The 121,896-nt window shown below is 40.6% G+C and overlaps 1 protein-coding gene across 2 annotated transcripts; it reads right to left on the bottom strand.

The window, feature by feature from the left end:
* Positions 1–22,635: 22,635 nt before the first annotated feature.
* Positions 22,636–110,533, bottom strand: CHN1 (chimerin 1). 2 transcript variants are annotated; one of them, XM_068967818.1, is made up of 8 exons: positions 110,485–110,533; positions 72,944–73,021; positions 46,548–46,632; positions 36,758–36,931; positions 35,953–36,030; positions 32,789–32,926; positions 24,825–24,930; positions 22,636–23,415 (listed from the first exon to the last, which is right to left on the bottom strand). In XM_068967818.1, the coding sequence occupies exons 1-8, from the start codon at positions 110,491–110,493 to the stop codon at positions 23,244–23,246; spliced, it is 840 nt and encodes a 279-aa protein (XP_068823919.1). In that variant the 5' UTR covers positions 110,494–110,533; the 3' UTR covers positions 22,636–23,243. The 2 variants fall into 2 exon arrangements, with proteins under 2 accessions (XP_068823919.1, XP_068823918.1); XM_068967817.1 differs by lacking the exon at positions 110,485–110,533 and having other exon boundaries at positions 72,944–73,195.
* Between the last annotated feature and the right edge of the window lie 11,363 nt (positions 110,534–121,896).

The following is a 121,896-nucleotide window of genomic DNA, read 5'->3' as shown; positions in this document are numbered from 1 at the left end:
CGCCCCCCAGCCCCCGCTGGGGCTATACCAGCCTGCCCGGCTCCTGCCACCATTCTGACCTCCTCACTCAAGTCCTGAGCTGCCCCACCTGGTCAAGGCCGGCCACTCGCCTGTGCACCACCGCAAGGCGATAAGCATCCCTATGCCTGGGTTCTGATGCTGATTCGCCCACTTTTTACTGTCAAGGGGCTTTAATGAAGATGGAAGGAGACGTCTCCTGAGCTCTGGAATGTCCCTCCCCTGGCCCTGCACCCCATCCCTTTTGGTCCGAGGCTGGTATTCAACTTGGTGGATATCTGTGGCCTTCCTTTCTCTTTCTCAGACTGCTGCCATTTTTATTTTTCTCCTTAGAAACTCCTTCGGGAGAGAGGGCAGGGTGCGAGGGGTGGGGGTAGGGGTGGGGGGGTGCGTGGGCAGAATCGAGTGTGCCCTTGCTCTGCAGAAGGTTTAGGGGGCAGGGTGGAGACCTGATTAGAAAATGACATGCTGAGCACCTGTGAGAACTCAGCACGTGGAACAAAGCTTCAGCCCGGGCTGCAGCTGGGGTCTGCAGCACCCACGCCCACAGGGAGTGGGAGAACCTCTCTGAGCAGGGGACAGTGTCTAGCTGCAGGATGGGCACCAGGAGCCAGGAGAGCTCCTCCCCCGACCAGGTAGGAAGGAAACGGAGTGGGCTGGAGAAGAGGGAGGAGGTTTGGAAAGATTCTAAGACTCTCCGTTTCTCTTCTCCCTGGCTTCGGCAGCCGGTCTGCAGTTGGGATAAATTCAGCACAGGAGGAAAAGACAGCACATCCTCCCCCCTCTCCTCCCATTTTAGGTGAGAGGAGGAGGTGGCATGGGGGATAGAGAAAGATCTGGCGAGCTCACCAGCTGGTGCTGCAGGGCTGAGCTGCGCGAGTGTGCTCTGCGCCCCCACACAGGGGGGCCCAGGCAGGAAGGAGAAGTGCCCCCTCTCTTTTATCCCCTCTCCTTAAAGTCAAGACAGTCTCAGAATGGAGGGAGTAGGTACCCCCTGACACGATGTGGTCCAAGGGTCCCCACGGCCAGCAGTCCCCTAACAGAGCTCCACCAACCAGGCCGGGCAGGTTGCTCCTGGTGGGGGCCAGAAGCAATTTTGGAGAAGAGCACTGCTTCCCGTAGACCCAGGAGAAATGCCATCCTGTTGCCCAGGGACAATAATGAGTACCTGAGTCCCCTCCACCAAGCTGGCCTCGTGGATACTGCAGGGTGGGTTAAGGGGGTGGCCTAAGGCTGGGACTGAGAGATCTCAATGCTAGTGAAGGGGACGAGGGGACATGCAGTGGCCCGGGCCACTGGAAGGAGGGGTCCCTGAGACTCTCGGATAACAAGGGGCACAGGAAGGCTGAAATGAGTGAGGAACAAAGGATTGGGGACAGGATGGTCAACACGTGGCTTCTTATTAGGAAGTGGGATAATTTGGTTGTTACCGCACCCCGACTGGGTGGGAGAGTTGTTTTGAGCAGGCCCAGCTTGGGACCTGGAGGCCAGCATTGCCAGGGAGTCACTGGCCACGGGATGGTATAAAAACCTAGAAGGAAGCTAAGGGAGGTGAGTGAGAGCTGCACATTGCTATGCTATTTTGATAAAGACATCTCAAGTTGGTGAATGCTATATTGTATATCTATATATGCACACGTATACAACATGTTAAAAAAGTAATCTTCTGGTGGAATGCAGGTGAGTTTTTTTCTTTATGTTCTGTGATTTCCAGGTTTCTGCTTTGATAATAGCTTACTATTGTAATTAGAGGAGTGTGTGTGTGTTAGTTGCTCAGTCGTGTCCAACTCTTTGCAACCCCATGGACTGTAGCCCATCAGGTTCCTTTGTCCATGGGATTCTCCAGACAAGAATACTGGAGTGCGTTGCTATTTTTTTCTCCAGGAGAGAAAAAAATTTCTCCTGACCCAGGAATCGAATCCATGTCTCCTGCATTGCAAGCAGATTCTTTACTGTCAGCCATCAAGGAAGCTCCAAGAAGCCCACAAATATTAGTTTGCAGAGAAGGAATAAAATTTATCTTCAAAGTTTGTTTTTTAGAATTATATGTGTAACTTGTGTGTCCATACCTGTCCATCCACCCATTTATCTACCTACCTATGCATCCATCTTTCATTTATCCATCCATCCATCCATTCTTCCATCTGTGTATTTGCAAAGAAAGATATCCGGAGTTATGTTGACCAAATGTTTGCATTGGTTACTTCTGAGTGGTGAGATTTGAAATGCCTTTGTTTGTGTTCTTCATACTTAGCCTGTTCTTTGAAATTTTTAATGAGGTACATTTTTTAAAAGAACATCTGTCTTCTGTTCCTGGGGTGGGCCCCAGCCACCAAGCCCAAGTGAACGCTCTCAGTGGGTAAGGCCAAGCAAGGGTGGATCTCAGGCCCCTGTTCCCTGGTGACACTGAGGCCGCCTGCTGAACTGCTGAAGCCTGGGAGGGGCAGGTGTGCAGCTCGGCAAGGAGGGAGCCCAGAGGGAGATGGCAGGCGACACTTGGGCTCTGTTTAAACCCACAGCCAGAGGCATCCTGAGCCTTTGATGGATGTTTTTTGACTGGCTGGCCAGGTCTGTAACTGGGGGCTTGCCGTTCACAGCTCCAGGGTGACAGTGACAAGCCCCCAGTCCCTCTGCCCCTAAGCATCTCATTCTCGTGTGGTGTCTCTCTCCCCAGCTCCCCTGATACGGGCATAGATCCTGTGGAGGGATCTCCAAAGGTTCCTGGGTTTGGAGGTTGCCAAAGTCAAGGATGTGTCTGTTGAATGTTTTTAGCTCCAGCGGGAGAGCCAGGTGGGTCCTCCTTGTATAGGGATTTGCAGAGCATTTTCTGAGTACTGGGGAGCTGAGGAGCCGCAGGCACTTCTCACCTGGGGTGAGAGTAAGAATGACAGCCACTCAGGAAAGCAGGCTGGCATTTATTATCTTGTAGAGGTGAATATATACAGACACTGTGACCCGCTCCTAGGTGAATGCTCTGCTTCTGGAAATGTATAAGGATGATCATTGGAGTGTTTTATGCAATATCCCCGAACTGGGAACAACCTACTGTTCATCAACATTTATAGCATCCATGCCTTAAATAAACTGAGCTATGTTTATGCAATGGAAGGTTATACATCTGTAAAGATTAACTAACTACAACTAGGAGCAATGACATGGATTTAACTCACAGGAATAAAGTCGAGTGAACAGAGCAAATTCAAGAAGCATTATCCACTAACAAGGAGAAGGAAATGGCACCCTACTCCAGTACCCTTGCCTGGAAAATCCCATGGACGGAGGAGCTGGTAGGCTGCAGACCATGGGATCGCTAAGAGTCAGACACAACTGAGTGACTTCACTTTGACTTTTCACTTTCATGCATTGTAGAAGGAAATGGCAACCCACTCCAGTGTTCTTGCCTGGAGAATCCCAGGGACGGGGGAGCCTTGTGGGCTGCAGTCTCTGGGGTTGCACAGAGTCGGACACGACTGAAGTGACTTAGCAGCAGCAGTAGCAGCAGCAGCATCCACTAACGAAAAATTCAAAAACAAGCAAAACTAACCCATCTTTTTAGGGACTGCATATAAAGGTAGTGAACACATGAAAAAAAAACTCAGAAAAATTATTATAGAAGTTAAAGTAGGGTTACCCCCGTGGGAAGGGAAGAGTCAGCATCACCAGGGTTTCCCAGGGTGGAGGCGACTCCTGGGGTGCCTAGCAATGTTCTTCTTAACTTAGGTGCTGGGGACAAGGATGTTTGCTTTATAATTATCTATAAACAAATCAGTTACATCTCACGTGCTTCTTTGAATACATATTTCCAACAAAAATACTAGGAAGAAAAAAAAGCAAAAGGTAGCCAAGGGATCTTCTGGCCTCCATGTCTCAAAACAGTCTCTTCTTTCACCTGGAGGCCTCCTTTATTGCAAGAACCTCAGGCAGCGTCTTTGTCTAAGCCTCTGACCAGGGTCAGACATGAGCATGCTCTTATTTACCAAGTTCTTCTACTGGCTCAGCTTTGGACCAGATACTGGTGGGGGTCAGGGTGGGGGATGTGCTGCTTCTAAGAGGACAAACCATTAGAAATAACAGTGGAAACACCAGACCAAGATATATCAACTTCCAGTGCTGGGGAGGTTCTTAAGAGAAGGAACTCTGTGAAGGCTTGTGCGGTACCTGTCGGTTTCTGCTGGCCCGGAGGATGGGCTGGGTGGAGGCAGTGGTGGCTGTGGGGAGGGTGGGGAATGGGAGAGGGTGTCGTGATGAAGGAAAGGATGTCGTGAAAGGTGCAGGCAGCCGTGGAGGGTCATGAAGGCCAAGGAGCCATGCCTGACTGGATGCCCAGGTCCCCTCGGGTGTGTAGTGGAGGCCAAGTTTTGCTGGATTGACAGGGCAGCTCAGGACAGTTTAGAAAACCAGGAAAATGAATTTCCCTCACATCCCCACCTTATTGCTAGTCTAGGTGTGTCAATCAATCAACAGATCATCAGTCTGCTGCCCCCAGGCACATTATAGTCTAGACAATCAGCAGAGAATGAACTAAGGCATGTAGAAACTTTCAGAGAAAAACAGGTGAGTGAATGTGAGAGAATTAACAAAAATAAAGGCAATGATGTTCTTTGCCAGATTCCAATAGGAAAAAACTCTCGTGTGCCCCAGGAAATAGACCAATCAAAAGTCCATGGGGCTGGAAAGGAAATGACACTTCTTCAGAAAGTTACACATAGAGTTACTGTATGGTTCACAATTTTATTTTGGGGGTATATACCCAAAAGAATTGAAAACAGAGACTCAAACAGATACTTATATACCCATATTCATAGCAGCATTAGTCACAATAGCCGAAATGTGGAAACAGCCCAAAGCCTACCCGGATGACTGGGAGGACGACGTGTGGCGTATGCTGCTATGGAACATCATTCAGCCTCACAAAACGAATGCGGTACTGATACATGCTCTGACGTACATGTCCCTTGATCATATGATGTTAAGTGAAACAGTGAACCAGTGAAGTTGCTCAGTCATGTTCGACTCTTTGTGATACAATGGACTGTGGCCTACTAACCTCCTCCATCCATGGAATTTTCCAGGCAAGAGAACTGGAGCGGGTTGCCATTTCCTTCTCCAGGGGATCTTCCCGACCCAGGGATCGAACCCAGGTCTCCCACATTGTAGACAGACACAAGAGGACAAACACTGTATGATTCCACTCATATGTCATTGTTGAATGGGTACAGAGCTCCTGCTTGGCATGGTGGAAATGGTTCTGGAAGTAGAGTGTGCTGGGGCTACCCTAGTGGCTCAGTGGTAAAGAATCCGCCTGCCGATGCAGGAGACATGGGTTGGATCCCTGGTCCAGGAAGATCCCACATGCCTTGGAGCAGCTAAGCCTGTGCATCACGGCTACTGAGTCTATGCTCTAGACTCTGCCAGCCCTAGAACCTATTCTCTGCACCAAGAGGAACCACTGCAACGAGAAGCCCGCACACAGCAACGAGGAATAGAGAAAACCCCCACAGCAGTGAAGACGCAGCATGGCCAGAAGCTAAAAAGACAAAAAGGGAGCCTGGTGGTGGTTGCGCAAGCAGTGACTGTTCTTAATGCCACTGAATTATTAGGAGATTAGAAATGGATTTAATGTTTAGGGATTAAACCCCTTAAATGGTTACGTATATTTTACCATGCACTTGGAAAAAAAGTCTACAGGGGCTGTTGTGGATTGAATGTGTCCCCCCAAATTCCTATGTTCATATCCTAACCAACCAGGTGATGCTGTTAGTAGATGGGACCTTTGGGAGGTAATTAGGTCAAGAGGATGAAACCTTCCTGAATGGGACTCAAGCTCTTATAGGATGGCACAAGAGAACTTGTTTCCTCTCTCTGCTGTGAGCTATGTGGCAGCCATCTATCCACTCGGAAGCAGGCCCTCACCAGACACCAGATCTTCGGGCACCTTGATCTTGGACTCCCAGCCTCCAGAACTGTGAGGGATAAACATGTGCTGTTTGAGCCACGCGCCTGTGGTGATTTGTATTAGCAACCCCAACTGACTCAGATAGGCTCAGAAAATTGTTCCTGGGTACTGAGAGAGAGACCGGGGCTATGGAATCATTTCTGAATAGCAGGAACAACCGAAAACTAAGTGAGCTTTCCTCATTGAAGGCTGAAGAAGAAAAAGAAATCACTGTCCTTGGTGGGTTCCTGGAGCCCCTCCTGTAGCCCTGTCAACATTGGAGATGACCGGAATGACTAATGACCAGGTAGGCTTGACTGTTCCTTAAAAAGTAGCCCAACTCTCTCCCTCATGCATTCATACCTAAACAAAGGCTGACCCCACCACCCTTCAAGGAGCTGTCCCTTGGAAAACTACCTTTTAGAATTCTTCTTTAACTGCATGAGCCCACCCTAAGAAAATGAATTGGAAGATGCCACAGGATGCTTATACATACACAATGGAAATTTTGCTTCTCAAACAGCTTGAGTAGAAAACCTCACATCCCCATGGCAACCAGATTCCACCGTGATCATGCATCTCTGCCGGGGTCACCCACCCATTTGTAAGCCTCAGCTCTTCAGCCCCTCCTGTCAGACACCTGGGGCCCAGATGATACTATGCACTGTGGCAGTCCCATGCCTCCAGGGTTGCTGCTGAGGGCTTATTCTAGTCTGTAAGGGGCATCCCTGGAGACCCTGGATCTAGTCCCAGGCAGGGGACCAGCTTTTCCTAGAAGTCACTAGGAGGCAGAGGATTCGGGGGCAAGCAGTCGCCCTGTGGAAACACAAGGCCCCTGCTGTCTACTCAGGGTTTGGAGTGTTGGGATGTAGGGTGAAAAAGTTGGCTTAAAGCTCAGCATTCAAAAAACGAAGATCATGGCATCCGGTCCCATCACTTCATGGGAAATAGATGGAGAAACTGTGCAAACAGTGTCAGACTTTATTTTTGAAGGCTCCAAAATCACTGCAGATGGTGACTGCAGCCATGAAATTAAAAGACGCTTACTCCTTGGAAGGAAAGTTATGACCAACCTAGACAGCATATTGAAAAGCAGAGACATTACTTTGCTAACAAAGGGCCATCTAGTCAAGGCTATGGTTTTTCCAGTAGTCATATATGGATGTGAGAGTTGGACTGTGAAGAAAGCTGAGCACCGAAGAATTGATGCTTTTGAACTGTGGTGTTGGAGAAGACTCTTGAGAGTCCCTTGGACAGCAAGGACATCCAACCAGTCCATTCTAAAGGAGATCAGCCCTGGGTGTTCATTGGAAGGACTGATGCTAGAGCTGAAACTCCAATACTTTGGCCACCTCATGCGAAGAGCTGACTCATTGGAAAACTCTGATGCTGGGAGGGGTTGGGGGCAGGAAGAGAAGGGGATGACAGAGGATGAGATGGCTGGATGGCATTACTGACTTGATGGACGTGAGTCTGAGTGAACTCCGGGAGTTGGTGATGGACAAGGAGGCCTGGTGTGCTGCGATTCATGGGGTCACAAAGAGTCGGACACGACTGAACAACTGAACTGAACTGATGTAAGAGTATGCCGTGACCAGAAAGTCAGCCCCTTGGTAATCACTGGAACTGCAAGTCCCACATTTAGTAAAGGCTTGGATGATAATTAGATCCTCAGTGTTTTATTTCCTTGAACAGAAATCATGACCCCTGCATAGGGTCTCCATGTCATCTTCCCATTGATCTTTCAGAACAAGTACTAATTTCAAATGTAAGATCTCAGTACCACTTTCAAATAACATTTCAGAATGGCCACCTTCTCCTGCTGCCACTCTCCCCTGATGACACGAAGAAAGCTTTGCCAAGAGTTATGGGAAGAAATGAAAGCCTGCAATTTTGATGTTTCAGGGTCTCGGGCCCCTGATTGGCCAAGATTCCCCTCATGTCTCTGGTTTTATAATCAGTAAGTTCTCTTTTTAGATTCCAGGCCCGAAGTCTGTTTTCCCACAACACTGCAGAAAGCCTGGGTCCCTCTGAGAGCTGATTTGGTGTGTTTGCCCTTTTGATTATATTTGATTGGGTCAGGCTTCCAGTATAAAGAAGACATACATGAATAAAAGCAACTGTCCATGTTGGATCACAGGGATTCTTTTTTCCTTTACTGTTTTCCTTACTGTTCATGGGGTTCTCAAGGCAAGAATGCTGAAGTGGTTTGCCATTCCCTTCTCCAGTGGACCGTGTTTTGTCAGAACTCTCCACCATGACTGGTCCATCTTGGGTGGCCCTACACAGCATGGCTTATAGTTTCATTGAGTTAGACAAGGCTGTGGTCCATGTGATCAGTTTGATTAGTTTTCTGTGATTGTGCTTATCATTCTGTCTGTTCTCTGAGGGATAAGGATAAGAGGCTTATAGAAGCTTCCTGATGGGAGAGAGTGACTGTGGGGGAAACTGGGTCTTGTTCTGATGGGCGGGGCCATGTGCAGTAAATCTTTAATCCAATTTCTATTGAAGGGCGGGGCTGTGTTCCCTCCCTGTTGTTTGACCTGAGACCAAACTATGGTGGAGGTAGTGAAGTTAATGGCAACCTCCTTCAAAAGGTCCCGTGCAGGCATTGCTGCACTCAGTGCCCCCAGCCCTGCAAGCAGGCCACCGCCAACCCACACCTCTGCCAGAGACTCCTGGACACTCACGGGCAAGTCCGGGTCAGTCTCTTGTGGGGTCACGGCTCCTTTCTCCTGGGTCCTGGTGTGCACAGGTTTTTGTTTGTGCCCTCCAGGAGTTTGCTTCCCCACTCCTGTGTGAGTTCTGGCGGCTCTGTGGTGGGGTTAATGGCGACCTCCTCCAAGAGGGTTTATGCCACACCCAGGTCTGCTGCACTCGTACCTCCACAGGAGACAAACACTCCAAGGCACGTCTGATGCAGTCTCTATGGGGTCTCCTGGTGTGCACAGGGTTTGTTTGAGCCCTCCAAGCATCTCTGGCAGGTATGGGGTTTGATTCTAAGTGTGACTTTGCCCCTCCTACCATCTTGCTGGGGGCTTCTCCTTTGCCCTTGGACATGGGGTGTCTTTTTTTGGTGGGATCCAACATTCTCCCGAAGATGGTTGTTCAGCAACGAGTTTTAATTTTGGAGTTCTCACAGGAGAAGATGAGCGCACGTCCTTCTACTCCGCCATCTTGATTTGTTCCCATTTTGATGTTACGACTATATAGTGGAAGTGACAAACAGATTCAAGGGATGAGATCTGATAGACTGCCTGAAGAACTATGGATGGAGGCTCATGACATTGTACAGGAAGCAGTGATCAAGATTATCCCCAAGAAAAAGAAGTTCAAAAAGGCAAAATGATTGTCTGAGGAGGCCTTATGTATAGCTGAGAAAAGAAGAGAAGTTCAAAGCAAAGGAGAAAAGGAAAGATATACCCATCTGAATGCAGAGTTCCAAAGAACAGCAAGGAAAAATAAGAAAGCTTTCCTCAGTGATAAATGCAAAAAAATAGAGGAAAACAACAGAATGGAAAAGACTAGAGATCACTTCAACAAAATTAGAGATACCAAGGGAACATTTCATGCAAAGATGGGCTCGATAAAGGACAGAAATGGTACGAACCCAACAGAAGCAGAAGATATTAAGAAGAGGTGGCAAGGATACACAGAAGAACTGTACAAAAAAGATCTTCATGACCCAGATAACCACGATTGTATGATCACTCACCTAGAGCCAGACATCCTGGAGTGTGAAGTCAAGTGGACCTTGGGAAGCATCACTATAAACAAAGCTACTGGAGGTGATGGAATTCTAGTTGAGCTATTTCAAAGCCTGGAAGATGATGCTGTGAAAGTGCTGCACTCAATATGCCAGCAAATTTGGAAAGCTCAGCAGTTACCATGGGACTGGAAAAGGTCACTTTTCATTCCAATCCCAAAGAAAGACAATGCCAAAGAATGTTCAAACTACCACACAATTGCACTCATCTCATATGCTAGCAAAGTAATCCTCAAAATTCTCCAAGCCAGGCTTCAACAGTACATGAACCATGAACTTCCAGATGGTCAAGCGGGATTTAGATACGGCAGAGGAACCAGAGATCAAATTGCCAACATCCACTGGATCATCAGAAAAGCAAGGGAGTTCCAGGAAAACATCTATTTCTGCTTTATTGACTATGCCAAAGCCTTTGACTGTGGATCACAACAAACTGTGGAAAATTCTTCAAGAGATTGGAATACCAGACCACCTTATCTGCCTCCTGAGAAATCTGTATGCAGGTCAAGAAGCAACAGTTAGAACTGGACATGGAAAAACAGACTGGTTCCAAATCAAATTGGGAAAGAAGTACATCAAGGCTGTATACTGTCACCCTGCTTATTTAACTTCTATGCAGAGTACATCATATGAAATGCTGGGCTGGATGAAGCACAAGCTGGAATCAAGATTGCTGGGAGAAATATCAATAACCTCGGATATGCAGATGACACCACCCTATGGCAGAAAGCAAAGAAGAACTAATGCGCCTCTGGATGAAAGTGAAAGAGGAGAGTAAAAGAATTGGCTTAAAACTCAACATTCAGAAAACTAAGATCATGGCATTTGGTCCCGTCACTTCATGGCAAATAGATGGAGAAACAATGGAAATCACTGTTTGAGGAAAACTCCCCCCAAATCACTGCAAGATGGTGACTGCAGCCATGAAATTAAAAGACGCTTGCTCCTTGGAAGAAAAGTTATGACCAACCTAGACAGCATATTAAAAAGCAGAGACATTACTTTGCCAACAAAGGTCCATCTAGTTAAAGCTATGGTTTTTCCAGTAGTCATGTATGGATGTGAGAGATGGACCATAAAGAAAGCTGAGCACTGAAGAATTGATGCTTTGAACTGTGGTGTTGGAGAACACTCTTTAGAATCCCTTGGACTGCAAGGAGATCCAACCAGTCCATCCGAAAGGAAATCAGTCCTAAATATTCATTGGAAGGACTGTTGCTGAAGCTGAAACTCCAATACTTCAGTCACCTGATGGGAAGAATGGATTCATTGGAAAAGACCCTGATGCTGGACAAGATTGAAGGCAGGAGGAGAAGGGGATGATAGAGGATGAAATGGTTGGGTGGTATCACCAACTCGATGGACATGAGTTTGAGTAAACTCCGGGAGTTGGTGATGGACAGGGGAGCCTGGCGTGCTGCAGTCGATGGGGTCGCAAAGAGTTGGACAGGACTGAGTGACTGAACTGAACTGGACTGATTTTCCTTACCTTTGAGCAAGAACAAAGTGGGGGAGGGGCAGTGCTTCCTCACAGGTGGAGTTTCGCTGCATCTCAGGTGGCTCAGATGGTGAAGTATCCGCCTGCAGTGCTGGAGGTGCAAATTCGATCCCTGCATCAGGAAGAACCCCTGGAGTAGAGAACGGCAACCCAGTTCAGTATTCTTGCCTGGAGAATTCTATGGACAGAGGAGCCTGGTGGGCTACAGTCCATGGGGTACCAAAGACCTGGACATGTCTGAGGGACTAACACGCACTGGCTGAAGCTGGGCTGGGCTAGCCCTCTGCTGGGCCTTCCCTGAGGCTTCTCAGCACCCACTCTGGGGGCGGGCACTGGGCAGGTATCTTGTGCAGTGTTTCTAGTTCTCCATCAGAGTGACCAAACCCTTTGCTTCCTGCCCCCCGCCCTCCCCCCAGAAATGGACAAAGAGGAAAAAGCAGTGGTCCATGGGGTATAAGCAGGAAAAAAAGCCTTTGGTATAATCCACATTCACCTCAGTTGACATGGAGTGGTCTGGATTTTGCAGAATGAGAATCTGAAAAGAAATGTATAACTGAATCACTTTGCTGTATTAACAGAAACTGCTGCTGCTGCTAAGTCGCTTCAGTCGTGTCCGACTCTGCGACCTCAGAGACGGCAGCCCACCAGGCTCCCGTCCCTGGGATTCTCCAGGCAAGAATAAAATAGATAACCAATAAGGACCTACTGTATAGCATGAGGAGCTATACTCAGTATTTTGTAATAACCTGTAAGGGAAAGATATGTGATTTTGCAGAATGGAAAGCTCTGGTTTTCCTCTGTAGATAGACAGATATTAAATGGAAACTAATAGCAAGACAAAGAAGAAAGCACGGAGGGGAGTGGTGGGGAGAGGGAAGAGAGGACAAGAGGCAGAGAGGGGCCCAGGGTCTCCAGGAACCCAGGCCTGCTGCCCAGCTCAAGCACTGTCCCCTCCCTTTCTCTCTCTCTTGACATGATAAAGCTTCTTCCCTTTGGCAGCTGTTTTATCTTGCTACACCCAGCCAGAGCTCTAAGGACTCAAGTCTGTCTTCACAGATGTTTCCTTTTAATCACTGTAATTAATATTAATGGTGATTAATTTTTAATGAGGACATATCATGGAACACACTGGCAGAACTGCTCATTGGTAACTGGAGTAACCTCGGCGTTGTGAGGGATGTTGTGAGGCCAGCGTCCTTTTTGGCTTGGCCTCTTGTTTCACAGACAATGCATTGATCCCCGAATTCTCTGATAATGTATTCATTTCTCCTCCTACACCTCTGGTGTTTCCAGGGTGGAAACGGTGGGGAAGTGAATGGCCCTGACTGATTTCTCCTCCCACCTCTTTGGAGGAGGCTGAGGGACCAGGTGGGGAGCTCCTTTGATCTTTCAGCAGTGCTACCAGGAACAGGAATTGTTTCCTGGGGAGCACTCTCAGACTTCACTTTGAGCACTCTCTGAGGCTCATTATGCACAAAGCACAGTGCAGAGTCAAGTGACTTTAGAAATCCAGAGCCAGGAGGTGTCCTGATTCCTCCTTCTCTGACAAAGTAGATGCTTGCCCTGTTCGCAAGCCTTAGGGCATGGACCTTTGGAGACAGACTGCTGGGTGTCGGTGATCCCTCACTCACTAGTCAGGTAGAAACCATTTATAATGTGCAAACCCCTCTCACCCACTGCTAGGCAAGAGTACTGGAGTGGGGTGCCATTGCCTTCTCCACCCTCCCTCACTAGTAGGTAGAAACCATTTATAATGTGCAAACCCCTCTCACCCACTGCTAGGCAAGAGTACTGGAGTGGGGTGCCATTGCCTTCTCCACCCTCCCTCACTAGTAGGTAGAAACCATTTATAATGTGCAGACCCCTCTCACCTACAGCCAGCCCAGCCCAGAGGCGCTGACGGCGGGTGGGGACTCTTGTGGGTGGGGAAGCCTGGTGTCCGCTCCCTCACCAGTAGCTTTAGGATGTCAGGGTTATATGTCACATGCCTGCACTGTGCTTAGTCACTCAGTCGTGTCGACTCTTTGCAACCCCGTGGACTGTAGCCCCTGAGGCTCCTCTGTTCTTGGGGATTTTCCAGGCAAGAATATGGAGTGGGTTGCTATGCCCTCCTCCAGGGGATCTTCCCGACCCAGGAATCGAGGGTCTCCTGCATTGCAGATGGATTCTTTACCAGCGGAGCTACCAGGAAAGCCAGTTACATGCTTAGTATGTCTTAATTTCCCCCCAGTCACTCATGACTACCTAAATCAGTGTTTTGAAAACTGATGGTAAGGGGGAAAAGTGTTCTTAGAGAAGTTGGTAAGTTTGCAGAAAAAAAAAATACTTTCCATGTACAAGTTGCCAGTTCGCTTTTTTTTTTTTAATATCTATTTATTTATTTGGCTGTGCCAGGCCTTAACTGCTTCATGTGGGATCTTTTTTCATTGTGGTATGTGAACTCAGGTATCACATGTGGGATCTAGTTCCCTGACCAGGCACTGAACCCGAGCCCTCTGCGCTGGGAGCAGAGTCTTAGCCACTGGACCACCAGGGAAGTCTCAAGTTTGTTTGTTTTAAATGCAGAGTTTTTCAGACTTAGTATGCTCACATTGCAATATTAATATTGGTGGGATTGACACTTGAACAGTTGACCCTTGAATAAAGCAGAAATTGGGGGCACCAACCCTCTATACAGTGTAACATAGGTGGCTATATCTGTGGTTCTTCCATTTTCATGATTCTGCTTCTGTGAATTCAACCAACTGTGAATACATATTTATTGGGAAAAAAATCCACGCATAAGTGGAGCTGTGCCATCCAGATCCCTGTGGTTCGAGGGTCACCTGTATAGTATTGTCCCAATTTTTTTGATTCTAGAACACTTTGCTTCCCAGTGTATTATCAGACTGTCTGTTAATAAAGCACAACGAAGGTAGCTGGTCGTGAGCAGAATAATACAGTGGCCAAGCAGTGTTGCAGAAGAGGGAAGTCAGAGAGGGGCTTTGCAGGGTTTCAGGAGCCTGGGCTCAAGTATTTATGATGTATCTTTCAAGGTGGGGATCTCTAACCCTGAAGGAGGAAATGGCAACCCGCTTCAGTATTCTTGCCCGGAAAGTCCCATGGACAGAGGAGCCTGGTGGGCTACAGTCCACAGGGTCACAAAGAGTGAGCCAAGACTGAACACATGATGGATGGAATTAAGGTGGGGAAATAGAGTTGTTTAAGACTGGTGAACATAGCAAGGATTTTGAGAGGTAGGCTGTGGTTTGATAAGCAAGCTGTTTGCCCAGGTGAGGCATCCATTATTTCAGTTTAAGTGATCTGCAGGAATTTCCTGATAGAGAAAGAAATGGCAACCCACTCCAGTACTCTTGCCTGGAAAATCCCATGGTCAGAGGAGCGTGGTAGGCTACAGTCCATGGGGCCGCAAAGAGTCAGACACGACCGAGCAACTTCACTTCCTGAAGCAAAGTCTTCTCTTCTCCAGGAAAGGTCTCTTGAAACAAAGAGCTAAATAGTGTTAACAGAAATGGCTTCAGCTGTTAGGCCTTCTAGCTGCGTGAGGCTGGTGCAGGTGGTTGTAGCTGTCAGAAAAATTCATATTTCTTACATTTTTGTGGAATGTTAGTCTCATTAAATGTGATCCGGGAAATGTGGAATCCTTGCTGAAGTGATTTAACATGCTGCTTCCTGTTAGAACCCATCTTCTTCTGACTTAATATCTAAGTTAGGTTATGCAATGGGATTTTGAATGAAATTTGAATAAGAAAGAAAAGTATTGAGGACAGAATCAGCCTTAGGCAGGAGGTGAGACACTGACAGGGAGCACATGCAGCCGACTGCATGGATATACGTTCTTATTGTCTGTGTTCTTGGTGTTCAGGCATCTGAGGCCTTCTTCCTGGATAGACCGCCCCTCCTAGGGTTAGCTACCTCCTAGAGATTGGAAAATTGTCTGTCGCTAAGAAGTGTCCAACTTTTTTGTGACCCCATGGAGTGTAGCCCACCAGGCTGTTCTGTCCATGGGATTTCTCAGGCAAGCATACTGAATGGGTTGCCATTTCCTTCTCCAGGGGATCTTCCCAACCCAGGGACTGAACCCGTGCCTGCTGCTCAGCAGGTGGATTCTTTACCACTGAGCCACTACGGAAGCAGGGGGTGGCGGAGGATGAGATGGTTAGACAGCATCACCAACTCAATGGGCATGAATCTGAGAAAACTCCAGGAAGTAGTGGAGGACAGACGAGTGTGCAGCATTACAGCCTAAGGGTTGCAAAGCGTTGGACATGACAGCAACTGAACAACCACAAAGAGATTGCAAAGGACTCTTATGAGATGTCTGATATAAAACCAACCAATCCAGGGCCCACATCCCCAGCTATCTCCTTTATTAAACTCTCACAGACTAAGCCCACATACCCCTGGCCTTAAGTCACCTCAGTGTGGGGTCCTGGACAATGAGGGGCTACTCCTCTAGCCCAGGACTCATTGAAATTACTGAAACTCTCCAAACTAAACCAACTCAGGGAACCCACCCTGCCTCATCCACTCCTTCCCAATGAGGGCTCTGGGCCATGCTCTGCTTGCTACTCTTCTGCTCCTGACTGACCCTGGTCCATCCCCATGTGGCCCTGCTCGGCTCCTGTTTCTAGGGGTCATCATTTCCATGTCTGGGTGTCTTCAGTTCAGTTCAGTTGCTCAGTCGTGTCTGACTCTTTGCGACCCCATGAATCGCAGCACGCAAGGCCTCCCTGTCCATCACCAACTCCCGGAATTCACTCAGACTCACGTCCATTGAGTCCGTGATGCCACCCAGCCATCTCATTCTCTGTCGACCCTTTCTCCTCCTGCCCCCAATCCCTCCCAGCATCAGAGTCTTTTCCAATGAGTCAACTCTTTGCATGAGGTGGCCAAAGTACTGGAGTTTCAGCTTCAACATCAGTCCTTCTAAAGAACACCCAGGACTGATCTTTAGAATAGACTGGTTGGATCTCCTTGCAGTCCAAGGGACTCTCAAGAGTCTTCTCCAACACCACAGTTCAAAAGTATCAATTCTTCGGCGCTCAGCTTTTTTCACAGTCCAACTCTCACATCCATATATGACTACTGGAAAAACTATAGCCTTGACTAGACAGACCTTTGTTGGCAAAGTAATGTCTCTGCTTTTCAATATGCTATCTAGGTTGGTCATAACTTTCCTTCCAAGGAGTTAAGTGTCTTTTAATTTCATGGCTGCAGTCACCATCTACAGTGATTTTGAAGCCCCCCAAAATAAAGTCTGACACTGTTTCCACAGTTTCCCCATCTATTTCCCATGAAGTGATGGGACCAGATGCCATGATCTTAGTTTTCTGAATGCTGAGCGTTAAGCCAACTTTTTCACTCTCCTCTTTCACTTTTATCAAGAGGCTTTTTAGTTCCTCTTCACTTTCTGCCATAACGGTGGTGTCATCTGCATATCTGAGGTGATTGATATTTCTCCCAGCAATCTTGATTCCAGCTTGTGCTTCTTCCAGCCCAGCGTTTCTCATGATGTACTCTGCATATTTAAAACAAATCCTGGGCACATTTTAACATACCAATAGGAAATGCAACAGTCTGCACACCAGGGGCACATTACAGTCACCCAAGGAGCTGTCTGCCCGAGCTTGTGCACAGAGCTTGCATTTAATTGTCCTGCAGAAAGGCCTCGGGTGATAATGTGTAGCCAGAGCGGAGACACACTCAGCTAGTGGTTCTCAAAGTGTGATCCTGGGACCAGCAGCGTCAGTATCCCCTGGGGGCTTGTTAGGAATACAAATTTGGAGGCCCCACCCACATCTCCTAATTCAGAACCTCTGGCAGTAAGATCTTAATCAAGTTCCCTGGGTGACTGTGAAAGAGGCTAAAGTTTGCAAACCACTGTGCTGGGCTACAGCAGAGCAGAGTCAGAGAAGCAGGCCACCAGTGGGCCGGGGGCCTGGAGCCCTTACATTTCTGGCCACATGTTTAATGCCATCTCCTGGTGCTGAGCAACAGCTTCTTCTCTTCCTGGAATCTTGGTGCCCTCCATTAATCCTGGTATGTTGCATTTCCATTTTTGTGTGTCTCAGGTTATTTTTTCATTTCTCTTTTGACTTCCCCTTTGACCCATTGATTGCTCAGTAGCATGTTGTTTAGTCTCCACACATTTGTGAATTTTCCTGTTTTATTCTTATCATTGATTTCTAGTTTTATATCAGGAAAGATGCTTGATATGCTTTCAGTTTTCTTAAACATATTGACTTGAGGCTTAACATGATCTATCCTGAAGACATGTGTGCTTGAGAAGAATACGTATTCTGCTACTTTTGGGTGGAATGTTCTACACATGTCTGTTAGATCAGTTTGGCCTAACCTGACATTTAAGGCCCATGTTTCTGTATTGATTTTGTCTGGAGTCTATCCATGGATGAGGTAAAGTCCCCTCCTATTATTGCATTGCTATTCTCCTTTCAGGTCTCTTAATATTGCTTTATATATTTAGGTGGTCTTAGATTAGGAACATAAATATTTATAAATGTTATAAGCTCTTGGTAGACTGACCTCTTTACTGTTATGTAATGGCTTTCTTTGTCTCTTATTATAGTCTATGTCTTATTTTGTCTGATATAAGTATAGCTATCCCAGCTTTCTTTTGCTTTCTATTTGCATGAAATATCTTTTTCCATCTCCTCACTTTCAGCCTATGTGTGTCCTTACTTCTGATATGAGTCACTTGTAGGAAGCATATAGATGGGTCTTGTATTTTTTTTACTCATTTGGCCACTTTATGTCTATTGATTGGAGAAGTTAGTCCATTTATATTTAAAGTGCTGCTGCTGCTAAGTTGCTTCAGTTGTGTCTCTGTGCGACCCCACAGACAGCAGCCCACCAGGCTCCCCTGTCCCTGGGATTCTCCAGGCAAGAACACTGGAGTGGGTTGCCATTTCCTTCTCCAATGCATGAAAGTGAAAAGTCAAAGTGAAGTCGCTCAGTCGTGTTTGACTCTTTGTGACCCCCTGGACTGCAGCCCACCAGGCTCCTCCATCCATGGGATTTTCCAGGCAAGAGTACTGGAGTGGGGTGCCAGTGCCTTCTCCGTATATTTAAAGTGATTATTGATAATTGTGTACGTATCGCCATTTTGTTGTTAGCAATGTTTTCTGGCTGTTCTGTAGCTCCTGTCCCTTTCTTCTGCCCCAGTCCTGTTCTTCTGTGATTTGATGACCTTCTGCAGTGGTATGCCTAGATTCCTTTCTCTTTATCTCTTTTGTGTATTTACTGCAGGTTTTTGCTCTGTAGTTACCATGAAGCTTACATAAAACAGCTTCTATTTGTAACAGTCTATTTTAAGATGGTAACAAGTTTGAGCGCATTCTAAAGCTCTACATTTTTCCTCCCTCCACCTCCACGTTTTATGTTTTGGATATCACAGTGTTCCTGGAATCCTGGACAGAGGTGGCACTGATGTAGTTGAACTTAACCTTTGTATGCCCATCTCCTCTCTTTATAGTTTGGATACAATTAAAAAAAAAAAAAAAAAACCTGAGCAAGTTATTCCTCAAAATTACAAATTTTCTTTGGTAAGAATAAAAACTGCCTTAGGGTAATGTTCATTCCTATGGAAAGGCATCCAGATAGCAGGCCAGGCCTTGACTTCTGGCACAGACAAGCCCCAGCCTGTGCCCACATTTTACTCATAGACACATCAGAGGAGACTCACTGGTTTGAGATCCACATAAATGAAAACTAAAAGATTTTTATGTTTTCTCAAATATTCCAGGTTTACAACATTTTACCTCTGAAAGGCCCCTCTTGCTAATTTCCTTCAGTGAGTCATTTTAATCTCTAAACATTACCTCCTCTGCTTTCGGTATTACCACAGTGACATGGGCTGTTAAGTACTTATGTTTCAGAACTAGAAATGTATCTGGCTTCACATGGTGATGTTACCTGCTACAATTAATCATGACTGCATCTGAACAATAACCCCTCTGACACTTTCAGAGCTCCAAAAACCAGGTCAGCAACATGCTTATACTTCTTCTTGTTTTGTGCTATCTTTGGAATAAGCAATAACAGAAAACATTTACATTGTGAAACATGCTATTACTGACTGTATTAAAATATTCTCTCTTCAGCAGACAACAAAATCTCATAAATCAGGGGTTTCTTTACACTATGTGTTGATATTAGCTTAGCTCTGTCTTGAGCTTTGGTTTCAATACCTGAAATATCAATTGACGTGAGATGCCTGTGTGATACGCAGGACTGGTGAAATAATTTTACTTTTAAAGTTATTTAAGTATTTGCTGAAAGGCCCCAATGACTTTGATAAGGTAGAAGAATGTGTAGAAACCAACAGATGTTTGAATCTGTAATGTTACTAATATAATGTTTATTAATAAAATTGCTAATTGGTCTTAAATAAGGTCTGGTGTATTAGTTATAATCTAAGCCCTTGACCATACAAAATCTAGAGAAAACAACCTCAGTTCCCCCCCCCCCCCGCCCCCTTCATTACTATTAGGGAAATGTGTGGGCTGTCAGTCTTTTTTTAGATAAATGGTGTGACTTCGAGCTGTCAGGTTGAGATCATCTCTTTTTCCAGAAAGACCACCATGTGTAGAATTGGCCAAAATGAGCTAAAACTGCACTTGGCTGCAGTAGACTGACTGATTCCATCATCCCTGAGACTCATGAGGTCAGGAGATTAGGGGCCATTGATTCCACGGCAGAGGATGGCATGATGGGGCCTCTTTGCGCTCTGTTGGCCCTTTCCAGAGAACACACCCTCACCACAGGGATGGGCAACTAGTACTGAGGCCGATAGGAAAGAAGACAGGGAAAGAGAAAGATTCAGATTTCGCTAGGCCAGGGTGATCTGGTGCATACCTTGAGAACGGGAGCTCAACTTGTCTCCAGGCTGGCACAGTGCATGGCCCATGGGAAGGAGCAGGCAGGAACCAGGTGTGGAATAACTGCAGATGCACCAGGGGATGCAGGTCTGGGCTTTGCTTGTTGAGACAATGCAAGTAGAAACTAGATCGCTAAAAACTGGAGACGCTGACTGAACCTGGACAGTGCTATACCCCTCAGCCTTCTCTACCCCCACCACAACGCTTGGCAGCCAAGGGTCAGCGCTTCCCAGTGTCCAGTGGAGGTGTGATGTGTGCTAATGATGTATGTAGAGAGCACGGTTACTTCCCTTCGTAAGACGAAAGCCTCTCATTAACACTAGGAGACAGACGTGAATGTTATACAGGCTTGCTACAGACAAATCAAGTTAAAAAGACACTTAAAGAGTTCTTTAAGAAGCTACCCTCCTGATGACTAAAACATATGGGAAGAGTTTGGATATCTTGCTTTTCCACTGTGCATTAAATAAAAAACACTTTACCAATAATACATAATCAGCTTTGGGACTATAAACTCTAAAATATTTTGTTAAAAATGAAGTGTTGGAGCCCTGATGCTAATTTATTCAGAGGCCTTCTAGTTGAGCTCATTAGGTAACCAGAAACATTTTGATATATATCCATTCTTCCACTTAGGGACACATTTTTTCATCTCAATTCAGTAAAGAACTACCTCCTCTGACCAATTGGTATAACTGGCATTCAAAACTAACAAAAAAATGTAGAGAAGGGAAAATCTTTCATTTCTCAATAATTTCTTTAAAACTATATATAGAAAATTGAGAAGAACTGGGCTTGATGCTCAGGGCAGAGTATCTGCGGTACTGCCAAATCCGTGGGAGATGGTGGAGAGGTTCACTGGCCTCTCCTCCCACTCCCAATGGGATGGAAGTGGAAACTGCTGCCCCTTTTTATAGACGGCCATGCTTCAGAAAAATCTCCAAGTAGTTTTAGAAAGACATATATAAAAGACTCTGATGAATTATTGAGTAAGAGCTTCCCTAAGTGACTGAGATTTGCTCTTTCAGTTCAAGAAGCGTCACCCGATGGTACAAGGGTGCTCACAGATGATGTGGCTGTGATTTGCATCTGGACATCTTGGGGGAAGGAACCACACATCTATCTACTTCAAAACATGCTCAGTGCACTGTTCATAAACCTGGTAAACAGTAACCTTGTCTGCAGACAGACTCACAACTTTATCTGAACATCTGCTTCATATTTACTGTGATCAGGCACTGCGCCTGGTCCAGATCCACCTCTAATTCCAGAAAGTGCCTGCTCTAAAGTCAAGTGTATCTGTTACTTTCAGGGTGATTACATTCTAATAAGGCGTATTTCTTTGCAGCTGAAGTCTCGTTTAGAAGGACTTTGTACAACACGAACTTCAGTCCCTAGTACATAGCAGTTCAGATGTTCCTAACCCTGGGACAGTCAGACATGATCAGATTTCTCCGACAAACGTGTTTCCTAAGTCAAAAGCATCACCTTAGTGTTCAGTGCCTTGCAGTGGCCTCCATTTTAAAGAAAGCATCTGTGTTATCGAAAACTAGTCTCTGAACTTTATTAATTTATGGACCCCATGCTGCTTAGTGCAGTGACATTTTTCATGGGTGACTGTGGTTGAGAAAGTTGTGAAGGACTGCCTAACTACACTTTACTGAGCATAATCATTAATAAAACATATGATCACCTTCCTACTATAGCCCAAGGGTAAAAATATGGAAAACAACATACTTCTGTCAGTTCCCATTATCATTGAGACGGTCTTGAAAGCATTACGGATTGAAATGGCAAAAATGGAAATGTGTCTTGTATTACTTTTTCAGTGTTTAAAGGAGGACAGAGCTTCAGTCCTGGAAGGGCGCTCATTTGACAGCCGAGGAAACAGAATCTGGAAGGTCATTTGCTCAAAGGCACGTGAGTGTCTGGTGGCAGCAGCAGGCCTGTTGCCTGGGTTCCCCAGTGCTGTGTGGTGCCGACCCCCGTTCCCCATCGTCAGGCTGCTACCTGAGACTCCTCTCAGGTAGTGGCAGCTCAATGGCATGTCAGCATCATGCATTGCTGAAAAACCAAGTGTTTAGAAAGTCAGGGTGTTTTGTTTTTTGTTTTAGCCCATTTTTCTTTTTGTGATGGCTCTAGAATGAACTCCTACCTGCCCTTCCCACTCCCCAAAAAAGTTGAGAAAATATTCTAGATTTCTGCCAGAGTATGCAAGAAGAGAAATAACTCCATGAGTGGGTATTCTATTTCTAAGCAGTTTTAAATTACCTTTTTTAAGGAGCGTTCAATGCTTACTTTCAGTGGTAAACAAAAGAGGTGGCAGGGAATACTCAGTATTAAATAAATGGTCAAACACATTTTCCCACATATGATCAGTCATGAGAAAACAGTAAGCTATCAATATTTTTTATTTCTAAAAGCCAAATTTAATAAATTAATAAATGCATGCCAGATAGAAACACAAAATTACAACTGAAGACCAATAATAATTTAACAAAATGCTCTGTGTTGTACGTTTTTTTTATTGGTAGAGATAATTTACTAAAGTAACAAATCTGAAAACACATTTTGCTTTTGCTGGAAAGAAAGTACTATGTTAGAGAAGAACAAAGAGAAACCAGACATGAAGCATTTGAGAAAAGTAGGCATATGTTATAGTCTAGGGCAATGCAGCAGCCAGAGGAACTGTTTTCTCCATTTGTGTGCATGTGTATAGAAGCATCAGAAACCAATGACATAGGACCCAAAAGCAAAGTCACGACAGATCTACTCTGCGAAACATGCTGAGTTACAACCACAGGCGACCCAGGATGAAGGGGCGGTGCAGGCTTGGTGTCTCCTTTGTATGGGGTTCCCTTGCCAAACAGGGGGCTAATCATGCAATAGCTTGAGTTTCTCTGAACATGATAAACACCCAGGATTACTAGAACTGGAAAGCGTGTGTTCACTGTTTACAAGGACAGCTGAGCGGTGCTACGAAAACAATGGGAGGTTCCTTCATTTTAATCTGGTTATATGCCCAAACTTCTAACCAAGAAATAATTCAGCTATAAGAGCCAATTAAATTACTATAAAACATTCCTTCATCTGTAAAACATTTCCTTTTTCCTTCAAGCTAAAAATTTAAAATAAAATGTCTTCGTTTTTGATAAGCAGCTCCACCACCAGTCTCTGATATCGTATATCGTTCAGGGCAGCCATGGCGTCTAGTTCTGGAGATCTCATGAGTGTCGGGCCGAAAACAATCCCAAGGTTCTCTGCGTTCATCAGATTCTCCTTTTCGTGGAGGGTGACTCTGAAAAGATACAAGGGAGGATGACTTCATGTAGGGCATGGGGGGTCTTTGTTGTGCTGGAGCGCTAAAACAAAAACAAGATTCAAAGTGGGTTGTGTCCACTGATCAACCCTTCTGCTAGGTTATTTCTCAGCTTCAAAGTACTGACTCTCCTTAAAGTAAATGACAGGAATAATTTACATTTCTGGTGACCCCTGGAGCTGAAGCCAGAGTGGAAGTGCTGGGCTGGGTGGGTTCTGTTCTATTTGTGGATTCTCCGGCCACGGCCCAGAGCTGCAGGGAAGGGGCTGGGTCATCTTGATGACCCATCAGCTCTCCCTCCACTTTGGTGAGATCTTGTTTCCTATAGAGAGTTTTTTGCAAGCTGAATAGTTGAGTATCTAGGGGGAGAGCGGTAGTGATATTAATAGGAAACGGCTCAGAGTAAGCAACCTCATCAGGCAGTGTTAAGTATTTTTATAATTTTTATTGCTACAGCAAGGGCACAGAGACCATAATCTGAGAGTTATTTCTTTGTTTTAATGTGGAGTTTTTAACTGCATCCACATATGCAGCAAACTTGAATTTGTAAGTAAAGTTATAAGCATATTAAAAGTTTTAACTTATGGTGCTTCTAAAGATGGAGAGCACATAGAGTCTCTGAAAGCACCATGAGTTAAATATTCACTTTTGGGTAACTTGGACCTAAAGGTGTACAAAGTAGATGTCAAGTGCTGCTGAGTTTTTTTGCTTGTTTACTTCTGATTGGTCTTACATCAGGGAACCCTAAAAGTACTAAAATTTGGTCATATAGTTTTGGAAACTTTGCTTCATCTGGGAGAGATGCAGGGTGACCGAGCCGGGAAATAAAGCTACCTCACCATCCATCACTTTAAAACATTAAACCAGAAGTAACTGAAATATTTTATTTTCCACTCCTCTCTTTACCCCTTTCTTTACTCCATCACTTTTTACAGCAGGTTTCAGTGCTGGCAACATTAATTCAATAATCTAAAATAGTAAGTCTGAAGTGCCTATTTTGGAGCAAGACATAAGAAAACTGAGCTTTCTTGCAAGTTGCTTCATTCTTGCTTTATTATATTAATGATAGTGTCTTTATATAGCTGCAACCTTTTCCCTTTCCACAAAAATTAATGCATGTCCTTGGCAGAATATTGGTATTTCTAATACGTCTGCAAACATATACTGGAACTGCAGTTCCATTTATGAAAGAATCAAGTCTGCATACCATATTATACTACAGAATATTTTTAGCCTTCCTTTTCAACATGTGATTTCACACCAGGAGACAAGATAGCTATGTATTTATTCATTCTACGGCAGATCACCTGACCTCTTTTTCACCTTTGCTTTCATTTGATTCGTAACATCTGGATGTGGTACAAGTATATTCCAAGTTGGAAACTTGCCTCTTCAGATGCGCCATGAGGTACCGGAGGGTTTCGCAGTGAGCAGGCGGCAGCAGTTTCAGTGCTTCGTGAAGGGTTTCTAATTGCTCATCAGGATCCATAATTTCTGTAACAGCAAGATGAATACCAAGGAGAGAAACTTTAACAGACAACTGGTGCAAATGGCTCATTTAATTCTATTCTTGTGGTGATCTTCTGAAACTGACAAGGTCACTGCCCATGGCTTTGGAAAATAATTTTGAAGGTTCAAGTCTCAGACTTCCGAAAGGTTAGTGCCCATGTGGCAAGTCCATTTCCTTGGACTTCTGGGGAGGGTACCCAGTGTTTTCAACTTGAGGGTCCTGGGGTCTGTTAACTATGAAAATTGGATGTATAGGCTGTAACTTTAAAAAACTCAGAGACATGTATGCAAGGATAAAAACACGTATGCAAACGAGGCCATCTTCGAGCACTGCAGACACACTGAAGCCACGCTGCACCGTTCACGATATTTCGAAAATCTCCTTTCAGCATCTTCATTTAGACATTTTAGTTCTCTGTTGGCCAAAAAGTCACATTCCTTTCAGGTCACAGAGTGCATTTAATCCATCAGTTACTTCCATATTCAGAAACAACAGATATCTTTGGAATTCTGTGTTCTCAAAATGAGAACCACAGCACATTCCTGCTTCAACCCAAACATGAGGAAGATGGGGCACCTTTAAATGTTGGGTGTCAGGGCAAATGCCTTTAAATGCTGGCTGCTGCTGCTAAGTCTCTTCAGTCGTGTCCGACTCTGTGTGACCCCCATAGACGGCAGCCCACCAGGCTCCCCCGTCCCTGGGATTCTCCAGGCAAGAATACTGGAGTAGGTTGCCATTTCCTTCTCTAACGCATGAAAGTGAAAAGTGAAAGTGAAGTCGCTCAGTGTGTCTGACTCTTAGCGACCCCATGGACTGCAGCCCATCAGGCTCCTCCGCCCATGGGATTTTCCAGGCAAGAGTACTGGAGTGGGGTGCCATTGCCTTCTCTGCCAAATGTTGGCTAGCAGCCTTGAAATGCTGGAAGTCCACATCTAACCAGAATGTAACGTTTAAGACACAAGCCCAAGAATCCCTTCTAATTTATAAAGCTAATTCAATGGCAATGTACTGGAGTCAGGTAAAAACTAATATAAGATCAATCTGAAAAGTTTCTAGGATTGGCAGAGCAGATGTGGTAAACTTTACACTTATTAAAGTTTTTTAATTCAAAGAAACTTAAGCCGTTTTACAATTTCTGCCCAAAGTTTCCTCACAGTTCTTGGTTCATTTCTCAGCAATAAAAGATGTGTTGTTTGCCTTTTGCTATAATAAACAATGCATAGCCTTTGAACCTTGGGACTTCAAGGTTCAAAGTGCCAATTCATAATAGCTGTAACACCTCAGATACTGAAATTCAATCATTGAATTTCTAGAACTAAGAGAAGAAAATTCCATTTACTACAGAAAACTACTATTTAGTTTTTACTTGGCTATAGATTTTATGATTGGACTAATTAATTTGAAACTACAGTATTCTGGAAATTGAAAAAAATTTTAACTTCTACAGCTAATCTTTATAAGGAGAATCCTGAGATAGTATGAAATTAAGGACAGTGTTGGTGGCCTAGCAAACAAGCAAAATTCCCTGCTCACAGACAGCTTACTTTCTACTGGAGGCAACAGACGATAAACAATGAATAGCCTATCTTAGACTTTTTACGAGATTAGAATGATTCCTATGGAAAAAATCAGCAGGATAAGAAACACTGGGAGGGCTGAGAGGGGGCAGTATTACATGGGATGGTCAGGATAGGCCTTAATGAGAAAAAGGTCTTGAGTACAGACTTGGAGGGAGCAAGGGAATGAACTCCATGGAGATCTGGGTGAAGATGGTTCCATGCAGAGAGAAGCCTTGCAAAGAAACAGCCGTGCAAAGGGCCTGAGGGGACAGTGTGCCTGCAACGTTTGAGGAAAAGCGAGGAACCGAGTGTGGCTGCAGGAGCCAAAGCAAGGAGGGGAGAAGAAGGGGGTGACGTCAGAGAGGTAAGAAGGCGCTTCATCACGGCATGGGCTGGGGCTAGTTTAAGAGCACAGCATTTACAGAGAGAAACAGGAAGCTTCTACACGAGGGAGGGTCATGACCTGACATACATTTTCCACATCACTCCTCTGGCTGCCATGTAGGGAACAGGCTATGGAATGGCAAGAGTAAAACCGGAAAGATGGTTCAGGTCATAATCACACACACCCAGGTGAGGAATGACCAGGTGGTGCAGCAAAGGTGATAAGAAGTTGCTGAATTCTGGGCATATTTTGAGGGCAGAGTCCAGAGGATTTTCTGATGAGGGATGTATGAAAAAGAGAAGAATCAAGAATGGGCCAAAATCTGGGCTTAGGCAACTGGAAGGGTGGAGCCTCAATTAACTGAGATGGGGAAGATCACAGGTGGATGAGGTTTGGGGGAAAGATCAAGAATGGCTTTTGAGATGTCTTTCAGATAGCCAAATGAACGTGCTGACTATAGACTGATCTGGGGTTTAGGGAGAGGGCCACACCAGAAATATAAATTTGGGAACAAATGGCAAAATGCAATTGAATATACTGATATTAAATTGACCAAGATTCTTCTCTAGAATTAATTTCTCTTTTTTTCCTTAAGTCTTCAGTTCAGTTAGTTCAGTTGCTCAGTTGTGTCCGACTCTTTGCGACCCCATGAATCACAGCACGCCAGGCCTCCCTGTCCATCACCAACTCCCGGAGTTCACTCAGACTCACGTCCATTGAGTCAGTGATGCCATCCAGCCATCTCATCCTCTGTTGTCCCCTTCTCCTCCTGCCCCCAATCCCTCCCAGCATCAAAGCCTTCTCCAATGAGTCAACTCTTTGCATGAGGTGGCCAAAGTACTGCAGTTTCAGCTTTAGCATCATTCCTTCCAAAGAAATCCCCGGGTTGATCTCCTTTAGAATGCACTGGTTGGATCTCCTTGCAGTCCAAGGAACTCTCAAGAGTTTTCAACACCACAGTTCAAAAGCATCAATTCTTTGGTGCTCAGCCTTCTTCACAGTCCAACTCTCACATCCACACATGACCACTGGAAAAACCATAGCCTTGACTAGACGGACCTTAGTCGGCAAAGTAATGTCTCTGCTTTTGAATATGCTATATAGGTTGCTCATAACTTTTCTTCCAAGGACTAAGCGTCTTTTAATTTCATGGCTGCAATCACCATCTGCAGTGATTTTGGAGCCCCCCAAAATAAAGTCTGACACTGTTTCCATATCTATTTCCCATGGAGTGATGGGACCAGGTGCCATGATCTTTGTTTTCTGAATGTTGAGCTTTAAGCCAACTTTTTCACTCTCCTCTTTCACTTTCATCAAGAGGCTTTTTAGCTCCTCTTCACTTTCTGCCATAGGGTGGTGTCGTCTGCACATCGGAGGTTATTGATATTTCTTCCGGCAATCTTGATTCCAGCTTGTGTTTCTTCTAGTCCAGCGTTTCTCATGATGTACTCTGCATATAAGTTAAATAAGCAGGGTGACAATATACAGCCTTGACATACTCCTTTTCCTATTTGGAACCAGTCTGTTGTTCCATGTGCAGTTCTAACTGTTGCTTCCTGGCCTGCATACAGATTTCTCAAGAGGCAGGTCAGGTGGTCTGGTATTCCCATCTCTTTCAGAATTTTTCACAGTTGATTGTGATCCACACAGTCAAAGGCTTTGGCATAGTCAATAAAGCAGAAATAGATGTTTTTCTGGAACTCTCTTGCTTTTTCCATGATCCAGCGGATGTTGGCAATTTGATCTCTGGTTCCTCTGCCTTTTCTAAAACCAGCTTGAACATCTTACCCATGATCAATTTTTCAGAGAATGCAAACCTTTAGCCCCAAGAAAACCACAGCATGATTTAAGAGTGAGACAGATACAGCAGAATGTACTCAGAGATGGAAGGTCACCATTAGCTGTTGAAGTATATGAAAGACTTGCATGTGGGAGAGGGGGACACTGGGATCACCACCCACGGCGGGGAGTTAAAAGCAGGCAGATTCCTGGCGCCTGTCAGTGGACATCTGTCTACCAGTGGACGGGCCGCCTGGAGAAGTAGTGATCTTAGCTTTTTTTTGTTGTTTAATTGTCTACCACTTGGCAGGCAGATTCTTTACCACTAAACCACCAGGTAAGTCGTTCCTGTAGTTACAGGGTATTTAAAAGAGCATGTGTTGATGCTGCTGTATTTCAAATGGATAGCCAACAAGGACCTACTCTACAGAACATGGAATTCTCCTCAGTATCATGTGGCAACCGAGATGGGAGACAAGTTTGGGGGAGAATGGATACATATATATGTATGGCTAAGTCCCTTCGCTGTTCACCTGAAATTACCACAACACTGTTGATTGGCTATACCTCAATACAAAATAAAAAGTTGAAAAAAACAAACCCAAACAACAACAAAAAAGAATGTGTTGGAGAAAGAAGTCCAGTTACACGACCCCTTAGATTATCCAAAAATGCTAAGATACTATGGTTCTTAGTATAAAATTGTGTTTACTCATTCAACAAATGTTTTTGAGCACTATTATTTTGGGCTTCCCCTGGTGGCTCAGTTGGTAAAGAATCTGCCTGCAATGGAGGAGATCACTCGCAATGCAGGAGACTCGAGTTTGATCCCTGGGTCAGGAAGATCCCCTGGAGAAGGAAATGGCAACCCACTCCAGTATGCTTCTTGCCTGGAAAATTCCATGGACAGAGAAGCCTGGTGGGCCAGAGTCCACAGGGTCGCAAGAGTCGGACATGACTTAGCAACTAAACCTTTATGTAACTGGGCACTGCGGTGATACAAACAGGAGAGGACCCCTCCACCTGAGGGAGTAGGGAAGACCAGAGATAACTATAACCTTGGCAGGAAGGAATGAGGCTGTGAACGAGGCCCATCTGTGTGTGAGGCGACTCGAAGGGAGAAAGGTGGCCTGCAGCTGAGAGGTCCTGGAAGAGTCTGGAGGATTTGGGGGTGTGGGTGTGGACGCTGTGGGGGCAGGAAGTGAGCACTCTGGGCATGTATCAGGCCTACTTAACAAGCTCTCTGAATGAAAGTACTGTCTGATTCTTCAGAGAAATCCAAATCCAAGAAGAAGAAAACTTAGGCAAGCAAAAGGGGTGAATCAGTGGCACAGCTGACGGGGAAACTCAGCAAGCTCTCTTTCCAGACTTCGCTTCAGCACATTTTAAATCGCTGAGGACAAAGAACCCTGGGTTTTCTCTCTCTGACTCACTCACAGTTAGATACTGAGTCATGTAACTTTTCTGAGATCTTCTGGGAAGAGCTCTTAGACTCCTTGGCCAGGAGATGGTCTTGCCATTCAGCCTGACCCAGAGCTCAGCTGTGGCAGTGCTCTTTCCACTGTGATGCGTGCTGGGTTACTGAGCATGGCCTCTGTTTTGTAGGGTACCGATTCTTCACCAAGGAGACCAAGGCTTCAAGTTGGTTCATAAGAGAGTTAACAGTGGATTATGAATGAAGGGTTATGAAGCTCTTCAAGCCTTTGGTTGGGATGCCCTGGCCTTCTCCATCCTTGAATCCTTTTCTCATTTTCTGTAACCACTCCTTTCCAGCTTTCAACCAGCAGCTTCTCTAGGGAAGGCTGCCAGAGCAGCATTCAAACACCTGTTGCAGGGGAAAGCTTTAACAAGAACTCTGACTTTATTGCTGTGGTTGCTATTGGCAAGGGCTTCTAGTAAATGCCAGAGATACCCGAGACCTGAAGAACCTGGTCCCCGGTTGTTTCAATGGCTGAGACACAAAAAAGCTCATCGCGAAGGGTGAGTTAGCTCTGTGCTCTGTTTGAAAGGGGTTCCACCCCTTCCCTCTTGTCTTCCTCCTCCTCTTAATCCTTCTGTTCCCTGTTCCCTGAGGGAAGCCAGGCAGTGTGCAGAGGGAAGAGGGCCAGCGCTTTGAGGTCAGACAGATGTGAATCTGAATGTCAGGGCAACCCCCTTTTGCCATGTGACCGTGGACAATTATACCTATAACGTCTCATTTCTTCTAAAACAGCATCATGGGTGTAAAGTGCCCTGCACCATTTCTGGCACTGAATATGTCCTATACATCTTAGCTTCTCTCATTTTCCTTATCTATCATTACAGAAAGAGAAAGGCTCTATCTATGAGTCTGAAGAAAGAAACAGATTCTACTACCAGGAAAGACATGTCATAAGGACACATTGTTCCACAAACTCTTTGACACCAGTATCAAACATGTAAACATGTATATTGTATGTAAACATTATGCCAGGGTTTTTGGTGTCACACAGCAGTCTTATATTAGAGGGAAATGGATTTTCTACCTTGATTAAGGGAAGTTTCTTACGATGTGCTTTCAAGAGCTCTCTGAGGGGTGACATAAGAGAGCTTGCTGACTTCGCTGAATAGGAGGGCTGTTTCAGACACAAACCCAAGAATGGTGACAAATGCTTTGGAAGAATAATAAAGATGGGAGACTGTCCTCAGTAGCTTGGGTGGATATGGGGAAAGGTAGTGAGGTAATTTGGGAGTAAGGGGTGAAAGGCCTTAAAATCCATACGGAGAGCTTAGATTTTTCTTCTAAGTAGATAAAGGGGTTATGCAGCAGCATTCAGAACTGGGGTTTGAACCTGGCTCTGTCCTTGCTAACTGGATGCCCACAGGCTAGTCACATTTCAGTGTTACTCCCAAGCCACATGGGGACAGAAACGCTGTGCAGTGGAGCCCCCGTGCTGTCCGGGGGACTGGGGTAGACCGAGGTCTGAGCAGCCCTTCATGGCACAGGTGTGTGCCAAGTGCTTTCCAGATTAGCGGTTATGTGATTTCTCTCTCTGGGAGGAAACCTGTGCCCCACCAAACAAGAACCCATAAGCGCCTTCAGACAGTTTTCATGATCTGCCCTGAACCCATCCTGAATTCCCATGGAAGAGATAGAGTCTTGTGGCTTCTAACATGAATGCTTATAAAAAAATCAGTGCAATTCTCACAGCTGTCTCTACATGAGAGCTTGAACTGACCCGCGAGGAATCAGGGCTCCATGGAACTAACCACAAAAATTCTCAACACGAGCTCTGAAGGGAAACTGAAAATTAGAACAAAGAAAGTTTGTACTTCATGAAATTCCAAAATCAGAAAGCAAATCAGTGTTACTAAGGAAGTGATGTTATTATGTAAAGATCAAGACAACATATGGTTTTTAAGAGAGAGAGCAAACGACGGAAATAGCCTATCTTTTCAGAAAAAAAAAAAAAAAAGGTAATGCCAACACTTAAAAATCTGTTAAGAATTCCTTTCTTTTAAAAAAAAACAAGTGTGAACTACAGGTATGATTTTTGCACCATAAATAAAATTTGGCAAATGAGCCTTTGCTTTTTCTCATTTTCATCTTAACTAGAGCTTATTTTTTAACTTTTTAAAAGTTAAGTTTTTAAAACTTTTATTTCTTAACATTTGCTCTAAAACAGAGCTTTTTAAAGTATAATCTATGAACCTGAGCCAGTCTGCAAACTGTTACTGGCGTGTCACAGGATAAGGACAGAAACTGAAGGTAAGAATTTATATATTTTATAGCAGTCTGACAGAGTAATCTTTGTGTTTGCTGAATCTAACAACAGATAGTTGATATTTTTTCAATTTTGTTTTTCTAGTTATTTTTATTTTACTTTATAAAACTACTGTTCATGTCTAGGAGAACTGGTGTAAGCCTTACTTTGGAAAGGAAAGGTTACACATTACAAAGATGCTTCTGAAGGTAGAAGTCATAAATAATCTATGTTAGAGAAGAGTTCAAAATTCTTGTGAGTACATTAGCCACGGAGAGAGGCCAGGGAGAAATATTCCATAAAATGCATTCAATATACTCAGAGGAAAAAAAACAGGAGATGTGATTACCTAGAAGAGACAATTTGTCAGGTTACAAGCGCATGCCTTCATACTTACTGGCGGACTCGATAAACTTAGGGTAGGCATCATATGTGATGAGTGGAATTGGCAAATCCCTGAAGTACAGTTTCAGCGCACCAGTGATAATGTTGATATCTTCATACATGTTCACAGAAATATCTGCTTTCTCACCATCTTTGAAGGATGTTAAAAGAAACAAAAGTAAATATCTGGATTCATAGCACTTTTACCAAATAACATTTCTGTACACTGTTTTTAAAGATTCATAATGCTTCAGTTTTAAACATCAAATTCACTGTGCTGATACACGTGTATTTTTTTCTGTGGACGACAACCTGAATTTTTTATTCTAAAGTTATTTATTCTTCCACGATTTATGATGGAGGGGGATAGTAGAAGATGACTGAGGTTAACAGAAATATTTTAAAATTTCATGAGAATTCCTAGAGGAATACTGTGGGGTAACTTTTTCTTTCTTTTTAAAATAAACATAGAGAATGTGAAAAATAACAACTGAAGTCCTCCCAACTTATAAAAGACCCAGCACAAAAGGCCACCTTCAATTCACCCTGGGTTCCCATAATGTTCGATCTTGCCTGAGCCCTGGGGTTAGGAGAATTATTGAGAAGGGAAAGAAGCAAAACAAAAACTCTAGAGTGTTGCGACAACAAGAGAAGAAATTACAAAACACAGGAATATTTTAAACTTGCTGGGCCTTAACACTCTTTTAAGGAAAGCTGTCCTTCTTTCAGGGTGACCCCTTCTGCTCTCCCCTGCACTTAGTACTCTGTTAAAACAGCTCAATTTTCATCTACTAAAGATTTAATTAGTTTCTACTCTGAGCTAGATCTTATACTAATTTCTTTTCTTCCGCTTGGCTTATAATAGATTTCTAAGGTTGAAAAAGCAGCCTCTTCCCTACAGAGCTATTAGAATGGCTATAACCCGGAACACCGACATCACCAAATGCTGACAAGGATGGGGAGCCCCGGGAACTCTCGCTGGTTGCTGGCAGAAATACAAAGAGGAGCTGCCACTTCAGAAAGCAGGCAGGTGCTTGCAAAGCTAAACAAACACTTACCACATAATCCAGCAATCATACTCCTTGGTATTTACCCAAAGGAATTGAAAACTTCTGTCCACACAAGAACCTGCACACAAATGTTTCTAGCAGCTCTATTTGCGACTGCCAAAAACATGGAAGCAACCAAGGTAGCTTTCAGTAAGTGAACCGATAAACTGTGGGATACCCAGACAAAAACGGTATTATTCAGTGATACAAATAAATGAGCTCTCAAGCCATGAAAAGACACGGAGGAACTTTATATGCACATTGCCAAGTAACAGAGGCTGGTCTGGAAAAGTTACATGCTGTATGATTCCAACTATTTGACAGTCTGGAAAAGGCAAAGCTACGGAGTCAGTAAGAAGATCAGCTGCGTTGAGGGGAGGAAGGGGAAGAAGAACAAGGTGGAGTGCAAGGATTGTTACAGTAGAGAAAGTTCTGTATGGCACTGCAATGGTGGATACGTGATGTTACGCATTTGCCCAAAACCATAGAACTGTACAACACAAAGGCCTTCCCTGGTGGCTCAGACGGGAAAGCGTCTGTCTGCAATGCTGGACCGGGGTTCGATCCCTGGGTTGGGAAGATCCCCTGGAGAAGGGAATGGCAACCCACTCCAGTACTCTTGCCTGGAAAATCCCATGGACAGAGGAGCCTGGTAGACTACAGTCCATGGGGTCACAAAGAGTCAGTCACAACTGAGCGACTTTACTTACTTTTATGTAAAGTACTGACTTTAGTCAGTAATAATGTATTGACATCAATGTTGGCTCACAATGATAACAGACTGTATTATATGAATGAGAGATGTTAACAGAGGAAACTGTGGCCAGGAGCAACAAAGGAGGGGTTATATGGCAAAATCTCCCACTGCCAGTGGCTGGGAATGGCCTTGATCAGTTGCTACCTTCTGGAGAAAAAGAAATGGCTCTTAACACTCAGTCTTGTTTAGATTCAGGGTTGTTCCTGATGCCATTTCTTCACCTTGTCTTCTTCAATCTTGTCAAATATGTGGACTGACCTAGATTTCCTCTTACTGTGTTGATGATAATATCTCATTTATTTTGTCTTCTACCTCTGTTGGCTGTTAGAGGTCTGTGATGGGAAAGGAGTGTGATGGAACCAGAAGTGTGTACTTGCAAAGAAAAGGGTCTCTTCACGATCACAACTCCTGCTCTTTTTACTTCCTATATTCAAGCTTATAGCTCTTTGGTACCATTTATTCCAGTGCTCAACACAAAGACAAATTGGAGAACCATGGGAACAAAACCTTAATTTAAATGTTAAAAGAAAATAAGCTGCACTGAGCTTTTCTTTGGCTGGGCCCCTCCTCCCACAGAGGGGTCTGATGCCAGAAGGTCTTTTGGTCCTCTCAGATTCTTGCCCCAACACATGAGCTTGAATTTTTTTTTTCTGGTTGGTCTTTCAAATCCACATATTTTGGCAGTTTTGTGATACTGGAGATTTAACACAATATTTCAGCATAACAATGTTGGAGAGAAGACTACTTTGACCATGTAATACCATTCCAACAGTCAATTAGCTGGGAAGTGCTAAGCATGCATGCCAACTTACAGGAAAATTCACAAAGCTTCTCCTTTTTACCAAATAGATCATATCAACTCAGAAGTAAAGCTTTCAGGAAGTAAGCCAATTAGCACATGTGGTCAAAACCCTAGATTTCTTATATGAAAATTAATGAGCTTGAACTTGGATGACAAGATGCTGGGGAGGCATACACAGCAGGCAGAGTTAGGTCGGCCACCACAGACCTGGGAAATCTGAGCTCTATAATGACTTAGATTCCTTCCTCTCCCAGCCACCTCCACTGTTTTTTTTCATGGTTTCTGGTAAATTTAATTGCTTTGTATATATTTTGGTGAACATGGACCAGCCTTGGAGACTCAAATATTGGTAATATAGTTAATATTTACATTTACTTCTCATCCTGAAATTTAATAGCTTAATACTTAAAACTAATACAGAAATCATAAAAATTATAAGCTAAGTCATTTTATTTGGCATAATAATAATCAGTGATTTAGAAAAACAACAGAAAGAAGAAAATAAGAAACTGTGTCTCTTTGGGTAGAGTATTATTGTCCTAAGTTAATGAACCTGCTGGAAAACACACCTCTATCAAAAGCCATCTTGACATCTTCAATTAGGTCACTAAATCCTGAGACTCGGTACAGTCCTTCAGAATTAAGACCTGTAAAGATAGAGCAGAGAAACTAATTAGTCTCTTTGGGGTAATGTCCTTTCCTCAGATTTTAAGTTCTTCTCATACTTCAGGCTGGGGAAGTAATGCGTCAGGAAGAATGATGAGATATATATGTTTAGAAATATGTATGTTTAGAAACCTCTTCATACTTTCCTCCTAAAATAAAATCGTTTTACTCACAGTTCTCTAATTCTGACCTACTGGCACCTGAATATCTGTAATTTGGCTCATCATTTTGTCTAACTAGATCAAATGCCTTAAGTCTTAAGGGAAATAATTTCATCACCAACTACTATACCATAAATTCTTTTACATAAGAGAAGACTGAGATAAACTATATTAATAGGCCTGTAGCAATTATCTCCAAACTGGCAGAGACTAATTAGGGCGTAGTTCTGGTTTTTGGTTGTTTGGCCTGTTTTAAACAGAGCATTTATTTCTTTGCTTTTTGGACCTAAGAAAAGTATAAAAACTGAAAAAAGAACTGGCATCTACGTATCAAGTTTTACAGACTGGAAGCATCATCCATAAATATATTTTTAAGCATATTTCTTATAACTGGTTAAGTGTACCTTGAAATCATGTTGGTTAATTACTTGCTAACTGCTTTCAGACATTCAGATTGTTATCTGAAACAATCCCCCCTAAACTTGCAGGAGAAAGCCTGGCTGTGCAGGGAGTCAGGACTGCTCTGAGCCCGCGGGAAACGCCTCACCTCGAGACTCAATCTCCCTGATGCACATGTCCACCACCATGGGCCGCTTAGTGATGTGGGCTTTCACGAGTGTCGTCAGGTCACAGCTGTACACCTTCTTGACGTGTTTCAAGTCTGGCTTACAGTCATTTGGGACCATCTTGGAACACTGCTTATGAACATTCAAACCACAATCTAAAGAATTTTAAAAGGAAAAATTCATTATTATTTTCAGAATTTTGAGTGTTCCGGAGTGTTTATTTTGGCAAGACACTTCAACCTGAATTAGGTTTAAAGACTAGCTTTCAGCCAGCAGAGTGAGGGGAACATTCCTCGCATTCTCTCTTTTGGAAAATTTTGATTTTAAGTTAGAAGACTAGAATTCCAGCTCATGTTCCATCATTTACTTACTGAATGATCTCAAGAGAATACCAACCCAGAACAAAGTTAATAAGTGTTCAATTAAATGTCTACAAAAAGTAATATTATCCATTTCTTTAAAGTTACATAAAAATTATATTCAATGTGGGATATAACTGCATTTTAACAAATCTGAGGTGGAATTGAACCCCCAAAAGTAAAGAGCATCCAAGGGCCCTCTTAAAATGATGCTGATCATATTTATATATACTCATAGCTCTTTAAATATATGCATATGATAATGATATAGAATACATCTAGATAGCTAAAAGTAGCTGTAGTTATTATTTGTTACTGCTATCGTCAACAGCTTACTAATGCCAAGCACACTATTTCAAGTGCTTTCCATTATTTAAGCTCACAAATTTCTATAAAACAGGTTTCATTATTCTTCTCGTTTATAAATGTGATGAAACCAAGCTCACAGGTGTTAAGTAACTTACCTACAGCATTTAGTACATTGTGGAGCCAAGACTCAAGCCTACAAAGATTGTAATGTCCACGACTTTAACACCTATACCATACTGCCTCTACTGAAGTTGTTCCTGTGCTTTGTCATTTTATTGGGTTATAAATTCTAAAATGCCAGAGTCCAAATATTTTCTAGTTAACATTTTGAGACATTTTATTTTCGAGAAGAGCACAATGGCATTAGACTTAGGAGACATGGACCCTGAATAATTTAACTAAATGTTGTCTTTCTGGTTTTGGGTAAATGTTACCTGTTTGTTTTTAAGCTCATGAAAACTTGACCCTGACCTCTTGTAAATCAAATTCGAGTGGGGTACACACAGTTTATAGCCAGGTCTTAATGGATTAGGGGGTTCCCCGGTGGCAGCAGTGGTAAAGAACCCTCCTGCCAATTCAGGAGATTCAAGAGACGCAGGTTTGATCTCTGGGTCAGTAAGATCTCCTGCAGGAGGGCATGGCAACCACTTCAGTATTGCTGCCTGGAGAATCTCACGAACTGAGGAGCCTGGCAGGCTGCAATCCATGGGGTCGTAGAGAGTCGGACACGACTGAGGCGACTTAGCACACAGTGGATTTGAAAACCATACAATGCCATTACCACTGTCTGTGATCCTTGGGTAAGCTTCAGTTTTGCTTACTGTTTGGGCAGAAAGGGGAGCATAACATTCACCTCACAGAACTGTTAAGAGAATTAAGGAGCCAGTGTAGTCCAGGTGATCTGGATACTGTAGAATGTTAGACAAGTACCGACGCTGATCATCATCATGGCCTTCGGTAAAGGTGCAATCGAGTTACATACGACAGTAACAGTCAACAGAGACAAGGAAAATCAGCCATGGCTTAAAGATGAAATTGCTATTTCATCAAATATGTAGCCATCGCCAATCTGACAAAAGAACTTAGAGCTTGTGGTGACTCTTAGGGAGCAAGTCCTATGTTCTGAGCATCTCTGAAGTGAAACGACACGTTTGGTGTAGAGGGAAGTTGGGTCTTTGCAGGTGTGTGTCTGGAAGTGAACAGCACCGGAGATGGCACGGCAGTGCTGATAGTGTCCCAACATCACCAGCACTAAAGAACAGCAGCTGCTTCTTCGAGTATGTAAAGGCTGCCAGGGATAGGAGCTCTAGTGTGCCCTCTGAAGAAATGACCCAACACTGCTCTACATAGTCAAATAATGTCCAAATGAGTCCAGGACCCAAACCCTAAATTTCTCTTTAATCTATATTAGATATAAAAAAAGATTTCTGATTCAATCATAAGGCAAATTGGTGGTAAAATGTCCACTTAAAAGACCTCACTTCCCCTGAACGTTTTAATGTTTGGGGACAGCTTCTATAATTTAGAGATAGATCTATTAATTGTGTGCTTTTGAGTGAGTTACTTACAATTTTCTGTGACTTATATAGAATGGGAATAATAATAGTATTTATCCATTAATATTGAATCTACTCTTAGGTTCTATTATTATGTTAATGTGAGGCTGTACGTTTCTCTGTTGTTATTCAGGAGAAGGAAATAACTCTGAGGGGCCTTTCCTAGGTAGTGCCCCAGGGTTCCTTGAATGGCACTGTCATGATCTGCTTAGGGTCGGGAGCTAGGCTGACCTCTAGGCCAATTCTGTTTGTCAGATGTGAATGTCAGGTCCTGAAAAGGACTTGGATGTTGGGGTCATAGCTGCTTCCTCATCTACACAGTTCTTAGTACATTTCATTTACAGAAAAGTACCTCCAAGCAGCTACATCATTTTTCTCTCACTGCTTTACCAAATTTGGGGAGTTGCAGCCACTGATTTCTCAAATATCTTTACCCCTCCCACTTATCGTCCTCTCCTGGGATTCCAACAACACAAATGTAAAATCTTTTGTTACTGTCCTACAGGTCTTCGAGGCTCAGTTCACTTTTTAAAATCTATTTTCCCCTCTCATCTGAGTTGGATAATTTCTACTGATCTATTTTTCAGGTTCATGGATTCCTGCCTCTGACATATCCAATCTATCAATACTACTGAGCCCATCCTGTGGGTGTTTTGTTCATAAATTTCTCAGTTCTAAAACGTCCACTTAATTCTTTCTTATATCTTTATTTCTTTCTGATATTTCCTATATTTCATTTGTTTCAAGAGTCTTTCTAATAGCTTCTTGTAACATTTTTATGAATGCTGTTTTCCTTATCAGATAATTCCAACATCTGTCTATGATTGTCTTCTTTCATCTGAGTTGAGATTTTCCTGGTTGCTGGTAATGAGGTATAATTTTGAACTTCATATTTTGGGTGTTATAAGACTGTGTGGTCCCTACTGAAATCTTCAATTTTAGCAGGTAGTTAACCTGTTTAGATTTAGAATGCACATCCTGGCACACTATATAGGCTGTGTTTCAAATGTCAACCTAGTTTACAAAGCCTTTGTAATGCTTTTGCAGTGCTATTTTGCCCACCAAACTTGTATGTTATTCAAATGGCAGGACTCTACCCCACATTCTGGGCAGGGAAGAGGTCCTAGTCATTACGGCAGGGCGGAGAAGTCGTCTTGCTTTGCCTCCATGCCTGGCTGGGGAGGAGTACTGTGCTGCATGACCTGCAGGGTGGGTACTAAAGACAGAGTTCTGATCGTGGTCTCAGCTGCCTCATTACTGCAGGTCAGGGGTGGAGACAGGGCTCTGCCCATAGATTTAGGCTGAATCGGTGCTACTTCTACTAGAGGGTGAGGATGAAAGTCAGGGTTCCACCCGGAGGCTCAGCCAAGGAAGGGTACCACTTTCTTCCTGCAGGATGGTTGGCGAAGACTCACAGGAGAGAAGTACAACCCTGTTACTGCAGAGTGGGGTGGAAAACAGGTACCTACCCACAGGCTTCTGCTGCAGCATCCACGGGGCCGGGGGGGTGGGCAATGTGGGCTTGCCATGGTGTCCACTGGAGAATGCCGATGCACTAAAAGGTTTCTATCTGGCTCAGCTGCCCTTTTCCCAGGACTTTGCCTAGGAAGAGCCAGTTCTTGGGATTATTTTTTGTGTCTGCTGGCATTTATGACTTGTGGGTGTCTCTAGTGCTCAGGCTGGGATACACAGGAGTTTAAAAAAAAATCCAAAATACCACCAGGCAACTGACTTCTGAGTTCTTTGAGTCCTGAGGTCCCTAATCAGCCGCCCTTTTTTTTTTTTTTTTTAATGTGGACCATTTTAAAAATACTTTTATTTGTTACAATCTTGCGTCTGTTTTTTATGTTTTGGTCTTTTGACCCTGAGGCACATGGTAACTTAGCTCCCTGACCAGGGATCAAAGCTGCACCCCCCGCGTTGGAAGGCAAGAAGGCTTAACCATGGGACAACCAGGGAAGTCCCAGCCTTCCTTCTTATACTGAACTTTCACAGTCTTCTGATAGCTGACATACATATTCTGTCAGGGTCTTCTGTTATCATCATTGTGAGGCATAAAACAAAGCCTATTTATTCATCTCGTCTAGCACTGCAAAAACTCTTATACAGTATTTTAGAAGTATAGAAGTCGGCAGAGCTTCATTATCTAAAAATAATGCTGAGGTACTTTAAGTTACTTTAATGCTTTAAGTGTGTGCACAGAAGTCACAGAACCAGCTGGAAAGGGCTGGTATTAATAACCTATCCCACTGTCTTCATTTCACAAAGACAGTGAAGCTCAGAGAGGCTAAAGGATTTGTTCAGAAGTTACTCCGCCAGAAAGTGGTAGAAAGGAGATTTCAACCTTGGCTTCTTAATTCCTAGTCTGTGCTCTTCCCACTCAGTGATATATATCACTTTTCACTAGCAGTACACCTTGTATGCTGAGTTATTATTTTCAGGGCTGAAGATGCATTTGCTATTTTCAACCTTTTATTCAATAATGTGTGTTGTTTCTATTATTTGTTGTACATATTTAAGTTTAAAAGACACGGCTGTATTTTACTGTTATATAGGTATCAATACGTGATTTGGCAAGGACGTTTAAAAAGCAGTGATAAAACCTACCTATTATATCTTATTTTGTCACTTTCTTTCCTAACTATAAACTCTAAATGGAAATCCAGTAGAAAGGAAACAGTAAAATCTGAATGTATCCACAGAATATCAAAATATCTGAATGGCACTAATGGTCTGATATTAACTTTTTTTCCTTTTATCTCTCATTTTAAACATCAGCAAATGCCTAATTTATTTGTATTTCATTGAAAACTGGATAAAGTGATGACTATGGTCTGATTTAGGTATTTAATGAGGATGGAAATGCTTCCTCAACTGATACTCTTTCTTCTATCTGAATAAGATTAAACTATGGGACAATATATTATGCTCAATTTTAGAAATTTCAAAGGCCAAATTTTTGGCAGGATTGGATATGAAGTCCTTCAGAGGACCAAAGGATAGGGCAAAGTCATTAAAATAAAGCATCTTTATACCCTTAAGTTCACAGTGCAATATACCAGCTCTGAGTGTGCTCTGAAAATTGCTGCTTCAGGGACTAACAGTATATCAATATTTCAGTTTGCCATTAAGACTTTATTTGGTTTTCATACTTATTTATTAAAGTCATATAACTCCTATATAGTTCCATTTCTCCCAGGGAAGCTCTACACTATAAATGAAAAAAAAATCCATAAAAGATTATTTCATTTGTTGCATCTCTTGGCTTGGCAGGTTATTTTTATGTTACAATTAAACCACATTGTCCCCTCCCAATTCTTCAAGTTAATAAGCATAGGATAAACACAAGAAAGGAGGAATGAGAAATTCAAAACATATCCTATCCTTATAAAGTATTTCTGTTAGACTACTAACTTGAAGTTACTGTCAGATTTTCTGGGCTTGAGTTCTCTATCAAAAAAATGTGTTTTATATCTAAAAAGCACAGAAACCTATTTTTTTGAAATAAATAGCTGATATTTATATTCTACTGACAGGATTAAGGGGTAATATTAATGTGTGTTTTGAAAAGAAAGGTAATTATTCATTCTTTTCTATGAGTGTCCCCATTTTAAATAACTGCAAATAGAAGTTTTTAAACATGGCTCTTAGTTGACCCCACCACCACCCCAGAATAGTGGGACTAGCCCATTTTTAACATGCATCAGAAGGCCTTATTTTCACAAGCAAAATTAAGAATATTTTGTTTTGGGGGATATTTATGAAAATATTGCTTTCATGTATAAAAGGAGCTACATGAAAGTCTTAGGCAAGTCTGATCAATTTCTCATTGGATTACAAGGACAAATGTAACTTTTTAGATACAATCAAAGCAGTAATTAAAAGACATTACTTCCCTTTCTCCAAGCTAAGAGTTAAGTGCTTTATACACAAAGCAATAAATACGTTTTATTATTAGGAAAAAACTGCTGCTATTTCCTTTTGAGGGCTGGCAGCAATGACAATGATACACTGGAAAAATGAAGTCACTTTCCTAAATAACAAACACTAAGCTGATGTGTCTGATTTACAATTATCATCCGGCTTAACTTCTTAGAATATTCCGGGCAGGCTAAATGAAAACAATTCAGGGATGCTGGTAGAATAATGGTCTTTTTAATGAGAGGGATGTTTGATGATCTCAGTGATTATGTAATAATAATAGATTACTTTAACCTATAAGCTTACATTTCATAAAGGAAAAATGGTCTTGGAATATTATTCTATCTGAACGACAATGATCCTTTGCCCTTAACTTTTGAACGCTACTTACTTTGCTCGTAACTGTTTTAGTAGGAGGAGCAGTGCTCCCAAGCTGCAGTTAGATGGTCCCTTGCAATGTCGTTTTACTCACTTTAAAGAAGGCGAGACTGTGGTTGTGGAGATGTTTAACGCCGACTGTGGGGCTTTGGAGAGCATGTCTGCAGTGACTGCAGGCCCATGCCTACCCTTGCTGTTCCCTTGGTTGTCCTTGTCTGTGTGGGCTGCTGAGCAAGCCTAGAGTATTTGGTCCTGAAGGGACAGCTTGCTTGCTATTGGCTGCCAGCCTGGTGACTGGAACACCACCCAACACTTTATATAATGTTTAAAAAGAAAGAAAAGGGTGGTGGGATACAAAATTGTTCCTTTTGCCAAACATTCTTTAAAAGTTCCTGACAGGCTCTCTTCTGCCTTGGTGGATTTTGGAAAAAAAGAAACCAGAAGCAAGCAAGCTGTCAAAAGCAGATAAATACATCTCTTTTCTGACAACTTGTAAGCAAGCCATTTTTCTTTGGAAGTATCAGCTTTAATGTTTAGTGGCTAGTGTATTAGTTTACTATTGCTGCTGTAACAAATTACCATAAACTCAGTGGTTTAAAACAATACAGGTGTATCATCTAAGTTCTAGAAGTCGGAAGTACAGAATCAGTTTCACTGGACTGAAATCAAGGCCTCAGCTAGCCTGTGTTCCTTTTGGAGGCTCCAGGGAAGAATCTGTTTCTTTTCTTGCCTTTTCCAGCTTCCAGAGGCCACCTGAATTCATTGGCTCATGGCCCCCTTCAAAGCCAGCTGGAGAGCATCTTTGTTCTTTCCTGACCTCTGCGTCTGTGCTTGTATCTTTTCTCTGAATCAGCCTCTACTGTATTGCTCTTCTAGGGACTGTTGCAATTATGACTGCTTTGGGCCCATTCTGACAATCCACAGGACTCTCCCCATGTCCATCTCAAATTCCTTAACTTGGTCACGGAGTCTCCTTTGCCATGAAAGGCAAGACCTATGCCATGGGCACAGGTTCTGGTGATTAGGAAGCAGACATTTTCAGGCAGCCAATGTTCACCCTACCATAGTTCTCCCTCTCTTTAAATTATTAATTCTTTGCATTTTGTTTTAAATAAAGTAGATGGCTCAAAAATGAGGATGAGCCATTTTAGATGAAAGAATCTCACTGTCAATCTAAATGTAATTAGTCATAGAATAATTCAAATCCCAACCTTCCACATTTAAAAACTGGGTTGACCTGTTTTATACAGCTCAGTAATACAGTTCCAATCACATAGAATATAATGCTTTTGAAGGCAAGATATAACATAAAACCAATAAGCTTTTCTTTACATTCTTGACCTTTACTCAGAATAAAAAGAAAAGGCTATTCAAGTCAGTGCCTATGGGATAGGATGAATCATTTTATTTCTTTTCCTTCACATTATTACTATCATAAACATTCCAAAACATTTCTTTCAAATATGATTTTGGACTGTAGCATACTGCCAAAAATTATTCATATGTGTGGTGCTAGTTTTCTGCCAATAGCTAACTCAGAATTCTCATGTAGATGGCCTTCAACTCTTTCAAAACATACATGATACACATCATCACTCTAGTAAAAGAAAAGCTTTTGAGTTAGTGACAGTCATAAAGTGTTTAAAAATCACTGCAGTCTCAGCTAGTCAAGGTTATGTCATAAAGGCAAACCAGGCTTATCGAGACCATCATTCTTGGAACAGGTGATCTGTGCTTTGGAAAGTGTATGTCATTTGCCTTTGAAACACCATGACAATGTGGTTGATCGTAACTACACCATTATGTTCCACTGCGGTCCCCTCCAGTTCAAGGCTCAACCATAGTCTTCCCAGTGATGCTTCCTCATAATGACTCTGGGCAACCACCAGCCGGAAAGAGAATGTTCTCATTTATTCTCTGGGCAGAAATCTGCAAATGGGGCTGTCAGTCCTCTAGGATGATGGAGGAATTAAGACTGGCTCTGAGCTGAGGCTCTCCTTGAAGGACACCTTTGCACAGTTCAAAGTCAAGGCATGGGGAATTCTTACCACTACATGTGGCAGGGAAGTCCATGAATGGATCTGGCTAGTGACATATGCCTGGAACCTTATCATGCTTAGTGGTGCTAAGGAAGTCATAACTGAAGGTGGCGGGGGGAGGGAGCGGGTAACTTGGAACGCTCACATGCAATGAATACTTATCTTGCTATTCAAAGAAAATGCAATTGAGAAATAAAAAAATCAGCCTCTAGAAGTTTCTGCACATAATGGACAACAAAAGTATTCCATTAAGAATCATGCCAAAAAAGAAATGTGGATTTTTACAGTGCTAAATTTGACAATTACTTCAGGTACCATTTCAAAATACTTTACTCTTCATATACATATTTAGAGTTAAGCTTCATGCAAAAAAACATGTAAGAACATATTTTTTAGCTTTAAAATTTAAATAGCAGAAACTTCTATGACCTAACATCACACACTTGAAACAAATAATTATTCTTAAGTCTATGCTAAAATTTGGAGCAGTTGAGTAAATGGCCAGTACTCAGTATAGTTGTTCTATACAAATGAATTTCACATCATTTCAGTAACACTTATTTCATAAAGCATTTCAATAAATCCCTGAGTTGATTATTTATGTGGAAATCTTACAAGTTTCTAAATTTAAACCTAAAATACTATGGTCACATGTTATAAAAAGGATTTGGCAAATTCAAGATTTCAAAATATCAAAAACAAAGTATCAGTGACTAAGTGGTTTTTCAAAATATGATAATCATCTTTGAAGATAAATTCACAGGTTTTTAAAGCTTCAATTTGATTTCACAAAATTTAGTAAGGACAATTCAGCTTAACAAGCTTTTTAAAATTCAGTTTCTAAGGCAACAATCATAGGTCCCTGTACATTGCTTTTAAAAAAATTCATTTTTACAAATTTAGTTACTGCAACATCAAAGGCAAGGCAAATTTAACTGCCTTGCTTTTACCTCCTCTTATCAGACTTTCTGAACAAGATGACTTCCCTCTTTTTAATGGACCAGACTGCTGCTCATTAAGTACAGGAAGGTTAAAGGCAGATAAAATATCAATATCCAAAGGGGATGCCTGAGATGTCAATGGCCTATTGCATGTTAAGAGCAAATAGGGATTCAGCCCATTTTATGTGCCTAACAGCCAGTATCCTCGTAAGTTATTCCTTATAACTTCATGTGTTACTCAATAAAGAGAAAAGGGAAGAGCTCTTACCTGCACATTTCACTCCCTGAGCAATGAGCCCCCACATGAAGTTGGCACAGTATTCACACCAGTGTGGCCCTCTGAATGTATGGACCTGAAAAAGAGTAGTGACAAAGTGGCCAGGGGAAACCCATACATGAGATTATTTCCCATCAAAGCACTCATACATAAGTCACGGTTAGTATGAAGACGCACAATACGGTTACATTTACAAAAACCTTGGTTGAGTGGAACTAAGCATTTAAAATTTCTTTCAGAGCTTGATTTTCTCTTTGCTTTAGAAATGGTGATAAATCAAGCCAATATCCTGCGATTTACTTTTGAAAACAGTTTTTACAGTGGAACTTTCCAACTGGTTCCCTCCAGCTGTAAGCAGTTTCATCTACATGTTATACAAGCACTGGTGTTATACAAGCACGCTATAGCACGGAGGAGGAGGAGGAGGAGGAGGAGTGATGTAAAGTCTGTCTGGATCCTGTGAGGATTTTGTCGGCTGATTCACCTTCTGTTCTCTGTGATCACAGTTGGGGCCATGGGTGTTGAAGGTGGTATTTAGCGACTGGTCACAACAGAATAATCAAAAAGGACCAATGGTTCAAAACCATTTTGATACTTACTATGTTAGCAAAGAAAATATATTTTAGAAACTACAGAAGTTACAGTTAATCAGAATCCCTGTTTGAGCACCGTAATTACTCTCATCTTCCCAGCTCATAAAAATTTTACTGCAGTAGATTCTTTTATCCTTAAGAAAGGAACCCCCAAAGAATTCAAACACTAAGATACCTATAGACTTTATGCATAGGAAAGAGAAGCCATTCTAGCTTAAACCAGATGAAAAAACACTGGTAGAACAGAAAAACAATACATCCAAATCCTGAACATTAAAGAATAAAGGAAAACATATCTTGAATATTAACACTTTAAGACTTCTGAGCAAATATTGGCTGAAAATGTGCTCAAGAAACAGGTTAGAAGAAAAGGGAGAGAGAACAAGGAAGTTACTGATCTGCATCAATTAATTTACTTGAGATAATTTCTTATATATATTATTTCCTCCAGCAGACAATAGTAATACTAGAGTCAAAACCATAGTGTGACAATCTGATTTGCAAACAATGAAATTACAACTAATATTGTCACTTTTACTGCTGTTCTGTTTATGTACTGAATTGATCTTAGAAACCAAATGATTTTTTTTTGCTTTGTTTTTGCTTTTTGTTGGTTATCTATTTTATATATAGTGGTGTGTACATGTTAATCCCAGCCTCCTAATTTCTCTCTCCTCTGGCCCCCTCTCCCCTTTGGTAACCATAAATTTGTTTTCTGTGTCTGTGAGTTTATGTTTTGGAAATAAATTCATTCGTGTCTTTTTTTAAGATTCCACATATAAATGGTATCATATGATAATCTCTAGGTTCATCCATGTTGGTGCAAGTGGCATTATTTCATTCTTTATGACTGAGTAGTATCCCACTATAAACATGTACCATCTTCTTTATCCATTCCTCTGTCAATGGGTATTTAACTTGCTTCCATGTCTTGGATATTGTATATATACTACTACAGCGAACGTTGGGATTCTTCTGTCTTTTTGAATTACGGTTTTCTCCAGATATATGCCCAGGAGTGGGACTGCTGGGTCACATGGTAGCTCTATTTTTAGATTTTTAAGGAACCTCCATACTATTCTTTATAGTGGCTGCACCAATTTACATTCCCGTCAACAGTATAGGAAGGTCGCCTTTTCTCTAACCCCTCTCCAGCATTTATTGTTTATAGACATTTTAAGGATGCCAGTGAGTGACCAGATGAGGTGGTACCTCACTGTAGCTTTGATTTGCATTTCTCTAATAATCAGCAATGTTTAGCATCTTTTCATATGCGTTTTGGCTATCTGTATTTCTTCTTTGCAGAAAGGTCTATTTAGGTCCTCTGCCTGGTTCTCGATTGGATTATTTATTTTTGATAGAGCTGTATGAGCTGTTGGTATATTTTGGAAATTCTCTGTCGGTCACTTCATTCGCAGATATTTTCTCCTCTTATGTATGTTGTCTTCATTTTGTTTATGGTTTCCTTTGCTATGCAAAAGGTTTTAAGTTTAATTAGGTCTTACTTGTTTATTGGTAAGTGATTTTTAAGACGGATGCAAATATATATATAAACTTCAAACTTAAGATGCCACTGAACATAAGACTTACCCTGAATATAAGATACATACATTCCATGTAGAGAAATCACCAATTAACTTATGGCATGCCACTGATTATAAGCTTCATCCCAATTTCAGAGATGTTAAAATGAAAAAAAAAAAAAACAAAAACATGCAGTAGAATCAATGAAATATGGTATATTAAAATTTAAACTACTACTGCTGGCCAAAATATCCATATAAGGCAACAGTGGATAACCCAGGGTTTGTTCCAAGCAGGTATTTACTTGTGGCTCTGGTCGCTGCCAAGTGATCTCAAATACAAAACTTTGTGTTGATTTTGGGGAAAAAAAAAGAAGGCCATAATCTGTCTATTTTTTTTTATGGAAGTGTCAGGAATGCAGACACAGTTGCTTCTGGGTTGTTAATGATGTTCAGAGCCTGCAAACTGAAAGCATTTCCTGGAGTTCCTGAAGCTGAGCCCAAGATTAACATCCAGATAGTGTCTGATGTCTTTGTTTTTTCCTACGTTCCTCTGAGTGAATAAAACTGGATAAAGTACGCAATCTTGCTTTTAATCTGAGGCAAATGAGTGAAACAGATAGCACTGACTCATATTTTAAAAGTTATACAGTCACAAAGTATCTATAGAACTGTGAAGTTATTTTTGGAGGCAATCTCAGGATAATCCAGTTTCACTTAACTTTGTAAGGTTAATAAACTGGACTAGAAGAGTGGAGAAGTCCCGGTTTTGTACCTGCCGTTATTCATGATAAAAGGTGTTTAAATTCCACTGGTGTATAAATCATGGGAACAAAGAAGGGCTCTTGGCAAACAGCGCTGTGTACTGAGATGTTATAGAACCAATTCCCTGCTTTGCCTTCACAAAGCAGTGGTGAACGTGGCCTTCTGAAAGCCTTGTGACATCTCTTCATATCACGTATGCTGCAGAAACAGTCTCACTGTCCCAGTGGCCCAATGTTCTCTAATCGGGAGCACACATGCGTCTCAGAAAGCAATCCTTAGGAAATTGTTCTTGATTCAGTTCCTTCTCGGACAAGGTTTATAAAGGCATCTTGCCACCTGGGGCTGGTTTTAGTGGTGGTGGTGGTTTTAATTTTGTTTTCTTAAACCACTTTTATGTTATATAGCTCTCAAGGAAATGGTTCTAGAAGTAGGGCTTGAAGCACCAGAAGCTTGCTAAACTAGTATTTGTGTAACAGGATTTAAATGAATTTCCTTTTGAATTTTTGTTATCTACAACTTGTTATTTCTTAAACTTTTTGACTTTCCTGACTCCATGACACTGGCCTGTACTTATAAAAACTGAATATTGTAGTCTTGGTGTCTCTTTGATCCTCCTAAAGGTTATCAAAACAAATGGACATCATTCATGAATTAATCATTTTTATTCATTTACAAACATTAAGTGAAGACATAAACAAAAATTTTTTAAAATATTGGCTCAAGGAATTCACCATAGGTTTCTCCTGCTAAATATAACATGAAAAACCTCTTCTGAAAGTGTCTGCAAAGTATAAGGGCAGCTGGGGAGCGGCGTTGCTTGGTTAAGATGAATGCGTTGAGGCTTCCGGGTGAGCAGAATCAGGCTTAAATGGGGTTGTGTCTGTCAGAGGATGAATTAGGAAAGGCTGCTCCAAGGAAATCAGAGACACAACAGGAGCAAAACAACAGGATGTTTAGAGGATTGTGAGGCAGTTCAGTGTGGGTGGGGTGGCAGGAGTGGAGAGGGGCAGATGGGGCCTCTCCCATACCTCCAAACGTATACTTTGTTCAGTCAGCAGTGCAGGGCCACTGAAGATTTTTAAGGAAAGTGACACAGTCAAGGGATCAAGGCTGGAGGCAGACAGACCAGGCAGGCTGCTACAGCTGTGGTTTAGGTGCTGGATGACGTGCACCTGAACTCAGGCAGTGCTGACTGAGCACGCGGAGGCAGGGTCAGTAGGACTTGGTAACGGACTGAGTCACAGGCAAGGGAGAGGTGGAGGACGGGGGCCAAGCCTTAGGCTTTGGGGCCTGCTGATGAGGGCAGATGGCATTAACAGGGGGACCAGAAGCTGAGGAACAGGTCTGGGAGTGAGGTGGGAGGGGACGAGTGGAGGGGATGGAGACAGAGGTGGTAGCTCCTGGAGTAAGTTTCCTGAGGGCACCCAGTGGAGATGGGACCAGGGCAGAGGGTCTAGCTCTGAGTAAGAGCAAACGGACTCTTCCCCTTCCCCGAGGCGGGAGGGCCAAGCGTAAGGGGGAGAGGATGGCTGTACAGGGCAGGAGTGGTGGGAGCCCGGGACCCAGCAGGCTAAAGGAGTTCATACTTGACGGTTTAGCTGCTGTTGTGTTAGGAAGTAAGTTCAGTCATGAAGCAAATGAAGTTTAGAAAAAGTGGGGAATAGGAACTGGAACTGGTCAGAAATTCAGAAAAGGGCTGCTGTACTTGAAAGCAAGTCTCTTTCCTGGGTGGCATTATAATCATATCACTACTGTAACAGTGTAAAGTGCATTAGAGAAAAAGCGATGCACACTTTCTTTTAAAAAGGATGATTGTGTTACACTTGAGCTTTATCTGAATGTTTTATTTGTATGCAGTTTTACATTAGCAGTGATGTTTGTATCACATATTTTACTGATTCAAAAAAAGATACCTTTAACAAGTCAATTGTACAAACTGTACAACTTAGAATAGTTGTATGATTTCCAGTTGTTCTGTCTATCTGGCACCACAGAAACAGGGCCCACGTTACGCCTGCAGACGAAGCTCCAGGGCACTGACACCTGCAGATAATTCTGCTTACCAGATATGGTTGTATTCTGACTACCAGTCTCAGAACGATTTAATCAGAAATGGACATTCAAATTACAATAATTAAAAGGTCAAAAGTTGCATCTTGGAGGTTCTTTCTGCTTCGGAGTATGCGAAGAGAGAGCTAGGCTGGAATCTGGAAGAAAGGAGGCCTGAGTGGTTCACAAGGTGCTCAGGCACACGCAAGGTTATAAAAGAGAATGGCTTATGCCTGAGATGCCCTGTAGTATACAGCAAATGCTCTTAGACATCCGCACAGGTCAGCACTCAGGGAATCAAGATTACTGACGTCTTCATAACACAACGAACAGATACTCATTAAGTGACATTTTCCATGTGTAATTTTTTTAGGGAATTTTTGTAAATTGTCCCAGATTTTTATGTTTATCTAAGTCTGTGTTTTAGTTTTCCTGTCTCTTCTTACTCTCCAAGGCTGTCAGGTCTCTCTCTCTTCCTAACCCTTTTCCCACCACTAATTCTTAGTTGTAAACCTGGAAATCTGATAAGGTAACTTCGCCAGCACTGGATGTAGATCAGGAAAATGCATCACCTATCTTCCTCTTGACAGCATTAACAAACCAGACCAAACTCACCTAACTTCTGGCTCCTTGTCTGTGTTTCTTATGGCTAAGGCTGAGGGATATTGGTCCTGTGAAAAAGAATGTGCTGGTAGCATCATGCTTTATTCTATAACATTCTTTAGTCTCTATATACTGCTTCTTATAAGCAGAGGCCACCTCAGCTTCTGTTGTGTACTGTATGACCTTAATGACATACGCTGGCTTTATAAGGTGGGAAAATAACCAGTTCCTTTATAAACGGCACTGTTTCTTCCTTTTGGTTATTTAAACCAATCACTTGATTAGTTTGTAAAAAAAGGGATTCCCTGGGGGAATGTTTTGATACCAATCAGCGTCAGCATGTAACAGTGTTAGTGAGGTCAGAGATGGTCCTGAGGAAAGCTACCTTTTAACTTGGCCACAGGTATTTTTTCCTAGGCCACCTCCAAAGCTTTTGGCACATCTTGACAAATGAAAGTGACCCAGCACATGGCATGAATTATACTGCCATAAACAAAGGGCAGAGCAGCTTGTTTTAAGGACCTCTTCTCTTGCAACTGGAAAAAAGACAACTTTACCACCATGGCATCTGAGATTGCTCTCACCTGTGAATACCTCCTGTCACATCAATCACCTTAAAAATGAAGATGAAAGCCTGTATTAACCAGTGGACCCAACAGAGTCTGTCACAGGGTGGGTAACGGTCAGAAACAGGCTGAAAATGACAGACAGGGAGTGAGATGGGTGGGCTCCTGAAGGGTCCACATGGCACAGGCCAAGGGTCCTGTGTCTCCTGGGTATCAATCTAGATAAAAACTGAAGCTGTTCTCAACTGGGCCTACAGTCACATTAACCTGAACCCTGGTTTCCATAAGAAAACCAGCACTCCTGCTTCTCAGGTTTCTGACGTTCACATCTCCAGTTTGAATGTCAGTAACAGAAACAGCAGAAAAGAATTCTATGCTATGGCAAGAGAAAGAAAAAAATCACATCTTCATTATTCCTCCCAAGCCATAACACTACCTCTAGAAATAAGCATGAATGCAAACAGCCAAGGAGAGTGCCTGCAAAGCCTGCTGCAAATATAAACTATGTTGGAGGCAATAAGAACATTAGGGGAAATGAAATTTTGCCTGGAAAGGTGGGAATGACATTTCAGCTGCCACTCTTCATTTGGGAGGCTCTGATGAGTCAGTTCTCCAGTGTGATATTAGGCAACGAAGGGAGAGAACAGATGATCAGAATCAAAATGAAAGGAATGTAGGTAGGCAGTCAGCTGGGCACGAAAGGCTTTTTTTTTTTTTTTTTTTTCATTTTTATCTTTAGGGCAGCTGAATGTACTCTTTTAAGTAGCCAATTTTAGTCTTACTGAGATGGGTTTATTTTGATCCAAAAGGTTTGGGATTTAGAATTTTGGTCCTAATTTGACTTCTTTGTGGTTAAGGTATATTTTGATTGATACTAAATAATGAGATGAGACTGTAGAACGCTGGCTATCATCATTAGCAACAAACACTTAAAACTGTACACAGGTACCCCGCAGGGAAAAAAAAAAGGTAGGGAGGGGGAACTTAAAAATAGGAGTATCTTTAGTATCACAGCTTCCTGGTGGCTTAGTGGTAAAGAATCTGCCTGCAATGCAGGAGACCTGGGTTGGATCCCTGGGTCAGGAAGATCCCCTGGAGAAGGGAATAGCTATCTACCTACTCCAGTATTCTTGCCTGGAGAAGAATCCCATGGACAGAGAAGCCTGGCAGGCTACAGTCCATGGGGTCACAAAGAATGGAACACAACTGAGCGACTGACACTTTTTGCTTTTAGTATCAGAGCAGTACTTCTTGCCTTGTTATTTAAACTTTGAGTAGTCTTAACAATCTTCAGGAAAACGCTATACCAAACAGTAAGGTTTGGGTATGGTTAAGCCAGCAGCACTGACAGGGCGCTGGCCATGCCTCCCCGACTTGTTCTAGTGTAAGGCGGTGCCCAGGGCACGAAAGGCAGAAGGAGTGCCTGGAGCACATGCTGAAATATGGCCTCAAGCAATGCTTGGGGCTGGAGGGTGCCTGGTACAGGAGGGGCACAGCCTCTGGCCAACCTCAAGGGGGTCCTGGGTGCATGGAAGCACTGGACAAATGTCCCCTTTGCCAGGTGTCCAGGTGCTAACAGCGTCCACAGCTGGCTACTACCCATGATCATGCAGGGGCTGTGAGGTACTCACTTCACCACACAAGTAGTTATACCGTCAGAGGTATGTATCACTGTGAAAAGGAGGACAAAGGACAGGCAACTCAGTAACCTAAGGTTTCAAGAGTGAGAAAACTGTTCAGAATTGAGGGAGGTGTTATGAGACTCCTGGATATACCTTGGTCATATCACAAATCAGTGGTATCCCCCTAAATATGAGAAATAACTACAGGCAAAAGCTAATGTAACATGGTCAGGCTACAACAACACTAGCCATGCTTTACTAGTGGGACAATTATCAGGACACTATTAATAATTTAGTTCTGCTCCCACATGTAAAACATACAAATGATTTTTATTAACTGCTATATAAAACAGTTCTTTAAACATAAACATGTACAGAAAAAATAATGTATTATCAATTCTATTCACACAGTCCATTCACCACAATCCTATACAGGGTCTTGTTGTTCAGCTGCTAAGTCACGTCCAACTCTCTGTGACCCCATGGACTGCAGCACACCAGGCTTCCCTGTCCTTCACTACCTCCTAGAGTTTGTTCAAATTCATGTCAATTGAGTTGGTGATGCTATTTAGCCATGTCATCCTCTGTCACTCTCTTGGGCCTTGTTAACAAAGTTTAAATTTCTTTATGGCTTCCTTCATGATCTATCTTTCCACATCAACACTATCCCAGTGAGGGAGAAATATCTCTAAAACTATAACTGAGTTAATGTGGTACAGACAAGTGAACTTGCTTAGGCTCACGCTGCTACGTCGCTTCAGTCGTGTCCGACTCTGTGTGACCCCAGAGATGGCAGCCCACCAGGCTACTCTGTCCTGGGATTTTCCAGGCAAGAATACTGGAGTGGGTTACCATTTCCTTCTCCAGTGCATGAAAGTGAAACGTGAAAGTGAAGTCGCTTAGTCGTGCCTGACTCTTTGTGACCCCATGGAATGCAGCCTACCAGGCTCCTCCGTCCCTGGGATTCTCCAGGCAAGAGTACTGGAGTGGGTTGCCATTGCCTTCTCCAGCTTAGGCTCATACACAATTTCATTAGTGCTAAAATACAAACACAGTTTCTGGTGTCAATGTTCTAAGCTGTCAGACTGGCCCCTTACACAGAGCCAACAACTTGAAATCCAGGAATCAGGCAGTGGAAACACCAAACTACTCAAGGCATGTATTTTATTTATCACATTACAAGGTGAAGTTTGTGTAATAAATGATGTAACAATAAATATCACCCAGTAATTTAAAACCTTTCCATTCTAAAATATGGGTGTTGAAAGCATTATAGAACCTATAATTTAATGTTTAGCCATTTTTCAAGTTTCAGAAGCAAATTTCTTTTAATTTCTTTTCATAGGAGCTCTAATGAAAGCTTTGTCTCTAAACTGAACTATGGTTAAAAAGTTTTAAAATGTTGAACACCATACCTAAAACACTTCTACTTTGAAAGTTTAGTTTCATTACTTGGACTAATGTTGCATTTAAATATCAGTAGGGAAAAATCAACACAGTAAATCAACACTTCAAAATATCAATCTCCTAAAGTCATATTATGAAAGGATAATAGGAAAATACAATAAATGAATCAAGTAGGTGGTGCAATAAAAACCACTGTACCATCCACAGCTGAGTGACAGATAATCTCTATACCACATTATAGGATATAAACTGAACACTAAGAAACAAAAAAGCTCAGACTAATCCACATTATCTTATGATCCACAATTTCTCAAAGCCCAGTCTGTACTAACAGTCACAGTTCCTCAAAGCCAGGTTTCAATTTCTCTTTGGCTTATAGTTGTAAAAATGTCACCTGAAGAAGTTTGTTGTTTTATTATGAATAGAGTATTCCTCTAATCACCTGGAAAAGGTTTCACGAAAATGCACAAAAAATTCTTAAACTATGTAGTTCAAACTCTTTTTAAAGCTCTAGTAAAAGAGATCCAAATTTTTTCTATTGTTTCTCTATTGGGTTAATTGGGTCTTCTTTTCTAGTTTCCTAAAGTGAAAGTTCCAGCTTGTGCTTCTTCCAGCCCAGCGTTTCTCATGTTGTACTCTGCAGATAAGTTAAATAAGCGGGGTGACAATATACAACCTTGACGTACTCCTTTTCCTATTTGGAACCAGTCTGTTCCATGTCCAGTTCTAACTGTTGCTTCCTGACCTGCATACAGGTTTCTCAAGAGGCAGGTCAGGTGGTCTGGTGTTCCCATCTCTTTCAGAATTTTCCACAGTTTATTGTGATCCACACAGTCAAGGCTTTGGCATAGTCAATAAAGCAGAAACAGATGTTTTTTCTGGAACTCTCTTGCTAGTGAAGAAGTTGGCTTAAAGCTCAACATTCAGAAAACGAAGATCATGGCATCTGGTCCCATCACTTCACGGCAAATAGATAGGGAAACAGTGGAAACAGTGTCAGACTTTATCTTTTGGGGCTCCATGGTGACTGTAGCCATGAAATTAAAAGACGCTTACTCCTTGGAAGAAAAATTATGACCAACCTAGATAGCATATTCAAAAGCAGAGACATTACTTTGCCAACAAAGGTCCGTCTAGTCAAGGCTATGGTTTTTCCTGTGGTCATGTATGGATGTGAGAGTTGGATTGTGAAGAAGGCTGAGCACCGAAGAATTGATGCTTTTGAACTGTGGTGTTGGAGGAGACTCTTGAGAGTCCCTTGGACTGCAAGGACATCCAACCAGTCCATTCTGAAGGAGATCAGCCCTGGGATTTCTTTGGAAGGAATGATGCTAAAGCTGAAACTCCACTACTTTGGCCACCTCATGAGAAGAGCTGACTCATTGGAAAAGACTCTGATGCTGGGAGGGATTGGGGGCAGGAGGAGAAGGGGACGACAGAGGATGAGATGGCTGGATGGCATCACCGACTCGATGGACGTGAGTTTGAGTGAACTCCGGGAAATGGTGATGGACAGGGAGGCCTGGCGTGCTGCGATTCCTGGGGTCGCAAAGAGTCAGAAACGAGTGAGCGACTGAACTGAAGGTGAAAGTTTAGCTAATTAATTTGACCTTTCCCCCCCAAAATAAGCATTTAATGGTACAAAGTTCAATTTAAGCACTATTTTAGCCACATTCCAAGAATTTTGGTATGTTGTAGTTTTCCTCTTATTCAGGTTAAAATATTTTCTAATGTTCCTATGATCACTTCTTTAATTCATGAGTTATTTAATAGCAAGTTGTTTAATTTCTAAATATGTGGAAACATTTTCAGATTTTGAACTTAATTGTGTTGTGGTAAGAGGATATGCTTTATATGATATCAATCCTTTTATATTTATTGACACTTGTTTTAGGGCCCAGAATATTGTCTATCTTGGTAAATCTTTCATGTTCACTTGAATAGTTTGTGTATTCTGCTGTTGCCAAGTAGAATACTCTGCAAATACCACGTTTGATACTGTTGTTCAAGTCTTCTAAATCCTTACTGATTTTACATTTGTTCTATTTGTCTGTCTGTCCTATCACTGTGACAGAAGTGCAGAGATCTCCATCTGTAATTGTGGCATCTGCCCATTTCACTTTTCAGTTGCTGCTTTATGTATTGTGAATCTTTGATATTAGGTGCATATAAGTTTTAAACTATGTCCTCTTGATGAATTTTACCCTTTTTACTGCCAATAATACTTCTTGTTCTGAAAACTACTATGTTTAAGTATAGCCATTTGAACTTTCTTTGAATTACTGTTTATATGATACATCTTTTTATTTCTCTGTCTCTTTAAAGTGGGTTTCTTGTGGATAGAATATAGTTGCATCTTGGTTTTTAAATCCAATCTGACAACAACTTCTCTCTTCTCTCTTTTAATGGAGTGTGTAGTTTAGTTCCATTTAGTATAGTTCTCAATATAATTGGCTTTAAATTGTCATCTAGCTTTTGTTTTCTATATATTTCATTTGGATTTTTTTTCTTGTATACTTTTTATGAATGCATTCTGTCTATACTATTAGCTTATAACTGTTTTATTCTTTAGAGTTTGTTCTAAGGTTTACCATATACATCTTTAATAATATTATAGTCTACCTTCAAACAATATTATGCCCCCTCATGTATAGTGTATCTTACAACAATACATTTACACTTTCTGACCCTATACTTTATGCTATTGTTATTTGTGTTACTTGTGCAAATTACATATTACTATTTTTGCTTTAAACAGTAAATTAATTTAAAAAAAAAACACTAAAATGATGGAAAAACATATTTTTACACTTACCTACATGTTTACTGGGCTTCCCTGGTGGCTCAGAGGGTAAAGTGTCTGCCTGCAATGCAGGAGACCTGGTACTATTTTTGGCATTCTTTATTGTTTTGTACAGACCTAAATTTCCATCTGGTATTATTTTTCTTTTGTCTGAAGAACTTCCTTTAACATTCTTATAGGTCTCTTGGTGATGGAATCACTCAGGTTTTTTTTGTTGTTGTTGTTTAAAAAATATTTTGTCTTCATATTTGAAAGATTTTTTGCAGAATATAGTATTCTAGAATATAGTTTTATTATTATTGTTGAGCACTTTAAAGATGTTATTCCATTGTTTTGCATAGTTACTGATGGGAATTTTGCTGTCTTTCAGCATCTGTATGTATTCTCCCCACTTCCCAACAGAACTAGTGAAGTGAAAGTGAAGTTGCTCAGTCATGTCGGACTCTCTGAGACCTCATGGACTATAGCCGACCAGGCTCCTCCGTCTATGGAGTACTAGTGACAAAGCAAAATACGCTTCTTCTGTTGACATATTTTTCCTACCCTGAAATAATCTTTAAAGATGTTAACCTCTTCTTTTTAAAAAAAATGTACATTCTATTTCTATTTGTGAGTGTGCATATTTAAGGTCCTCAGTTCAGTTCAGTTGCTCAGTCGTGTCCGACTCTTTGCGACCCCATGAATCGCAGCACGCCAGGCCTCCCTGTCCATCACCAACTCCCGGAGTTCACTCAGACTCACGTCCATCGAGTCGGTGATGCCATCCAGCCATCTCATCCTCTGTTGCCCCCTTCTCCAATCCCTCCCAGCATCAGGGTCTTTTCCAATGAGTCAACTCTTTGCATGAGGTGGCCAAAGTACTGGCGTTTCAGCTTTAGCATCATTCCTTCCAAAGAAATCCCAGGGCTGATCTTCTTCAGAATGGACTGGTTGGATCTCCTTGCAGTCCAAGGGACTCTCAAGAGTCTTCTCCAACACCACAGTTCAAAAGCATCAATTCTTCGGTGCTCAGCCTTCTTCACAGTCCAACTCTCACATCCATACATGACCACTGGAAAAACCATACCTTAGTTGACAAAGTAATGTCTCTGCTTTTGAATATGCTATCTAGGTTGGTCAAACTTTTCTTCCAAGGAGTAAGCGTCTTTTAATTTCATGGCTGCAATCACCATCTGCAGTGATTTGGGAGTCCCAAAAAATAAAGTCTGACACTGTTTCTACTCTTTCCCCATCTATTTCCCATGAAGTGATGGGACCCGATGCCATGATCTTTGTTTTCTGAAGGTTGAGTTTTAAGCCAACTTTTTCACTCTCCTCTTTCACTTTCATCAAGAGGCTTTTTAGTTCCTCTTCACTTTCTGCCATAAGGGTGGTGTCATCTGCATATCTAAGGTTATTGATATTTCTCCTGGCAATCTTGATTCCAGCTTGTGTTTCTTCCAGTCCAGCATTCCTCATGATGTACTCTGCATAGAGGTTAGATAAGGAGGGTGACAATATACAGCCTTCACGTACTCCTTTTCCTATTTGGAACCAGTCTGTTGTTCCATGTGCAGTTCTAACTGTTGCTTCCTGACCTGCATATGGATCTCTCAAGAGGCAGGTCAGGTGGTCTGGTATTCCCATCTCTTTCAGAATTTTCCACAGTTTATTGTGATCCATACAGTCAAAGGCTTTGGCATAGTCAATAAAGCAGAAATAGATGTTTTTCTGGAACTCTCTTGCTTTTTCCATGATCCATAAAACCATAAAACTACAAATACATAATGAAACTGGAATGTTGATACAGGATACAGGATGCTTGGGGCTGGTGCACTGGGATGACCCAGAGAGATGATATGGGGAGGGAGGTGGGAGGGGGGTTCAGGGTTGGGAACTCATGTATACCTGTGGTGGACTCATGTCAATGTATGGCAAAACCAATACAGTAATGTAAAGTAAAAATAATAATAATAATTAAAAAAAAGAAACTGGAATGTGAAAATAAAATTCAAAAGAAACCAAACACATGTTTAATTTCTAGAGCCCAGAGCCATCTTTTATATATTTTACCACATGTAAGGGATTAAAACTTCACCATCAGGCTGAAGCAGAGTACCACTTTAGGAAGGAAACTTCTTACCCATAACCTGGTTTCCTCTTTGTTTCTCTGCTGCTCTTACAATTTTCTCTTTAGCACTGGTTTTCAGCAGTTTGATTATGATGTGCCTAGTGGTGTTTTCATGTTTTTTTCTATCTGGTGCTCACAGCACTTCTTGGATCTGTGGGTTTTCATCAAATTTACACAATTCTTGGTAATTATCACTTTATCCTGTGACCTCCCACCATTGTGTCTTCTGACTCCAGTCGCACATATGGTAGATTGATATTGTCCCACTGGTCTCTGAGGCTGTGCCCCACCCCCTGCCCCGGGTCTCTGTCCTCCATTTTGGATATTTTTATTGCTGTGTCTTCTGGTTCAATAATCTTCGTCTTCTCTGCTACCTAGTATGCTATTAATACCATCCAGTGTATTCTAAATTTCAGGCATGTTTTTTTTATCTCTAGAGACTCCATTTGGATTGTTTCAAACAGCTTCCCTTTCTTTCCTCGCTGCAGCCTCTAGTCTACTGCTAATGTAATCGTGCTACTAAGACGATACCATTCTGAGGACTTGTAAAACAACGCCTCATCTATTATGATGTCTTTCCACTTCTACTCTCAGGTGGGCAAAACTACACTCAGCCGAGGGTGAATTTCGGAAATTATTCAGCCTGTTGCTTTCTGGTGGTTTTCTGATAGTTTCTTCTCATGCAGGTGTAGATAAGCACTCACTCAAAAGACTCATGAAGATGCCTATGCAGAACTCCAGAGCTCTGAGTACAGCTCTGTCCCCCAGGTACTCTGCCCCCCAAATTTTAGCTTCTTTGTCTTGCCAAACTCCAGTCTGTGTCCTCAACTTGGTTAGACCAGAGGATTCCTCCTCCATGTGCTGTGGCCTGGACAATGTCTTCATGCAGTGAGTGAGAGCAGTCTTAAGACTCAGCTTGCTTGTGTTCCTTCTTCAGGTATCACAGAACTGTAATACCTGTTGCTCAATGTCTGACTGTTGTTTTGCTTATTTTTTATGGTTTTTTAGTTGTGTAAGATGGGAATGTATATCTCTTTCTTTCATCATGGCTGAAAGTGGGAGTTGAGATTATGTTCTTGACTCTGAAACTGATCTTTCATGTGAGCTTGAACCTGAGACTTTTCTGTGCATCCATTTCAACACATGTCAAATGGCATTAACCTAATCAGCCATCCTCAATGCCCTTTCTATAGGCTGAACTGCTTCTGGATTCTTTTACCCTCATGTTCTACACGTGCACTTCTCTCAGCCAAGTGTTACATTAATATTATATTCAGTGAGCTGTACACGAGGATCTTGTAACTGGTGATTTCATTTGTCATTTAATGTTGTAATGGGCATTTCTTATTTTTCAGCCATGCAGAATAAACGTCTTGTCTTTGGCTAATAGTTTTCAACCCACATGAACTGTATGGAGCCGACCCTATTCCCAGCTGCGGCAGAAGGTATGTGACCTAGATCCAAGCCAATCAGCACATTCCATTCTCTTGAACCAGAGCTACTGGTTCAGAGATGGGCATATAAGATAATTGGGTGAACGCCTGCCAAGCCTAGACCCTTTGCTCAAATAGTCTTTAAGCAGCTGACTAGAATCTGAGCATATACAGAGCAGGCACCTCTGCCAGCCATCTTGTCACCAGAGGGAGCCTAAAAATGAAGACAGAACTGGGTAACAGAGTCCTGGTAACATTTTAAGCCCTGGGCCAAGGGATACCTTCAAGTAACACTGGACGTTTCCTACTACATGAGCCAGTAATTTCCCACTTTGCCTCAGAGAGCATGGGGTTGGGCTTTCTGACATTTGGATGGAAAGTCTCCCATCTGTCCTTTCAAATGGTAAATATCAGTTTGGGTTCCAAGTGGATTTCTAAAAAGACACACTGAAGCAACATCATACAATGGTGGAGTAATGAGCTGTAATAGCAAACCGTGAAAGCAAAATTACAGGCCTCTGAGAGGTGGATCTTCTCTTTACGAACACACTGTGCGAGCTTGCAGGGCAGAGCCACAAGCAGCAATCAGGGTGTGGAACACATAAGGGCTAGGACTCCAAACACAGGAGTTCTACAAAAGAGAAAGAATGAACCTCACATTCAGGCCTGATTTGGGCAAATCCATTCACATAGCCAAAAATGTCACCTCCATTGCAACAGACTGGAGGACACGCAAGAATCCTCTGGCTCCCATGACCTAAAAATGAATGTATTCTTTTCAACTTCTATGTCTGGATAACCCTTTAAAAACACACCCAGTTCTACTTTTGCTCCCTACAAAATACACACATAGAAAACAAGCAGTTGATTATTTTCTTCAGGAGTGTACCGCCACTGGGCTATTTCCCCTTTTCTTTCTATCTTTCCTATTCTAGCAGCAGAAAGAATATTAATGTAATTTAAGGTGAGAGGTTAGTAAGCCTGGAAAAAAAAAAAAAGCTATTGGTATGTTATTTATTGGAAAATAATCTGTAGTGGTTTCTCAGCCATCAGCAGTGCTGTGGTAAAATATCTAAGCAAGAAAAATCAATACCTGCATGTGATCTCTTCACTTAAAAAGATCTTTCCTAGATTTCTATTCCATTTCTTTTGGTGTCTATGTGTCTGTTCTCTCTGCCCTTTGGACAATGATATTTTGGGCTATATACTGTTACATAAGAATAATGAATGCTAACTAATAAGGGTAATAATTGTACTGAGATAGAGAGAAGATGTTATGACATGTACATATTCCTCAAGCATAAACTTTGATTATTTTATTAAAGCCAGAATAGGCTTCACTATTAGACTGTCTCCCAAGGAATGTTGATATAGTAGGCCACAAAGAAAATGAAGAAAAGTATAATGTGTCAAGGTTGTAGAAAACAGATATATGAAATATTACACAGGAACAGAAATAAGACTTAATCCTAAGTTAACTCTGGGGGTGAGGGGGATGGATATATGACACAAACGACTATAAAAAGTTGCCTATAAAGCATGAACACGTCCCAAATCCTTGGAGATTAGATTACTGTGTGGACAAAAACTAAAGTACTAAGAGAAAAGAATTCCAGAGGAGGTGACTTTTCAAAATTGTGTGTTCTTCCTGAGGATTTACATCCTTAACTAGTTACTGTGTTGAGAGTCATATGCCAGGCTGATTCTCCACTTTAGGAAACATTTTGGAGAAACCATGTTATCTAAAACATTGTCAACAGCACAGACAGACAGGATGGAAATAATCAATACTGCATTAGATGCAGCTCCCTGACAGAGGGTCTCAAATTAGGATACTGGTTGAAAATAAGAACTAGGATAGGTTCTGGTGACAGAGAAAGAGTGCCACGCTCCTCCTCAAGGTGTTTAAAAGTGGCAACCTTAACATCTTAAAAGCTTGTTTTGTTTTTAAATTATTTGGTTTTTAATTTCATAAAAGACAAAGTATACCTAATGTGTTTCACTAACAGCCTCCTAGTGAAAACAAACTTGCAAAGTTCTCTCCAAATGCTATATTATTAATACTTTGTTTTTTAATCCCATAAAAGAAATAGGACTCCTAAGAAATTCCACTAATAGCCTCCAAGAAAGACAAACTTCCAAATCCCTCGCCAAATTTGAAGGGAACAAGAGCAAAAAATAGGCAAGTGAGACTACATCTAACAATCTTCTGCACAGCAAGAGAAATCAACAGAGTGAAAAGGCAACCTGCTGCTGGGTCGTAATACACTAACAATTTACATTCCCATCAACAGTGCATAAGGGGTTCCTTTACACCCTCGCCTACACTGGCTATTTGTCTTTTTGACAATAGACATTCTAACAGGTATGAGATGATATATCTTGTTTTGATTTGTATTTCCCTGATGACTGGTGATGCTGAGCACCTCTTCATACAGCTGTTGACCATTTGTCTATCTTTTGAGAAAGGTCTATTCAGGTCCTTTCCTCATTTCTGAAATGAGTTTTTTGGTATGATGTCCCTATATAGTTTGGATATTAACCTCTTGCCAGATACACGATTTGCAACTGTCAATGTTTTCTTAATCCACAGGTTGCCTTTTTCACTCTGTTGACTGTTACCTTTACTGTGCAAAAGTTTCTACTTATTTTTTGCTTTTGCTACCTGTGCTTTTGGGGCTATATGTAAATAATCAATGACAAAACCAATGTCAAAAACATTTTCCTCTACGTTTTCATCTTCTAGATTTTTGGTTTCAGGGCTTATATCTAAGTCTTTAACATGAAACAGTTTTTTAATAAATGCTGTGAGATCGGCTGAGTCCAAGAAGTACAGAGTCCCATACAGGATAAACCCAAGGAAGAACACACCAAGACATATAGTAATCAAATTGATAAAAAGACAAAGAACATTAAAAGCAACAAGGGAAAAGCAACAAATAACATTATGGGAGTTCTCTTGTAAGTTATCAGCTGATTTCTCAGCAGAAACTCTGGAGGCCAGAAGGGAGTGGCATGAGATATTTAAAGTGATGAAAGGAAAGAAGCTACCACCAAGAATACTCTGTCCAGCAAGGCTCTTGTTCAGATTTGATGGAGAAATCAAAAGCTTTACAGACAAGCAAAAGATAGAATTCAGCACCACCAGACCAGCTTTGCAACAAACGCTAAAGGAACTTACTACTTTTCTAGGCAGAAAAGGCCACAACTAGAAATGAAAAATTACAAATGGAAAAGCTCACTGGTAAAGGCAAACACATAGTAAGGGAAAGAAATTATCTGCACACAAATGTATCAAAACCAGCACCTGTGAGGAGAGGAGAGCATAAATGCAGGACATTGGAAGTACATTTGAAATTAAAAGACCAGCAACTTAAAACAATCTTGTTTCTATACAGACTGCTGTATCAAAACCTCATGGTAACTGCAAACTGAAAATCTACACTAGACACACAAAAACAAAAAAGGAATCCAATCACAACACTAAAGTTAGTTATCAAGTCATAAGAGAGCAAAAGAAGAAAGGAAGAGAAAACATCTACAAAACCAAATCCAAAATAATTAAGAATGGCAATAGGCAATAGGAATTTGTTGTATGACTTGGAACTCAAACCTGAGTTGAGCTCTGCAACAATCTAGAGGGGTGGGTCTGGGAGGGGAGTGGGTGGACAGTTTAAGAGGGAGGAGACATGCGTATCCTTATGGCTGATTCATGTTAAAGTCTATCAGAAACCAACACAATTCTGTAAAGCAAGTATCCTTTGATTAAAAAAAAAAAAGAATGACAAAAGGAACATATGAGTTGGCCTAAAATTTTGCTCATGCTTTTCCATAAGATCTTATGGAAACTAGGAATGAACTTTTGGGCCAACCCAATACATTTCAATAACTACCTTAAATGTAAATGGATTAAATGCTCCAACCAAAGACATAGGCTGGCTAAATGGATACAAAAACAGGACCCATATATATGCTGTCTGTAAAAGAACCATTTCAGATATAGGGACATATAGAGGCTGAAAGTGAGGGGATGGAAAAGGTATTCCATGCAAATAGAAATCAAAAGAAAGCTGGAATAGCAATACTCAGAACAAAATAGACTTTAAAGATTGTTACAAGAGACAGGGAAGGACACTATAAAGATCAAGGGATCAATCCAAGAAGAAGATATAACAATTTAAAATACATATACACTCAGGAGCACTTCAATATATAAGGCAAATGGTAACAACCATAAAAGGAGAAATCGACAGTAGCACAATAATAGTGAGTGAAAGACTTTAACACCTCAATTTCATCAATGGACAGATCATCCAGACAGAAAATCAATAAGAAAACACAGGCTTTAAATGACACATTAGACCAGATGGACTTGATATTTATAGGGCATTCTACCCAAAAGCAGCAGAATACACATTCTTCAGTACACATGGAATATTCTGGGCAAATCACACACTGGACCACAAAGTGAGCCTTGATAAATTTAAGATTAAAGATCATATCAAGCACCTTTTCCTACCACAACACTATGAAATTAGAAATCAACTGAAGGGGGGAAAAATGTAAAAAACACAAACATGCGGAGGCTAAACAATATGCTACTAAACAGTCAATGGATCACTGAAGAAATCAAAGAGGAAACCAAAACACGCCTAGAGACAAATGAAAACAAAAAAGCACAGCCATCCAAAACCTATGGGAGACAGCAAAAGCAGTTCTAAGAGGGAAGTGTATAACAGCAATACAATCTTACCTCAGGAAACAAGAAAAATCACAAATACACAACCTAACCTTACACTAAGAGCAATGAGACAAAAAAGAACACCCCCCCCCCGCACTAAAGTTAGCAGAAGAAAAGAAATTATAAAGAAATAAAAGAAAAGATCAATGAAATTAAAAGCTAGTTCTTTGAAAAGATAAACAAAATTGATAAACCTTTAGCTAGACTCACCAAGAAAAAAAAAAAAACAGGAAGAGGGATCAAATCAATAAAATTAGAAATGGAAAAAAAAAAAGTTTCAATGGACATCACAGAAATACAAAGGATCATAAGAGACTACTACAAGCAACTATATGCCAGCCAATAAAATGGACAAGCTAGAAGAACAAATTTTTAGAAAGGTATAATCTCCTAAGACTGACTCAGGAAGAAACAGAAAATATGAACAGACCAATCACAAATACTGAAACTGTGATTTAAAAGACCCCAAGAAACAAAAGTCCAGGATGAGATGGCTTCACAGGTGAATTCTATCAAACACTTAAAGAGTTAACACCTATCCTTCTGAGATGTTCCAAGAAACTGCAGAGGAAGGAATATTCCCAACCTCATTCTATGAGGCCACCATCACCCTGATATCAAAACCAGACAAAAATAACACTCAAAAAGGAAACTTATAGGCCAATATCACTGATGAACATAGATGCAAAAATCCTAAATATAATACTAGCAATCCAAGTCCAACAATACATTAAAAGGATCACATAGCACGATCAAGTGAGATTTAGCCCAGGTGTACAAGGATGAGGATGATTTGTGAATCAATGTGATAAAACCACATCAACAAACTGAAGAAAACTATATGATCAAATCAACAAGACGCAGAAAAGGCTTTTAACAAAAGTCAACACCCATTTATGATAAAAGCTCTCCAGAAAGTGGGCACAGAGGGAACATACCTCAAAATAATAAAGGCTATATATGACAAACCTATAGCTAATATCATTCTCAATGGTGAAAAGCTTAAAGCATTTCCTTTAAGATTAGTAGAAAACAAGGATATCGGCTCTCACCACTTTTCAACATAGTTTTGAAAGTCCTATCCCTGACAATCAAAGGAAAATAAATAAAGGGAATCCAAACTGGAAAAAAAGTAAAACTGTCACTGTTTGCTGATGACATGGTACTATACATAGAAAATCCTAAAGATGCTACCAGAAAATTACCAGAATTCATCAATGAATTTGGTAAAGTTGCAGGATACAAAATAAATACACAGAAATCTGTTGCATTTCTATACACTAACAATGAAAGATCAGAAAGAAATAAGGAAACAATCCCATTTAACATCACATCAAATAGAATAAAATACCTAGGAATAAATCTAACTGTATTCTGAAAACTATAAGGAGGCAAAAGACCTATACTCCATAAACTGTAAGCCACTGATGAAAGAAACTGAAGATGACACAAACAGATGGAAAAATGCACGTTCTTAGAGGAAAATATAGGCAGAACACTCTTTGACATGAAATGAAGCAGTATCTTTTTTTGATCCATCTCCTAGGTTAATGGAAAAACAAAAATAGACAAAAGGGACCTAATTAAACTCCAAAGCTTTTGCAAAGCAAAGGAAACCATAAACAAAAAGATAACCCACAGAATAGGAGAAAAAATTTGCAAATGATGTGACTGGGGCATTAATTTCCAAAATATACAAACAGCTCATACAGCTCAATATAAAAAAATAAGCAATTCAATTTAAAAAATGGGCAGAAGACCTAAGTAGACATTTCTCCAAAGAAGACATACAGATGGTCAAGAGGCTCATGAAAAGATGCTCAACACTGCTAATTTATTAGACAATGCAAATCAAAACTACAATGAGCTATCACCTCATACCATTCAGAATGGCCATCATCAAAAAAGTCTACAAACAATAAATGGAAAGAGTGCGTAGAAAAGGGAACCCTCATGTACACTGCTGGTAGGAATGTAAACTGGTACAGACACTGGAGAACAGTATGGAGGTTCCTTAAGAAACTAAAAATAGAACTACCATATGATCCTGCAATCCCACTCCTCAGCATATATCTAGAGAAAAATATGGCTTGCAAGGATACATGCACCCCAATATTCGCTGCAGCACTGTATACAATAACCAAGACATGGAAGCAACCTAGATGTCCATCAATAGACGAATGGATAAAGAAGACGTGGTGCATATACACAATGGAATTAATACTCAACCATTAAAAAGAAGGAAATACGGTCATCTGCAGCAACACGAACGGACCTGGAGATTATAATACTATGTGAAGTAAGCCAGACAGAAAAAGGCAATTATCATAGGATATCATTTATATGTGGAATCTAAGAAAAATGATACAAATGAACTAATTTACAAAACAAACTCATTCAGACAAAGAGCAAACTTATGGTTATGGGGTGTGGGAGGGATAGATTGGAAGTTTGGGATTGACATGTACACACTACTATATTTAAAATAGATAACCAACAAGGACCTACTATATAGCACAGGGAACTCTGCTTAACACTCTGCAAAAACCTAAATGGAAAAAGAATTTGAGAAAGAATAGATGCATGTATAACTGAATCACTTTGCTGTATACCTGAAACTAACACAACATTGTTAATCAACTATATTCTAATAAAAAATAAAAATTTAAAAAATATCTATAATCCTTCATGTTTCTTTTAATTTGCCCAAGTAGCCAGTTCTCTGTTATTATTACATTATATGTAATCTTGATTTTGTCTTATAGAGCTATTTGAATTAAACATACCAAACGGAACATTGAATAATTTGAAGCAAATAAAAGAAATACAGAAGATTTAACTGTATTCTGTGGTGCGTGAAAATGCACTGCTCTTACATAACTATGCCTGGGAGCTAAGAAAGAAGCAAGAGCTTTCTTTAGCACCACAATCATGCCAGGGTTCTCAACTGCATCAGGATCTCTGCTACTGGGCAAGAAACAGTCTTGGTATGGATTCAGAAAAAATATCCACTTAGGGGTAATTTGTAATAACAGGAATAGTGGTTATCATGTACCTACACATATCAGGAATTCAACTTTTCTCACGTAGAACCAGAGGTTTAGAGAGATGAAGCAACCTGCCCAAGGTCACACAAGTAACAAGCAAGTTCCTAAGGGCAAGGACTGGATCTGAGTTATCATTCAATCTGGAGAGCCTCAGATGTAGGATATAGTCACTGCTGGTGGGGTGCCTGTGTCTGACTTTTATGGCTGAGTTGATTTTGTTTTGCTTAGTTTTTAAGTCGGTTTAAGAAATTTGCACTTATGCACTCGCTGTCTCTGTTGTGTTAGGATAGGGGCAGTTCTTAAAATGAGAGGTTGACCCAGGAGACAGTTAAAATTATTTTCACTCTAATATATACTGACAACTTTACAGGATAATCATTTTTAAAGGATGTGGTATATTTATTTTTAAATGATGACCTCCCTAAGAAAGACAACTATCTTTCTCGTGATAAGATTCTTTATCAAATCCTTCCTTGTAAGTAATAATGGACGGGGACTGTGTTATATAACACAGCAAAATAGGAAGCCTTCTTGTTTTTTTCTCTTTTATTATAAACAACACAATAACAAAAAACAAACAACTGCCTAGAATATGGAGTTAGGTCCAGCTGAATTTTTTGTGAGGGGTCGGGGGGGGTTTCACCAAAGGTACAAGATACTCGTGGCTTCACCTTCTGAAATGAGATCTGACAGCTGTTCCACACCATAGAGCAATGTTATATAACAAGGCAGTTCAAGAGGCAAAAAAGAAAACCATACTGAAGTGAGGCTTTGGTGAGTGGGTTGGTGGTTCAGCAGAGTACACTTTCAGCAACAAAAAAAACAGTCAATGGCAAGGCCACATGAATGATTATCAGTATGCAAATGCTCAGGACTTTCCCGACAATAAATCTCTGAGCTGGACATACTTATATATCACAGGCAGTGACCTTCTAAGTGAGCATGTGTGTGGGAGAGCACTGCTCCAGCCTCAGACTCTGAATTCTTTTAGGGATGTCCCTGGAAGTCAAGTATGCCCCCTCCACCTTCTCGTTTTTATAACATGACCCCGCAGAAACATTTTTTAAGAAACAGAGTAATTTCAATGCAAAGAGTCAAATTTTGAGACTTTTGACCTTATTAGCAACTCTAAAAAATATGTAATGCAATCCACTGTCCAACATGAGCTCTTTCTGAGCATAAATACTTTACTTTTTAAAAAAAAACAGTGAGTCCAAGCTCACTTTAATTTTTTAGCTCCAGAAAGGGAAGCAGACTTCTACTTTTTAATATGATCTTTATAAACAAACAAGCAAAAAAAACCCTAGAATTTTAACAGTACGGGTACCGAGCTATAAGTCACAACTGGTCCCACAGTCAGCACTTTCTGGCTATACAAAATCTGCTCATTAAAGTCACATGTTAAGTTGAAACTGAGAAATTACTGGAAGACAGAACCCAAAAAATGAAAGAATGTGCTTGTTTATGAAATTCTTGAACAGATCTACCCTTTGCTTTTTGTCAATATTGACAGAAAGCATGTACAATGAACTTAGCACTAAAATGGCATTCTTAACAGGTCAATCTGTTTCTGCTTAACATACCAGAGGGATATATTTTAAAATCTCAGCCATTTTGAAAGAGTTCACATAATTTCCTGCTTAGGAACCGAAATGGCTATTTTTGAGACCAAACATGTACACAATTTGATACTTGCAAAAGGATATACTTGGGATCATTTTCCTGATAAAAATCCTGTAAGACCAGGTGGCACATCACACAAGACACTGAGGCCCAGTACCTAGAGGGACTGTTTAGGTCATAAACAGAAGAGGCAGTTAAGACTGGATACATTTTACAGCAGTGGTTTCAATTTCATTTTACATCAAAGACTGGTTGAAAGGTCAAGTCTTTAATAATGCTGAAAGAGAGAGAAGAAAACACTACTTGGTTTACCTTGAAACATTGGCAATCATTACACAGCCCATGCATTCTGGAATGTATCCTTTATCCCCAGATAATCTGAAGTTCATAAAAATCTTTTTCACTATGGAAAAAGCTGAGCTGCTGGAGGCTGCGTATTTGGCATTTTAGTAAAATTAATGCTAGTGTTAAAAATCAGGATAAATTGCAAATGTGGAGCTTGGTGCATTCTATCTGCTGAATAAATTAATAAACAAATGGAAGAGCAGGGTCTTCAGTTTATCATCTTCTGAAAACAGATACCCCCTAACATCAAAACTAATGCCATTTTGTCTACACTAACAGTATTCTTATCTCAGGAACTTCATTATAAAGTTGTATAACTATTGGGCAGCTACTATAGAAATGCTAGTGCAGTTACCCATGACGTGTAATTGGGTCTCCCACATACAATCTCACATATGTTCTCCAAATTAGGTTACAAAGGACTGAACTTCAAGGTCTTGTATCATGTTATAAATGCAGGCAAGATCTACACATAGTTTGAATCTACACACACATTTTGATAAAAAATGATTAAAGTACAGTTGGTAAAACACAGTAACATAATAATTAAAAAACTATACATATATACACATATGCAAGGTGAAAGAAAATACTCAGAAAGTGAAGAGAAGCTGCTAAGTGTCAGCAGCCTAACAGTCCCACGGTAGCCATCCTCCTCTCATCATGGGCAATTCATCAGCAGAGGAGAAAAGACAGAAACTATGGGAAATGGACACCATCTGCTCAATCCAGATGCCAACAGCACATGCTTCTTATAGCCAAAGCTTTTTACCAGAAACGAAAGGAGGTAAGATCTAATCCTCTCACAAAACATCCCACAAAGGTGGTTAGACATATTTGCATCACAAATAATTATGCCAAGATCATTATTAATTGAGACCTTTTAAATATCAGTCAAGACTTTTACCATTGAGTATACACTGATCAAACAGAATACTAAATCAGCACTAGAGAAAATGGGGTTGGCTTCTATCAGCTTTACTCAGCTATTCCTTAAAAAAAAAAAAATCATGCTTAAAACATCTTCATTCCCTGAATAGCAAGAACAGTTTAGTCCAGTCATCCTAGTTTTAAAAAGACATACTTTTAAAATTGTATATTTCAAGTAATGTGCATTTCCTTTCTTATAAGAAAAGGTTAAAAATAAATATTCTTACCTTGAAATTGTGGACCTTTTCATATTTTGGAATTTGTTCGTTTTCTTTCAGAGTTGCTCTTCTAACAAGTGATGTCAACTGCGAATAAGCAAAGAGTTTCAGAGGTTGCCAGATTGTCACAGACGACTTTTGAGAACCCAGTTTCATTCCCAAGGCTGCTATCAATAAATCTTGCTGACGGCCCTCTTGTTTTGATTTGTGAACTGTAGCTCTATTAGTTTTCCTACCCGACCAAGACTCTTTGGATGGCATTTTGGAATTCACAGGAAATAAAGCAAACCTATATTGATCTATGTCTGTCGATGAACTCTATTCAGCTAACAAATGAGCATTCTTCCAGCCAGCACAGAGCCCTACCCTACAGAGAGCTGCAGAGAAACAGCACGGAGAGGTGGAGGAGGGTGATGAAGCACTTCTTAAAAAGAGGTCCACTAGCCAGAAAAATTCTTCTTTCTTCTCTTTTTTTTTTTTTAAAGGGCTCTATATTTAAGCTTCTGAAAACTTAAAAGTCTGAACAGAAATAAAGAGTCGATGCCAACACACAAAACATTCAGCATTTCTCTATCCTTTTTAAAGAGCCATGCAATTTTGACAAATGATACATTTCTAAATGCTTTCTTTTCTAGTCAATGTATTAATGTCCATTCTGAAGGAGAGATGCCTACATCCTGCCTGCAGTCAGTTTCAAGCAACTGACACCCTGGGAAGCCCCTGGCAGAGGGTGGGGGAGGGGAGGGACTTGGCAAGGAAGGCTGATTAGACTGGTCACCGTAAGAAAGGAGAGAACCAATGAGAATCAAGCAACAGTATTTGAGTACTGTATTCCTCAACTCTGTATCTCCCTCCTCTCATGTAAGATTTTTCTTGCTGGCTCAAGGCAAAAAAAAAAAAAAAAAAAAAAAAAAAATCAGTGGGAAGACAATGAGCACTGAATGAGTCATGCATCATTACAAAATGGATTTTCTTTTAACCTATTAAAAGCAAAGGAAAATCAACACACACAGCACTAGGTTTTAAAAAGAAGGTACCACCTGCTAGGTAAATTATGAAAAGCTGATCTATAATTTGCCTTTGTGCATATGGACTACAGTTAGTTAACTAAAACCCCATTTTATTAAACACGAGCAAAAGCTGAAAAGTATTCTGATGAAAAACAAAAGGAGTTTAACTAGGTATCATACTATTTTCACGAAGAGCAAGGAGCACACCCTTGTCTGCACCAACAGCCTGGAACGGTCAGTTCAATCTCTCTACCATGAGAAGTTTCATTGTGCATCTGTAATTTTAAATAGGTCCAACCATTATTTTAAATCTTAATCTCAACATTCCTCATTTAAAGAGCTTCAGGCCAGGTCACGGTGCAAGCTGGTTGGGAGCAGTCCCTCATGTACACAGGTCCCAGATGTAGTGCTGGACCCTGAGGTGTCTGTTTGCTGATACAGAAAGGCAAGTGCTTGGCAAGAGCCTCAAACCCAGCTCCATTTAAGAGCAATACCTACACAGTGCATTTCTTTAAAACCAAGGGGCTGTAAACTTAGGTTTTCTCATATTGGTTCCCTCAACACCTCCCATCTGTTTCCTCATGCTATAGTAATCAAGTTTAACCCATTCTGATTCTAAAGTTACATTGTCTTTAAAGAATCAAAAATACTATATTCAAATGAATTCAGTCCATCTGCTTAGATAAGTGCAAAAATTTTATTTCAGATCTCATAGTCTATAAGGAGTATGGGGCCCCTGCAGATTCTAATTTAATCAGGGCATGAAGTGGTCCTTAAACCATGGCAGATATTGATAATACTGAACGACTGATTTGTAAACATACCCTAATATTTTTAAATTTGAGTCTATAGTTCCATCTTTTAAAATGATTTCTTTTTTAAAAGACACTTCTAAGTAAATAAAAAGGCAAACATTAACATTTACATCTACAGATGTTTCATTTCCACAAATTTATACCCTTACCTGATTACTATGAGACAAAAAAATTTTTTCCAAGTAGAAATACAATGGAAAGAACTTCCTTGCCTAACCTACATTGCTCTTTAGCTTAGACCTAGTTTGTCATGTGATGACTAAAAATAGACAGGCCAGCCAACCCCTTAGTTACACACAACCTATAGTCAAGTTTATGTTTTTCTCAGTGGGCCTGAAAAACACAGACACTAAAGGCAAATTTGACAGTAGTTTTTTTCTCCACATTATTTAACAATGAATGTTTAAATTACTAATTTAGAGACAACAGTTACCCCATGTAACCCAAGAAACTTTTTTTCCTGAGTATTTCTGATCGAGAAATACTTTATTATAGATCATCCCAGTCCTTCAGCTGTAGTAACTACAATTCAACCAAAGCATAAAAATATTCATAGTAGAGTTCTCCAGAAAATTCATGGCTGAGTAAAACTGAATATTTTTGTCACTGAGAGGTAAGGTCTACTAAGACTTCGCCGTCAATGTCTTTCCTGAGTAACTGTTCTACCTAAGAAAGAAGTACTGGAATAATTACAACTTGGGCAACTATCTAGGGCACTAAGAAGATAAAAAACAATGGTTCTAGATGAAAAACTTCTTAGCTCCTCTCAACTGGCTGGAGGTCTTGTCACTATTACACCTTCCATAACTACAACTGCATTTCTGCATTAATTCTGAGGAGCTCTCAAGTCAGAATTGCTAACTCTTGAATTCAGAACCAGTATCAATGTTCTGACATTGCAGACAAATGTCTACCACTCTTCCTTATATTTTTTTGGCCATATCTATCTGCTTAGATGGATAGAGCATCTATTAATTGCCGCGGCCAGCACAAGCAAGAGTTGCACCTGCACAGGGAGAGAACGGAGCGTCCCCGCTAAGAAAAATAAGAGAGAGACAAAAGATGGGGTTGAGAGGATCAGACCACAATTGGCTGATGCCTTTCTTTATTAGGCTATAGTATTTATAGGATAATGTACGTGACTTAAGACATGTACAAGATTATTTTTTAACCTCAGGATACAATCACTAGACCCTTACCATTGTGTACAGAGTATACTAAGTAATCTATCTTCTATGACATGTTGCAGGACACCCTGACCTTAAGGGCTGTAAAAACTCTTCAAGGGTGGCGGGACAGGGAGCTTAGGAACAATGCCTAAGGCTCTGCATACCTGCCGAGCAGCTCCCAAGACTTAACCCTTTACGGGCGGTCCCCCGCAATTAATTATGACTATCATTCATTATTAGGTACTTAGGCTCTAAGCACCCAGCTAAACACTTTACATATATACAGAATCCCATTAATTCCACAGAAAAACTATCTATGAGGCATATATTACCCTCATTTTATAACGGGAAGAACTGAGGCCTACAGAAGTTTAACGTCCCCAAATTGTACAGCTATTAGGTTAAGTAGTGGATAGGAGTTAGGCTTTTAAACACTATGTTGCTGCTGCTGCTAAGTCTCTTCAGTCGTGTCTGACTCTGCATGACCCCACAGATGGCAGCCCACCAGGCTCCCCCGTCCCTGGGATTCTCCAGGCAAGAACACTGGAGTGGGTTGCCATTTCCTTCTCCAATGCAGGAAAGTGAAAAGTGAAAGTGAAGTCGCTCGGTCATATCCAACTGTTAGCAACCCCATGGACTGAAGCCCACCAGGCTCCTCCGTCCATGGGATTTTCCAGGCAAGGGTACTGGAGTGGGGTGCCATTGCCTTCTCCAAACACTATGCTATATCCACTCAAATGAGAAAATGAAAGGAATCCACGGAGTCTGAGAGTAGTTGATTTTTTCTCTCTGGTATTCAAGGTGTTTCTCTAGTTATTTTCTCCTTTCAGTTCTGAAGAACAGCAATAGATTGTAAGACAGCAAACACTGAGGCACACGGAATGGTAAGAGAAAGTAATAATCACTAAGATCTAGATCTCAAGTGTAGCCCACAATACACGCAGTAGGAAATGCAGCCCCCGGGCTCCGTTCAGATACCCCCTCCTTCAGGACGCCTTTGACCATTTGAAGCAATTAGATGTGACGTCACCCACCTGTGAACCTCAGAGTCCTTCATTTGTTCATTAATTACCAGACGTATCACTTTCTACCTCATATCACAGGTGCCCATGTAGCTGTTTATATAAAACTAGGTCTTACACATCTCAGTATAAATTCTGAACCTAGCACAGCAGTAGCTTGTACAAATAAAGATTCAGTGAATAAAAATCAAATGAAGGCAGCTTTTTTACTGGGGGGCAGTGTATTACAATAAAAAATGTGATTTAAAATCAGACACACTGAAGTTTGAATCCTGACCTTGGGAGATTTATTTGTTGCCTTGGTTAATATATACTATGGATAATAATCCTGGAGAAGGGAATGGATACTCACTCCAGTATTCTTGCCTGGAGGATTCTATGGACAGAAGAGCCTGGCAGGCTACAGTCCATGGAATTTCAAAGAGCTGGACATAACTGAGCAACAAACACTTTCACTTTCATGTCCATGGATAGTAATACCTATTGTATAGGGTACTAGACAGTTTGGGGATGATACATAAAGAGGAAGAGACTACAGAGAGTTCAGTTCAGTTCCTCAGTCGTGTCCGGCTCTTTGGAACCCCATGAACTGCAGCACGCCAGGCCTCCCTGTCCATCACCAACTCCCAGAGTTTACCCAAACCCATGTCCACTGAGGCGGTAATTCCATCCAACCATCTCATCCTCTGTCATCCCCTTCTCCTCCTGCCCTCAATCCTTCCCAGCATCAGGGTCTTTGCAAATGAGTCAGCTCTTCGCATCAGGTGGCCAAAGTATTGGAGTTTCAGCTTCAACATCAGTCCTTCCAATGAACACCCAGGACTGATCTCTAGGATGGACTGGTTGGATCTCCCTGCAGTCCAAGGGACTCTCAAGAGTCTTCTCCTATACCATAGTTCAAAAGCATAAATTCTTCGGTGCTCAGCTTTCTTTATAGTCCAACTCTCACATCCATACAAGCACTCAATAAATGATACAGGGCTGCTGTGCCAAATATTAGCTGCAGAGTATGTACACTGTGTAATATAAGACAGGTTTCTGTATAAGTGAAAGTGAAAGTTGCTCAGTTGTGTCCAACTCTTTGTGACCCCATGGACTGTCCAACCCATGGAATTCTCCAGGTCAGAATACTGAAGTGGGTGGCCTTTCCCTTCTCTAGGGGATCTTCCCAACCCAGGAATCGAACCCAGGTCTCCTGCATTACAGGCAGATTCTTTACCAGCTGAGGCACAAGGGAACCCCTTCTGTATAAGGAGTTAGATTAATCTGCCTTTGGTTCATACATACAAGCATGCCTAGAAACTCCTGCTCTTCTCTTTATATTATGTTTTCTATCAAATTCCCCCAATTCCAGTTCTAATCCTATCTTTCAAAAGGCATATGATATGTGTTAGCTGAGGGAGCAGGGATGGGATGGGGCTAAAAGGAAAGAAGATTCTCAGCATTTGTTAAGAGGTCAGGAACAATGTGTGATGCTTCATATCTTTGTCCTAGTTCTTGGTTATAGAGCCTGAGACATGTTTCATAATGGACATTTTACAGGCGAAGAAATGCTCACGGGTCATTCTTGCTGGAAATACCAGCAGTATTTTGCTTTGTATTTTGACTGGGAATTTTTGGCCTGTCTTGGACCTGACTCTGTCCATCCTTAACACAAATATCATTTTTGTATTCTGCTCAGATAAGGGTAACTAGGCTGGAAAGAGATGGAAAAGGAGCAGATTCCACAACTTCTCTGTGTCTACCTTTGTCCATACCATTTGCAGTTCAGAGAACAGGACTGGGAAAATGCAGGCTGGTAGTGTTGTAAGGGGGAAATAGGTGACCTTGGAAAGGAATGCATTTGCTGTTTTTCAAATAAAGAAATTTCTACCACTGACCCCACTATGCTGTTGTCTAGTAACAATACTGGACTTGTGTTGAGCTAGCCTCTCATTTTCACCAAGTGTAGCAAAACAGGAACATGGGCTCTTGGGTCAGAGAGAAGTGCTGACCTTAACCCCTTCATCTACTGGCTGTGGTGAGTCTTTGCTCAAGCTACTGATTTAAGTGGATTAAAAGTACTTGCATTATAGAATGATTAAGAATTAAATGAGATAATAAGCATTTTTCATTATTCCTAGCACAGAAAGTAATTAACAAATAGAAGTTTCATCTCTTTTCCTTCCAAGACCCCATCTGTCCAAGTTCAGAGTTAGTATAACCTGTGACAGTGACACACATTAAAGGCCCAAGGCCACTGCCCTAAGCAACTTGAGTTTCAGGTCAAACTGTAGCCACATGGTTTAGGGACACATCCTAGGCATCAGTTCAGTTACTCAGTTGTATCCGACTCTTTGCAATCCCATGGAATGCAGCATGCCAGGCTTTCCTGTCCATCACCAACTCATGGACTTGCTCAAACTCATGTCTATCGAGTCGGTGATGCCATCCAACCATCATCCTCTGTTGCCCCCTTTACCTTCTGCCTTCATTCTTGCCCAGCATCAGGGTCTTTTCATAGGCATCACCATTCTGCAGTTTTTAAACTTACCATGTCCTGGTAATCTGAACCCCTGGGCTCAAACTGAGTAACCCCTATCCTCTCCTCCTTTCTTCCTCAAATCCTGCTTACATTAAGGTGCAGATGACTGATTATACTTCCTTTTCCATGAATATCTGATTTTAGTATGGGACCAAGACTTAAGCCAAAAGAATAAATCTCTTATTACCGAATGTCAGGACACGCTAACAGTAAGAATGTTTTCTAGAAAACTAGAAAGACCTCATGCAAACAGTTATCTCCTTTGTAACATCATGATGACATCACAGACTCATGAGCTCAATGCTCCAGTTAACTAAGCTGAATCAACATTCCATCCAATAAGTACCATAAAGGATTGTTCTAGCTGGCATGGCCCTAAGGCTCATGGACATGTAGAGTAGCTGGATTTACTTGCTGCTGGGTGATCTAAAACACTAATTCAGGTTTAGCAAATTCTGCAGTTTCCACAAAATGTTGAAACTGAGTTATAACAACAGTTCTTCCACAATCAAAATTTGTAGATCCAAGCAAATCCAGCTCACTCTAGATATACTGATTATTCATATGTGTGTCCCCTAAATTATCATTTGTAACCTAGTTTCTCTCCATTAGAGCCAAGAGTGGAATATATTCAAGGTACATAGCAATTATATGTCAGCTTACATTTATTAACTGACAACTACATGGTGCTGTCCTAGTAAATGCTTTACAGGCATGACGTAGTTTAGTTTCCCTTCATGGATCACAGCCTTGTCGTGGTGAAGGGGCTTGTATAACTCCATGAAGCCACAAGCCATGCCATGAAGTGCCACCCAAGACAGATGGGTCATAGTGAAGAGTTCTGACAAAACATGGTCCACCAGAGAAGGAAATGGCAACCCACTTCAGTATTCTTGCCATGAGAACCCTATGAACAGTATGAAAGGGCAAAAAAAGATATGATGCTGAAAGATATGACTCCAGGTCAGAAAGTGTCCAATATGATGTTGGATAAGAGCAGAGAAATAGCTCCAGAAAGAATGAAGTGGCTGGATCAAAGTGGAAACGATGCTCAAGTCCTGTTAGGTTCACCAATCAAGATAAATTGGACATGGTCGAGCAAGAGATGGCAAAAATGAACATCGATGAACATTGACATCTTGGGAATCAGTGAACTAAAATGTACAGGAATGGGAGAATTTAATTCAGATGACCATTATATCTACTACTGTGGGCAAGAATCCTTTGGAAGAAATACAGTAGCCTTCATAGTCAACCAGAGTCTGAAATGCAGTACTTGAGTACAGTGTCACAAATGACAGAATGACCTCAGTTCCTTTCCAAGGCAAGTCATTCAACATCAGAGAAATCCAAGTCTATTCTGCAACCACTAATGCCGAAGAAGGTGAGGTTAACCAGTTTTATAAAGACCTGCAACACTCAAACCAGTCAATCCTAAAGGAATTCAACCCACAATACTCCTTACAAGGACTGATGCTGAAGCTCCAAAACTCTGGTGACCTGATGCAAGAATTGACTTATTAGAAAAGACCCTGACGCTGGGAAAGATTGAGGGCAGGAGGAGAAGGGGGCGACAGAGGATGAGATGGTTGGATGGCATCACTGACTCAATGGACATGAGTTTGAGTAAACTCTGGGAGATAATGAAAGACAGGGAGTCTGGTGTGCTGCAGTCCATGGGGTCACAGAGTTGGACATGATTAGTGACAGAACAACAACACCACCACCTTCTAGAACTAACACCCAAAAGACGTCCTTTTCATAACAGGGGATTGGAATGCAAAAGTAGTAAGTCAAGAGATACCTGGAATAAAAAACAAATTTGGAGAGGAGTACAAAATGAAGCAGAGCAAAGGCTAACGGATTTATCAAGAAAGCATGCTGGTTATAGCAAACTCCCTTTTCCCACAACCCAAGAGATGATTCTCCAAATGAACATCACTAGATGATCAATAATGGAATTCAGTTCAGTTCAGTCGCTCAGTCGTGTCTGACTCTTTGCGACCCCATGAATCGCAGCACGCCAGGCCTCCCTGTCCATCACCAACTCCCGGAGTTCACTCAGACTCATGTTCATCGAGTCACTGATGCCATCCAGCCATCTCATCCTCTGTCGTCCCCTTCTCCTCCTGCCCCCAATCCCTCCCAGCATCAGAGTCTTTTCCAATGAGTCAGCTCTTCGCATGAAGTGGCCAAAGTACTGGAGTTTCAGATTTAGCATCATTCCTTCCAAAGAAATCCCAGGGCTGATCTCCTTCAGAATGGACTGGTTGGATCTCCTTGCAGTCCAAGGGACTCTCAAGAGTCTTCTCCAACATCACAGTTCAAAAGCATCAATTCTTCAGCGCTCAGCCTTCTTCACAGTCCAACTCTCACATCCATACATGACCACAGGAAAAACCATAGCCTTGACTAGACAGACCTTAGTTGGCACAGTAATGTCTCTGCTTTTGAATACGCTATCTAGGTTGGTCATAACTTTTCTTCCAAGGAGTAAGCGTCTTTTAATTTCATGGCTGCAGTCACCATCTGCAGTGATTTTGGAGCCCCAGAAAATAAAGTCTGACACTGTTTCCACTGTTTCCCCATCTATTTCCCATGGAGTGATGGGATCAGATGCCATGATCTTCGTTTTCTGAATGTTGAGCTTTAAGCCAACTATTTCACTCTCCTCTTTCACTTTCATCAAGAGGCTTTTTAGCTCCTCTTCACTTTCTGCCCTAAGGGTGGTGTCATCTGCATATCTAAGGTTACTGATATTTCTCCCAGCAATCTTGATTCCAGCTTGTGCTTCTTCCAGCCCAGCGTTTCTCATGATCTACTCTGCATATAAGTTAAATAAGCAGGGTGACAATATACAGCCTTGACGCACTCCTTTTCCTATTTGGAACCAGTCTGTTGTTCCATGTGCAGTTCTAACTGTTGCTTCCTGACCTGCATACAGATTTCTCAAGAGGCAGGTTAGGTGGTCTGGTTAGACTGATTATATTCTTTGCAGATGGAAAAGCTCCATAGAGTCAGTAAAATCAAGACTTAGAGTTGACTGTGGCTCAGATCATGAGCTCTTTATTGCAAAATTCAAGCTCAAATTGAAGAAAGCAGGGAAAACCACTAGGCCATTCAGGTATGACCTAAATCAAATCCCTTATGGTTATAGAGTGGAGGTGACAAATAGATTCAAATGATTAGATCTGGACAGAGTACCAGATGAACTATGTATGGAGGTTTGTAACACTATACAGAAGGCATGACCAAAACCATCCCAAAGAAATGCAAGAAGGCAAAGCAGTTGTCTGAGGAGGCTAACAATTAGCTGGAGAAAGAAGAGAAGCAAAAGGCAAAGAAGAAAAGGAAAAGATAAACTTAACTGAACGCAGAGTTCCAGAGAATAGCAAGGAGAGATAAGAAGGCCTTCTTAAATGAATAATGCAAAGAAACAGAGGGAAAAAAAAGAACAGAAAAGACTCTAGATCACTTCAAGAAACTTGGAGATATCAAAGGAACATTTTACGCAAGGATGGGCATGATAAAGGACAGAAACGGTAAGGACCAAACAGAAGCAGAAGAAATTAAGAAGAGGTGGCAAGAATACACAGAAGAACTTAATACACAGAAGGTCTTAATGACCTGGAGAACCAGGATGCTGTAATCATTGACCTAGAGCCTCACATCCTAGAGTGCAGAGTAAAGTGGACCTTAGGAAGCATCACAATGAACAAAGCTAGTGGAGGTGATGGAATTCCAGTTGAGCTATTTCAAATCCTAAAAGATGATGCTGTTAAAGTGCTGTACTCAATGTGCCAGCAAATTTGGAAAACTCAGCAATGGCTACAGGACTGGAAAAGGTCAGTTTTCATAATGATCCCCAAAAAAGGCAATGTCAAAGGGTGTTCAAACCATGATATAACTGCTCATTTCACAAGCCTGTAAGACTATGCTCACAGCCCTTCAAGTTAGGCTTTAGTAGTACATGAACTGAGAACTTCCAGATATACAAGCTAGGTTCAGAAAAGGCAGGGAACCAGAGATTAAATTGCCAACATTCAATGGATCATGGAGAATGCAAGGGAGTTCCAAAAAACATCTATTTCTACATCACTGACTACACTAAAGCCTTTGACTGTGTGGATCACAACAAATGGTGGAAAATTTTTAAAGAGACCGGAATACCAAACCACCTTACCTGTCTCTTGAGAAACCTGTATGGAGGTCAAGAAGCAACAGTTAGAGCCAGACATAGAACAATGGACTGACTGGTTCAAAATTGGGAAAGGAGTACGTCAAGGCTGTATGTTGTCACCCTGCTTATTTAACTTCTATGCAGAGTTTATCATGAAAAATGCTGGGCTGGATGAATCACAAGCTGGAATCAAGATTGTCAGGAGAAATATCAACAACCTCAGGTACGCAGATGATGCCATTCTAATGGCAGAAAGTGAAGAGAAACTAATGCGTGTCTTGATGAGGGTGAACGAAGAGCGAAAAGGCTGGCGTGAAACTCAACATTCAAGAAAAACTAAGATCATGGCATCCAATCTCATTACTTCATGGCAAACAGAAGGGGGAAAAGTGGAAACAGTGACAGGCTTTATTTTCTTGGGCTCCACAATCACCGTGGACAGTAACTGCAGCCATGAAATTAAAAGATGCTAGCTCCTTGGAAGGAAAACTATGATAAACATAATGTATTAAAAAGCAGAGACATCACCTGGCTGACAAAGGTCCATCTAGTCAAAGCTATGATTTTTCCAGTAGTCGTGTACATATGTGAGAGTCGGCCTATAAAGAAGGCTGAGCGCTGAAGAATTGATGCTTTCAAATTGTGATGCTGGAGAAGACTCTTGAGAGTCCCATGGACTGCAAGGAGATCAAACCAGTCAATCCTAAAGGAAATCAACCTTGAATATACATCGGAAGGACTGTCGCTAAAGCTCCAATACTTCGGCTACCTGATGTGAAACGGTAACACATTGGAAAACACCCTGATAGTAGGAAAGACTGAAGGCAAAAGGAGAAGAGGGTGGCAGAGGATGAGATGGCTAGATAGCAACATGGTTAGATGTCTGACTCAATGGATATGAATTCAGCAAACTCAGGAAGATAGTGGAGAGCACAGGAGCCAGGCTCCAGTACATAGGGTTGCAAAGAGTTGAACACGACTTAGTGACTGAACAATAACAAGGTAGCTTAGTTGTTAAAACAACAGGGCGGGTTTCATTTTGTAGATAAAGAAACAGAAGCTCAGACAGATTAAAGTCACCTAACAAGTATGTGGTGAGAATAGGAGCTGAACTCAGGTGACTTCAGATTCTGTCTTTCCTTTAAACTCTCCTGCCCCTCATATTACCTATAGTTAACATGCAATTTGGAAAGGCTATCATTTGAGTAAGTTTCTGGATCATCTATATTCTAGTATCCCTCAGATCACTAGCCAATTTAGTACTGCTTATATTTAAATTTATAGCATCTACCAGATTGATCACCTCTTCAAAATTTTCAAATACATTTTAAGTCAAACATTAGAGATTTCTACACAGAACTCTATAAATTCCTAAAATTATACTGGAATAAGTAACTTTTTATGTTGCACAGGAAACTCTTAAATCTGACCAGGGCTCTAACTTTTTATGCTCCTGGCATGAGTCACATTGTAATTTCTAACTGAGTAGTCACTACACAGGGCTCTAGCATTAACGTAGCCTCTCTCTAAACAGATAACAATAAGGCACAGCAATACATTCATTTCACTGTATAATAAATTTAAACTACACTATATTAATACTCACACTACCAAACTCTGTACACTCTAACATGTTCTCTGACTTACATGCAGCAATTACAGAAACATAAAGACATTTAAAAACACAATGCAAACAAAAAAGCACAGCCTTCCATTCCTTATTCTTGCAAGAAACAACAGATATGATCAACTTCTCCAGGCGACAGTTTGAGGAAGTGTTTTGCACACCAGGCCGAGAGGAGCGAGTGGAGTGGCACACGGCCTGGTTACCAAGCCTGGTTCTGATTGATACCAGCCAAGTCCCTGAACTTTTTCCTAACTCCCAGATCTACTAAATGAACTCCGTGGTCTTCTCCATATTTTAAAAAGAAATTCAAAAGGAAGAAGGAAGGTTCACACTCATTCAGCACACAAGGATGTAAAAATGTGACTGTGTCTAACTGGGAAAGGCCAGCTGGCTATGAGCGGATCCCTTCAAGGTAGCTCTGCCTAATGTACTACAGGCTTTTGTATGGTACTCAGTTCTGCAGGCTCAGGAACTTAATCTGTCAGCAAGGAGGTCACATCTATTTCTCAAGAGGAGACTGACATAATGCCAAGCTCATGAAACTGACAGGTAAAAGCAGAATGATGGTTGTGTAGTTTATATGAGATATAATGATCACAAAGTGGGTGACCAACATGCTCTCTTTTGGGTAGCATACCTAAACTGGGAAGAAAAAAATCATTAGGAAGCAGAGAATAGAATCAGACAAGTCAAGTGGGTTAGATGAACTGAATACTGAATGCACAGAGCTAAGACACCCTTTGAATCTTCTATAATTAGGAGGGCCCTGCCACGGAACTAGAATGCTCAGTACCCATTTATTGAGAGGTACCTTCATTTTAGGTCAATACTGAGACTGGCATAAGCAGCTTCTAGCTCTTTGAGTCTTTTTCTAGGTGTGTCTTTATGATGATTCTGCATAGTTCTGCTCAAATAACTTAGGTGGTGATATTAAATTTCTTTCATAGAACAGTCTTATTTTTTTCATTTACAAGTTCTTAATGGATACTAGATTGTAGCCCTGGTGTATTGATAACAATTTTATATAATAGGTGCTTTGGGAAGATAAGATAAATGGCAGATATTTCCTGGCGTGGAATCATGTAACAAGTTAATATACACATGTAATTATATAAAATTACATAATAAGAGTAAAATATTCTAATCTTACAGTCTCCAGTATTCAGCCATTGCTAACGATAGTTGTATGGTGATCATACATTTTTTCTTGGTTCTTCCAAATGAAAAGTTGAAAATAGCCTCCATAGGAACTTGTTTCCAATTTTTCCCCCTAAATGAACCTGGGGGCTAATTAGGGAAATATGTCATTAACATACTCGTTTTTGTTTTACCCAAATTTTTTATATCAATCACTTGCACAACTTAAAGAAACACTTTTATTGTTCCGTAACAATAGAGGAGATGAAATTAGAGAAGCTCTGACAACAAAGTACCACACAATTGCACTCATCTCACACGCTAGTAAAGTAACACTCGAAATTCTCCAAGCCAGGCTTCAGAAATACGTGAACCGTGAACTTCAAGATGGTCAAGCTGGTTTAGAAAAGGCAGAGGAACCAGAGATCAAATTGCCAGCATCCACTGGATCATCGAAAAAGCAAGAGAGTTCCAGAAAAACATCTATTTCTGCTTTATTGACTATGCCAAAGCCTTTGACTGTGTGGATCACAATAAACTGGAAAATTCTGAAAAGAGATGGGAATACCAGACCACCTGACCTGCCTCTTGAGAAACCTGTATGCAGGTCAGGAAGCAACAGTTAGAACTGGACATGGAACAACAGACTGGTTCCAAATAGGAAAAGGAGTACGTCAAGGCTGTATATTGTCACCCTGCTTATTTAACTTATATGCAGAGTACATCATGAGAAATGCTGGACTGGATGAAGCACAAGCTAGAATCAAGATTGCTGGGAGAAATATCAATAACCTTAGATATGCAGATGACACCACCCTTATGGCAGAAAGTGAAGAGGAACTAAAAAGCCTCTTGATGAAAGTGAAAGAGGAGAGTGAAAAAGCTGGCTTAAAACTCTTCAGAAAACTAAGATCATGGCATCCGGTCCCATCACTTCATGGCAAATAGATGGGGAAACATGGCTGACTTTATTTTTCTGGGCTCCAAAATCACTGAAGATGGTGATTGCAGCCATGAAATTAAAAGATGCTTACTCCGTGGAAGGAAGTTATGACCAACCTAGACAGCATATTCAAAAGCAGAGACATTACTTTGTCCACAAAGATCCATCTAGTCAAGGCTATGATTTTTCCAGTAGTCATGTATGGATGTGAGAGTTGGACTATAAAGAAAGCTGAGTGTTGAAGAATTGATGCTTTTGAACTGTGGTGTTGGAGAAGACTCTTGAGAGTCCCTTGGACTGCGAGGAGATCCAAGTCCATCCTAAAGGAGATCAGTCCTGGGTGTTCATTGGAAGGACTGATGTTGAAGCTGAAACTCCAATACTTTGGCCACCTGATGCGAACACCTAACTCATTTGAAAAGACCCTGATGCTGCAAAAGATTGAGGGCAGGAGGAGAAGGCGACGACAGAAGATGAGATGGTTGGATGGCATCACCGACTCGATGGACATGAATTTGGGTGAACTCCGGGAGATGGTGATGGACAGGGAGGCCTGGCGTGCTGCAATTCATGCCGTTGCAAAGAGTCGGACACGACTGACCGACTGAACTGAACTGAACTGACAACAATTTGAGACTTTAAACCCAGTGCAAACTCTGGGATCATGACTGCTTCCACTTTTTTCAGATAGCTTTTGTAATGTGCTGAAAAGCAGACTCAGATAGACATCAGGAGTATTTTCAGATTTTAAACTGCCATAAGAGGTTATTTCATGTTATTGCAGTTCAGTGAACATTACACAATCACCAATTTAACAGAAGCAAGCCAATGAATCAGAATAAAAACTAGGCATTATCAGTTTTCTCATTCCTCTACTGATTTCAAGTGATTAAGATGAAGTGTATGTCATTTGGTTATTAAAAAAAAATGTGCTATGGATTTTTAAAAACTTGAGTTATAAAAGCATATTTCCTATATGAACAGTTTGATTAGAATATTCCAACTGTAATTTATTTTAATTGTGAAGCCATTCCTTTCTCTGGGGATCTTCCCAACCAAGGGATTGAACCCAGGTCTCCTGTGTTGCAGGCAGATTATTTTACCATTTGAGCTGCTAGGGAAGCCCAATATGTATAGTTTGATTAGAATATTCCAATTGTAATTTATTTTAATATTCACTTTAAGCCTCAATAAAGACAAATGTGGGCTCATGGTATAAAGTGTATTCATGAAGTTCAAATTGAACATATTTCTGAAAGCCTATTTTTAATATTTAAAAATGGCAATAGTGGCCTGAAGGTAACAGATTTAACTTTCATAAATAATTCCCCTGAGAAATATGAGAATAATTCATCGATGTGTTAATCACTCATCTCACTGCCAGACATTGTCTTTTGTTTGTAATGACACTACCACATGGCATGTTTTACATTAAGATAATGATATTGAAAAGTAAAAATAACCTGCATCTGGGCATTTTTCTAAAATAAACATTTTATATTGTGTCCTCAGTATTTCATCTCATGAAATTTCTATTAGTTCAAAGGATCCTAATGAAACTGAGAGAATAATCTCTAACTTGGATGTTCTTTTTTACACGAGAGAGATTCTTTCATATATATATATATATGTATGTAAATGTATGAGATATATATATATAATCTAATTATATTAGCTTCTTCCATATGAACCTTGATATCTCATGAGTGATTTGAGGCATCTAGACCAGGCCTGAAAACGATCAGCACATTACAAAATTAGACACAGGAAGTCAGACTACAACCAACTTCCTGTGAAAAGGAAGAAGGAAAGATTAAAGGATGATTTAACATCTATATTTCAGGGACATTTTAATGTACTAAAAGGGATCTACCTTGCCATTTTCCTCCTCCACAAAGGATAGGTTAATGGGAGATAATTTAAGGAGCAACTGAAGATCTCAGGCTGATAAGATCAAATGCTACTTAAGGCGCTCCTGCCAGCTTCAGCTAGTGCTTCATTACCTTTTCCATCAAAAAATCGCCAATAGCAACCAACCTTGAACAGGGCTGTGCAGGGAGCCAGGGGTGGCTCTCCAAGTCCCCCAAACATACCCATATAAAAACGTTTCTGATTAATGACTCCTGAGTAAAATCGATGCTCTGGGAAGACGTGTCACAGTGATCTTTAAGTTTAGCATGTCCCTGCCTAGAAACAGGAGATCACCGCCTAGTTTCAGGAAAGCAGGTGTGGGTGACTGAGCGTGCCTTACAAAATCCCTTCCAGCAGCAGGCCTGATTCTGTCACCATGGTGCACAGCAAGAAGTAATCAGTGAGGCAAATCGCTTCATAATCCTGTTCAAGCATCATTCTACAATAACTTCAATTACTGTATTCTTCTGCCTGTTCGGTTTAAAAAAACTCAGGACCAACTCCTACACTGCCTCCAAACCAGCAGCACTTGTTTAGACAGAGTTTTAGATTCTAAAAGTGCTTTTTTCACACACATTATTTCACTGTATTCACATACATTATTTATTCACATACATTATTTCACTGTATCCTCACGTTCCTATTTTGCAGAATGACAGTGCAAAGATGTGAAGGTACTTGATCAAGGGCTGCAATGGTGGGGGATCCAGGCCTCCCAATTCACACCTATCCTCTGTCCATTCCACCTGCTTTCCTGAGACCTGGAGATCAGATCACTCAACACGTAAGGAGACTGACTCTGACTTTAGTAAGCCTCTGGGCTACGAAGACCCAGAACCATCAGCAAGCAGAAATATTCACAGCTGAAAATGACCTTCCCCAATTCAGTGCTAAGCCTGACAAATGGTTTACAACACCCAGAGAAGTAAGGTCAGCCTTGGTGATTAATCTCTGGCATTTAAAAAGCCTTTTTCATTATTTTGAGGGTAGTGGGTAAAGTCATATTTCCTTTTCCTGATGTACATGCAGTTCCATCATCAAATGTCTGCCAAGACTTTAAGGGAAGTTACTGAGCAGCATGCTTGGTTTCATTTTTGCACTGGGTTTTCATTTTTTTTTTTTTTTAAATAAAAACAAGTCTACGAAACTACCTTCCAAACAAATGAATTGAGAGAGGGGACTCTTGAGCAACTAATTAAGCTGTCTTTAGAAATAGGTAATTAAACTTTCCATTAAAATTCACCAGACATACATACTTTACAAGGTGGAAAGCCGTTCTAATCTTATGGGTAAACAATCAACTATGGCTGCTGAGCAACTTCACTTTACTTTTCACATTCATGTATTGGAGAAGGAAATGGCAACCCACTCCAGTGTTCTTGCCTGGAGAATCCCAGGGATGGCGGAGCCTGGTGGGCTGCCATCTATGGGGTCGCACAGAGTCGGACACGACTGAAGTGACTTAGCAGCTTAGCAAGGCTTATATTTATAACAGAGATTCCAGAATGGCCACTGCCATGAGTAATTATATTATATGCATTTTTCTTTAGAAGAATTTGGGTTCTGGACATGCGGCCTGGAAAAGTGCGAACACTGCATATAGCCCACAAATTCATTAAAAGAGAGTACAGAAATGGTCAGTGCATATATTACCAGTTTCCCCCATGGCTCACTGGTAAAGAATCTGCCATTAATGCAGGAGATGCAGGTTCAACCCGACTCTCCATCCCAGCTCTCTCTTGCTCTTCTCCGTCCACTATGAATGTGCCTTCCTAAGCCTTCTAATGCCCAAACAATAGGGAATTTTGCTGAACACATTATATAGTTGTTGTTTTTTAATCAGAAATAATGCAGACAGAGAGCTGCTGTTTTATTTACAAGAGTCAAGATACTGAAGCAACCTAAATGTCTATCGACAGATGAATGGATAAAAAACTGAAGTGTGTATATATAAATATACACACACACACAAACAATGGAATATTCAGTTCAGTTCAGTCGCTCAGTCGTGTCCAACTCTTTGCGACCCCATGAATTGCAGCATGCCAAGCCTCCCTGTCCATCACCAACTCCCAGAGTTCACTCAAACTCACGTCCATCGAGTCGGTGATGCCATCCAACCATCTCATCCTCTGTCGTCCCCTTCTCCTCCTGCCTTCAATCTTTTGCAGCATCACGGTCTTTTCTAATGAGTTAGGTCTTCACATCAGGTGGCCAAAGTATTGGAGTTTCAGCTTCAACATCAGTCCTTCCAAAGAACACCCAGGACTGATCTCCTTGCAGTCCAAGGGACTCTCAAGAGTCTTCTCCAGAACCACAGTTCAAAAGCATCAATTCTTCAGCACTCAGCTTTCTTCACAGTCCAACTCTCACATCCATACATGACCACAGGAAAAACCATAGCCTTGACTAGACGGACCTTTGTTGGCAAAGTAATGTCTCTGCTTTTCAATATGCTGTCTAGGTTGGTCATAGCTTTCCTTCCACGGAGTAAGCATCTTTTAATTTCATGGCTGCAATCACCATCTGCAGTGATTTTGGAGCCCAAAATATAAAGTCTGACACTGTTTCCACTGTTTCCCCATCTATTTGCCATGAAGTGATGGGACCGGATGCCATGATCTACGTTTTCTGAATGTTGAGCTTTAAGCCAACTTTTTCACTCTCCTCTTTCCCTTCGATCAAGAGGCTTTTTAGTTCCTCTTCATTTTCTGCCATAAGGGTGGTGTCATCTGCATATCTGAGGTTATTGATATTTCTCCTGACAATCTTGATTCCAGCCTGAGCTTCTTCCAGCCCAGTGTTTCTCATGATTACTCAGCCTTAAAAAGAAGAAATACCATTTGCTGCAAAATGGATGGAACTAGGGATCACCATATTAAGTGAAGTAACTCAGAGACATTACTTTGCCAAGTAATGTCTAGTCAAGGCTATGATTTTTCCAGCAGTCATGTATGGATGTGAGAGTTGGACTATAAAGAAAGCTGAGCACAGAAGATCTGATGCTTTTGAAGTGTGGTGTTGGAGAAGACTCTTGAGAGTTCCTTGGTCTGCAAGGAGATCCAACCAGTCCATCCTAAAGGAGATCAGCCCTGGGTGTTCATTGGAGGGAATGATGTTGACGCTGAAACTCCAATACTTTGGCCACCTGATGTGGAGAGCTGACTCACTGGAAAAGACCCTGATGCTGGGAAAGATTGGGGGTCGGAGGAGAAGGGGCTCACAGAGGATGAGATGGTTGAATGGCATCACCAACACAATAGACATGGGTTTGGGTAGACTCTGGGAGTTGTGATGGACGGGGAGGCCTGGTGTGCTGCGGTTCACGGGGTCACAAAGAGTCAGACGCAACTGAACTGAACTCAGAAACACAAAGATCATATGATATCACACATGTGGAATCTGAAACATGACACAAATGAACTTATCTATGAAAGAGAAACTGATTCACAGACATAGAAAATAAAAACAAACTTAAACTTATGGCTACCGAAGGGGGAAGGGATATGTGTGTGTGTTAGTCGCTCAGTTGTGTCTGACTCTTTGCAATCCCATTGACTGTAGCCTGCCAGACTCCTCTGTCCCTGGAGTTTTCCGGGCAAGAATAACGGAATGGGTTGCCATTTCCTTCTCCAGGGGATCTTTCCGAAGAGTGATGGGAGAGGCATAAATTGGGCTGGCCCGGTGGCTCAATGGTAAAGAATCTGCATGTAACGCAGGAGCCACAGAACATGTGGGTTCGATCCCTGGGTTGGGAAGATGCCCCTGGAGGAGGGCATGGCAACTCACTCCAGTATCCCTGCCTGGAGAATCCCATGCACAGAGGAGCCTGGGAGGCTACAGTCCACAGGGTAGAAAAGAGTCAGACACAACTGAAGTGACTCAGCATGCATGTAGGCAAAAGGCATAAATTAGGAAGCTGAGATGAACATATGCACACTACTATATATAAAATAAACAATAAGGACCAACTGTGTAGCCAGAGAACTATACTCAATATTTTATAATAACATATGAGAAAATAATTTGAAGAAGAATATATATATACATCTGAATCACTGTGCTTATACCTGAAACTAATGCAACATTGCAAATCAACTATATTTCAATAAAAAATAAATTTAAAAAACAGAGAGCTGCTGTTCCTAAACTCTCCTATTCAATCTGTCTCATCACCCTTTAAAACAATTTTAAGAAATTTTAAACTAAAGCTCAGTGTTATTTATAGTTAAGTAGTTGGGAGCTTGGGTTCTCTGTAAAAAGAATCTCAACTTTACTTACTAGTTACTGGATCTTAGAAGTCTCAGTTTCTTCCTGCGTAAAACTGGAATGATGATATAAGCTACCTCATGAAATGAGACAATGAATGGAATGTATGCAAAGCCTGTATCTTCAGTACCCAGCATGCAGACAGCTCTCAAAGATCAGGTGGTGGTAGTGTTGATGACACTACTGATATCATTAACATCAGTCTTATCATCTAACACGATGTGTGGAACACAGCAGATACTAAATATTGAAGAACGAGCACCCAGTCAAAGTACATTTGCAAGCCTTGCTGAATTCTTCAGACTCATAGAGAAATGCCAATCTGAATGGCGTCAGCTTCTGGTCCTATGATATGGCCAGAAAAGATTTAACATGAAGAAAATGGCCATTTTTAACAGTGTCTTCTGGCTTGATTTAAAAATAAAAAGTAACTGCTGGCCAGAGGTACAAACCAGCAGAGCATCTTAAATAATTTTTCCCCATTTGACAGCCAAAATGTAGGCAAATATGAACTGAAAACATGTTAAAGAGAAAATGTGTGACAACACAGGTATCATAGCAACACAGCTGACTACAGTATAACACTGAACTGAACACGTTTGTTGTGTTAAGAGATCAGGTGCCACCTGAAATACAAAGGATGTCTGAGATTCATGAACTGCCATTTTTCAATTCCAAACATGGTTGAATCATGGTTTAAGTTAATATGCAGGACCAAAACAACAATTCTTGGAGGAATAGTGCAAAGTGCCATGAAAATATATGGATGAATAAAATCCCTCATTGCTACATTCAATATGCCGGCAAATTTGGAAAACTTAGCAGTGGCCATGGGACTGGAAAAGGTCACTTTTCATTCCAATCCGAAAGAAAGGCAATGCCAAAAATGTTCAAACTACCACACAATTGCACTCATCTCACATGCTAGCAAAGTAATGCTCAAAATTCTTCAAGCCAGGCTTCAACAGTACACAAACCACAAACTTCCAGAGTTTCAAGCTGGATTTAGAAAAGGCAGAGGAACCAGAGATCAAATTGCCAACATCCAATGGATCATCGAAAAAGCAAAAGAGTTCCAGAAAAACATCTACTTCTGCTTTATTGACTGTGGATCACAACAAACTGTGGAAAATTCTTCAAGAGATGAGAATACCAGACTACCTGACCTGCCTCCTGAGAAATCTGTATGCAGATCAAGAAGCAACAGTTAGAACTGCACATGGAATAACAGGCTGGTTCCAAATCGGGAAAGGAGTACGTCAAGGCTGTATATTGTTACCCTGCTTATTCAACTTATATGCAGAGTATATCATGAGGAATGCTGGACTGGATGAAGCACAAGCTGGAATCAAGATTGCCGGGAGATATATCAATAACCTCAGATATGCAGATGACACCACCTTTATGGCAGAAATCAAAGAGGAACTAAAGAGTCTCTTGATGAAAGTGAAAGAGGAGTGAAAAAGCTGGCTGAAAACTCAACACTCAAAACTAAGATCATGGCATCTGGTCTCATCACTTCATGGCAAATAGATGGGGAAACAATAGAAACAGTGAGAGACTATTTTTTGGGGCTCCAGAATCACTGCAGATGGTGACTGCAGCCATGAAATTAAAAGATGCTTGCTCCTTGGAAGAAAAAGTTATATCCAACCTAGACAGCATATTAAAAAGCAGAGAGATTACTAACAAAGGTCTGTTTAGTCAAGGCTACGGTTTCTCCAGTAGTCAAGTATAGATGTGAGAGTTGGACTGTGAAGAAAGCTGAGCGCCGAAGAACTGATGCCTTTGAACTGTGGTGCTGGAGAAGACTCTTGAGAGTCCCTTGGACTGCAAGGAGATCCAACCAGCCCATCCTAAAGGAAATCAGTCCTGAATATTCATTCATTGGAAGGACTGATGTTGAAGCTGAAACTGACTTACTGATGTCAAATGATGGGAAAGATTGAAGGCGGGAGGAGAAGGGGATGACAGAGGATGAGATGGCTGGATGGCATCACTGACTTGATGCACATGAGTTTGAGTAAGCTCCAGGAGTTGGTGATGGACAGGGAAGCCTGGCATGCTGAAGTCCATGGGGTCACAGAGAGTCGGACATGACTGAGCGACTGCACTGAACTGAAAACCCCTCTGTACTGATGAGTTCCAAGAAAATGTTAGATGGAAAAGGGAATTTGGTAATATCTACGTTTAATGAGCCTAAAGTTTATTTCTCTTCTATGAACTCAAACTCATGACTTGCTGGAAAATTCCAAGATGAAACTATTTTCAAATGCATGAATTAATAAGGAAGACATTAAGAAGTATGATGTTAAAAAAATAACTTGCCTAAAATATCTCTTCCTGCAGGATCAGCTGTACATTTTAAAGTGGATGCTTTAGTTTCATTTTCCAGTGTTAGAAATACTAAACCATGTCATCATTTGAACAGCATTTTCTCTGTTGTCTTTCTTTTCCAAAGAAATTGGTTTTGAGATACTAAGGATAGAACTGACCGCAATATTTTACACCAGTCGTACTGTTTTTTTTTAATACCAGTACATTAAATTAGTTACTTTGGGTCACATATTTAGACAATTTTTCCTAACTTTGTCTCTTCTGTTGTTTCTACCCTGGATTATGTTTAGGGTCTTATACCCCTACATTTGCAAAACTATCCCAAAGAGAGTCAGCATCATACCAAATGATGTAAAAGGCAATGGGGACTTTGTGGGGATGGTTTTCTCCAGGAGAAGTATTGTTTGAGTTGCAAGCTGAGTTGGTGGCTTTCTCCACGGAATACTATTTTTTAACTGGGAAGAACAACTAACATAAATGCTGATTCCTGAGACTTGGAATTTTCTCAAAAATGAACAAATGAGCCTGCTACCTCAAGGAAAGTAACATGACAGTCGGTGATAAAATCCAAACATACAAATGAAAATAAGAACTCTGTAAACTTTGTGTCTGCCACACTGAATGTGATGGCTTCCCACTACTTAATGAGTTTTCTGATGAAATGAATGATGATACTAAGAAACATGATTTTTTGTATCATATACAGAAATGTTTCAGTGTTTGAAAGTCCTAAATTAACTCAGTGAACCATTATTTTCCAAATGTCCAATGCATGTGGTTAAGTTGAAAGATCCCTTCAGAGTTCAAGACAGACCAATGGATTTTAGTGTAACAGAATAAGAAATGCTTATTGACAACATTTCAGATTCTATATCGCAAGTAATCTTTAAGAAACTACACTTATCCAGTTTTGGTATATAGAAGAAAAACATCCAAATTATCTGAAAAGGCTTTTAAGACACTCCTCTACCAAATGTTTATTTGTATGAGGTCAGATTTTTTTCATATACTTCAACCAAAATAACACACCACCATATACTGAATGTAGAAGCATTTAAAAGAATCCAGTTCTTAATATTATGTGTAAAGGGATCCTAAGTCCAAAAAGTTTGAGAATCACTGACCAAACCCGTAAGGCATAACCTTTACTACACACAGGATCTCATACACATCACACACAATATATAGAGAGACAATTATATTAACAGATGTCTGGGTCCCATGTTGATTCTATTGAATCAAAATTTCTGTAGGTATCTCTACTGTATGTGAAAGCACTGATCTGACTTAGCACTTTAATAAACAAAAAACAAAAAAACTATTCATGACTACATATTTTAGGACTTTCCCAGAAGTTTATTTTACATTAAATTTATTTTTAAAAAGTTTCTTCATTTTCATTTCTCAAAAGTACTAATATTAACAGTAAGATCTTTGATTAAATCTTTATTCACTATTATTGGTTTCCTTGCTTCTAAGAGATACCGAGAAGAATGATAAACTCAAATCGAGTTTAAAAGCTGAGAGAGTTTTTGTTTATTTTTCCTTTTGCCTCTAAATTATAATAAACTCTCCACAGTAAGTTTTACATATAGTCTCTGGAATACTGATTTGAAAAACACTTCAACTGCCTTCAGAATCTTGTTTATTTAGGAGGTCACTGTCAACTCAGAGGTCTCTTGTCAGTTTCAGAGCTAAGCAAGCACCAACTTTGACAATGAAATACTAATAAGCACTTTGAAGACTGAAATGATGAAAACCTTTAGATGTCAACCTGAATTCAAGTTACCTACTGGAAATGTAAAAGCGTGCTGAGTAATCATAAATACAATAAATGTGACATGCTTTATTATATTATAAATCTTACATTTCATTAATACATAGATAAATTATGTTAATCATTTAATATGGTTGTCATACAAACTTAAAAGAAATTTACCCAGATCTCATTCTATTAAGTATACTGCGATTTAAAATACACATGCTGAAATGACAGCTTTGTACACTTACGTATAATTTACATCACATAACTATAAATCCTTATTTATTTGTATTGCTTTTGTTCCTACGAAAGGAACAAGACTATTTGGATTTGTACACTTCTGTGATACTTAAGGAGAAGGCAATGGCACCCCACTCTAGTACTCTTGCCTGGAAAATCCCATGGACGGAGGAGCCTGGTAGGCTGCAGTCCATGGGGTCGCAAACAGTCGGACACGAATGAGCGACTTCACTTTGACTTTTCACTTTCATGCATTGGAGAAGGAAATGGAAACCCACTCCAGTATTCCTGCCTAGAGGATCCCAGGGATGGGGGAGCCTGGTGGGCTGCTGTCTATGGGGTCGCACAGAGTCGGACACGACTGAAGCGACTTAGCAGCAGCAGTGGTACTTAAAGAAGGGAGGGTAGCATTTGACACAATTAACTTTTAGAGAACTAAGCTACATTATAGAGAAGGATAGTTTTTTTTACATTAAAAATTTGAACATAAGCTCTCTTATTCTGTAAGGCAGAATCTTCTTTTAATATTTGGTAAGAGTTTATTTTAAAAACTGAACATAGTTACAGTTCAACAGTAACATGCCTCAGTGGGTGAAGGGCCCATCTGAACTACAACTTCCTTTGGACAGGTTCCAGGATGTTTTAACTTCTCTATTTTGAGTAACCCAATTATTCAAAATACAGTGATCTACTTAGATTAAATACTAACAAGAGTCCAATGTTCAGTCTCCACAATGACATCAAGGGGCATCTGGTGGAAGGGTCTGGTTATCCTCTGTGATTTCATATTTTAAAATAAAGGATGCCCTACTAAAACAGACCTATACAATCCCTTGATAACTCACCATAAACCTCTCATCTCCAAAGATACTTATTTTATTATAATACCTACCCTCAAAAGGATTGCTATAAAGATTAACGGAGATAATCAGGTAAAGTATTTAGCCGACTTTCTCACTTAAAGAGGCTCAATAAATGATAGTTACTACTGTTCCTAGTTTTATAACTTTAAGAGATCTATACTGAGGAGCAAGAAGAGACCTTCAATTGCCTGAGGCAAAAAAAAAAAAAATTATATGACCAGCTCAAAGACTTAAAGCAGAGTCAAGTTCAGTTCAGTTCAGTCGCTCAGTCGTGTCCGACTCTTTGCAACCCCATGAATTGCAGCACTCCGGGCCTCCCTGTCCATCACCAACTCCCAGAGTTCACTCAAGCCTATACCTAAATCAGCATGTTTAAACTTAAAAGCTTTTGCACAGCAAAGGAAACCATAAACAAAATGAAAAGACAACTCACAGAATGGGCAAAAACATTTGTAAACAATGCAACCAATAAGGGATTAATCTCAAAATGTACAAACAGCTCATGCAGTTCAATATTAAAAAAAACCATACAACCCAATTTTAAAAAATGGGCAGAAGATCTAAATAAATATTTCTCCAAAGGAGACATACAGATGATGAAAAAGCACCTGAAAACATGCTCCACATTACAAATTATTAGAGAAAGACAAATCAAAACTACAATAAAGTATCACCTCACATAGTACAGAATGACCGTCATCCCAAAAAAAAAAAAAAAAAATCTACAAAGAAATGCTGGAGAGAGTGTGAAGAAAAGGGAAACTTTTTACACTGTTGGTGGGAATGTAAACTGGTATAGCCACTATGGAGAACAGTATAAAGGCTCCTCAAACTAAAAATAGAACTGCTAGATGATCCAGCAATCCCACTCCTGGGCATATCCAGAAAAAACATACTTCAAAAAGACACAGGTACCTCAATGTTCTTACAGCACCGTATACAACAGCCAAATCATAGAAGCAACCTAAATGTCCATCAACAGGTAAATGGATAAAGAAAATGTGGTACATAGATACGGTGGAATATTACTTAGCCATAAGAAGAATGAACTAACACCATTTGCAGGGTGGACCTAGAGATTATCATTTAAAGTGAAGCCAAACATAGAAAGACAAATATCATACGATATCACTTATATGTGGAATCTAAAAAATGATGCAAATGAACTGATTTACAAAACAGAGTTAGGAGACAAACTTATGGTTACCAAAGACGCAAGAAAGGGATAAATTAGGAGACTGGAGTTAACATATGCACACTATTATATATAAAATAATCAATAAGGACCTACTATATAGCACAGGGAACTCTACTGAATATGATGTAATAAGTTACATGGGAAAATAATCTAAAAAGAATAAATCTATGTGTGGGGCTTCCCTGATAGCTCAGATGGTAAAGAATCTGCCTGCAGTGCAGGAAACCTGGTTTGATCCTTGGATTGGGAAGATCCCCTGGAGAAGGGAATGGCTACCCACTCCACGTATGTCAGAACTACTGTGCTGTACACCTGAAATTAACACAACATTGTACACTGACTATACGCCAAAGTAAAAATAGATTTTATAAAATCTGCATGCTTTTAGTCTGTTCTACCTCTTAAATAATAAGTTCTTAGAAGTACAGAATCTTAAGTCTGAGAAACCTCTTCAGGGTTAACCAAAAAAATTTATGAGTGATACCTAGAGGGACTTGAATGTTGTCTCTGAAGCTGAGTCCTTCATTTTACAACTGAGGCTCAGAGAAGTTGATGACATGCTTAAAGTGACATCATCAAAGTCACAAGATGACGATCCTGATCTCCTGTTCCAAGGAGATGCTCAATTAAAAAAAACCAAAAAACAGATTTGTGAGTGTGTGTAGGAGGGGCTGGATCAACAGAAGGTAATATGTGATAATCAAAGCTCCTTCTGAAGTGCTTCTATCTGACAAGTAAAGGTGGATCTTTATGGAAAACAAATCTTTAAGGAATTAAGGGAGAAAGTGAATAGCATAAACAGGGCATCTGAACTAGATGCTGTGGACTGCTTCAAAGTTATGACCAAACATTAGCTTACAGGGCTACAGAATTTCTTTTATGAGTTAACACTAAGTAAAATCTTAAGAATCCATTACTATTTATGCATTCTGTCCTAGAGTGAAAAAAATTAAATTAGCTTAAAAGTTTAGAATATTCTTGTATGAAACCCCAAGTGAAAACCCCTTGTTTACACCCCAATATCACTACGAATTAAAAAAAATAGGAAATCATAAAGAGAAAACAAGAATCGAATAATATTGCTTATATGTGGAATCTAGAAGAATGGTACAGATGAACTTATCTGCAAAGCAAAACAGAGTCACAGATGCAGAAAACAAACTTATGGTTACCAAGTGCGGGGGGGTGGGGGGGGTGGGATGAACTGGGAGATTAGGATTGACGTACGGTAAAGTGTCTGTCTACAATGCAGGAGACCTGGGTTCAATCCCTGGGTCGGGAAGACCCGCTGGAGAAGGAAATGGCAATCCACTCCAGTACTATTGCCCGGAAAATCCCATGAACAGGGGAGCCTGGGAAGGAAATGGCAATCCACTCCAGTACTATTGCCTGGAAAATCCCATGAACAGGGGAGCCTGGTAGGCTACAGTCCATGGGGTCGCAAAGTCGGACACGACTGAGCAACTCCACACCACAGTTTAGTTATCAACTAAATAAAATTGATAACTAAGGACAGCCTATTGTATAGCTCTGTGGTGACCTAAATGGGAAGGACATCCTAAAAAGAGTGGATTCATGTACACGTCTAACTGATTCACTTTGATGTACAGCAAAAACTAACAAGACACTGTAAAGCAACTATACTTCAATAAAAATTAATTTAAAAACTATGAAAGAATAAAAATTGGGTAGCTAAAAAAATGAAAATCTAAAATTAAAAAAAAAAAGCCCCTTTGCAGTAACTATGAACACTGCTTCCAAACTAAAGCATCAGTCATAATCATTAATTAGGCAAATTAATTAGGCAATCATCAGTCATAATCATTATGCAAAGGCACTGGCAGGGGGGCAGGGGTGCTTTATCTAAAAGGAAACAAAGGAAATTTACTATTCACACTGAAATAAGTGGTAAATTTGAATGTTATGTCCACAAGACTGTAATAAATTTCTGGTTTAAGTAACAGTTCCAGAAAAGTCCTTCTGTGTATCCTGCAGATGGAATTTAATGGAAATCCTTTCCTCTTAAAAGCTTTATTAATTTAGAACTGGTAACTGTAAATGATACACGTTTGGCCCTCTCTTTCTCTCTCTCTCTCACACACACACATATACACACACACACACACACACACATATTCACATATACAAACAACACTCATATATAAAGCATTCAGTTTGGCTGCTGTCTGAAGGGCAAACAGCAGAATATTATTGGTTATGTTAACCTGTCAATAGCACGATATAGTGGGATTTCTATATTCTTACTGTTTCTCACTTTTCTCATTCACTCCCATTCCAATAGTCTTTTCTGAAGGAGATGGGAGAAAAGTTATAACCATTTCTCCAGGAGTTTTATGTGACCTATATAGTCTTCCCCATGGAAGCTTGTTACACAAGAGAATGTCATTCTTCACCTGGGACTGGGCAGAGAACTCTGGTCTACAGGACTCTTGAATGGGTTACAACTGCATGCTTTCAAGTATTGCAGAGAGAAAAATCTAAGTGCTTTAGCAGTCTCTACAAAGCTGGAAAAAATGCTTTAGTGGTGTTCCATAGTGAATTCTGGAATCATATCAGTGCCACAAACAATGCCTTTTTTTCCTTGGAGTAGACTGGGAGGAGGAAGCAGAAATGGTAGTTTTTCTCATTATTATACCTCAGACCATGTAGTACAGTTCACAGTCAGAGAGCAGGGGACACCTTTTCCCATCAACTTGAGTGTGACTAACACCTGTCATGGGCCCTAGCCCAGGTCAGAGAGGAATGGCAAGGGGGACAGCCAGTGATTAAAGGAGGGCTGGCTCAGTACTTCTGGCTCAGGTCCAAGATGCCAGCAGATTCTTCCTCCCTGCATCTAAGAACCCTCTCTCACTATGCACCCAAAATTATTAAACTCCTTGTTATGGATTAAAAAGTAAGAGTCCACAGTGATAGGATTCAACTTCAACAAGTTATAGTATCTTGCAATCACTATTACATTTTAACAATTCTTTTGTTGCTTGTATTTTCCTAAAAATACATGACCTGAAAATTTTATATCTAACAGAGACCAGGAAAATAGGCATTTAAAAATAATAAGATGACAAGTTTAAAAATAAATAAAAAGAAAAAGGTGGGGGCCCAAAGTGCTATAAATGTAGACACCTAAACATTAAATAAGACGTCACCTGTCATATCAACCATTAAACAAATTTCTTGTCCTGATGGAAATCTAATCAGTAGTGGCCTTAGGCAGGAGATGAGGGGTGGGATTTTCTACAAAGGGACACTTGGGAACTTTTTGGAGCAATGAAATATTCTATATCTGATTGCAGGTGGTGTTTTACACAGGTGCATACATTTGTCAAAGGTCACCAAATGGTACATGTAACTGAATATATTTTACAGTATGTAAAAGATACTCAATAAAATTCACTTATAAAGAATTCTTGGGAAATGAGCCTGTAAGGAGGTATGGGTTCATTTGTAGAGTCTTCCCCGTTATATAAAAAAGAGAACTTTCTGAAGAGCTAGGGCATCAGTTGTTTCCTTACTATGAACTTGCACAACAGCCCAAAGTCATTCTAAAGTTACAATGCAAACTATCAATATATCCACACTTAGGGGGTCCCTTCCTGTTGAGTGGGCAAAAAGAAGGGAGTTGTAAATCTCTTAAGAAGGTGCTAAACGATCTGCAGCTTGTATAAAAGCTTCCGCTTTGGGGGAGAAATTCTATAGCAAAGGTGACCTTTCATCAAACATTGCTGGTAAACATGTACAGAAACTTAGAAATCATCAAGGGAAATGTTTAAGTTGTATGAGATAGAAAATTAAATAATATAAAATAGGTCACCAGCAAATCTGTAGCATTAGTGGATTTTCACTGGATGGTTCTAGAAGCTAAGGGAATAGACGATAACAGGGTTGATTCATTCAAGTTATTGAGCAAACCACAGTTAAAATAATGTAGCAGCACAAAAATTGTAAAAGAGACATACAGACAAGGGTGCAAGCAGTGGCCATTAGAGACATCTACAGTTTCCTACTGAAAGAATCTTAATAGCTGCAATATAAACCTCAGCTTTGAGCATTTCTGACCAGTTATGATAACTTGTTGAAGTTACAGCTAGATAAATCTCAAGCTAAATATATCAAAACCTCAGATATGCAGATGGCACCAATCTAATGGTAGAAAGCGAAGAGCAACTAAAGAGCCTCTTGATGAAAGTGGAAGAGAAGAGTCAAAAAGCTGGCCTAAAATTCAACATTCAGAAAACTAAGATCGTGACATCCAGTCCTATTTCAGGCAAATAGATGGGGACACACGGAAACAGTTGAAAGACTTTATTTTTGAGGGCTCCAAAATCACTGCAGATGGTAACTGCAGCCATGAAATTAAAAGACACTTGGCTCCTTGGAAGCTATGACAAACCTAGACAGCGTATTAAAAAGCAGAGACATCACTTTGCCAACAAAGTTCTGTCTAGTCAAAGCTATGATTTTCCAGTAGTCATGTATGGATGTGGGAGCTGGACCATAAAGAAGGCTGAGTACCAAAGAATTGATGCTTTTGAACCGTGGTGCTGGAGAAGATTCTTAAGTCCCGTGGACTACAAGGAGATCAAACCAGTCAATCCTAAAGGAAATCAACCCTGAATATTCACTGGAAAGACTGATGCTGAAGCTGAAGCTCCAATACTTTAGCCACCTGATGCAAAGAGCCGACTCACTGCAAATGACCCCGATGCTGGGAAAGACTGGAGAAGAAGGGGATGACAGAGGATGAGATGGTTGGATGGCATCGCTGATTCAACGGACATGAGTCTGAGCAAACTCCAAGAGATAATGAAGGACAGGGAAGCCTGGCATGATACAGTCGGTCCATGGGGTTGCAGAGGTGGAAATGACTAAGCAACAAAGGCACCTTTAAGGAAACGAAGAAGATTTAAGGACTAACTTAGGAGGCCATATAAAAAACATTAAGTTTTCATAACTCACAAAAAGGCTCAAGCCATAGCTATGACTTATCAGTCTCCAAGAGGTCTAAATATTAGGGGGAGAGAAAGTGAAAGTGAATGTGAAGTCGTGAAGTCGCTCAGTCGTGTCTGACTCTGCGACCCCATGGATTGTAGCCTACGAGACTTCTCCATCCATAGAATTTTCCAGGCAAGAGAACTGGAGTGGGTTGCCATTTCCTTCTCCAGGGGATCTTCCCGACCCAGGGATTGAACCCATGTCTCCCGCATTGCAAGCAGACGCTTTTATCACCTGAGCCACCAGGGAAGTAGGAGGAGAGAGGATGACTTCAAGTAGAAGGGGAAAATATGGGGCAAAAAGCAGAAGATGAAAATTACAGATCCAAGTCATTGAACATAAGGTCTGATATAAGTATTTACTAAAACTGGTGAGCTGACTCTTTTAGAATGGGCCCACAAAGTTAGTTAGACAACGTGGGAAGGCGAGAGTATCGCATGACAGCCTCTACTTGCTTGGGACCCCAAATGCTGTGACCATCCTGAGGTCAGCAGAGTTGATTTCTGTTCCATGAAGCTAATGAATGGGGCTCAATGATTATTTCCTCACCAAAATTCTAAAGGCTCTAAAATAGCAATTGTGAAAGAATTTCTAGTAGCTTCCTTTTGAAACCCTCAAACCAGTGATTTAAGAGTTATTTTATTTACTTAATTGGCCCATACATAGAAATCTTCCAAAACTGCAGCTGGCTTGGAAAATTACAATTTGGTCTTCCGTTGGCCTGGTTCTTTGGAGCTGAGGAACTGATGTTTATCTTCCATCTTCCTCTTTCCATCTGGTTTTCCCTAATGGCTCTCAATTACTAATCCTTTCTGTGGGTGATATTATAGAAGGACAGATGAGATTCACACAAACAATTTCCTGGGTCACATTTGAATTTTCATCAATCATTTCAAGCATGAGATTTTCTGGTGGGGCCTAGCTTGTCCTGACACATGACTGGTACTGTGAGTTTGGGGAGATGCATTCTGCCATGTCGGCTGCTTTGAGCATAACCCTAAAGATGTGTCTCCATGCGCCACCCTTCACAAACTACTTCATGTCACAAAGACAATTTTTCTAGAATTGTCTAGAAGTATATATATTTTATATATATATCATATATCAGATGGTATATGTGTAGAATGAGGAATGGCCTTCCCTGCTGTACAGAGACACTCTAAAGCTTCTGAGAGCAGGGGACACCCTACTTTCCCATCAACTTGACTGTGACTAACACCTGCCTTGGGACCTAGCCCAGGTCAGAGAGGAATGGCAAGGGAGACAGCTGGTGATCAGAAGAGGGCTGGCTCAGTGCTCCTGGCTCAGGTTCAAGACCCTAGCAGGGCAGAGAAGATCTTCCTCCCTGCACATACAAACCCTCTGTCACTGTTACAGATTAGTCCTTATTACAGATTGGAAAGTGAAGAGTCCACAGTGATAGAATTTAACTTCAACAAGTTACAGTATTTTGCAATCACTACTACATACCAACAATTCCTTTGTTGCCCATATTTCCCTAAAAACACATGACCTGAAAAGCATTACAACTAAAATGACAGTCTTATTAAGAGACTTCACTCTGTGATGAAGCAAGTAGGAGCCTTTGATGTCTTCTTGTGAACTCAGAGGGCCAATGAAGCACTGAAAAGACAGATCTTGGAGTATCCTACACATGCTGTTTCTAGTGAAGGTGGGGGAACAGTCCTGAGACCCTGAATCGGCATCTGGTTGCTGATCATTCTGAGCCTAGAGGGCAATAACATGTCATGTACAAGGAGGCCACTTTACAAAATCCCATTAATACTCATAACCACCAGTGCAATGGAATCCAGAGATCTTTTTTTTTTTTTTTTTTAAAGACTGCAGCAGACTGAGATCTAGGGAGGTTAAGGGCTTGCTAAGAACACACAGACTTGTGTGTGTGTATATATATATATACATACTGACCACGTCCGCTTCCAAGTGGCACTAGCGGTAAAGAATCCGCCTGCCCATGCAAGAGACGTAAGAGAAGCAGGTTTGATCCTTGGGTTGGGAAGATGGAGGAAATGCCAACCCACTCCAGTATTTCACCTGGAGAATCCCATGGACAGAGGAGACTGGCGGGCTACAGTCCACAGGGTGGCAAAGAGTCAGACACGACTGAGTGACTTAGCACACACACTGATCATGCGGGCTCTTTGTTTTAAAAACTGCACTTGATTTCTTAAGAAGGTCATTGAGAAGAGGACAAACCCACTATGAGAAGTTCTGTATGGAAGCTGTAGTCTCCTCATAAATTACTCAATTGATTTTTTTAATACAAATAAGTGATGCTGGGCCCATGTGGCAGTTCTCTAAGGGCCCGTTCTCCCTGAACAACTGATCCTAACCTTGAACCAACCACATGGGAGACCTGACGAGGGGCAAGAGGGATGGACGAGGATAAAGGCAGAGTAAAGGAGAATAAGAGGAGCACGGCGTGGGGAGGAGCAAGGAAGAAGAGGAGGCCCAAGACCGAGAAAACCCCAAATCCAGTAACCGGACGGTTTTCTTCAGCCTGCTTCATGCTGCCCACTTCTCTGGTATCATTACTCTTATCATGATTAAGTTTAAGTTTGGGTTTCTTATGATTTCTACATTGAGACGATAAGAAACAGAAAATGTGCTCTGTGTATTTTTAAGCAAAGTAAAACACTGGGCAGAGTGGCTTTGTGGGAGACTAAGACAATTAGCAAACCAGACAGTCCATGCTCCTTCCGCTTTCCCAGGGGATAAAGACTCCTGCCACTTTATGAAGCTAACCAAAGAATTCCAGCAGTTATAGCACTTTTGGCAGGGCTTTCATTTCAACAAAGCTCTGTAATACATATGCAGTCTGGGGATCCCCAAAGAAACCTTTGAAAAAAAATTTAAATGTACAGGAAATTCCTTAAATTATATATATACCATATATACATACCATATATACCATATTTTACATATATGTTTATACATATATAAACATACCAAGAATTGCACTCATCCCAAAATTCTAGGGAAAGGAAACATGTATATACACACAGACACACACAGGTTATTTAGCTTGGGGAACTTCCATAAAACCAACAAGCTGATTTTGCCCCCTCTTGCCATCACAGGCTATCCTTATCTATGAGACAGGTTTTGAGCTTAGGGGACTAAATCCAAAAGGAAAGCGGTTCTGGATAGAGTCAAGAGTTCTGACTGACAGTATGGTTTTTGAAGTGCAAATTATGTATTTTATTTGACAACATGTATTATTGACAGTTACAGGAGACATTTTTTTAAATATAAATTTATTTATTTTAATTGGAGGCTAATTACTTTACAATATTGTATTGGTTTTGCCATACATCAACATGAATCCACCACAGGTACACACGTGTTCCCCATCCTGAACCCCCCTCCCACCTCCTTCCCCGTACCGTCCCTCTGGGTCGTCCCAGTGCACCAGCACCAAGCATCCAGTATCCTGCATCGAACCTGGACTGGCGATTCGTTTCATATATGGTATTATACATGTTTCAATGCCATTCTCCCAAATCATCCCACCCTCTCCCTCTCCCTCTGAGTCCAAAAGCCTGTTCTATACATCTGTGTCTCTTTTGCTGAGGAGACATTTTCAAAAGCATGGTTTTGGAGAATGTAAAGCTACATTACTAGTAAGTGCAGAATAATCATAAAACCACTGTGTTCTGCCACAGGTCCAGGACCTGTTGAAGCAAGTGCACTATTTGGAAGAAGAAACTGTTCTCTGTGGGAGAAGGCGAGGTTGGGAAGATTTGAGAGAACAGCATTGAAACATGCATACTACCATATGTGAAACAGATGACCAGTCCAAGTTCGATGCATGAAACAGGGCACTCAAAGCCGGTGCACAGGACAACCCAGAGCGGTGGGGTGGGGAGGGTGCGGGGAAGGGGCTTTGGGACCAGGGGATACATGCACATGTACACCCGTGGCTGATCCATGTCCATGTATGGCACAAACCACCGCCACAATACTGTGAAGTAATTAGCCTCCAATTACAATAAATAATTGAAAATAAATAAATAAACAACCTTTTAGGGGGAAAAAAAAATGTTATGGCCATAAAGCCATCCTGCCAGGGCTTCCCTGTTGTTCTGCTAAGTCACTTCAGTCGTGTCCGACTCTGTGTGACCCCAGAGATGGCAGCCCACCAGGCTCCCCCGTCCCTGGGATTCTCCAGGCAAGAACACTGGAGTGGGTTGCCATTTCCTCCTCCGATGCGTGAAAGTGAAAAGTGAAAGGGAAGTTGCTCAGTCGTGTCCGACCCTTAGCATGGACTGCAGCCTACCAGGCTCCTCCGTCCATGGGATTTTCCAGGCAAGAGTACTGGAGTGGGGTGCCACTGCCTTCTCTCCCTGTTGGTCTAGTGGTTAAGAATCTGCCTGGCAATGCAGAGGACACTGGTTCAATCCCTGGCCCAGGAAGATCTCACAGGCCACAGAGCAACCGAGCCTGTGCGCTGCAACGACTGAAGCCCAGGTGCCTAGAGCCTGTGCTCTGCAGTAAGAGAAGCCAACACAATGAGGAGTGCGCACTGCACGGCACAGAGTAGCCCCTGCTCGCTGCAGCTGGAGAAACCCTGTGTGCGGCAGTGAAGACCCATCACAGCCAAAATAATAAACAATAATAAATCTTAAAAAAAAAAACCCATCCTGTCAACCTTCCACAAAAGCTCAGACACTCAACTTACACACCTTAAGGACTGAAAAAAATACATGTAGAATTCTCATCCTTCAATTCTAGAACAAAGAAAGACCTTAAGAGATCATCTGGCTCAAAACTTCCCAAAGTGGGTTTCATGAAACATTATTCTCCCAAAATGTTCTGAATAGGGGTGAGGTGATTCAGATGAGTTTGGGAGAATTCTTGAGAGTCACAATGCACATTAGGGATTAGCAAAGCTGTGCAGTCTACAGAAAAGAAATGATTAAGTTTATTTTTAAAAAAACTTAATTTTTATCAAACCTATTTGAGCACAGAACTCTTTTTGCAGTATTTATTAAAATCCTGTAAACTACTGTTTTGTAGAAAAACCCTTGTCTTATATATTGAAAAAATGAAGTTCAGCAGGTTAGGGATTTGTCTCAAGGCCATACAGTTAGTAGATACGCTGAAAACAGATTTCTCCTTTCTAGGCTTCACTTTAGTGCTCTTTCTCGTGTTCTGTTCTCATACAAAGCCTCTACCTCCAGAAGGACCACAGACGATATAAACCAGACCCTGGATGTCATCTAGTCCAGAGCCCTCTTATTTAAAGGGGGGAACACAGTCTCAAGAGAGGTGGAAAAGCTTGCCCCAGTGACAATGCCTGTAGTAGAACCTAGCTCTTAATTCCAATGCTCATACCCTTTCCACAACAGCATACTAGCTCCTGCAAAGCCAACATTTTCCATCTCTGAGAAAAAGGAGGGATGGATAAGAGGGGATTTAGCCATTCAGGACCCAGTAAAATACTTATCAAAGTCCACTTGTGTCAGCAGGTATTTTAAATCATTTAAACATGATTGTCTTTACTTACAAATGTCATCCACTGTGACAGGGAATCAATGTTTCAAGCTGTTGAACAGGTCATCATCCCTGCCCTGTTGGATGACACCTGTAAATAAAATAAATCTAGTTTTGAGTGAGTAGATTTTAAGCCAACTAGATTTAAGATGCATGCAGCTTAAAACAAAGAGTAGTTTTTAAGAGATGATTCTTAATCAAGGTTTGCTGAAGAGAAACACTTTCCAGGGCGAGCTATTTCACTCTATGCCACTGGCCTTCAGCACAAAAATCCAGGTAACGATACAGGTAATGTTGCCAGAATATAGAGGGCACCACGGCTCTTAGAACTAAAAGCCTCTTTCAGGCACTAGCTACCTCAGTCTCTTGCCTCTGTGAATAATATTTTCACCGTATAGGAGGGACAACCAAGGCACTATGAGGTTAAATGATTAGTCCTATGTTAATGTTAAATAACTAAGTGTCTTTAACTTGAGTCCCTTAATGTAGAAAAATGTATACAGAACACATCAGCAAAGTTTATCATTAGGCTGAACCAATTTGAAAGACTTACAGACATTAAAAAAAATATTTTACAGATGTTAACTTAGAATATTCTAGACACATCTTCATAACATATAATATCAGTGCTAGATATTTAAATGTAAGCATTACTAAAAAATGCCATGAATGAAAAATAAAAATGAGAAAATGGGAACTAGAGTGCAAAGAACAGTATTAAATACAGCATGCACTTAGGATTCTAAATTCTAGTTACTTCCAAAAAAGATTTGTAGTTCCTAACAAATTTAAGTATATGAAAGCCATTTGCTACAGTCTATAATTTAAAATGTTGGTTTCTCTGTAGCCACAAAATACCACTCTAAGATCTGCCAGAAATTAAGATTTAGGTTGGACAATGCACATTTGAAATTTCCATTCTGTACCTAAATACTCCAAGATAATGGAAAGCATTCAATATTTTAGAATCCTGCCTTGAGGTAGTATGACTGTCATAGTAACATTCCCATCAAACTCACATTGAGTGCTTACTTTGTGTCACAACACAAAGTGTCTGATTATTTTATACATACTATCTCAGTCAATCCTCCAAAGCTGAATATTATTACAATTTTACAAATAAAGAACATCAAAGCACAGAGAATTTAAGTAACTTGCTGAAGTTCATGCAACTGGTAAAATGATAGAATTTACACACAAATCTATTTGGTGACAGAATCAAGCTCAAATCACTATATAATACTATATTTATTTAATATGGCAAGTTAAGATACTCAAAAATATAAGAATTCATTAAAACAATTACAATCAGAAAACATAAAACTTTCCCAACTAAATCCCACACAGTATTAAATATGAGGAAATTCTCATTATTTTTCTTGGGGGATTAAAGGGAGACTAGGGACAATTTTCAAGGTAAAATTATTTTAATGCCAAGGAATTAAAAGTTCTGATGTTAACCTTAAATATATTACAATTAAGACAAATGAAAACCTTAAACTGTCTTTCATAATGATAGAAAAGTATATCCTCCTGATTTACTTTCTAAGTCCAGAGGTAAATTCTCCTGTTACTCAAGACTGATTCTCAAAATAGTGTAACAGTTATTGAAAAACTGAATTTAACCATGTGTATTTAAAAATACATGTTATCTGTCAATTTTCTAAAGAAGAGAACTACTTATAAAGTAAATTACTTTTAAAGAAAACAAACTGATAGATAATGTAACCCCCTTAATTTTTTTATGTAATATAGCTAGCACAAGTTATGCTTCTGATTAAGACTCAAACTTTTTTTACTATAAAATTTGTTGGCCATTTTTTCCAACAAATTTTTAAAACTGATAAAATAAGAAATAATCAGGAATACAAAAACATACCTGACATATTTTAACTGAGTAAGAATCAGATATACACAAAACTCAGCATCACAGAGACATTAAGGAAAAGGCACACCCTTTCCAAAGCACCATGGAGAAGTCAATCTCTTCTGGCAATAATGGTTTTCTTATAAGAACCCCAAACAGAAGAAGATAAAGTGTGGTTTCATGGTAGCTTACCCTTTTCTCTGACACCCCATCCTGGCCTGTAGAATCTTTCTCATCAAGTGTTTCTTTCAGGACTGGCATATGTTTTTGGTATGCTGGCTCTCTGTTTAAGGTTGTGTATCCTATGTGCTCATAAATTGGGTTTATCGTCATCTTGGCAATGTATTCTGCTGCCTTGGTTTCAATATAGAGAGTAATCAATCCATCAGTCACCAGATCGTGGATGGACTCAAACCGCTTCTCCCCAACAAAGTGCTTTCCATCGTAGTAGAGCCTGAAGTTTCTGGTTTGACTTCCAAATCTGCCTCAATGAAATGGGAAAGATGTTTTTAAGAAAAGTAAGCAAGTGAATTCTTTCCGAAAAAAAAATTTTTAACTATTGCTCTGTGTGTGTCTTTTTTGTTTGTTTAAATAAACTGTGGCTAATCTCTATGAATCGTCTGGAATATGGAAAGTTAAAGTTTTGAACACAAAGAATGAATTTGCAACAATGAGGGATAATTGGACCAAAGCAGGCCTACCCTAGAACGTAAACTTTGTTCTTATTTATCTTTTTAAGCCACTTCATTATGACTCTAGGAAAAACAGTAGAAAATAAACCTCATATACTATTAGAACAGAGTCAATAATCAACTGGTCAACTATATATGACATTTCTGTATTAGCAGGTTCTTTCCAAGTTGATCAATAAAAGTATTCAATATACTTCAGATCCCAGCATTCGTGTCTTTTAATGTGAAAGCTCCACTAAGGGCTCACCTAGGTGTGATGCCAGCAATCATTTAGAGAAGAGCTGATTCCAGAACCTGAGTCACAGGTAGAGCAAGATGGCACAGAAACACACTTATGCTATTTCTAGCTGTGGGTTAAGGACACGCTCTTCCCTTTTACATAGTCATCCTTCTGTCTGCTTGCTGAGTCTGGGCAAGAGATGCTTGGAATACATACAGGGCATATAAGTCATAAACTACTGGACTCGAGAAATTCTATTTTTACTTCGGAGTCACATTTCAGTGGTATTTAAAAAAAAAAAAACTAAAGAAGAATGGTTTCTGATAATTTCAGTATTTTGCTTCCTGCGGTAAACCTCAGAAATGGATCCAAGTTGGCACAACTAGTCTAATGTCCTTCCAAGATGACAAAGGCAAGAACATGCACCGAGTTCAATAAAAGCTGATGCCGAAATGCACTAAGGGCCATCTCACAGCCTCTGGAAGATAGCCCCGGGTGAGCCTAATTTAAAACCAAACAAATCAGAAAGGATATATTTAATTTCACTGTTAAAAATACACAGAACAGAGATGAACTAAAACATGAAATTAATAGCTGCTTAAGTGTTTAAATAGAACTGCAAACTTATGCAACAAAACTATTCTGGTATAGGTTACATTTCAGGAAGACAGAAGTGAGAATTTTCTTAAGATTTTACTTTAAATATGCCCTACAAAAGGAATCAAAAAAATTTTTTTAAACAATGGTCTGAGGTTTCTCTGATTCTGTCATTCAAATTAGACTTTAATAGTTATTTAATCTAGAACTCAATATTCTATACATGCTGGTCCTTCTTCTAAAATAAAACTGATCTAGCTTTTGGTTCTTTAAAAGCAATTAAATTTTAGTTTATATTCAAGTGAATGATCCATATAATTCCACTTCCCATTCTCATTTTCCTCTAACGTTAAAGAGATATTTCTCCCAAGTAAATTTTCCTTATGATGTATGTCTAAAAAGTTGGAAGGTAAAATTTCTATACCAGAGTTAAATATACACCTTTTTTGAGTTAAATACACTGCTTTTAATATTTCCTCTTCACTAATATTCATTATTTGTTACTCCAAAATAAACACAGAAAGCCACTTTATAATTTTTGTAAGGTTCATACAGCAATAAACACAGTATTGTTTAACATTAAGCTCTTTCATATTTCACTTGCATTCAAGGCATTTCAGTAAGGGATTAGACCATTTTATTCCACTGGGGCTTCATATTTTACAAATAAGCAGTTTCACAATGCGTATGGCACTTAAAGACTATCTAAGCAATGGTGGCAGGTGTTGTCACTCAGCTGTCTTCTGAAATCTGCTAAGTATGGGAGCAGAGGGCAGAGGGAAGATGGCTGAACTGGCCTCACAGGGGTGGGATGGTTAACTGAAAGAGTGGAAATCTAAGGTTAGACTTCTTGACCCTTTACAATGAAGCTCTTTCCAAGCCATTCAAGGAGGGGTTTCCTGGCTACTTCTATGTTATTGGGCAAAGAGTCTAAGTAAGTTTGTTCTCAACTTAGTGACTTTAAGAGACTGTCTGCATGATTCCCAATTTCCAATACAAAGACAAGATGAAATGTTGAATTTTTACAAGTTTATCTTTAGGTGGTTTTCTAAAAAATGATTATAATAATATATATGACCTTATTCATATACAGAAATGTTACATTTCTATACAGTGATACATGATACCAAGTCACTCCAATATCCCCCTCACATTATGAAAGCCAAGAAACTCAATTTTTAACAAGATCTAACATATACACTCAAACCCACATAAGATCTGAGGTATTGTTTATGTCCCAGTACAAAAGACCTTTGCAGTCTTGAAAGAGGGTTTGGACAGGGGAAGGCAAGTCCTGGTTCCTTTGTGTTTAACAAAAAACTTCAGGCTTTGGCATCCGACAAATTAAGTTTATATCCTGGATCTGCCACTCAGTGAGGAGATTTTGGGAAAATCATTCTTCAGATTCTGCATCAAGATACAGGAATAACATTACTCTATACAAAGTAACATCCCTTGACTGTGAGGATTACATAAGATTATTTAAAATAAAGTTACATACAGTTAACCCTTGAACAACACAGGTTTGAACTGTACTGATGACTCGGGTGTTTTCAACAGTAAATCCTATAGCACTACATTATCTGAGGCTGGCTGAATCTGCAGATCTGATAGTGGATATCACAGATAGAAAGGGCCAACTATAAGTGATATGCGGGTTTTCGCTGTGCAGAGGGTAGGCATCCCTAATCACGACATTGTTCAAGGGTCAACTGTAGATAGTAGGTTCAGTTGCAGTCCCCTGTCTCCTATGTTAGCTTAGACTTCTGCAGAGAATAACAGAATGATTATCAAACAATAAAGAAAAACAAGATATTCAATAATATGTACTGAAGTAAAACTGGTTGTGTAGGAACATCTCTGCACTGGTTGACTTTACTGCCAATGAAAGGCAAAGAGGAGTTTTTTGTGAGTTTTTTCACTCGGGATGCCCCAGGTTTATACTATGTAGTTAACTGAGTGGAACTATAAACAGAGTGCAAAGAGGGGAGGAGAGAAGCTGAAAGAGTCCTTCCACAGGGCCTTGGGAGTTAGGTTTCTGATTTCAAAGAGAAGGGGTCAGTATATATACTTGTATTGAAAGCAGGATGTTTTAAATGGATCCAGCGATAACTCTGGTAGCTCAGACAGTAAAGAATCTGCCTGCAATGCAGGAGACCCGGGTTTGATCCCTGGGCTGGGAAGATCCCCTGGAGAAGGCAATGGCAACCCACTCCAGTATTCTTGCCTGGAGAATCCCATGGACAGAGGCAGCTGGCAGGCCCCAATCCATGGGGTCACACAGAGTCGGACATGACAGAGACTAACACACACACACTGACCTCTTGAAAGCAGAGTATTAATTTGTAAAAACCTGTTAATGCTAAACCATTTTCCCTTAATGTTTATAGGAAAATATTCTTTTCATCTTTTCTTATATTCACCCTCTGCTTCTGCCCTTATTTTTAAATAGCTGTCCATTTTTTGATGAACATGTTCACAACTGTATAGGTCCAACTCTCACCTAGATGGAGTTCAACAAGATGAAAATTTGTTTTCTCCAAAGTGGTACTGCAACTAACAGAAAAGAAAGACCAGAATAATCTGTTCTGAACTGCTACTGCTATACCATAATTATGACTTTCTAGAAAGAATGCCTTTTTATCCAGTGACTTCAGGTTTTGATTTTCATGTTTTGAAAAACTGTTTTAATGCTGTGCCCATTTACATTCAGATGAATTTCAAAATACATAATTCTAAGAACTAACTTTAAAAAGTGAACAGAACCCTTAATACCATCCTTTCTATTTTTTAGCAAGTAAACTGCACTCATAAAAGAAAAACAGTCTAGAGGTACAAAATGATGAAAATAGATACAAAGAATGACCTTTGGGGTCTTACTTTACTTTTTTCTGAAATAAAGAATTAGCTGTGATTTGAGCCCAAAGTATTGGCAAGTATCTCTTCAGAGGGAAGCTCTAAGCTAACAGATGTTTCCTGTTAACAAACAGAAAACAAAACATATACAACACATTTGTCGAAGTTAACAATAAAATGTTAGAACTATTTCCAGAAACCAACATACAAAAGCAATTTTATTTATCATAAATATGTATTTGTGTATTTTTAGCAAAGAAGCTAGTGGTAAAATATCTCATAAATTCTTCTAATCATAAACATACTCTTGGAAGAAGGTTAAAAGAGAGACAAGAATATGAGGAGGCCTTCACTTGAATACTAAAAAATAAATTTAAATTAACTAAGAAAGGCTGAGGGAGAGAGAACATAGCTATACACAATTTCAAAATATTTTCTCCATCTAAAACTTTTGTTAGGATACTACTTTTTCCTATCTTGCTGTACAATTCTGGATAGCAAAATGGGACAAAATATTAAGATATGTGAACTCAATGATGATATTCCCTTGGCAAAATAAATCATCTTGAGGAAAGAAGCAGACCAGTATATCTAACTAAACCTTCAAAGGTGGCACCAGGCAGCTCTGGGAGGTGGAACTGATACGGAAGAATTATTGCAAAAGATCTATTTGAGAAACAGTTAGAAATCCCCTCACATTCCCCAATCTTGTCCCCTTCCCCACGCGGGTGGAAGACTTGAGCTCTGTTCTCTGGATAGTGAATCAGGAGATTTTGAACTGAGGAACACCAGACAGAGTGGAAGGCAGAGATATTATCCTGTAAACTAAGTGAGTTTTAAATACTGAAGACTGAGACTTCATCTCTCTTTCCTTAAAAAAAGAATGGAAGATTCTTCTCTGGGAAATCTTATCAGCTCAGCTGAAAAGACATAAAATAGAGACATCATCCTGTATTCGGGAGGCTTCTCTCAAGCTCTCAGAACTACTAGTCAACTTTTTAGTTTTTATTTGCCTCAAAATATTTTCTAACTTCCCATGTGATTTCTCCTTTGACCCAAGAGTGTGCTGTTTAATTTCTACACGTCTGTGAATTTTCCATTTTTCGTACTGCTTGACTTCTAATTTCATTTCATTGTGACTGGAAAAGATTTTTGGTATGATTCAGTTTTCTTAAATTCCTTAAGACGTGTTTGGTGACCAACATGTGATATATGAGTGTTCTCTGTTTGCTTGAGAAGAATGTATTCAGTATTCTGCTGCTGTTGGGTGAGTGTTCTGTACATGTCTGTTAGGTCCAAATGATGTACAGTGTTGTTCAAGTCCTTCATTTTCTTTCCTGTCTAGTTCTATTCATTTAGTGCCAAATAAACTTAAATTATGAGCAGTAGGCTGAGGATCAACTGATATCTGAGGAAAATCTCTTTGATGAAGGATAAAGGCAAACAAATGGAATCAAAACAAGCTGAAAGAAACCAAAAGATGACAATATTTTTAAAATTATCAGTATGCTAAAAGAAACGAAAGTAGGATAGTTCATATTTCTATTCTTGAATAGGATTCAGCAAGAAGTATTAGGATGCTACAGGAAAGGAACAATACAGAATACATAGAAAAATAAGCAGAAAAAGGAAATATAACATAAATGAAAAATTTAAAGAAGAAATAAAAGATAAAGTTGAGAAGATATTTAAGAAGAACAAAATGACAAACAGATGAAAAATAGACAAAAAAGAAGATAGAGAATCAATCCAGGAAGTCCAACATCTAGGTAACAGGAGCCCTAAAAAGAGAACAGAGAAAATAGAAGGGGAAGAAATCTAAAAGGTAATTCAAGGAAATTTATCACAACTGAAGAATATAAGTTTATATAATGGAAAAAAAATAGGCCCACATCAAAAGGGTAAATGATGCTCAAAGAGTGGTCCAGTAAATACAAATTAAATCTTCATAATGGTGAGCTTTTGTAATTCAGACAATATTAGCCACTGGCAAGGAAATAGAGCAGCTAATAAAACCAATACCTGGCATACTTTTTAACAAAATGGTTTAAAATGGCCCAGTAAACTTGAATGTATGTATACCTATGACACAACAACTTTATTCCTATGTAATACTCCATACAATAAGAATGACTATGTGCTCTAGGAAAGAAATACACAAACAAGCAGCAGGAGGAATGCTCGAAATGCCTAAACCTTGAAACCACATAAATTCCCAATACAACAAAAAAAAATCCTGCGGTATACATGCTGTGGTGGTTAATTTTCTATGTTAACCAGAAGGGTGTTTTCAGATGAGACTCATTTAAATCAGTGAACTCTGAGTAAAGCAGATTACTCTCCGTAATTGGGTGGGTCTTAGTCAGCTGAAGACCTAAATAGAACAAAATGACTGGCCTTCTTGAAAGAATTTCTTTCTGAGGGAATTCTCCAGAAGACTGCCATTGGACTTCGCATCATCTGCTCTCCTGGGTCTCAGGCCTGTGAGCCCACACTGCAGACTTAGACTTGCCAGCCTCCACAATCATGTGAGCTGGTTCCTTGAGGTAAGTCTCCTTCCATATACATACACATCCTACTGGTTCTGTTAGTCAGGAGAACCCTGACTAATACAATAAAACACTATACAGCAAGGAAAACATATATGCAACAATCTGGATGAATTTTTAAAAATATGTTTGGAAAAAATAACATGTCACAAAACAGCACATACAGTGTGATTCAATTATATGAAGTCCAAAAGCAGGCAAAATTCAATTGTGTTATATCAGAATGTATATGTGGATGGTAATACTATAAACAAAAGCGTGAAAAAGATAATTATAAAGTGAGTCTAGTGGTTAACGGCACTGAGTAAGGTAGAGATAATTATAAGAAAGAGAAACATAAGAACCTTCTGGACTACCATTAAAATATAATACTTGATTGGTAGGGATTATGCAAGTTTACATATATTTAAACGTAATCTATTTTAATACTGTACACATAAGTTTTATCCATTTTTATATGGTTTACTTTATAGTAAATTTGTACAAAGAAGGACTTCTCTGGTGGTCCAGAGGTTAGGACTCTGCACTTCCACTACAGGGAACACAAGTTCAGTCCTTGCTCAGGAAACTAAGATCCCTCATGCCACCATGATATGGCAAAAACATTTTTTTTATTTAAAGAATAAAAGCAAAGAATATAGCATCCAAACGAAACTCAAAGACCTTACCTTGAAAGAGAAAGCAACAAGAAACAGATTCCTTGTTAAGTGTTTTATGTGGAATCTAAGAATATAAATTTAGTAAGTGAATTCAATGCTGAGCTTTTAAAATAGTGACACGAAAAAGATTATACAGCTGAGAGAAACTGAGTATCAAAATACTATAAATCTAATAAATAACTAGAAATGGTAGGGAACAGAATCAACAAGACCAAAAACAAACTTGCAGCATGGAGGTAAGACCTGAAGAAACATACTGAAAGTAGAAGAAAAATAAAACTGCACATCCATTATGAGGTAGACAACACACACAGAGGGCTTCCCAGGTGGCTCAGACAGTAAAGAACCTTCCTTCAGCGCAGGAGATGTGGGTTCCATCCCTGGGTCAGCAAGATCCCCTGGAGAGGAAATGGAAGCCCACTCCGATATTCCTGCTGGGAAATCCCACGGACAGAGGAGCCTGGTGGGCTACAATCCATGGGGGCCATGAAACAGTTGGACAGGACGAAGCCACTAAACAACAACAACCACCAACACAGAAGATTAAGCAAACACAACATTAAAGAACGCCCTGAGGTTCAGATGGCAACAAACAGAACAGAAAACTTAGGCAGAAATATAATTTGGGAAATACTCTAGGAGGAAAAGAACTAAATCTCAAGAAGAAAGAGTACACTGTCCGATGGATAAGTTTATTAAAGAACTGTCAACATTAAAATATGTCCTAGGTTAAGCTGCTAAATTTGAAAAACAGCATTTTCAGATCACCAGGCAGGAAACATTCCATATAGGGATGGAAGGCAGTGGGGGGAGGAGGAGGAAGACTGTTTCCAGATTCCTGTACAGTAACAACAAATGTCAAAAAATAGAGATGTGATAACCATACAGTGGGGATACTCTATCCAGACAAGCCATTCCTTAAAGACACTAGGAAGACATTCCTGATAATAAAGGTATACCTTCATTTCAAAAACAATGTTTAGAAGTCAGTGAATGGGGCCTTCCTTGGTAGCTCAGCAGTAAAGAATTCACCTGCCAGTGCAGGAGACACGAATTTGATCCCTGATCCGAGAAGATCCCACATGCCGCACGGCAACGAAGTCCGTGTGCCACAACTACTGTTTGTGCTCTAGAGGCCAGGAGCCACAATGACTGAAGCCCATACGCCTTAGAGCTTGTGCCCTGCAACAGGGAAGTCGCTGTGCAGCGAGAAGCCAGAGCACTACAGCCAGATAGTAGGCCTCGCTCACTATAACCAGGAAAAAGCCCCCATGGTAAGGAAGAGCCAGCCAAAAATAAATACATAGAATTTTAAAATACATTAAAAAAAAATAAGTCAGTGAATGATAACATTAACTTGGGGTATTTTTAAATATTGATACCTTTCAGACTTCCCTAGTGGTCCAGTAGCTACGACGGTGAGCTCCTAATGCAGGGGGCCCAGGTCTGATCCCTGGTCAGGGAACTACATTGCATAGGCTCCAAGTAAGACCTGGCACAACCAAATGAGTAAATATTTAAAGTAAAAGGTTGATATTGCTAAGAAATGTCTAGGATTTTCCTTACATTAATAAATGACCATCCCTCACAAAGGAACTACATGTATTAGAATTTCACTTCCATGAAATCCATGAACCTTTCTTATTTATGAACTGCTAGATGAACTCCTTTATGTCTTTAGGATACCAGTTAACAGAACTGTTAGAATGAAAACAATCCAAGCAAAGACTTGATAAGGAGGGTTGGTCTTGAAGACCTGTCCCACCATACTATCTGGTCTTCTTCAAGAGGCCCCCAAAGTTCCTTAAATGCAGGGAGAAGCTTATTCTCTGGTAAAATCTCTTTACCATACAATTTTAGTGATAGTATCTCGCATCTTTAATTTGTAACATCCCTCTTCTTTACTCATCTCTTCCTCCTGTACCTACTCATTCTTCAGTCAGTTCAGTTCAGTCGCTCAGTCGTGTCTGACTCTTTGAGACCCC

The sequence above is a fragment of the Capricornis sumatraensis genome, chromosome 3 (assembly GCF_032405125.1).
Source record: "Capricornis sumatraensis isolate serow.1 chromosome 3, serow.2, whole genome shotgun sequence".
Taxonomy (NCBI): domain Eukaryota; kingdom Metazoa; phylum Chordata; class Mammalia; order Artiodactyla; family Bovidae; genus Capricornis; species Capricornis sumatraensis.
The sequence above is the reverse complement of the archived record's forward strand: the minus strand, read 5'-3'. Positions and strand labels throughout refer to the sequence as shown.

What these genes read in the sequence shown, in the direction of transcription:
- CHN1 (XM_068967817.1), bottom strand. Translation starts at nt 73,195, where the DNA reads ATGCCATCCAAAGAGTCTTGGTCGGGTAGGAAAACTAATAGAGCTACA. An exon ending in TCAGGGAGTGAAATGTGCAG is followed by an intron (nt 36,932 to 46,547) that starts GTAAGAGCTCTT and finishes AAAATTCTTTAG; the next exon opens with ATTGTGGTTTGAATGTTCAT. An exon ending in CTCATGGCGCATCTGAAGAG is followed by an intron (nt 23,416 to 24,824) that starts GCAAGTTTCCAA and finishes GTATCTTTTCAG; the next exon opens with AGTCACCCTCCACGAAAAGG.